This window comes from Eumetopias jubatus, unplaced genomic scaffold (assembly GCF_037043125.1).
Source record: "Eumetopias jubatus isolate StellerSeaLion01/CBP00866 unplaced genomic scaffold, mEumJub1_p1.0 scaffold_16, whole genome shotgun sequence".
Taxonomy (NCBI): domain Eukaryota; kingdom Metazoa; phylum Chordata; class Mammalia; order Carnivora; family Otariidae; genus Eumetopias; species Eumetopias jubatus.
Window position 1 is genome coordinate 64,905,989 of NW_028274822.1, and position 136,568 is coordinate 65,042,556.

Below are 136,568 nucleotides of genomic sequence, written 5' to 3' on the forward strand. Positions count from 1 at the left end.
GCTGGCCTACTTTTTTTATTAGCATTAATTTGGTCTCAGATCACTTTCTATAATGTGAGATCTTTTGACATGTTAATCTAATTTAATCTCTTTTGTTCCTTGAAAAGAATTTTACATCAAGAATTTCAAATAAAAACAGGCAATGATTAAACCTGGATTGCCTCTAAATGTTTGATTAGTTACCAACATGGGTTGAGGGTTGGGCCACCAGCCAGGAGTTGGAGGAAGACTTGCTTGCAGGTGTCCCTTGTTCCATCGTGCCATTAGAAAAGAGCTCCTCTGGGGGGCTTCTGGAGAATATATGGAGAAATGAGGCTCTCTGACCCCTGCATTGGGGATGGTCAGCCTGAGCAGGGTCTCCTCTTGTAGGAGGACTGCTGCTTGAAGGTAGAGGGGTCCATCTCTGGACAGAGCTCCTTCAACACTCGAGAGGATGTTCCCTTCAGGATGGTGGCCCAGGGTCCACCCACATGTCATCAGATCAAGAGCATAGGTGATTGTCATGAAGTTGAGGGCTGGGCTGTGGCCCAAACAGTGACCACTGATGACGGACAAGGTTTCAAGAGGCATGAAGCACTGCTGTGACTTCCGTGATCCTCCACTTTAGGGGCGTCTGTTTCACTAGCCGAGGCAGAAGCCCTCCTTGGTGGGTAGGCAGCGTCCATTTGCAGGATCACATTGGCTAATGTGTCATTTGATACATAATGAATTTCACAGTAAGGCACTGACTGACCTTGGGTTTTTGTCTTCCCTAAGCAACACCTACTGTGTAAGCAATGAAATCACTCGTGGTCCTTTGCTTGAGCCATACTTCCCTGCGGGCCAGCTTCTGGTAACACAGAGGGGAGGGGTCACCCAGAGCAAAAATCCTGGTCATTACTGCTGCACCCTGGCCTGCAGCCTTCTCTGTCTTCAAGCTTGGTCTGTGAGCCAGCTTAGCAGGAGCCCTGGTAAAATTGCATCTTTCTGGCCCACCTTCAGGGAGTCTGATCCAGTCTCGTTACTGGGGTGGGCCCAGCAACCGCGTTGTAAGGGACTCCCCCCGTGGAGGATTAAGTTTGTGGAAATTGGAGAACCTCTGCATAGGTATTGCAGGGCTACTCTGCAGATTACCAGCCACTTTTATTGCCTCTTGTGCACCTCTCCTGTTTATAAACGTTCCATGTCTTCCCACGCCTCAGAGTAAAGCCTTCACTCCTAATCAGACATGCAAGGCGCCCCACATTTGTAAGGTTCTCTCCTCTACCCCGTGTCACACACAGCCTCCACGCCTTTGACCAGCCCACCGTTGTGCTCAGAACACCCTTCGCTCACCTCCACTACTAGCCTGCGTTCCCTGGAGAAATCATCCGGCGCCCTAGACCCCCAACTGCTGTCTGGTCACGCGCAGCTACCCTCACCGAGTCCTCCGCAGCCGCAGACTTGGCAGCTTTGCCACAGGGCGTTGATGCTCAGTATGTGCTTATGAAAGCGAACCCTATCTTTTGAGATTTCATAAAACTGCTGAAAACGAGCCTGGACCCCGTGGTTTCAGAAATAACTAACTTCAGGTGGCTGTGCAGCCTGGGACGCCCGCTGGGCACCAGGCGAAGGACCGCTGTCATCCATTTGGCCTCGCAGGCTGCACGCCGGGCTTTCTACCTCCGGACACGCCCCCGCCCGCATGGTCCCTTGGCCCTCCTGGGCGCCGCCTCCGCTTGTCACCGCCCCGCCCGGCTGTTATTGGCGTCTCAGCCCGGATGTCTTGTTTATTGGCTCGTGTCAAGGGGGTGGGTGCGGAATCAAGCGTCACATCTCGGAGTTCATTGGTTCCTATCTGTCAATCACGCGGTGCGGCTTGTCTTCAATCTTCAGTGGTTAGCGAACTCAGAGGGGGGATTCCGCAGTCGCCCGGACATGGCGGACGGCGGCGTCTGGCGGGTAAGCGCGGGGGGCGCCCGGGACGTGCAGGGACCTCCTTGGGCCGGACGGCCGGATTACCCGAGCCTTCTCCCAAGGAGGGGATGGGATGGGGGTCCCTAGGCGGGCAGTGCAGCGGCCTCTGGCTCAGGCGTGCTTCTCGCTGCAGCCGCCGCGTCCCTGCGAGGCCTACCGAGCCGAGTGGAAGCTCTGCCGCAGCGCCAGACACTTCCTGTACCACTACTACGTCCACGGCGAACGGCCGGCCTGCGAGCAGTGGCGGCGCGACCTGGCCAGCTGCCGGGAGTGGGAGGAGCGCCGAAGCGCGGAGGCCCAGGTGCACGGGGGAGCCGGGGGTGGCGCTTGGGCCGCGGGGGGTGCATTGGCCCGGCGTCCGAGTGCGCGGACCGCACCCTCCCCACGTTCCAGGCCCCGGGACACTGGGAGAGGAGTCCTGCCTGGGTCCCTCCTTTTGTTGTGCTTCCTTTCTCTTGAGAAATATCAAAAATTAGTATATCAACGGGGCTTTCAGACATTGAAGGACAAAGAAAGGAGACTGTAGAGTGGTTTGGAGAGAAAGGAGAGATCCCCTAACAGTGATAGTGTCCTCAGCAGGCCTGCGGAGGGGATGATATTGCTGAGGCCTGAAAGACCAGGAACCAGCCTTAACAGCCTTCACCCGGCCCGAGGCGGGGCGCATCTGAGGAACACAAAGAAGGATCAGGTGCTTGGAGCAGAAGGAGGGTGGGCTGTAGAGGGGTAGGGGATGAGGCTGGAGAGGTACCAGGGACCTGGTGGGCCTTGAAGAAGGGTTTAGATTCAGCCTAAACGTGTGCTGGGAAGCATGACTTGATTTATATCTTTAAAAGATCAGTCTGGGGGTCCTGGGTAGCTCAGTTGGCTAAGCGTCTGACTCTCTGATACCAGCTCAGGTCTTGATTTCGGGGTCATGAGTTCAAGCCCCGCATTGGGGGCTAGGCTGGGTGGGCATGGAGCCTACTTAAAAGGGGGGGGGGGGATGCCGGGAGTGCCTGGGTGGCTCGGTTGGGCAATTGACTCTTGATTTAGGCTCAGGTCGTGATTTCTGGATTGTGGGATCAGGCTCCGCGCTGGTGAGGGAGCCTGCTTGGGATTCATTTTTTTTCTCTCTCTCTCTTTCTCCCTCTCCCCCCACTCCACTCCTCCCCACCTCTCTTAAAAAAAAGAGAGAGATTTATTGGTCTGACTGCCAGGGTGGGAGAGTGTATTATGGAGGACCAAAGAGACCAGTGAGGAGGTGGTTCTGGTTTTCCATTCATTCAGCAAATATTTATCATGTTGGGAGCTCTTAAAGATACAGGAGTGATGAGAACAGAGCCCCTGCCCTTCTGGCACCTTCGTTCTAGACTAGAATAGGCAGTGGTGCCTTGGAACTATTGTGGATGGGGACATGAAGAGAAGCTTGAGGGTGCAGTGCTCATGGGGAAGGGGGGGAAGGGGACCCAGCAGGACTGGCAACTGCTTCAGCATGGTTAAATGTATGTGATTATCGAAACAGACAAACGGATGTGGAAAGCAAGCTGCTGTATAAAAGAAAATGATGACAGGTCCATTATAAGTGGAAATCAAAAAATTGGGAAAGATAGCTTGTAGCCTATATAGCAAGAGATTAATAACGTTTTTTAGAGAGAACTCATATATCAGAAAAATGGGGATGATTTCAGAATAGAAAAGTGGGCAAAGGGGTGCTTGGGTGGCTCAGTCGGTTAAGCATCTGCCTTCAGGTCAGGTCATGAACCTAGGGTCCTGGGATGGAGCCCCGTGTCAGGCTCCCTGCTCAGCTGAGAGCCTACTTCTCCCTCTTCCCCTCCCTCTCCCCCTGCTCCTGCTTTCTCTCTCTGAAATAAATAAATTTTTTAAAAATCTTTAAAAAAAAAGTAAAGAGGGGACCCTGGGTGGCTCAGTTGGTTAAGCGACTGCCTTCGGCTCAGGTCATGATCCCAGGGTCCTGGGATAGAGCCCCGCATCGGGCTCCCTGCTCGGCGGGAAGCCTCCTTCTCCCTCTCCCACTCCCCCTGCTTGTGTTCCCTCTCTCTCTGTCTCTCTCTGTCAATTAAATAAATAAAATCTTAAAAAAAAAAAAGTAAAGAAAATTGGGCAAAGGGCACAAAGAAGGAATTCATTCAAAAAGAAAATCAAATGATCTGGTATACAAGGTCAAATGACAAGTGCTTTCTGCCCAGTGAAATAGCAGAAGTGCCGATAAGGGTTTGGAGAGTCAGGGGTACTTGTGCAGTGTTGATGGGAGTGTTTCATGTTCTGATTATCTTAACTGTCAAAAGGATACCTTTTGACCCCCTAGTTTTACTTCTGAAAGTCCATCCTAGGGAAGTAACCGGGTAACAGTGCAGTTAAAAGTTCAAAATATCTGGGGCACCTGGGTGGCTCAGTCAGTTAAGTGTCTGCCTTCGGCTCAGGTCATGATCCCAGGGTCCTGAGATCGAGCCCTGCATTGGGCTCCCTGCACGGCAGGAAGCCTGCTTCTCCCTCTCCCACTCCCCCTACTTGTGTTCCTGCTCTCACTATCTATCTCTCTGTCAAATAAATAAATAAATAATTTTTTAAGATTTTATTTATTTACTTGACAGAGGGAGACACAGTGAGATGAGAGAGAGATGATGAAATTATATATGTAAAAAGGCCAACATAGTGCTTGGCACCTGCCAAGTGCACCTTTCATGGTCATAAGGTACTGCCCAGTGTTTATTGTGGGAGGCGAGTGGCAGAGAAAAGCCCACCGGTTGAGGGGCACCTATTGTGTCTTTCCTCTGAATTCCTCCTCGCCTGTCCAGGGCTCCCCGGGCATGTGTCTCTTGCCTCATCCTCCCCACTGTGGCCACTCTTTCAGACTCTTATCTCGTGCTCGCTTTGGCAGCACATATACTAAAATCAGATTCTTGTCTCTCCTCTCAGCTCAGCCTCATGCTGGTCTCCGCAGGTAAATCTGGTTAGGTCAACTGAAGGCATCAAGTCCTAAGGCCCAGAAGAAGACATTTTAAACTTTACTCAAATTCTGGTGCTCTGCACAATAGTTTTTCACAGCAGCTTGGGAGAAAGAATGATCTAGGTCTGTGTGTTTTAGTATGGAATAGTTGCCAAAGTTTATTAGGTAGAAGCAGCCAAGTTCTGGAGTGGTATGTGCCATACGCTTTGTTTGTCCAGCTTGTTTGGGAGGGTGCTGAGGAGGAGGGAGGTACAGGGGCCACATGAGCCGGAAGTGACTGGGGTCTCCTTTGCACAGCGGTCCCTCTGTGAGAGCGAGCGTGCAAGAGTCCAGGCTACACGGAAGCACGCCCTGGTGTGGGCCCTAAGGCAGAGCCCTCCTGCAGACTGGCACCTCCCTCTGCCACAGGACGAGAAAGACCAGTGATGAGCACTCCTGAACGGCTTCCTCTGATCTGTTTCAAATGGGGCTGTGGCAAGGCCCTGAGGACGGTGACGGGCCCAAACAGTCTAGTGGGTCCCTGAAGCTTCCACTTGGCTTAGAACACAGAGCCTGAGGTCTCCAGCCCTACTTGCCCACAGCAACCCTGCTGCTGCCTTGCTCTGACAGACAGTTTCACCCACTGCACAGCTTCCAGGATGCCAAACACCATTGCAGATCCTGGTGAGCAGCCAGGTTAGGCTGGTTCATGCTCCCTGCTGGGGACAACAGCATTCTCAGGTAAACTCTTGAGTGGTAGCCCTGATCCAAGTGGACACATAGGGCGGTCAGAATGAGGTAACTAAATGGTTGTGCTGTGGTGAACACCTGTCCTGGTCCTGGTTTGGTGACACTGCATTGCCAGCCCCTGGTGCTTACATGGAGCTATTAGCCCACTCACTAAGTTCCTTTGTGGACACAGACAGGGTGTTGCTCCTTGTAGGAGACAGGCCCTCTTGAAGACTCTGGCTTTTAAGAAACGCACACAGCTAGACCTTTGGCTTAAGAAACCCAAGCCCAAGACACGGGAATTTTAGTCTCTTTCCTTTAAAATTTCCCTTGGTCAGTTTTAGAAAGTGTAGATAATATCAAATGCCATTTCACACGTTTGATTTCAAATAGAAGCTGAACATTAAATCCACAATTTAATAGTTGAGATTGTTAGATTTAGCCCTTGACATTATTGTGCTCGGACAGTATTGGAATTTTGTATACTTATACTCTTGTAGATGTTTTTAAAATATATGTATATGAACCAACAAGAACTCTAGTTCTCGGAGAGGTCTTTTTTATCACTAATAAAATGATTTAGCATCTCGTGGCTGCAGAGCAGGCCCCGTGGTGTGGGGCTGAGGGCGAGGCTGGCTGTGTGCCCCGAAGCCTTGCTGCTCCTTCCTGGACCAGCTGCCATTTTAGTACCTCCCTCACAACTGGGCCCCAACCTGGCCACAGGCAGTGGGTCAGACATCTTTTAACTCATTCTTTGGGGCAAAATAATCCCATCACTTCAGAAGGGTATACATTAAAGAATAGACTTTGCCCTCTCCTGTGTGCATTTTCTCCTGTGTTGCCCCAAGAGTCCCTGTGACTGTGCGTACCTGTAAGTGTTGGGGGATCTGCACATAGGACCCCAATAACCTCTCCCTGTGTATGTACCTGTGAGTGGTAGGGGTGTGTGCACACAGGTCCCCAATGATCCTTCCCTGTGACTGTGTGTGCCTGTCAATGGGGGAAAGGGGGTGGGTGCACACAGGTCCCCAGTGGTCCTTCCCTCTGACTGTATGTACCTGTCCATGGGGGGAGATGGGGTTGTGCACACAGGTCCGCAGTGATCCTTCCCTGTGACTGTGTGTACCTAGGAGTGGTAAGGGGTGTGCACATAAGTCCCCAGTAGCCTCTCCCTGTGTGTGTGTGTGTGTGTGTTTACCTGTTGAGTGGTGGGAGCGTTTGCACACAGGTCCCCAAAGGTCCTTCCCTGTGACTGCGTGTACCAGTGAGTAGTGGGGAGTGTGCACACAGGAGCCCAGGAGCAGAGGTGAGTATAAAGAAGAACCTATCCCAGGGTGGGTGCCTTGATATTTAAGTCGGCCAGGGTATCTCTGCCTTGTGTCTGTGGCTACTTTCTGGAGCATTTCCGGCCAAGGAGAGAGGGAAGGCTGCTGGGAATCTACAGGCATTTTCTTCACTCTGAAACACAGGAAGGGACATTTGAATTTTGCAATCTGCATATGATCCCTTGGGGTTCCCGGGCTGGGGCCGCAGTAGCAGCCAGTACAGCAGTCCTGAGGGGCTCACCTCAAGGGACCCACATTCTCTGTGTGCTTGTTTAGGGCTGGAGGCTGCCCGCCACTGAATGCTCTGTTAGGAAGTCTTATTCCTTCTCTCCTGCTCAATGAGTTCCACACTGACAGATAATCATTGCTGCACACAATGTTCCTACATCTGCTCCTGTGTTCACCCGTCACAACATCTGACGGCACCGCTACATGCCAGGTGGGGGTTGGCTCTGGGACTGCAGTCTTGAAATGGGCAAGTTGCCTTCAAAGAGTTCCAGTTGAGTTTAGGGGACAGACATAAACGTTTAAACATCATTAAGTAAGTCTAAAATAATGGTAAGTGCTGTGAAGAAAATGGGCAGTGAGAAGATAGAGAAGTAGCTCTCAAATTTTTTGCACAAAACCCATAACAAGTTTTATGATCTGGTATATACTTTATATACTGCATATATGGTTGAAACAAGCCTCACAAAACAGTCCTTATCTGTATAGTGTGTGATACACTGACATTTGCAGTTCTGTGCGACTGAAAATAAACTGTATGTGCACAAACTTGGGTGAAACTCAAATTATGCCGAGTTAAAAAATCTTAAATGGGTGCATATGACATAGTTCCATTTATGTAACATTGGTGAGATGATGTAATAAGAGATGGAGAATGGCTAATGGTGCCAAGGGTAGGGATGGAAGGAGGGTGTGGATGTGGCTAGGGTACATAAGGGTATCCTGTGGTACTGGAACCTTGACGTCTACAGAGCTGCATGTGTGATGAAATTACACTGTGTAGTGTTAGACATACGCACAGATGAGTGCAGACATAGTGGGAAACCTGAATGCATTCTGGGCTGTGCCTATGTCAGTCTCTAGTCTCTTTCACACTGACTGTATGCAGTGTGTAAGATGTTAATACTTGGGGAGGCTGGGAGAACCATACACAGACCCTCCTTGCATCTTTATTTCCAACCTCCTGTAACTCTGTAACTACTTCAAAATAAAAAGTTAAAACTGCTGGTCCTGACCCCATGAATTGATTATACAACCTAATGGATGACACGTACTGTTTGAAAAACACTACTACAAAGCACCTGCAGGGATGCCTGGGTGGCTCAGTTGGTTAAGCGTCTGCCTTCGGCTCAGGTCACGATCTGAGGGACCTGGGATCAAGCCCCAAATCAGACTCCTTGCTCAGCAGGGAGCCTGCTTCTCCTTCTGCCTGCTGCTCCCCCTGCTTGTGCTCTGACAAATAAATAAAATTAAAAAACAAAACAAAGCACCGGCAATGGGCAGGGAGGTGGGGAAGGCCTCAGCATCTGAGCCCAGACCTGGATGAAGAAGCCTGAGCCTTGTACAGGAAGGAGCACACAACACAATCCACAAGGAACAATTAAGTGCCGTGTGCTCACGGGGAGGGGCAGAAGGTGGTTGGGGGGGGGGCGGGTCTGTAAGGCGTGATCAGGGGTGGTGAACAGCCAAATGCCTGCCCTGGCTTGTGCTTCGCGGAGCCCTCTAGTTGCTGTGTGGAGGAGCTTACAGGGGGTTGGGGGGAGTGCCCACATGGAGAGATCAGTTGGCTGCTGCAGTGGAACAGGCAAAATGTAGCAATGGTGTGGACCTCGAGATAGCAATGAGGTGGTGAAAGGTGGCCAGATTCGGTGTTTGTCTCAAAGGCAGAGTTAAAGAACTTAGAATCCTTAGGCAGCATTTTTATCCAGTAACAATGTTTTATCTAGTAAGTTTTTAAACCAAAAGTGAACCACACACCAGGAAAACAATCTGAATTCTTCCTCCAATGAAATGTTTCCCTGGTTTATCTGCACTAAGGCAGCGAAAAACCCAAACCCTTCCGAGATAGCAATGCAAGTCACTAGGAGAAATGGCTCTATTTGCTCACTGGACCTTCACTGTTATGGGCTGAATTGTGTTGTTCCCCACTCCCTCTAAATTCCTGTGTTAAAGCTCTAACCCCTAATACCTCTGAATGTGACTATTTATAGAGATAGGGTGCTTAAAGAGGTAATTAATTTAAAATGATGTCATTATACTGGGCCCTAATCCACTGACTAGTAGTATCCTTATTACGAGACAGGCACAGAGGGATAACCCTAGGAGGACCCAGGGAAAAGGTGGCTCTCTGCAAGCAAAGGAGAGCACATTTGCGGAAAAACCAATCCTGCCAACACCTTGATCTTGGAGTTCTGGTCTCAAGAACAGAGATTTCTATGAGAAACAAATTGCTGTTGTTTAAGCCCTCGGTCTGTCATACTTTGTTCTTGCAGCCCCGCGACACTAATATATTTACTATTACAGACTGACACTTGCGTGTCAGGTGCTACGTCCTCCTAGGGAACACAGCAACTTGAAGTAGTGTGTCCCAGGCTTGCTCCACTCTCTTCAGCCTCCCTCCCCAGCTTAAAACCCAAAGCTGGCCCTGCCAAAGATGTGAGGAAGCTCCCATGCTCCATTTGCCCAGTGGAAGGCCCTGCCTCTCCTGTCTGCACGGGTATGCAGACAACACACAGCACATAGCCCGCACATCCTTCACCTCTGCTCCTTGAGGTACTTAGCTGCCTCTTGCTGGTGGTATCTACTCTACACAACTGGAATCTTCCTTTTTACTGGGGAGCAGCGGTAGATGTCTTGGTCATTCTCTCCCCAGTACCAGACAAGGGCAGCATCTCTCACCCCCATCAATCCTCAGGTGAATTAATTCTGACTCAAACTTAAGACAGAGACACTTGATTAAACATATTTATTCACAGCATGCCTGACTCTGTGACAAGCAGGCTTGAGCCCTGGTCATTCTGGCTCTAAAGGGCAGTGTGTTCTGTGGACAGGTGCCTGCCGCTCTACCTCTTAAACTCCACCTGTGTGTATACCTTGGTGATATCATGGTATCTGCCTTCAGGGGGCTGGTAGTTGGAGATTGGTGGCGTGTAATCTGGCCCTTCTCTTTCAAAGGGGAACAGATTGGGGTCCCGCTTGGTGGCCTCCACATGTAGCTCTGGGGACATGAGTTGCAGCTCCTGCAGAGCTTCCTGCTGGGACTCAATCATGGACCTGATGGCATCCCTCTCCTTCTCATGCTCTTGATGCTTGTACAGAGACCACTTCTTCAGGAGCAGAGCTCTCCGCTCACTCTCCTCAAAGGGAAGCTCCACGTGAGGCCGCTGTCTAGGAACACACAAATCCGAAGGTGTGAAGCTGGGAAGCACCAACCTCACTGGCCAGGTAGTCTGGGTGACTGCATACAACCCAAGCGTCCCCACTGCCAGACACAGATGGGACTTAGGGAAAAACGTGGAAGTTAGGGATTAAAGTTATTATTAATTTTAAAAAGTTAGGGATAAATTAAAGCATGGAATGTTGATGTGGTAGCAGCTGCAACTGATGTTGGAAGCCAGTGCCATTTGCTTTACATGGACATAAGAAACAGTGATGCTCTAAGAAGACTGGTAGCATTTCCTCTACCCCAGGCCTAGACTACCTTTGGTGAGAGGTGACTGTGGAAATGTAAAGTGGTGTTATGAAAATGGAAGCCCAAGTCCCAGGGAGTCAAGAGCCCAGATCAGCCCTAGAATACCAAAAAAGCACCCGCCATGTCCCACCTGTATGGCGAGGTGCTACTTTATAAATGGCACACACTTTTTTACAAGCCAGCAACCCTGCCAGGCCTGTACACAACACATCCCAACTATGAGCATCTGTACCATAAAGCTAGAGGCTAAGGGTTTTCTACCATCAAGATGAGGCAAGGGCTGCAGACCCAAGGTCCAAGTCATCAGTCACAGCTAAAACTCATCTTGCAAAAAAGCAACAATACGAACTGGTTATTAATAACAAATAGTTATTCTGAGTTTCCTTCCCATTTCTGCCATTCAAGAGCATCACCCAGGAATGCTTTTGCCAACTCCCACAAGACACAGTCAAGGAGAAAAGGACTCAGACTGGGACCTAGTCTGCCCACGCCCACTCACCTTTTCCTGTCACAGGTGTGAAATGCAGACAGAACTACCAGAAGGTGATGGAACTCTTTGTCCTGATAACCTCGACCCTAGAGAACACTTACCTTGCTTTATCCAAGAGCCTCACAGGTGTAATAAAATCTTCGATGGGAATGAGCTCCTGGCTAGCTTTCTCCAGTCGTCTGATCCTCTTTTTCAAACGGTCCTTTACTGCTTGGTCTTTTTTAGGATCTACCTTTTTCTTCTTTCGCAGAGGTTCTGCTCTAATGGATAAAGCAAACATTAGACATTTTCCTCTTCAGTGTCACAAACATGCTGAGAGACAGGGCACTAGGTGAAGTGCCCAGAACTTGTACCATGCTCTCCACTGGGGAAGGAACGATGCATGGGTCTAACCTCATGAGCTGAGTGTGAAAGGGAGATGGCCTCCAACCCAGGGTACTTGTCAGAACTGTGTGGGCACGGTCAACCCAGGAAGGGCTAGAAAAACTTCATGGGGCATCAGGGTATAAATTAAGAATAAGTACTCATCTTTCATGTTGGGTTTGGGTGTGTCTTGGGATTGCAATGGAAACTGAAAATACCAAATTGATGAGTTAGAAAATCATTACTCACATTTTAAATGGATTTGTGATTTTTTTTAAATTTTATTTATTTATTTGAGGGAGTGCACAAGCCAGGGGGAGGGAGAAGAAGAAGCAGACTCCCCGCTGAGCAAGGAGCCCCATGCGATGTGGGGCTCAATCCCAGGTCCCTGGGATCATGACCTGAACCGAAGGCAGATCCTTAACAGACTGAGCCACCCAGGCACCCCTGGAATTGTGATTTGTAAAAGTGATTTGAGTAATAAAAGTGACTGACACATGGGCGCCTGGGTGGCTCAGTTGGTTAAGCGACTGCCTTCGGCTCAGGTCATGATCCTGGAGTCCCGGGATCAAGTCCCGCATCGGGGTCCCTGCTGCTCAGCGGGGAGTCTGTTTCTCCCTCTGACCCTCCCCCCCTCACGTGCTCTCTCTCTCTCTCTCTCTCATTCTCACTCTCTCAAATAAATAAATAAAATCTTTAAAAAAAAAAGAAAAAGTGACTGACACGTCCCTGTTCACTTTTCAAAATTTCTTAACAAATTTCCCCATCCTAGAGCATTAACAAAAGTCTGATGTACTCTCAGGGAACAGATCTCCTATGGTGATAATATACTATTAAAGATAAGTAAATCCTCCGGGTCGCCTGGGTGGCTCAGTGGGTTAAGCGTCTGCCTTCTGCTCAGATCATGATCCCAGGGTCCTGGGATCCAGCCTCGCAGCCAGCCAGCAGCCAGCCAGCAGCCAGCCAGCGGCCTCCCTGCTCAGTGCTCAGCCGGGAGTCCGCTTCTCACTCTGCCCCTACCCCCGCTTGTGCTCTCTCTTGCTCACTCTCTTAAATACATACATACATACATACATAAATAAATAATCAATCTTACCAAAAAAAAAAAAAAGTAAATCCTCTAGCATCAAGACTGAGCCTTGTGAATCAAGTCCCAAGAAAGCATCCAGACTCCTAGGTGGAAAATCTAATCCTCATGCCTCCCCCGACCTCTCCAAGCAATCAGATGTCTACGCTGTGTCCTTTAAAACATACAACAATCCCTTTAAAACTGATTTTTATTTAAACCATTTTTACGTTTAATTTTTATTTTCTGATTGCAGGCAGCAGTATTCCATATACAGAATGCTGAAAAACAGAAAACATCTACCTAAATTTAACCGAGAAATTTCGCAATTAATTTTGCAAACCAAATGTCCAGTAGTCCTGTTTTGTTCTGTTTATATGCACATCAGTCTCCTGCTGACAGCCCCAAAGAGGCCAGGCCCACGGTAGTTTACCTCATGGGAATGAGCTCCCAGAAAGACAAAAATGAAGCTCGCTGGTGGGTGTCTCTAATCTGTGTCTGCCAAGTTCCCAGAAGCCTGAAAGAGACAAAAAGATATATAAATATCTGATTCTCCTCACTAAACAGGAAAAGAGGAAAAACTTATGCTACCCTCAAAACCTGGGGCCCTGGTAACTGCTGGATGTGACAAGGTCAACGTGCGAGACTTTTCCAAAATTCCCCGTTCACACCAGAGAGCACTTGGGCAGGGTCCCTGCTCGCCAGGGTCCTTGTATTTTCGTCCACAGGAAGAGGCACGATCAGCTAGCTCCTCCCTGAGATAAAGTCAAGGGCGGTCGGCGAGACAGCACAGGCGAAGGACTCCACGCCGCCGCGGGGGTCCACACTCACCAACTCCGGGTGCGCAGAGCGCGAGCGGAAACTCCCAGCGCCGCTAAGGCCATTGCCCCTCTGGCAGTCGACCCGCAGCTTCTGAGCGCGCGCCCCTTGGCTGAGCGGCCCGCAGTGCCCCTCGCAAAGGTCCGGCCTTCCAGTCGCTCCGCGTTCCCGCGTTCCGGCTGCGGAGGGCTGGGCTGACCTTGGCCCGCCCCCGACGTGGCCCCGCCCCGCACGCCCCGGCGGCGCGCGGGCACGCCCCGAGCGCCTCGCACCTAGGGCGGCGTCCTCTTTTCCGCCTCTGCTCGCCGCTGCGAGCCCTTCCCGGCTAAGGGCACAACCCCGCTAGCGGTTGCTCCAGCTAGTTGGCTTGCGTGCCTGCGAGGGTTAAGACCCGACAGTGCAGCCGGAGTGGCCGAGAGGTCGTCCTTCCGGGTCCAAGTGCCCACGTCTGTGTAAACGGCCCCGATCTTCCCTAAAGGCGCACGTCTCGGCCTCCCCCGTGACCACCCCCCCTCCGCCCTCGGGGCTAGCTCGTTCCCCCGCATTCGTCCGAACCCTGGGGTCGCGGCCACTGCCGGCCACATCATCCCGGCTCCGGCACGTGGCCTGGCGCTCGCGAGATGCCCAATAAACGCGTATTGATGAATGACGGAAGCTAGCTAATTAGTCGGACTCGGAATCAGCGAGGTAGAGCTGGTGAGAGGCCGTTCAGGCCATCCTGACCCCTCCGGACTCCGCCGGCCCGGGCTGCAACTCGAGGCCCGGCTTGCCAGCCGCCCTCCTAGCCGACCCCTTGTGGGCGACCGCGCCCCGGGCGGGCCCCAAGCGGGGTCACCCTGCCTTGCTCCTGCCCGCGAAGGAGTCCGGGCGGCCCCGTCCGCGTGGGGAGCGGTTTCCCGCCGGGGCGATTTGGCAGGTGCGCGCCGTGACTTCCGGCGTTGCCCGGGAGCCGCCGGAGGAGGAGCGGCGCAGGGGATGCGGCTGTGGCGGCGGCGGCGGCGGCCGAGCGCGGGGGTCGGCTGTGGCGGCGGAGGGGGGCGCGGGCCGGCAATGGCGCGGCGGCGCTGAGGGCGCGGGGCGGGCGGCGGCCGGAGGGCGGCGCGGGAGAAAGCAGCGGCGGTGGCCCCATGGCCCGGGCGCGCTGAGGGACGCGGCTCTCGCCTCAGCCCGGCGGCGGCCGAACAATGAAGCTCCTGAAGCCGACCTGGGTCAACCACAATGGTGAGTGCGCGCACGGGTCGCGGAAGGCCGAGCCCGGAGTCGAGTCGGGGTTTGGAGTGGGGTTGGAGCCGCGCGCAGGCCCTGCCCGCCTCGCCCCCGACGCACCCGGTGCCGGGTGCCCAAACTGCGGGGTCGGCGGGAGCGGACTTTGTCCCCCGCCCGGGGAAGCCGGCGAGCACGGGCACGTGCTCCGCCTGTCCTCAGCGAATCCGCCCTCACTCCTGGCACTTGCACTGAGCCCTCGGTCGCCCACCCGTGGTCCGTGGAGGAGCCGCGGCCTGCCTCCGGGGAGCGGCCTTGGGCGCCAGCCAGCTCCTGCCACTCGTCTGCATCAGCCAGGATGTGCTCAGATGGTCCAGTGTGTGAAACGGGCCCAGTGCCCTCTGTGGCTTTTCAGTGGCGGGGTGAACACCTGAAATCTGCCTGTCTCTGCCCCGCTGGAGGAGCTGTTACTGCTCCTGCCGGAGGCCTGAATCTGGTGACAGTGCCCTCATTTAGGGGACTATTGCTCGGTCCCCAAGGTCCCCCAGCTGAATGAACCACGTTTATGCTGAGCTGGGACGTCAGGGTGGCTTGGGTTGGAGCCCCCGTAGGGCCAGGGGTGATCTAGGAGAGGGCCTTCCTTAGCCCTGTGGCAGTGGTCCCGAAGCACACCCTGGGGGAGCAGACTCTTCCACTGCTCTGGTTGAGTACAGATAAGCCCACAAAACTGGTAGAGCGGTTTGTCATAGTTGTACTTTGTTGGCACAAGTGCTGCAAGAGTTGGTCTTTGCTCCCTGGAGAGGTGAGGGGAGAGAGACCCCCATCCTCTTGCTGACAGCACTGAAGCCCGGGGAGCGCCCCTCCAGCCTTGGGCCTGTAGCCCTGATTCCAACCTGTCTCTGCTGACAGGAAAAGGGTCACCCTGATTCTGTCTTGTTCCTCATTTCTACTTTGCAACGCGACTAGAGGGAGCTAGTGGTTTTTTGAGAGCAAGTAGAGGCCCCTTTTTTATACATGTGGAGCTTTTTAATTTTGAACTTAATCCCAGGACGCTTTCTACTACCGCAACTGAACTGAACATCTGTGTTCTTTCAGTCAGAAGTGTACTTTCCTTCTGTCTTCTTATGTGACATCTCTCTCATTTTTCAGGGTCCAGATGAGGTCACCTTTTTTGTTGTTGACATGCCTCTTTTTTTTTTTTCAAAGAAAAAGATTTTATTTATTTGACAGAGAGAGAGCACAAGTAGGGGGATCAGCAGGCAGAGGGAGAGGGAGAAGCAGGCTCCTCACTGAGCAGGGAGCCCGATGTAGGGCTTGATCCCAGGACCCTGGGATCATGACCTGAACCGTAGGCAGACACTTAACCTCCTGACCCACCCAGGCGCCCCTACATTCCTCCTGTTTTATTCCACTAGATATGCCCTGTCCCTGTGCATGTACTTCCCATATGCTCTCCCAGGGCAGGGGACTGCCTCATTCCCGTCTGTATTCCCTGCTACATTCAGCAGTACCTTCAACACAGAGGTATATGGTAAATATTGGTTTCAACAGGTAAGCTGAGGTTTCCATAATTTACAAAGATACATCAGGCTTACTATGCATGAAAGCAAAAGTGGTGAACTTTAGCTGCATTTCTCCAAGAGCATTTCCTGATGTGTAGTGTGTAGATCTTTCCCTGGAGAATTGGGCAAATGTTCAGTGATTATAAATTATGGTGCTTGTGATGGAAAAATTTTGCTGTGTAAGTGAAGATCTGAAGGAATTTTTATTTTATTTTATTTTAAAGATTTTATTTATTTGACAGAGAGACACAGCGAGAGAGAGAACACAGGCAGGAGGAGTGGGGAAAGGGAGAAGCAGGCTTCCCGCTGAGCAGGGAGCCCGATGCGGGGCTTGATCCCAGGACCCTGGGATCATGACCCGAGTCGGAGGCAGATGCTTAACGACTGAGCCACCCAGGCGCCCTGGAATTTTTATTTTAAAATGCTTTGTCTAGATCATTTTTTTAAGATTTACTTACTCATTTTAGAGTGAGAGAGGGCAAGGGAGGGTAGGAGGGCAGGCAGAGGGAGAGAGAATTCTCAAGCAGACTCCCTGCTGAGCACAGAGCCCAACAGGGGGCTCAATCCCAGGACCCGGAGATCATGACCTGAGCCGAAATCAAGAGACAACTACTCAACTGACTGAGCTGCCTTGGCACCCCATAGATCAATTTTTGTGTATAATCTACCCTTCTCCAGTCTTTCTTCTATCTCTTGCCATATAATTTCTAACTTTGTGATAAGCTCCTTAGTAGGACCCAGGTTTTATGCTATGTAAGCATAAGTATGTCAAGATGCTTAAGTGATTATCTAGGTACAAATGAGTGAGAGTCTGCAACCAGGCCAGCAGCCAAACATCCCAGCCTGGCAGAGTGGGCAGAGTAGTGGGCCCTGGCCTCTTGTTGCTGCAGTCTGCCTCTCCATGGTCCTAGAATGGCACAGGATGATATTTGCTCTGCTTTCTTCACAGTACAATCGTGATCTTTGGTTGCAAAGGTAAACACAGAAGTGCTCCCCAGACTATAAAGAGCTTTAGAAATCTAAGAGAGAATAATAAAAGAAATTGAGACTCTGGCAGGATAGGATTTAACTTTCCTGTCTTTAAAAATCTCCTGAAATCAGCCTCTGTCTCTTCAAGTGTTTAGAAGGACTGTCAGGGTAAATTACCACTGTCCTGAAGGACATGATAATAATCTGGATCACTACTGAGCAGTCTTTCAAAGACTGGTAAATAGTAGGAGCTGCTGGGAGCAGGGGCTGCTTAGCCAGAAATCAGAGTTGTGGGCGATGGCCAGTAAAATCACGCTTACTTTGGATTAACAAACCCAAAAGACCATGGTGCTGTGGAGAGTGCATCATTGCACTTTCAGGTTTCCTGAGTCTGCATTCATACTCCTGACTCGTTAATGTGGCTTGAACATACTTTTTCTGGTGTCTGGGAGTCCAAAGAGGGAAGGAGCAGAGAGCCCAGCATTTTCCCTGTGGTGGCAGGGTCCATTTAGCCATGGTGGAGAGGACAGCTAGAATCAAGCAGGTTAAAGGCAAAGGAAGAAATATCTGTTGGGATGAAAGCATACTTTCGGTCTCCATTTTCCTGGCTAATAATAGTGGTAAGACCTTTCCTCTAAGGTAGGGTTTCTCAACCTCAGCACTACTGACATTTTGGACTACATAATTGTTGTGTGTTGTAGGATGTTAGCATCCCTCGCCTCAGCTCGTCGGGATACCAGTACCACCACCCCCACACACACCCAACTGTGACAACCAAAAATGTCTCCAGACATTGCCAGTATCCCCTGGTGGCCAGAATCAGCCCCAGTTGAGAATCACTGCTCTCGGGTGATCAGTAAGTTAATAAATTTTGAAGTTGTTATATTCACAGTGAAATGAGCCTTGAACATGTAATCAGACTGGATTCAAGATGCAATCATTTATTAGCTGTAAATTCATAGGCTTGTGACTCCACTTCTAGGCCTTGTTAAAGTTGAGGAAATATAAAGATTCTTTCCTGTGTTTTCACGCTGTACCCAAATATAAAAAGACTGTCTTATGATACACAATAAAAGCTAATAATATTTATCACATATATGGAAGTATGTGTCAGCCACTGTTAACACATACACCTGTTTTACTCTCTGTTCTTGGATATAGTATTCCTTATATATCTTGTTTTATTTTTGAAGGTTCATTTCTAAATTCGGTTATAACCCTATATTGGTCACAAAGTGAATGATTGGGTTTTTGGTTGTAGAAAAATGTAATTTATGTGTTTAGAAAATTTCACTGAGACTCATGGTTTTTCCCATCCCTGGGCCTTTGCTTCTGAGAGTTTCCGGAAGTCTTCACTCCTCGGCAGATGATGTTCATGCTCAGCTCTTCAGGGAAGCCCATTCTAACCAGAAGGGCCAGAACTGAAAGAACTCTTGTCCTCCCTTGGCCTCTGGCTCACACTTTGATGACATTGTTATAAAAAGGCATTTGGCAAATTTTCAGTACTGGGATAATTTGTCAGTTAATCACATTTGCTTTATGGTGTGTGTTTTTCCTCCTGCCCTGTAATTGGATTATTTTTCCCCCTACCCTGTGTCCTTCCAGAAAGGATTTCAAGACATCTTTCTGAGACATATACTGGTGAAAATAAATAAATAAGGTTGAAGGGGAAATGCAGGCTGGGTCGTACAATAATGAAGTCAGCAGCAGGTGTGGAAAGGCCCTGCACAGCTGCTAGAGGGGCACTGCAGACCTATCTCTGAGAACAGTCTGGGAGGGATCCTAATAGTGATATTTTATAATTGCACTGGTCATTAAGATAAGCTTTGTAGTTTGTCTACATCAGGGGTTCTCAAACAGACCAATGTCTGGAAACACATTTTGTTTTCACAACTGAAGGGGGGGGACACTACTGGCATCTAGTAGGTAGAGGGCAGGACTACTGCTGAACACTTTGCAGTATATAGGACATTTCCCCACAATAAAGAATCATCTGGCCCAAAATGTGAGTGGTGCTGAGGTTGAGAAACCCTGCTCTGTATAAGAACATTTTTATTATTTGCCTTTTCATGTATTTGTGTCATGGTTCCAACTAGATGGTAAACTTCTTGAGGACAAGAATTTTGCTTTTTATTTAGGAGTCAGATAGTCTTGTTCTTGAATCTCCGTGCTCTGCTGCTCACCAAATATGTGTTACAGAAGGTTCTTTTTATCTCATCTCCTGATTTGTTAAATGAAGCCAATAATACCTGCCTCATCTGCTGCCTGTGAAGTCTCGGGAAATCTGAGCTCTCTCCACTCTGTCTCTCATTGAGTTATACCTGAAGACAGTAAGTTGATTTAAAAAAAAAATAACCAGAAGGCATCGTAAGATTCAGAAGAAAATGGGTGGGATTTTGCCTTAGATAATACACATGTGGATCTTCCACTTATTTATGGATGAAACTTTGAACCCTTCTGGGGAGAAGGTCTGTGGTGATCAGAGGTAAATAAGGTTACCCCTTTGTATGTAGGTGGGAGAGGACATATAGACCACGTTCTAGAACACAGGGCAGGTGGAAATCTGAGCTACACAAGTGAGCCATGGTAGCCCTAGGGACAAGAGCCTGGTTTGTGGGTGTACCCTGGGGCTGAGCCTTGATGGGGTGTGGAGTGTGGTGGTAGAGAAGGCACTGCCAGTGTGGACGTGTCAGAAGCAATAGGCCCGGGGAGGTTTGAGAGCATTTTAGGAAAGGGAGTAGATGAAACAAACAGCAAGTGTTTTAGAACACCTCTGGCAAAAAGAAAACCCATTTAGGTCAAAACTTGTTGCTTTTGAAAGCATTACCTGCTTTGATGCATTAACCAACCTAGGACAGACCAAGTCACAGGGAAGTTGCCCTGGTCAGAGCCACTGTATGAGGGACAGACAGAAGAGGCAGTGAGCTTCATTTGAGGGCCAGGAATAGACCTTCATAGGAACAGACTCCAGGTCTGCTGCATCGTCCATCAGAAGGTCCTGTACAGAGAGGCACTCAGTGAATTCATCCATTCAACAAATAATGAGTACAGATTGCGTGCCAGGGGCTAAGTGCTAGAAATATAGCGGTGAACCAAGGAGCAGAACAGGATCTTTTGAGGAGCAGCATGTGATGCATTCTAGCCAGTGAGACTAGGAGGGAGGGCTATCTGCTGGGGGCATCCTGTCTAAGCGGACAGGGAGATGGAGGAGGGGAGAATTATTGGGGAGAGCTAGACGCAGGACTGGACAGAAAGAAGTTGAGCTGTAGTGCAAGTGCAACAAAAGCTGCAGCTGACCCTGTCAGGGGCTCTGCAGCTAGTCCTTATGAGTTGTCCTGAATTGGGGTGAAGGGCCAGGGCTTTCTAGTGCCACATCCACAATCATTGGGTGCAGGCTGTCCTGGGGAGGGGACCTGACCTTGATCAAAGCAGTTCTTCCACTGAGGGCATGTCCCCTATGGAGAAGCTGGGAGTTTTCACAGGCTGCCAGCACTCCCACAGCTGGGGGCAGGTGCTTCAGTTTCTGGAGGGAGGGGGCCTGGCCTGGTACCACAGCAACCATGACAGGCCTGATGGAGGTGAGAGGAAGGCAGCTGTTTGAGGGAGGAGCATTCCAGACAGAAGAGCCAGAGCTTGCCTGGCAGGTTTGAGGAATAGCATGGATGTCTTATGATTGAAGTGAGGCTGGAGCAGCAAATGGGCAAGAGCATTAAGAGATGAGTCTGGAGAGAGCTGTGGACTGACTGGGAGGCCCTGGTGGCTGCTAGACTTCAGTTCCCAGTGCCGTGTGAGCAGAGGAGTAACGGTGATCTGACTTGACTGTTAAAGATCCTCCTGACTTCTTCACTGGAACTAGGATGAGTGTGGGGCCAATGGAGAGAGCTGGGAGACCCATTAAAAGGCAGTTGCAGTGATCCAGGCAAGAGATGATTGTGGTTTGGACCAGGGAGGTGATGGAGGTGATAGTGCTGATGAGAAATGGCTGGACTTTATGTGAGTATACATATATTATTTTTTTACATATAGTTTACGTATGTTATTTCATGTAATAATTATATATTATAATTATATAAAATATGTAAATTATATATATTTATAATTTACATAGGGAAATGCACAGTTTGTATACAATTTGATGAATTTTGGCAAACAAATATGCTCCCTAACTCATTCCCAACTCAAGATACAAACGTTTGCACCTCTCTAGAAAGTTTGAGTTACAGACATATTGTGAAGGTAGAGTCACCAGGGTAGAATGTGGGATGTGAGATGGGCTGGCTCCCAGGTGAAGAGCAGGGTTGTCGTCCACTGAGATCAGTAAGAGAACAGAGCAGACAGAGAGGAAGAGCAAGCATTCAGTTAGAGGGGGTGGGCCAAATGAAGCCACCACACAGGGCTTCCCCCCCAGGGTCCCCTTTGATAAATGGCTTCTTCACCTTCTCCCTTTTGAAAACACTAGAGCTCCATTCTAGAGCTGTTGTTTTTGTTGTTTTTTTTTTTAAGATTTTATTTATTTATTCATAAGAGACAGAGAGAGATGCAGAGGGAGAAGCAGGCTCCCCGCTGAGCAGGGAGCCCGATGCGGGACTTGATCCCAGGACCCTGGGATCATGACCTGAGCCGAAGGCAGATGCTTAACCAACTGAGCCGCCCCGGCGCCCTAGAGCTATTGTTAAGGAATAGGACAAACACCTACATTTTTGGCTAGAGACAATTGCCATGTATAATTATACTAGGATACATCTTACAGTGTATGAGTGATTTGGATAATGAAGCATTTTGTACTTAAAGTTATTTTTCTTATTTTCACAGTAATACCTGTTCAATTTAGGAAAAGTTAGAAAATGCTAAAACTTTATATGGTCTTTGAAACCATTTGGAAAAAAAATAAATGGATAACTTGGTGCTTTTAAAAAAACCCACACACATTTTATTTAGTGTACGTACCACAATGTAAAAGTATCTGCATTCTTTAAGACCTTAACCAAATCCCTGATACCGTAGCAAATTCAGTGTTTTTATTGTATAGCCTCCCTTCAGACCTTGCCTTGCTCATGTAACTGGAATAGCTAAAATGTTGCTTTGCATGTTCTACTTAAATAATACTGTATCTTTGTTCTTTTTTTCCTTTTTTTTTTTTTAAAGATTTTATTTATTTATTTGACAGAGACACAGCGAGAGAGGGAACACAAGCAGGGGTAGTGGGAGAGGGAGAAGCAGGCTTCCCACTGAGCAGGGAGCCCAACGAGGGGCTCGATCCCAGGATCCTGGGATTATGACCTGAGCCGAAGGCAGACACTTAACGACTGAGCCACCCAGGTGCCCCTCCCTTTTTTTAAATTGAAATATTTTATATAGCATTAATGTTTCAGGTGTACAACATCATGATTCCGTATTTGTATATATCACAAAATAATCACAGTAAGTCTAGTTAACATTCATCACTGTACATAGTTACAGAATTTTTTTTCTTGCGTCGAAAGCTTTTAAAATTTACTCTCTTAGTAACTTTCAAGTATGGGATACAGTATTATTAACTGTAGTATTATTTTCTTAATTGTTAAACAGCTAACAGATTCCCCACCCCCATAGAAGAGTTGTTTTTAATTGCTCTTAATTTTTTAATTAAACTGTATATGTTTAGAGAAATCCATTTTGCAGATAACTTTTAAGGAATATCTCTGTTCTGCAAAAGTAAAGGAGAAAAAAGTATGAAGAAATAGTCGCTGTTACCAAAACTTCCTAGATTATGCATTGGCAAATGCTGCAGGAGAAGTGATTAAGATTCATAAATGATATACCTGTAACTTTCTTTTTACTTTTGTTTGTAGCAACACACAAAACACACATACACACACACACACACACACACACACACTCTCTCTCTCTCTCTCTCTCTCTCTCTCTCTCTCTCTCTCAAAACGGTTGCATGATTGCTACAGCTTCCTTCCTGTGCTGTGTTTTGAATCTCTCAGCCACCTGATACCTATGAGATGTCATCGTGGTAGTGCTTACCTAAGGAGACCGGAGAAGTTTTTGTGGTTGAAAGCAGTAGACATAACAGCAGCAGATGGCTTTGTGAGCCAGCCAAGGCCATGCTTCGCACTTGCAGGTGCTTGGTGACATCTGAGTCCTCACTTGAGGAGATGAGGAGCCTGCCTTTCAAAGATCGGGATGCTTATGACACTGAAGGTGTTTTTGAATTTTGGGCCTCTGCTGCAGTCTTTCTCCAGCCATTAACAATAAGTACTTATTGAGTGCCTAGTGGTACTGTTGAGTCACTCTGGTACCTAGAGCTGTGTCTTGGCTCTAGGTACAACAGTGACTCTGACTAAAACAGACAAAAATTGCTGAGCTCCTGGAGTTTACATTCTGGTGGTTGGGGTGGACAGACATGCAATAAAGGAAATTATACAATATGTAAGAAATTGCTAAGAAAAGAGTAGATGAGAATTGGGATTGGTTGCACCAAGTTGAGGAAGTAGTACTTTCAGGTAGGGTGGTAAGGGTAGGCCTCAATGAGAGGGCGTCATTTGAGCAAAGACTAAAAGGAGGTGAGAGTCGTTAAGCGTCTGCCTTCGGCTCAGGTCATGATCCCAGGGTCCTGGAATCGAGCCCCGCATCGGGCTCCCTGCTCCACAGGAAGCCTGCTTCTCCCTCTCCCACTCCCCCTGCTTGTGTTCCCTCTCTCGCTGTGTCTGTCTCTGTCAAATAAATAAATAAAATCTTTAATAAAAATAAAAAATTAAAGGAGGTGAGAGAGGTATGTGTGTGTCTGGGAAGGAACCAGTTCAGGGCACTGGATGGAAACACTCCTGCGCAGTCTAGGAACAGAAGGATGGCCAGGGCATGGGGCCAGTGATTGGGGGAAGAGGCAGAAGATGGAGGCCAGAAAAGTCATGGGTGGGACCTTGTGCTGCGCCTCTTGGCTTCCCCTGTCCCAGGCATGATCTTTGCTGATGGGGAGCAGGTTTGGGCCGGAAGATCCGGAGTTGCGTTGTGGAGAAGTTGAAGATGAAATGTCTGTAGATAGCTGGATAGAGGAGCAAGCTGCACATTAGAGTACTTAGGTACAAGTCTCTCCAGAGAGATGACTGGTTGTAGATTTGCACGTTATCACCTGCATGAGGAGTCAGTTTTATTGACAGCCACTGATGTTTTGGTATTTGCCCTTATTTTATATTACTACACATAGGTATATTTAAAAACATCATATATGTGTGTGTATTTATTTTTTTATTATTGAGAAAGTTGTAGATTACCACTCAGGGGAATGAAACAATACTAAGAGATTCTTTGTACTCTTTTCCCAGTTTCTCCCACTGGTAACATTTTATAAAACAGCAATATAATATCACATTCACATTGATATTGACACAATCCAACTGTCTTATTCAGACTTCACTTGTTTTTGTACTCACTTGTGTTTGGGTAGGTGTTTAGGGTTTTGTTTTGTTGTTTTGTTTTGTTTTGTTTTTAGATTTTATTTATTTGAGAAAGAGAGCAGGAGGAGGAGCAAAGGGAGAGGGACAAGCCAACTTCGTGCTGAGCACAGAGCCTGAAGCAGGGCTTGATCCGAGGACCCTGAGATCAGGACCTAAGCAAAAATCGAGAGTCAGTGGCTTAACTGACAGCCACGCAGGCGCCCCCGGGTGTTTAGTTCTACACAGTTTTTCACCTGTGTAGGTTCATGTATCCACCACCACAGTCAAGACACTGAGCAGTTACAATTAATACCTTTTATAACCCTTCCACACCCCTGTACCTTACAGATAGGTAGGTAGGTGGGTAGAGTTATATAGATATATATAGATAGATTGGTTTGGTTTTGGTTAGCATTTTTTTAAGTTGTGGTAAAATACACTTAACAAAATTTACCATCTTAACCATCTTTTAAAGTGTGTAATTCAGTAGTGTTATGTATGTTCACGCTGTTGTGGAACCAATCTCCAGAACTTAGTCATCTTGTAAAACTAAAATTGTGTACACATTAAACAAGTCCCCATTCTCCCTACCTCCAGCCCCTGGCAACTACCACTCTACTTTCTGTCTTTATAAATTTGACTGCTCTACAGACCTCATATAAGTGGAATCATATATTATTTGTGACTAGCTTATGTTAATTATAACATTTTCAGGGTTCATCCATGTTGTAGAGTGCATCAGGATCTCCTTCCTTTTTAAGGCTGAATGATATTCTGTTGTATGTATATACCACAGTTTGCTTATCCATGCATCTGTCAATGGACACTTAGATTGCTTCTTCCTCTTGGCTGTTCTGACTAATGCTGCTATGAGCATGGGTGTACGATATCTCTTCAAGACCTTGCTTTCAATTCTTTTGGATATATACCCAGAAGTGGAATTGCTGGATCACGGGTAATTCTATATTTAATTTTTTAAGGAATGCCCATACTATTTTGATAGCGGCTGTACCATTTTACATTCCCACCAGCAATGCACAGAATTCCATTTTCTCTACATCCTTACCAGCACTTGTTATTCTCTCTCTCTCTCTTTTTTCTAATAGTAGCCAACCTAATAGATGTAAGGTGATAATCTCATTCTGATTTGCATTTTTGTGGTAGCTAATGATGTTGAGCATCTTTTTATATGCTTGTTGGCCATTTGTATATCTTCTTTGGAGAAATGTCTGTTCAAGTCCTTTGCCTGTTTTTGAATGGGTTTTTCTGTTTTCTGTCATTGAGTTTTAGGAGTTCTCTGTATTTCAGGATATTAATCTTTCATCATATATGTGGTTTACAAATATTTTCTCCTGTTTTTTGGATTGCCTTTTTATTCTGTTGATAGTGCCCTTTGGTGGGCAAAAGTTTTTAATTTCCAAGAAGCCCAATTTGTCTATTTTTTTCCTCTTAATGCCTGTGTCTTTGGTATCATATCTAAGAAATCATTGCCAAATCCAGTGTCGTTAAACTTTCCCCCATGTTCTCTTGAGTTTTATAATGTTAGGTTTTACATTTGGATCCATTTTGAGTTAAATCCTTATATGGTGTAAGGATCTAGCTTCATTCTTTTGCATGCAGATGTTCATTTTTTCCAGCACCATTTGTTGATGAAACTGTCCTTTTCCCATGGACTGGTCTTGGTGCCCTTGTCAAAAATCACTTGACCACATATGCAAGGGTTTCTTTCTGTGCTCTCTATTCTGCTGTGCTGGTCTCTGTGTCTGTCTTCATGCCAGTAACACACTGTTTTGATTACTGTAGCTTCGTAGTCAGTTTTGAGATCAGGAAGTGTAAGACTCCAACTTTGTTCTTTTTTTTTTTTTTTTAAAGATTTTTGTTTATTTGACAGAGAGAGACACAGCGAGAGAGGGAACACAAGCAGGGGGAGCAGGAGAGGGAGAAGCAGGCTTCCCGCTGAGCAGGGACCCCGATGTGGGGCTCGATCCCAGGACCCTGGGATCATGACCTGAGCTGAAGGCAGACACCCAACGACTGAGCCACCCAGGTGCCCCTCCAACGTTGTTCTTTTCCAAGATTCTTTTAGCTATTCGGGGTCCTGTGAAATTCTATAAGAATTTATAGATGGGTTTTTTTATTTCTGCAAAAAATGTCATTGCCAGTTTTTGTTTTGTTTTTTTTCAAGTGAAGTCTACCCCCAACACAGTGCTGGAACTCACAATCCTGAGATAAAGATTCGCACACTCTGTACTGATTGAGCCAGCCAAGCTCCCCTATCATTGCAGTTTTGATAGGGATTGCATTAAATCTGTAGAGCTTTGGGTATTGTTGACATCTTAACAGTATTAAGTCTTCCAGTTCTGAACACAGGATGTTTTTCCATTTATTTGTGTCTTTAATTTCTTTCAGCGCTGTTTTCTAGTCTTCAGTGTACAAACATTTCCCCATGTTTCATATTTACCAAAATTTGTTAAAACCAGGTATTAATGGGCTGTATAGGAGAAGTGTTTCCAGGAGCAATGTGCAGTGGGCAAAGGCCTCAACTTCCCCTAAGCTTCCATTCCAGCAGTACATGCTCACAGATGTTCCAGTTGGATCTGCCCAGTGAGCTGTCAGAGCATAAATGCCCAAAGACAGGAGTCCAAACCAAAGATCTGAAGGCCACCGAGAGGGCCTGCTATTCTCATTTGGGCCCTCCCTGCTTCTCTCTGGCCAGTGCTGTCTGTTCGGACTTTAAGTTCCACATTTGGGCCTCCTCCAGGAGTCTTTTCCACTGATGCCGGGTAGGAGGATTCTGTCTGACCACACTCTGTCAAAACCCAGTTTCTGTACCTTACTCTTTACTCCTGCCAGATGGAGAGCATTCGTGCTGCAGTTATCAGATCAGCAACCCCCAGTCAAGGAGCAGTGGCCAACTGTTGTAGCTCTGTGGAGAGAGTGACAGCAGGGTGCTGTGTGTGGTCTGAGGAGGGGTGCAAGACGGTGTCCAGGAGGGGTGACCTGGAAGCAGAGCCCCAAGGAGAATGGGCTTTGGTGGGTGTGCAGGGAGAACATGCTGGCCACTGCCATTCAAAGGATGTGAGATTGCCTGACAGCTCTAGGGCCCCGGGAGTGGATTAATTTCTCTTTTGTTTCTGTTTAAAAAAAAATAAATAAATAAGACTTTATTTATTTAAAAAAACAAAAGACTATTTATTTATTTATTTATTTATTTGACAGAGAGAGAGAGAGAGAGAGAGAGAGCGCGCGCGCACAAGCAGGGGAAGGGGCAGAGGGAAAGGGAGAAGCAGGCTCCCCACTGAGCAGGAAGCCTAATGCAGGGCTTGATCCCAGGACCCTGAGATCATGACCTGAGCCACCCAGGCACCCCTTGTCTCTGTTTGTATACAAAGAAAGATGGAAGGCAGGAAGCAGTTTAGGAATTCATATTTAACACTGTGCCACAGGAAAAGTTCTCTAACTAGTCAGGCCATAGATTGTTTTCCTCAGCTCCACCTCAAAGAGCCCTTTAGAAAAAGGAGGTCTGTTCCTACTGAGGGAATGTGAATCACTGTATTCCTTGGACCTCAGAGTCTAGTGCTGGAAGGAGGTAGGGAGCCGACACCATGCTGGTGGCTTTGTGTAGGTACATTACAATATTTCATTGACTCTGTGGCACATCTTTACAAAAGGAAACATGGTGCCCATTACCCCAGTCACACCTTTCACCAAAGCACATCGTGATCTAGGAAATGTTCACCTGTGAGATGTGTGCGTCTTTGAAGCAATGTGGCTCGGCATCTAATCTCTCTCAGAAGGTGCTTGCAAGGGTGACTGTGACTTCCACACCATTCAGATTAGGAAACTGGTGTTTGGAGGCATTCAGTAATTTACTCAAGGCTGCATAGTTGTTAAGTGTCAGGGCTGAGAATTCCACCCACGCTTGTTCATTGTTCAAACCCAGGCCTGTTCCCAGCCCTCGTTTCTGCCTTCCCCTGGAGCCTTGAGGCCCCCTCTGGTCTTAGCAAAAGCCCATGCTCCACACAGCTATGTCGAGCTGAAATGTGAGTCTGACTTTAGCGTTCCCTTACTTCAGAGGTAGCTGTAGAGGAAGGTCTGCGTTCCTCAGTGGTGTCTTGCTGGGCCCTACCCATCCTCTGAGCCTCATCTCTCTGCACACTCTGCAGCAGCTTGTCAGGATTCTTCTACGCCATGTCCCCTCTGCCTGAAATTCCCTTCCCTACTCTTCTGGCTGACTCCTCCTCAGCCTTTGGGACTCACTTCAGTTGTGATTTCTGTAGGAAGCCCAGGCTGAGTTAGATAGCTTTCCATCTGTGCAGACACCCATCACTGGGAGCATCCTAAGGAAGGGCTGAGCCTTTTGTAGCTTTACTTTTCCTCTGCTTAGTCCCATAACAGGCTCATAGACAACCACCAAGGTGGATGGATGAGAAAACATCCCGTTGATGCTGTGAGTGGGTATGGTGAGGAAGACTTGGGCTGTGACGGGTCCCTGTGCAGCAGAGCCCCTCTGCTCACCTAGGCTCGGCTGTGTGTGCTCTTGGGGAGTCAGGTTTGTCTTTTACTTGCATGTAAGTCATTTTGATGTGCTTCTTGAGGGGGCATATAATACAATGTCTCACAGACTTAACTGAAAAGCACTCCTATGGCCAGGTGGATGTTCCCCCCACCCCCGCCCCCGCCGTGGCCTTCTCAAGACTGATGCTGAGTCAGCTAGAACTTTTTTGGTGAAAATGACAGATATGCAACTCTAGTTGCCTTAGGCAGAAAAGTGAATAAATTAGCATAACAAACTACCCCAAAACTTGCTGGTTTAAAACAATAGCTGTTTTATTATTTGTTTTTGACTGTGAAACCTGGCCAGACTCAGCAGGGACAGCTCATCTTAGTTCTGCACTGAATCTGCTGGGATGGCTGGAGCAGTTTGGGGCCAGAACAGTTCACCATGGGTCCTATGTCAGGACCCTGATTCTCACTGTTGTCTGGATTCTTTGACCCTTTTTATGTGGCCAGCTTGGCGGGGGGGGCGGTCTCAGCACAGTGGTTTCAGGGTACTTGGACTTCTTTCATGGCAACCACCTGGCCAAAGGAACCAGACAAATGCCATAGGGCTCTGGCTTTTCCTCCAGAGGGCAAAAGTTGAACTGCTGGACCTTCTTTAGGCTTAATCTCAGAACTGGAGCAGCGTTACTTCAGTCACATTCTATTACTTAAAACAGATCATAGAGCCAACCCAAATTCAAGGAAAGGGAAGCACACAAGGGCAGGAGTCCTGAGAGATGGTTCACCAGAGCCTATCCAGGTAGCAGTCACCCCAGGCCTGTGGGACTGAGGTGTCCAGGATGATTGATGCTCAGTATAGCAATTCCAAGGCCAAGTCCAGGTCATTAGGACTAGTTGTGCATGTGTGCATAGCTCTCACTCTCCCTCTGACTCCCTACTTCACCTTTCACCTGTGGGCTTTGAATCCGTTCCCTCCAGGCAGTATCATCCGAGCCCGGCCATCTCCAGGTATGTCCCCTCCCAGCTTCACCTGGAGGGGCAGCACATTACATACTTAAAGCTCAGGCTCTGGGGGAGGCAGCTGTGTGGCCTTGGGCAACTTTCCTAACTTGTGTGCCTGTTTCCTCCTCTGTCAGATGAGGATGTCAGAACTATCCACTTCATGGGGCAGTGTGAGATACAGAGAATACCCTGGGCTGTGCTGCCTGCACGGCTTGAGGGGGCACATCAGATGCTCAGTAGAGCAGAGTTCCACAGGGCTTACCCTACTGTGGTTCTGCCTCTCCTGAAAGGAATAGCAGGCTAGCACCTACAAAGACCTCCCAGGAAGGTCCTGAGTGGAGATGGCAGGCACTGATGCGGTTGAGACTCCCTGCCTCTGTCCTCACCATACTTGGAGACGTCTGCTCTTCTGAATCTCACGAGGCTCTTAGTGGTGCTAATTGGTTGCCTTCCTCTGGTGTCTGGCAGGACACTGAACTCAGCCTCAGCACTAGATGCCATGGTCTGCACAGCTCAAGCCTGGGCCCACAGCCCTAATTGTCCTTTCTTTTTTCTTGAGGCTTCCCCGTCAGACACTTGTCATGGCCCAGATGGTCAAGAAACCCACCTTCTTGCTACTGCTTCCCTCCCAGGTCCTCAGCCTCTGGGAAAGTATGGCACATTCTCAGCAGCAGCGTGTCAGGCTCTCTGGCTTACTACACATGGCAACCACCTGACTAGGAAGGGCGTGACATGCCGGTGTAGGTCTGAGTGCAGAGGCACAGGAGCACCAGTTTGAAGACTTCCAGTCCTTCTTACCCGTGTTCTCAGTACCTGCCTTTTACCTACCGTACATAGTTTTCTGTATTCTTCTCTTGAGGATGAAGATGGGGCTAATTAGGGTCTGCCCATCTGGACTATGGAAGAAGAATAGCAATAGCTCTCTTCAGGTCCTTGTAAGTGTGCTCCACTGCTGGTTCTGGCTCCTTCAAAGCTACATAGAGTGCCAAACTGTGTTGGGGCTTGCCCTGGGAATCCTTGGAGTGAAAACTCAGAGCAGACCAGGGCTGAATTTCCTGTATGTTTGTGCTCCAGTAAGGCAATCAGTAGCGACTTGACTGAACTTGACCTGTCACTGTAGAGCTCTGGCTCTTAGATGTGGCCTTGGAGGTAACTGAGGGTCTCAAGGACCTGGCTAGAGCTGCCAGCATGACAGGGTCCTGCTGTAGCAGCCTTTGTTGTTTTGGATTTCAGTAAGTAGTAGAGATGAAATAATATGAGATGTGATTTCCAACTTCCCTAGGGTTTCTGCTTGTTCTCTGAGACAAAATTAGGGCCCTTGCATTTGGCACACCTGCTTGCTGGTGGCCTTACATAGCTGTTTCCCCCTACTGTGTAATGACAAGAAGGAGAGCACATTTCCCATTGTCTTGTGGAAGCTCAGGCTCAGTTTGCCTCTTAGGGGTATGGCTCTGTGGAAGAAATTAAAGTGAGCTGTCTATTCTTTGGGGCCCATGCTGGCCATTGCCTTTTTTGGGTACCAATATTTGATTTTCCATACTTGGACAGTAACCCTGGCAGGACTTTCAGCTGTTAGGCGCCACGGCCTGCCCCTGCCCCACCCTACCCTGTCTGTACTTGCCATCCTGTGATTCTAGAGCTGGTAACCCTCCTTCTGGTGTCCATGCCAACTCCTCTTGGGTAACAGAGACAGAGCATCCTCAACCAAGAGACTCCTTGGCAACAGCACCTTGTTTGTATTAGCGATTGCTGATGTTCAATCTATTGTCATGCATCTAATTTGTCACTGAATGTTACTGAGCCACCACTCAGCAGGCCTGTGCTAGAAGCTGAGGATGTGGTGATAAACTTGACAACAATTGACATGCCACTCTTAGCATGGAAGCAGACTGGTTAGCCATAGGGCCCAGGGCCCAGGAATACTTCCAGTCTTCTGGGTTTCAAGTTGTCATGACTCCTTTGCCATTCTGGTCCATCAAGCTAGCCATACGGCTTCACGGGGTCTTGGTGTGGGTCTGCACACTGTGGGGACTCCAGGAGCTAGTAGCTACATTTCTTCCCCCTATAGGGACTGAACATCCGGTTGAACAGAGCACATACTGTGGAGGAAGTTCAGCCATATGAAATGCCGAGAAGGCTGACTCTCCACAGACTTTAATGCAGTACAAATACACAGGAGGGCTTTTAGAAACAGAAGCATGAGGGAAGTGATACCTGTGGTCGAAGTCAGCTACTGGTCCTAGCCAGCTGTCAGACAGCAAGGCAGAAAGGCCAGGATGCTTGTGTCCAGGCTGCCAGCCAGGTGCAGGTCCATGGGATGGAGAGGTGGCTGAAGATGTAGCCACTGTGACCCAGAGCTGTTGTCGTTAACAACTCAAAACCTTTACAAATGTGTGTCCCCAGAAAGTGGCCAGCTCCTATCCATTGGACCTCTCTGCAAATGCTCAAGCGACCTATGGACTCAGTTGTTCTAGTGACAGAATGCTTTGTCCCCCTTTGAGACTCAGCTATTTAATGTCACTTGGAGAATCTTTTCAGCAGTTTATACTTTAACTAAAACTGTTAGATCATTCCACTCTTAGAGGTAACTTATCGGCAGCCTATTATTTTTTCCTAAGAGCAGTGATTAGAGATAGTACTCAATCATTATTTCAAAATTTTTGACTTTGTTGCTATTCTCCAGTGAATACAAGCCAAGATAGATGTTGTGTGTTTTTTTTTTTCCTTTGTTTCCAGGCAAGCCAATTTTTTCAGTTGATATTCACCCTGACGGGACCAAGTTCGCAACTGGAGGACAAGGTATGTTCACAGAGTAACAGAGGGAGCACTCACAGTCCTGACACCTTGCTCTGCTTCTCCTGGTTGCCCACTGAGCTGAAGATAGAATACTTTTGTTTTTCAGTATGGATATGACTCCATTTAAAATGTACAATTATAATGTGTTATCTGAACAGGTTAAATCAAAATCCTTTTTTGGTTCTAGTGTGCTTGCTCCATATAAACATTTTGGTAGTGGGTGTATCTTCCTAATTCCTATTCATTGGGTTAATATTAAAATCAGTTTTCATCCCCAAGTTCCAGCTTATTGAACATGGAGAGTGGCAGGTGGTCCTTTGGATAGATCCCCAGCCCCAGAGGTTGAGGTTGGGTCTTCATCTTCGTTCTGGCAGTACTTTCTCATCTGAAAAAGGGGAAGAGGTGGTTAAACTAAACTACGGAGTTAGTCGTGTAGTTATTAGGCCCATTTTCTGGGCTCAGAGGAATTCGGCTAAGATAGAGAAGAAGTATACTGTGGGCAAGTAAAAATGCCCATGCCATTTGAAAATATGGTCCATAGTGTTATTACTGTGCTTCATCCAGTGTTACAGTGTCCCAGTAACAGCCCTACTTGGAAAGACAGTCATTTTTCAGACCAGGACACTAAGATGTATATATACGGTTGCACAAGGTAGCATTCCCACAAATCTCAGCCCCCGACAGCTTCACTCTAGAGCCCTTGTCCAGGGCCAAGGCGTCCCTGGACAGCACCTGCAGAGTGCCTCTGTGAGTTCCAGGACCTCAGGCCAGGTGCTGCAGGGTGGGTTGTCTATGGGCTTCCTGCTGCAGTGGTATGCAGGGAGCCCATGATCTCCTTCTGGCACATCGTGGACTGCACCCAGAAGGTACCCACTGACGTCATCTACGACCACTGGACTAAGCTGGGGGACAGGGTTTTTTTCCTCATCCATAAGAAGAGGCATACCTTCTCACCCTTCTCAGTATATAGTAAGGTCAAGAAGAGCTGTTTAGGGAACATTTTTATATACTGGCCAATAGGCAGTTTCAGGTATGCCTTATGATAATTCTGACATGTCCATTTGTAGGCATTTATTGCTTTTTGCTCCTCTATAATAGTTAAATGAGGGGCCAGACTTTTGTTAGTTATCAGTAAATGGAAAGCTTAGAATGAAAAACCATTGCCAAAATGCATAGATAAATTTTTTAGCAGAGTATTCCATAACCTTATGACCCCAGGATCCCTAAATGCCCTCTTTTGATTGATCTCCCATCTGTAGGTGATGGCAAAGGGTAGATAAAAAGGGAATGAGCCTTTTTTCGTATCTTTAGCGCGCATTTCATTTAGACTTGGGTCTCAAAGCATCCAGCCAGCTGTGGGAGCAGCCATGGACTCTAGGCAGCACCTGGAAAGGGATCAAAGTACTGGCAGGGATGTGCTGTTGCCCTTGGTTGCTAGGGTTCCCGTGCACAAACCTGAAAGGGCCCTGGGACATCAGCTTTTCTAGCTCTTCAACTTACAGATGAGGAGTCTGGGTCCTAGGCAGGGATGAGGACCTTCTAGGGGCTCCTGAGGGATGTGTTAGAGGACAGACTAGAGCTCGGTCCAGAGTTCTTTTCAAAGTCAGGTTGGCTTCTCCATACTACTAAATCCACATGCTTTTTGATCCCTATCAGCACTTTATCTTTCTTCATTTCTACTCTATAAGTTAAATTAGTAATGCAAATTTAGTCTCCTCCAATCTAGTCCATCATGGTTTATGAAAGCTAAGTGAGGATTATGTCTCAGGGTTAATACCCAATTTCTACTTCTTGCACGTTGAATTATTTCTGCTCCTTCATTCCAGGACAGGATTCTGGGAAGGTTGTGATCTGGAATATGTCTCCAGTCCTCCAGGAGGATGACGAGAAGGATGAAAATATTCCCAAGATGCTTTGCCAGATGGACAATCACTTAGGTATTACAGAGTGGCCCTTTGCAGGCTTTGCGTGTTGGCAGAGTGCCCAAGGTTAGCACATGTGTTTGTAATTAGAAAGATAAGGCCCCGTGCGGCGGTAACTCCCCTCGGCCTGCTGTCTGAAGGCACAGATGTTGGCTGCACACCTGGGTGAGTTATTCGGCAGAAGACTCGGCCCGCCCACAGAACCATCTTTGGACAGTCTGCAGGTACCTCTGGTGATTTCCTGCTCATGAGTCGTTACTGCCTGATTCCATGGGGCTTTGGGGCCAGCGACCTGGAAGCAGTAGGGTTCTGGGGAAGGGTGTTTTAAAGACAACTCACCAAAATGTCTCAGAATTGCCAATGTGTCACTCTGAGGCCCTCTGCCAGGATCCTTTTGATGGTCGGACAGTGTTGTGGTTTCCTACATTTAGCGCCTTAGTTTCCTGCTTCTGAGCATCAGGGTGACTGTATCTGGCTCTGGTTTCCAACCTAGCTACCTCCCCTGAGATGCTCCATTAACAGCTATGTCCCCTTCCTTAGCTCTGTGTGTTCTTGCTCTCTCCCAGTGTGCCTCAGGGCCCTCTGACCTGGAGCACAAGTCAGTCACAGGTCATGTGTGGGCTACAGCTTGGATAGTGTCCCTTGTATTGCAGGGTTCCCAAAGGCCGAGCTGTGAGTGCTCCCAGAGGCTCTAACCCATCAGGGGCCTAGGAGGCATTTCTGCTGGTCTTAATTTATAAGTGCAGAACCAGTCAACCTGCAGTGTTGACAAGTTTGGAAAATCTAAATTTAAAAGGGCTACAGATGGGATGAAGTCATAGTTTTATGCTCTAACAAGCTGCTCCCCTGAAAGTTTTGGGAAGGGCATTTCAGCCTTTTTAGTACATGCCCTCATTTCAAGAATTCTCCCTGCCCAGAAACACATCTCATGAGATATCCCTTTTGAAATAATGAGATTTAGTTACCAGTTTTCATGGAAATCCACCTCCTGTTGATTGTTTCATCCAGCACTAACACTTCTCAGGTTATGTAGACTTTCCCCTTCTAAACTCTGTCCTGGTCATTTGTTATTACAGCACAAGTAGGATAGTATTTAATCTGGATTATTCTTCTGGGACTCACCCACAGTGGATGCCTTGAATAGTTGAGAGAGAATAGGTTTTATGAACCCTTTGCATCTTGCCAGACTCTGCATAAAGCAAATGGGCATGACTATTGGATTTTCATCACCCTATTTTTTTTTCTTCCCAGCATGTGTGAACTGTGTGCGGTGGTCAAACAGTGGGATGTATTTAGCTTCTGGGGGAGATGACAAACTGATTATGGTGTGGAAGCGGGCTACGTAAGCATCATTTTCCTTTCTTCACATTTTATTTTTAGAAGCTTCTTTGCTGGTCTTAATCACAGTCACCTTTCCCCACTCTGGCACTGAAGTCCCTAGAGCTCCAAACTTCCTGAGTAGCGGGAAGTACACGTAGGCCAGGAGCAGCTGGGGCCTGACTAGGGCTTGGGGAGGTGACCCACCTGCTTGGAGACCTGCTCATTCGCACCCTCACAGGGCTGCAGGGTTTCCACCTGAAAAGCAGTATTAATCCTTTGCATTGCTGACATTGGTAGCTTTGTTTGTTTTGCTTTTCAAATGAAATTTCCCAACATACAGAATAGGTAAAAGTCAAAGCGCTCTGACGGAATCGGGGGTGGGGGGCAGGGAAGGGATCTGGAGCCTACCCTCTTTGCCATTCACCTCATTCTCTGTCAGCCAGCCCCACCCTGGGACTCTAAGGAGCCCCTCTTTGAGAGTGCCTGCTCTGTACCCACAATGAACTAACCATCACCTAGAAAACTTTTTCTGTAATTCTAGGCAGAGTCTCTCAGGGTGGGTCCTGGGTCTCTGTTCCATGACCAGCTCCCCAGGTGACTCTCGGGGCTAGTCAGACTAGGGAACCAGACCCTTACCCCACTGCTTAGCCAGAGTGGCCCTCTGTGTTCTTGCTTATGGCCATGCGAGCAGAGGCACGCTGTCTCCTTTGGCCCACTCAGTGAGCTCCTTCTGTGAGTTTATAAAGAGTTCTGTGGGAGCAAAGTGTATTAACAGAGGCTCTGTGCATCAGTGGTGTCAGCGCCACATCCATGAGGACCTACTCGACTGCTTGCATGGCAGGAGCTAGTACCCATGCTTTGAGTGCTTTGCAAGAGAGCTTTAAAAAAGACTGTTGGCTTTGCTGCTTTAGTCAACATAGATAACACAGTTAGCAGATAATTTGGGAATGTGAAAATATATAAAAATCACCATCTAAAGAAAGCCATGGTTAATATTTTGGTATTTTTCATGTGTGTCTTTCTGATCCATTTTCCATGCATAGATGATATCCATTTACATGTATTCTTTTTCTTTACATAGTGGTGTCTGTCATATTGTATAGGATGTCCTGTGGCCTGCTTCTTTTACTTAATTATATATGGTGAACATTTCCCCATACAGCGGATAGTCTCTTACCACGAGATTTGTGATGGCTGTGTAGTATTTCATTAAGTGCATGGAACATACCTTACCTAATCAGACCCTGTTCAACAATTTGATGCTTTCCAGCCATTGTCTGGTTTTGCTTTGTTCTGTCTGCCATGATAAGCCATGCTGCAGTGAGCATCTCTTTGCAGTGCCTAGAGCATGCTTGGAGTGCCTTTCTGACTCCTCTTTCACACAGGTACATCGGCCCCAGCACCGTGTTCGGCTCCAGTGGTAAGCTTGCCAATGTGGAGCAGTGGCGATGTGTCTCTATCCTCCGGAGTCACTCAGGCGGTGAGTGGGGCTGCCTGTTGGGGTGGGCGGCCCTGGCAGCTGTCTGAGGTCAGCAGCAGCACCTCCATGGCCCCTGTGGACTGTTTTGGTCCTTAAAGCAGCCTTGCATCTGGGCCGTCCCTCCCCATCACCATCGGTCACACCCTGCCTGTCCCTCAAGGTCTGTGTAGTCACTGTACCCACTGCCTGCCTCCAGCTGCACTCAGTGACCCCACTTCTGCCCTCATTGGGTATATGTTTATATCTTCAGTGTAGAACTCCCCATGTTCTGCTGTTTATCCTGGTGAACTGAATCACTACCTTCATCAGTGGATCACTAAGTCTGTAAGCACACTTTATTTATTCCACAGAAACCAGCACACATGAAAAGAGGCCCAATGAAAAGTTTTTTACTTGACCTTGAGTATATCTGAAAAGTGTTTAATAGACTTGGAATGGAAAGGGACACATCTTTACAGATTTGGACTGAAGAGGAGGAAGGTCAGTCAAGAGCAGTCAAAAGCCATGTGCTATACACTCAGATTCCAGGGACGCTAGAGTGACTGTACCTCAGAAAGCCTGTGGTCTAGCCCAAGAATGGCCTGAAGCATTTCCCAGACAGGGGGACAGCAGAAGCCAGAAAGGCCTGGTGCACATGGTGGGTCAGCAGCATTTCACCACAGCTGGATCTTTACATACAAGGCAAGGAGCAGTACAGAGTGGAGCTGGCTGAGTGTCAGGGGCCAGGTCATGGAAGGTTTGTGTTCCTGTTAATGAAGGTGGCCTTTATTGTGAAAGAGACAGGGAGCTTTTAAAAGCTTTGAGGTGTAAGAGGGAGATCATTCAGACAGGTATGTAGAAAAGGAGATTGTTTCAGTGGTTCAGATGAAAATTGCAAGGGCCTGAACCAGGCCTGGGATGATAATTGGGATGGAGGGGGAGACCGACTTGGGAAATTCTTAGGACGAAGCTGGGGAGGGATGAAGGAGATTCCTAGCTGGTGCCTGCGTAGCTAATGGTGTCCTCTCTTAGACCATAACGATAGTGGGCTTACAGGATGGACACCAATTCAATGTGGGATGTGCTGAGTCTGGGGAGTGGGGGCAGGGAAGAATGTCACAAGACTTGGAATTGAGCTTGGAGCTCCCTGGAGCTCTGGGAGAAGATGGGGCAAGAGTGAGTGGTTTGGAAGGCATTGGCTGTAATCCAGTGACAGTTTATGCCCTGCAAGTACTCTACAGACACTTCAAAGGTAAACAGACCCACCTCTTGGTGCCCATAGATTAAGTCCACATTTTTGAAAACTGGCAGAGTAGCATTGTATAATTGTTGATAACCATAAAAATGTGTAACTTAACCTCACTTATTCACAGTTGCTCACAGCAGAGTCTAATTGGGCTCCTCTGGAACTTGGAGAAAGTGTCCATGCAGGTGTTCAAGTGTGTGGTGGGGCCTCAGTGAGGCCTTTGATGGGTTCCCTAACCTGAGACTTGGGCTCAGCCATAACTTCAACTTCTTTCCAGGCCCACCATCCCAGGGCTCTCCTTTACCAGGCAAGTAGGGTTGCCCACTTTCAGCAGGGACACCCATTCCTTGTTCAATGGTCCTGATAGCAGTTATGAACAGAACTCTTTAAGAAGAAAAACCAATGAAAAAGCAGAAATAAATAAGTAGAAAGCACTGGGTCTTTGAAAGTGAAGTGTGGAAAACATATACTTGGCATATTTAATTGGTGGGGGAGGGGAGGAAGAAAAAAACCTAGATGAAGTTAGAAGTAAAGGGTCTAGGAAAACATTTAACCTAGAGGGAAAAAATTATCACAGAGTACAGCATAATGTTTATTAAGCTAAAAAAAAAAATAATGCTAAAAGAAATAAAATTTTCTAGAAAATATAAATTTTCAGAATTGATACCATAAGGTTAGGAAAACTTAAGGTAGTAACCAATGAAAAAATTGTAATCATCAGTAATGCCTCCTGATCCTAAGTTGTTTTTTGATTTGTTGATGCATTGTTTCAAGCTTTTAAGAAAAATTATTCCAGAATGTAGACCTATTTATTCTTCAAAGGAAGCTGTCACCCTGGATTTCCAAAACCTAAAAAAATAACAGTAAAACAAAAGCTTAGATGAATATGAAAAAAAAGATAGAAAAATTAGAAATAATGCTTGTGAATTTGGTAACTTTTGAAAATAGTAATTCATTTTGACTATGATTTATAATGGAAGAATTTTGTGTAAAGGGACTCTATTACTATAACAACATACTAGGAAGTTAAACAAGAAAAGACACTTGGGGCGCCTGGTTGGCTCAGTCGGTAGAGCATGTGACTCTTAATCTCAGGGTCTTGAGTTCAAGCCCCAAGATGGGCATGAAGCCTACTTTAAAACAAAACAAAACAACAACAGCAATAAAACACACACAAAAAAATAGTCATCTTAGGAGGTGTTCTGAAAGGGATATTAGATAATTTAGCCTCAGTTTTTAATAAAAATATTTTTTAAATGGCCGTAGGAAGTTATTTCCTTAACATGAAATGTCTTTTTCAAACCAATGGCAAATATTATAACACACAGCTATTAGAACTTAAAAAGCACTGAAAAGCACCTACGGATAATAATGAGTCAATGAGTTGGTCTCATATAAGAAAATTTTTCATTATTCATCTTTCACTAGTAATAGCCAATTAGAATATCTAATGATACAAAGAGACTCTTATACAGCAGGAAGAAAAACTGTAAATACTCAGGAATACTCTTACCAAGAAATGTATGAGATCTGTAAGACTTAAACCACAAACCTTTTTTGAGAGAGATAAAATGACCACTTCATAAATGGAAAGACCGAATAAAATAAAGACACAATTTTTTCCCAATTTCATTTAACAGATATTTATTGAGCACCTGGTATATTTTGGGTGCTGTTCTACCCTCAGGGAGTTTACATTCTTATAAGAGAGACAGACAACTAGTGCCATCAGAAACTAGAAGATAAGTGCTAAGGAGCAAAATGAGATGAGGTTTTCCAGGAGGCCTCATTGAGAAGGTGACATCCAAGAGGAGAGCAGGTGGAGGTTAGGAGGTTAGGGGACAAGTGGTGCACATCCAAAGAGCTTTCCAGGCTGAAGGAATAGCCGGGACAGTAGCCTTGGAGTGTGGCTGTGTGCTTGGTGTGTTCACAGGACCACCTGAGGCTAGGACATGACCACTGTGAGGGGCTCTTCTCTGAGTGAGACGGGAAGGCTCAGTAGGATTTTGAGTAGAGCAGTGAGGAGGCCTGTGGCCGCTGCACAGACTATAGGCAGCACTGGAGAGACCACTGAGGAGGCTGCTGACATAATCTCGGTGAGAGACAGCGGACCTGGGTCATAGCGGTGGAAGTCAGGAGGAGCAGTGGTCAGATGCAGAGTTCTTGGCAGATGGGATGTAGGGTGTGAGATAAGCAAAGGAATCAGGACGGTTTGGACTGTGGTCTGGTGGGTGTCAAGGGTGCAGTTGCCATCACCTGATGGCGGGTGTGTAGGTGGGACAGAAATGCTTGCTGAGGGAAATGTTTAGGAATTGGCTTTGGGGCATGTTTAGTTTGCATTGCCTAGCAGAGGTGTGAGTGGCCCTGCTGCATAGGCATTTTGATATGTGAGAGTTGAGTACAGGGGAGAAGTACGTGGGACTGGAGGCCAAGGGTGGAGGCTGGGTTTCGGAGGGTGATGAGGAACCAGTGAAAGAGGCTGAGATGGACAGTAGGCCAGTTCAGATAGTGGAGAGAAAGTTTGAAGGAGAAGCGATCGAGCAGTGTATCACATGTCTTGAGGTCAGGTGAGGACTGAGGATATTGACCATTGGACTTGATGACATGAAGGCCTCCTATGGCCTTGGCTGGTGCCCATGGCCTTGGCTGCTGCTGTTAATGTTGGTGCAGTTGGGTGGAAACCTCATTAGAGGGTCCTCAAGAAAGACCCAGGGGAGGACAGCTAGATTGAACCAGGCTGGGTTTTGTCAGGCACCTGTGAAAACATAGAAGAGCAGAGGGTATGGTGGACTCTAAGCCAAACAGGGAGACAGACAGCAGAAGGCCCATAGCACCTGGAAGTTCTGTTGGAGTTGAGAGGGAGCTGGAAGCACCGGTTGATGGTAGGATTATGGGAGGGCTGGAATTCAAACCAGGGAGGAATTACAGTGATTTGTTTGGGGGGAATCTCTGGGCATGACTGGGAATGAATGCCTGAGGTAACAGAAGCCAAGGTTACTAGAGGAGGAGACGGAGTTTAAGGATCCAAGAGCCTTGGGTATTTAACAGATCATCCTCCCAGAATCACCAAGAATGATGATGAGAATATCCAGAATGACAGTGACCAGAAACTTAACTCTTCAAATGCAGGAGGGTCTCAGATGTATGTAGATGTGCAGTGGGAAAGAGCAGGAATAGTCTGAAGAAAGAAGCTCCAAAACTGGGGTTTAGGGAGAAAATTACTGGAAAATTAGTCCATAAGTGGCTTTACTGCATAACTCAGCAATGACTCCAAAGGGCATTTGGAAGAATAAGGAAGGTTGCAGAAGAAATCATTCAAAGCTGCAATGATTAAAATGTCATGGGTTTGGGGGCAAAACTAACAACATTGAAGTAGACTTAACATGTACCTAGGAACTTGGTATATTATTGTGAAGGAGGTATCAATTACCAATTATGAAAAGAAGTATTCCCCACTTGTGAAAGAATAAACTGTTACACAGTTTGTAGAGAGTAGTGTAGAGCCTCATTACAGCATGCACTGAAATAAATTCCAGATATTAAAGAGAGAAACATTCTAAGTAATTAAAGCAGAAGAAAACAGATTTGAATATTCATCAAACCTCTAGCAGAGGGAATATTTTTTAAGGTTAAAAGGCAATAAAAGACCTCACAAGGGATAATAACAGACTTTACTATATAAATCTCCTACAGTATAGGAAGATAAACTGATAGAATTTGTAGCTAATGCCTGTATTATTAGTAGTCCATGGAAATTGCTCGGAAAATCACATCTCCCTTCTGGAGTTCCCAGCCGACCACCTCTCTGCTCTAGGACTTAGGTACCACGGTGAAATTCTGATGTTTACATTCTGCCCCTCCTGGCCTCTGAGCTCCTAGAGGAGGTTTTTATTCCTCATTTTTGTAGGCACTGCATTGGTGTTTGCTAGACCCGCTGCACAGAAGGCCTCTCGACAGACAGAAGATGGGAGCAAAATAGTTGAAGAAGACAATTTTAGACAGATATGAAAAATCTTCATTTTCATTAGTAAAGTGAAGTTAAAATATAAAAATGTACTTAATAAGTTAGAAGACAAAATCATAATCCCCAAGATAATAGAATTTTGAAATGAACATTCTGCTTATAAAAGTGTGAAATTATAGAGGTTTCTAGAAAGCTATCTACAGGGTTAAGAGAATCCAGACTTGGGAAAGTCTTCAGGCATTCTGCCCAGAGTCCCACTTTGGGATATCAGTCACAAGAAATAAGCCAGAGTGTGGTGAATGGCATACACCCGTGTGCTCATTAGCTTGAAACCTGGGACCCAATTAATAATTCATTGTTGAATCAGGTCTGTTTATGGTAATGAATGCTCTCAAAGACATAGAATGCAGAACAAAACAAAAGGAGCCCTTAGGATCATAATAGGCTATGAGGATACTAAATGCAGCACACTAGTGCATATGCAGTGTGAAATACAAAGTGCAATACCTTGGGGGAAAAAAATCATCAAGCTGTCCCTGAAGATTGTAAATGATAGAAAAAAAACAAATAGAAGTTTTGAGTATTTTGCTTACACCTTTTTTAAAAATCCTATGAGAAGAGGACTAGATAGCTATTAACTTGCTGCTGTTTCTGTTTCCTCACCTCACCAGCCGTTCTTCCGTACACCTAGCACTGCACCAGGCACAGAGGTTAGAAAAATCACACCTGCATGGCGAGATGGGCCCGGTCATCGTCACCGTCATAGTCACAGCTCACCTTTATCGATGCCTTGGTGTGTGCCTGGCACCGTGCTACAGCAGTTTCTCACATTTAATCCTCATAATAATAACCCTCTGAGCATAGGGTTGTTTTTTTTTAATCTGCATTTTATAGATAAGAAAACTGAGTCACAAAGAATTGAACATGAGTGATTGTGTTTGGGGGCTCTCTAGGGAAGGGATACTCTACTCTGGTGGGGTCTTGGAGATGAGGTCCATTTTGTGAGGAGAAGGGCCTAAAGATGGCCTCCCACTCACTGGGCAGCTATTGAACTCTGGCTGTGTGTGCTAGGCATTCTCCTAGGTGCTGTGCCTGTAGTGCTCAAAGGGCTCTCAGAAAGGCCCAGTTGGGATCAAGAGAAGCGAGCTTAGCAAGCCTGAGGCCACAGACCCAGCAGGTGTCAGAGCCAGGGTTCTTATACGTGGCCCCAAGCTCTCAGCTATGCCCTCAGTTACCTCTTTTGTGAGGGATGAGGGAGGTCACTTAGATGCCTCAAATGTCATGACCAGTTCATAAACCTTAGTGGGGAAGTTTTACAGATTGGTTTTTAAGAGTCTACTTATGATTTCAAGTCAAGTTTCCTCAAACATGAGATGCTAGGGGCTGCTGGCCCACCTGGCAGACGGGTGTTGGCAAGTGCTCCCCTCACTGAGTCTGCACACCAGGTAAGACACTCACCGCCAGCCCTCTGTCTTCCAGATGTGATGGATGTAGCATGGTCTCCCCATGATGCCTGGCTGGCCTCGTGCAGCGTGGACAACACTGTCGTCATCTGGAATGCTGTGAAGTTCCCAGGTCTGGGCCTCTGACTGGGTGGCGGCAAAAATGGGCTGATCATCTGGAGCAGGGTGGGCTCTCTGTCTCCTAAGGCTGGTGGTAACAGGTGTCTCACAGTGAATGGGAACTCATGTGTCTTGTCAGCAACTCAGTTCTTTTTTTCTTCGTCAGTGACATTTGTTTAAGATTTTAAGAGGTTTATGTTGAAAAGAAAAATAGTAACTGAGTACTAGCGTGGATGTGCCACAGATCATGAGGGTGATAGGGTGGTGGTGCATGTGGTTGGGCACCTGGTGTTCCCCCTACACACACACATGCCCTTGAGGGCATGCCTCCCCACTGCTGGGCTCTGGCCTCCACTCAGTTGCCATCTCCTCTCTGAAGCTCTTAAGCAGATATAGGCTAACAAATCCAGTTTTGCAAAAGATCGGTATTTCTTACTAATGTGTTTAAAGTCACAACAGATGGCATAACCTGGCATATCACTGCAGTTTATAAGATACTTCTGTTCCTCTTTGGTATCTGGAATAAGTTTTGTTCATGGGCTAAAAAGCATCCTCCATGAACTTGGTCCAAGTCATTTTCTCTCTCTGTAAGCCACCAGGATGGGTGGGGTTGTGGGGGGTGCATTTTCATTGTGGTCACGGCCAGATTTAGAGTTGGGGCGGCATTTAGATTATAGATCTCTAGGACGTGCTGTTTCATACTCCTTTGTCCTCAGTGATGACTTACCAAGAACTTTCAGCATAGTGCTCCATCCCCGAAGCTATTAGTCCTGCTCATTATCAGGGAGCTGCCAGGGAGGTTCAAATCAGAAATACTGATGTTACAGCCCAGGTGGGCATGGCCCCCTGTTCAGATGGAGAAACCACTGGCAGAGCTGCCTACCACAGACAAGTCAAAGGGGCAGAATTTGGCTCTGGCCCAAGCCTGGATCCCTGCTTGCCTGCCCTTTAGGGGGCTTGTGCAGGCTCGATATTAGCTGTGGCTAACGGGAAATTACAGTACCTGTCTCCTGGTGCAGTCCTTCTTTCAAGTTGCTTTTGCCTTCTGGGTGATAGACATTTTTGGGGGGATATGTGCTATGGTAAGCGCTGTGAATTGTGGAAGACTGTTAAATCACAGATCTGTACCTCTGAAACAAATAATACAATATATGTTAAAAAAAAAAAGATAGGGGAAGAATGAAGGGGGGGAAATCAGAGGGAGAGACGAACCATGAGAGACGATGGACTCTGAAAAACAAACTGAGGGTTCTAGAGGGGAAGGGGGTGGGGGGATGGGTTAGCCTGGTGATGGGTATTAAAGAGGGCACATTCTGCGTGGAGCACTGGGTGTTATGCACAAACAATGAATCATGGAACACTACATCAAAAACTAATGATGTAATGTATGGTGATTAACATAACAATAAAAAAATTTTTTAAAAGTTGCTTTTGCCTTGATAGTGATTAGATTAGGGTGCTTGTGCCCAGGGATGGGAGCTGGCCAAGGTGGACTCCTGAAGTCCCTTCTCTTGGCTAGCCGTTCCATAGCCCATGGATTGCAGCTCATGTTTCTATGTAGACTCATCATTTCCCTCTAGCTAATGCTTTTCCAATCTCTTCTTTTCCTTCACAGAAATTCTAGCTACTCTGAGAGGCCATTCTGGCTTGGTAAAGGGGTTGACCTGGGACCCTGTTGGTAAATACATTGCCTCTCAAGCTGATGACCGCAGCCTAAAGGTATGGAGAACGCTGGACTGGCAGTTGGAGACCAGCATCACCAAGCCTTTTGATGAGGTAAGGAGACAGCCCAGGGAGCTCAGTCCAGCAGCCTCCCTGGCCTCCATGCACAGAGGAGAAGCTGGCTGGAGTCCATACCTTGTGGGTGAATGCAGAGTCTAGGGGCCTGAGCAGACTGTCAGGGTTCTCTCGGGATGGGCACTCTGGCCCAAAGAGTCAGATGATGAAAATCTTTCATTTCTCAGATGGTATTAAGTGTCCAACTTTGAAGTGAGGAAAAAGCTGAAGAGAACCTTAGTGATTCCTCCATACCATTGTGCCACACAGGTAGAGGAGGCCCTCTCTTTTATTTTTCCTGACCGTGCTGTGGCTTTACTCACCGACTTGCACTCTACATGCCAGCCAACTTCTTTCTTGGGTAGTGTAAGCAGTACAGCGTGCAGAATGTCTGGATGTCAGACTGCAGTGACTTGTATAGTATTTTACTACCTTTTCTTTTATTTGGGTTCTCATTTCATGTGGAATCAGAGTTCAAGGTCTCCATTATTTGTTAGATATTTCTTAAGTGCCTACTATGAGAAGGGTAGTACTGGATAAAGGAAATGAAAGTGGACTGAGATGGAGTCTCTTCCTTGAAGCTTAGAGCCTGGTGGGAAAGATAGACTTTGACATCCATTGTGAGTATGGTGATGGAGTTGTCCAGATTGTGCAGAAACAGCCCAGCAGTGCTGATTGCATCAGATGAAGGGCTGTGAGCAAAGTTTTGCAGGAGATGTAGACATGTGCCTCCCGGGTAAGGGCTGGCTGCGGAAGGAAGGTGGAAATCATGTATTCAGTTTTCCCCAAATCAACAGCACTACATTAGCACTGGTATTCACCCTGTTTAGTCCTGCCCTCCTTGGCTGCAGCCTGGTACAGATGACATGAGCCCTCATGCCTTCTGGAGCTCCTCCTCAGGGCTCCAGCAAGCAGGCAGCGGGGTCCCACTAATATCGGTTCCTGGGGTCAGCTATGGAGATAGGCAGGAGTGTTTGGAATCCCAGTGGGAGCTGGTGGGACTCCTCAGCCTGAGTGGGCTTGAGGCAGGTATGTCACTACACTCAAGGCCACTCCTTGTCCTACCCTTCTCTGGGGCTGTGAGGCCAAGATCTTAATTCCTAACTCTTTAAGGCTGCCCTGGACTGACCTTGAGCTTCAGGGGGCAGGCTTTCTGGCCTATATCATCTCACTTTGCAGGAATAATAATGTGGAGGGATGCCTCACTTCAGCCCTACTCCAGGTTAGGGGAACAGTGCCTTTCGGCCATGCATTTTATAGTTTATATGGACTTTAAAATGCTCTTCTCCTTTGCAAGTAGCACCACCAGGCTTCAGTTGAGTCAGGCTGGAGAAAGTGTGTAGTGGCTTACAGTCACTGGTTGCATCACAGAGACAGGCTCCTAAGGGTCCCCAGGGCTCTTTCTCCACCGAAGTGAATGCTCTGCAGGCTTCATGTGGTAGGGTTAACATGCTGGGCAGAAGAAAGAGGTCAGCGGCCAGACAGCTTTGTCCCAAACAGAACTGACAGTTAAAGAGGTGGCTGTCCTGCAGATCCCCTCAGGCCTATGTCGCTCTGTTGCACTCAATTCCCATAGGGGGGTGTAGGATGCTGCAGCTCCCAACCTCATCTGACAGAGCCTTTTTTATTAGATCATCTAGAAAGACTGGAATGTTACAGCTGTCAGCATAGCCAGAAGCTTGTGTACATGCTCCACCATCATACATTTATAAATCAGAATTCAACTTTATTCTTGAGGACAGAGTTTTGGTCACACAGTTGGTCTTAAGCTCCTTCCAAGTGCAGATGTTTCTTTCAGTGTGGAGGGACAACCCATGTGTTGCGGCTCAGCTGGTCACCTGATGGGCACTACCTGGTGTCTGCCCACGCCATGAACAACTCTGGCCCCACTGCCCAGATCATTGAACGGGAGGGCTGGAAGACCAACATGGACTTTGTCGGGCACCGGAAAGCTGTGACTGTCGTGGTGAGTGTACTTAGCCTCCACCTGGGTGGTGTCTTGCCCCGAGGCTGGGTCACATGTGGGACTGAGGTGGTGGGCTCTGAGAGTCAGCACATGCCACATTCTTGTTTCATTTTAATTACTTATGTTTCATAATTTTTATTATTTTTTTTAAAGATTTTATTTATTTATTTGGCAGAGAGAAGGGAACACAAGCAGGGGGAGTGTGAGAGGGAGAAAAAGGCTTTCCGCTGAGCAGGGAGCCCGATGTGGGGCTCGATCCCAAGACCCTGGGATCATGACCTACACCAAAGACAGATGCTTAACGACTGAGCCACCCAGGCGCCCCATTTCATAATTTTTAAACAGATTTTATAAAACAGAATACATGCTCACATGTTTTAATGAATATCACCAAAATCGGTCTTTGATTGGGAACATTGTAGCTCCACACTAGCCATTTTACACATTTGGGTCAGGTCCTGGGTGCTCAAGCATGGTGGTCCTGACAAGTGCTCCAGTAGCATGTGCCTGCTAAGCACGTGTGCCTGCACCCCAACAGTGGCCAGGCATAGCTGTGAGGCCATGCTATGGATCACCTGAGTCTGGAGCTGCCCCGCCCAACCTTGTCGTGGAGGGTGAAGGATATCAGAAGATGTGGACTACCATTAATGAGGATTTTCTCAGCACTGGGCAACCAAAACAAAGTAAATAGGTTGGTGGGCTAAGGTTGATAAAAGTGAAGGATCATCCAGGACCCTGATCTCAGTTTTTCATGTTCCTTAAAATGGCCTAATCTTTCTGACTGTTTAAATTAATAATAAATATTATAGAGGTGCCTGGGTGGTTCAGTTGGTTAAGAGTCCGACTTGTGATTTCGGCTCAACTCATGATCTCATGGGTCATGGGATCAAGCCCCTCATTGGGCTCCGCGATCAGCAGGAAGTCTGCTGGAGATTCTCTCCCTCTCCCCCTCCCCCCATGCACTGGCTCTCTCTCTCTCAAATAAATCTTTAATAATAATAAATATTATATGTTGTGACTTAAGATATATATGTTTTATACAAATATTGCTTAATTTTTTTTGTACTGGAGCCCACAGAGGACTTTGTTTGAAGCCAGGTCCTTGTTATGAAAATGTTTGAAAATCACTGCTTCAGGGTAGCACACGGCTTCCACATGACTGTCAGGTGGTACTCATAGGCACTGTAAGAGTGTCTCTGTGAGACCGTGGTACTGAGGCCTCTCAGTCAACTCAGGGTGAGACTCAAACCCAGGGTGCACACCTCCAGGTTCCGTGTTGTTTGGTCTCTGTGCACCACGAGCCATTCCTGCCTGCCCTCAGGAATTAAAACCCCTGTGGGCCAGTCCTGCTGATATCAGGCTCCAGGGAGCCACCCTTCCTCCTCAGCTGTCCTGGCTTGGGGATTCCAGCTCTGAGTCTAGAGTTCCCATCCCTTTCAATCCAGGAATATGGCAGGAGCTCTTTGTGTGCTTCCAACCTTTCCAAAAAGCAGCACCCAGGTTACACTGAGGATAGCCCCCAGTATGGACTTTAGCGTGACTTAGCCATCGTCCCTGGCCAAGTGAGATTATTCAGGGCTGATCAGTATATGCCAGACAGTTTTGACTCTCAGCAACAACTACAGTGAAGCGTAAGGGATTATTGGAGTGGATATCTGACAATCCCATTGACCTCTGTCAAGACTTTGTCCCTAAAGCCAGGTCCTGGAACTGGCCTTGCTGAGGCCAGGAGGAATTCAGAGAGCCAGTTTCAGTAGCTCCCATGCCATCAACCTGGCTGCAGGCCCAGAAATGGAGAGTTGGTAGAGCCAACTTCAAATCCTTGTCCCACCACTTACTCATTGGGTGACTTGGCCCACATTTCCTGGCCTCCCCGAGACTCTGTTTCAACCTCAGCAAAATGCCTCCTGGGTAGTTATGAAGATGAAGTAAAGCATGACAAGTGCCTGGGGCTCGGAGAATATGTCATTGTGGGTTTCCTGCAGACAAGGCTGGTATTGTGGTATATTTCTAATATTTGGCATAGGGTATATGCTTGATGCTTGATTAATTATTTTAACATTGTTATTTGGCTTTAGAAATTTAACCCAAAAATCTTCAAAAAGAAGCAGAAGAATGGGAGTTCTGCAAAGCCCAGCTGCCCATATTGCTGCTGTGCTGTTGGCAGCAAGGACCGTTCTCTCTCTGTCTGGGTAAGCCCCTACTCCCTCCCCCCAACCCCCTACCAAGAGCTTTTGTGGCTCCTGCAGGGGAAAGGAAAAGGAGCTGGTGAAGGAGGCGGAGCCCAGAGGCCTGGAAGGGGAGAGACCTCCCCCACACTTCTAGTGGTGCTCAGTGTGTCCTTCTGCCCTACACCTGGGATCAGGCCCCCTTGTTACCCCAGGAAGATGGAAGGACTGAAGACTGGGCTTGGGCCCAGCTTGGAGAGGCCACCCTGAGCCCCAGTCGGAGCAGCTCTGTGTCCAGACTCAGGGAATACCCTCAGTTGGTGTGCTGTGTTTGCTTCCTTTTAGAAAACCTTTCTATCTATATATAACCTATAGCAAATGTATTCACCTAAAGTATACACCTCGGTGCGTCATCACACATGTATGACATGCATACATACAGTCTAACCACCACGCCATAACCCCTCGCCCCTGCCCAGTCAAAACCCCACTTCCCGACCCGCCTTGGCCAAGGCAACCACTCCAGTGATGTCTGTCACATCGATGAGTTGTGTAGTTGTGTTGCTTTCACTTGGCATAATATTGTTGAGATTCATGCTTGTTGTTGCATTTTACAATCAGTGGTTTGTTCCTAACTAGTTATTAATTTCCCCCATAAGCAGAATGGATTTGTAGTTGTAGACTTGAAGGTTATCCTCTGGCTACATTTTTTACAGTTATTTGTCACAGAGAAATTACTGTGTACACTGTGGGTTTTTTTTCAGGCCCTTATTCACAGGACGTTTCAGAACCTGAACCCTAGTGCCATCATAGGCAGTTCCAGTTCTTCTGGGCTCCTTTTGGCCTGGGGCTCCATTTGTGGTCCTTTGACCAAAACATCACTGATCGTGTCATTTTCTTATAATGCTGAGGTCAGGTGTTAACACAGGCTCCAGATTTCTGAGTGGTCTGTAGGCACATTTTTGGGAGGAGAGACCGGGCTATTTTTTTCTGGAAGTGGAAATTAGGGGAGGGGCAAGATTCTTCTTGTGGATTCCAGGTAGCTCAGATTCCCTATTCTCAGGACTAGGGTAGCTGCAGCAGCTCTTCCCCCACAGAAGCAGCACCTGATGGGAGCCATGCAGAAGGTGTTCCCTCCCAGCCCATTACGCTGTGGCCCCTAGACCTGTCAGCAGGGTGGTCAGACACTAGCATGTGAGCTCTGGGGTTGTGGAGATGGCACACAGCCCAACCTTTGAGTGACTAGATACAAGTATACATGTGGTGACTGTTGTGCAGTCATCATAGAGAGGTTTTTACAGTGTTTAATGACGTACTTATTATGTATTAAATGAAAAAGCAAGCACAGTCATGTGCCAAAGAATAAAATATTTGCATAAGAGAGACCAAGAGAAAATAACTCAAGTGTTATAGTGATTAACCGTGGGTCTGGATTCAAGGCAACTTAAACTGTTTTTGGTGTTGCTAGACTATCCGCACACACTTTGTAGAATGAGCCCATGTGATGTATGTAGCCAGTTACACCAAGCTTTGCATTAATACATACCAGAACTCCTTGGGCCCAGAGAATATGTGCTGGCTTCTCTCCGAGGCTGTTTTCCTCTCCTGGATACTACTTTTGCTGCTTCATTTTCTGCCTAGGCCTTGGCATCCTACACCTGCTTGTAGACGTCTGCTCAGGTCATTTCCTTTCTAGAACCCCCTTCTCCATTTTTGGTTGTCTGTATAAAACCATCCCCTCTGCCAGACCACAGCGAGCCCTTCAGACAGGGGCCACACTAAAATGCCTATTTTGGCAGGTTTTGGTTTCCACAGTGTGGGATCTTGCTGGTTGCTGTTTGGATAGAGTCAAATATGCCCTATATGTCAACAAAAACTCAGACCAAGGCTTCTAGGACTGTTGGTGAGCTGAGTGGTCAGAAAGCAGTTTTCATTCATTTCATTAACCTTTCCCGCTTCTTTCCTTCCAGCTCACGTGTCTGAAACGGCCTTTGGTTGTCATCCATGAGCTGTTCGACAAATCCATCATGGATATTTCCTGGTAAGATGGATTCTTCTTACAATGCACAGGCTAGGAAAAGAGAAGCCACACATTGGAACACGAGGCCTCTGGATGTGATTAGGGTCAGGCAGCCAGGGACTCCCCCCACCTCCTACTCCCCAAGGTGTGGCAGCCAGAACAGCCCCCTGGGGTGCTGTCTGCACATGATTCAGAAAAGGGCAGCTTGGGCCTGCCATTGGGAGAGTGTCTGCTGCTGTGCTCCTTGCTTTGTTGGCATTTTCCCCTGGAAAATACTTCTCAGGCAAACTGGCATTTGGGAAATGGAGAGTGCTGTGATTCTGGTTTCACTTCACTTTGTCATTGCATGAACCAGATTAGCACAAGTGTGGAGACACATTTTCTGCTTCTCAGTGATTTCATTTAGATGTATACTTAATGTCTTTTTAAAAGTGGTTTCAAAAACAAATAAAAATGAAATTCTTACAAAATACAAGGTGAGATAATTTGCACATTTGCTTAGAATTAGAACTAAAGGACACCAGAACCGGCTAGGGCTGATTGTCTCCCCTGCCCCAACCCTACCAGGGAATGCCACAGAAGGGAATGAAGGGTTTCTGGCATCTCTGTAAAGTCCTGCATGCCATCCTCCTGGTCCAGCCTTGGAGTTGTAGTAAGCCCCATAGGCACTTGCTCCCCAGGCTACTAACAGCCATCTCTTTCAGGACTCTGAACGGGCTGGGCATCTTGGTGTGCTCCATGGATGGCTCTGTGGCATTCCTAGATTTCTCCCAGGATGAGCTCGGAGACCCCTTGAGTGAGGAGGAGAAGGTAAGAGAACAGTACACCTTCAGCTAGTGGCCTGAGTGCTGCACTTGCTCTCGGGCCACGGAAATAGCCACGACAGCTCTGACAGGCCCCTTCGATTGGACCCTCCTCTTAGGATATACACAGATACATTGTTTCTTAAAGTGTTATTGGGTATTTGTCTTTATAGCTCATAATGCTTATCTTCTTTACAAAATAGATTAAAGATGAGACTCTTATTCATGTCAGAAATCAGTTCTAGAATTAAGAATAAAACAAGTTGGGGCGCCTGGGTGCCTCAGTTGGTTAAGCAACTGCCTTTGGCTCAGGTCATGGTCCTGGAGTCCCAGGATTGAGTCCCGCATCGGGCTCCCTGCTCAGCAGGGAGTCTGCTTCTTCCTCTGACCCTCTTCCCTCTCGTGCTCTCTATCTCTCAAATAAATAAATAAAATCTTTAAAAAAAAAAAAAAGAAACAAGTTGGGCATCTTTTCTTGAGCTTATAACTAGCCACACACCGGAAGGTTTTCACCCTGGGAGATAGCGAGAGTGACTCCCAAGGGTCCCTGCTCGTGTCACTTTCCTTGTCTTGTAGAGACACAGTTGCCACGGAGCAGCAACTATAACAGTAATATTGGTCATTTCTTAGGACTTACTGCATGCCAGACTCTGGGCCATGCATTTTGCATGTATTATTTCATATGAATTATACAAAACCCTTCAAGCAGGGCTCATTCATTTTATCAATGAGGTAACTAAGCCTCGGAAAATAGTGTGGCTCTTTGCAGAGACCATACGTGACCCTTAGGTATGAGAACAGAACCATGAGCCATGCCCATAGGCCTCCCCTCTGTGCTTTGCCCAGGACAGAGTGGCCCATGTGCTCTTCTTCAAGGACTTTGGGAAAGGCCCTGCTTAATGGACAGTAGACTTAGAAGGCAGACATTTCTATAGATGGGCCTTTGATGACACTTAGTGAAATGTATTTGTTTGTCTGAAAGAAGCCTTAGGAAAGCCCAGAGGAGGTGGGTGGCTCGCCCCTTCAAGGTGCAATTACTGGTAGAGGCTCCCTCATAAGCTACTGTGTGGACCTCCCACAATGATGTGAACCCCTTGAGGGTAGGGGTCTGCCCTTTTGACATACCTAGAATGGCCTGGCTCCCCAGGAATCACTGGTCAGTGAAGGGATGAGTATCTCAGTGGCCTCAGGTCTTCTTTCTACCCTGTCACTGTTGTCAGGTATCCTGGGATTGCTGTGCACTCCCCTCCCTCTTGTTGAGTCCTGGTTGGTCGGGGGGAGCCCTACAGAAAAATACTGTCTAGCTTACCATTTCCCAGATGGCAGGCAGGGACCCCATGTTTAAGAAACATAGGTAAACACCTGCCAAACTCTGAATTCTGCCTCCAGATTTCAGGGAGGGATTGAGGGGAGAAGGGACAGGTAGCAAGGGAGGGAGGTTCCTGGCCACATACAGCACACCAGGCCCTGCAGAAATGGGTCCCAGGGCATCACCTCCCCCTGCCCATTATCCTCTGCTACGAGGCATATGTCCTGTTGGCCTCTGTTGGTCATTAGCACATCCTTGTATGAATCTGCTTCTCATCACACCGGTCACTCTGATGTGCTGGGGACACTGTCCCTGCCCACATGGGGTCCTATCGGGGGTTTGTTGTCACATGGGACTAATGAGACCTGGGAAGATGGAGGGAGGGGCCCTGCTCAGAAGCGTCAGGACATGTTGGGGAACAGCAGGGGCAAAGAAAGATTTCCCTAGGTCTGTTGTGCCAGGCCTTCCCTTACTCTAAGACACTGTTAGCAGCCCCATGTCAACTTCCAACCACATGGGGCTGATGACTACAGACAAGAACAGTGAAAGGAAGCTCTGGATTTTAGCATCTGATTCCCAAAAAGTGTTTTGGGGTCCTTGGAGTGATTTAAGAACCTTACATTAGCAATTTGAGTGTCTTAATTTCAGTTCAGCAAATGTTTATTGCCATTCATTCTGCACCAGACCACGTGGTAGGTGTCTGATCAGTTACTCATTCACTTTCATCCCTGGTTCTAGATACACAAGAGGCTCTAAACATCTAGAGAGGGTGTAAGACTTCTCCAGAGTCATCTAGTCAGCCACAGGCAGAAAAGGGTGGGAGGCGAGGGCGAGCTGGCACCCAGGGCCCTGGGACCACTGCCCAGGACCCTTTCCACTCTCAGAATCAGGAGAGCCAGCATGCAGCTCGCCCACACGAATGGGCACTAGCCACCACTTTGCTGCTCACAACTGGTCTGTTGCACTTCTCTCTGCTTCCCATAGAGCCGCATTCACCAGTCCACATATGGCAAGAGCTTGGCCATCATGACTGAGGCCCAGCTCTCCACAGCCGTCATTGAAAACCCAGAGATGCTCAAATACCAACGCAGGCAGCAACAACAGCAGCTGGATCAGAAGAGTGCCTCAGCCAGAGAGACAAGCTCAGCTGCCTCAGTTGCTGGTGTCGTCAATGGGGAAAGTCTGGAAGACATTAGGAAGGTGAGGGCTCGGCGCCGTAGCACTGAGGACTTGGGTACATACCCAGGGACAGGGCAAGGGGAGCATGCAGTCGGTTGAACAGAGTACAGACACAAGTGGTAGGGAGGCAAGTGTATGCTGTGCCTAGAACAGGACCCAGGGTGAGCCAGCTTGGGGCTACTTGGCCCTATTGCCATCAGCTGCATGAGGTAGTAATGGAGCCTAAGTACTTTGTCAAAAGCCTCTTTGTCCCAAGGAGCTCTAGAGGAGGTCATCTCTTGTGGGAACTTCCAAACCTCACTTTTAGCCTTTCTAGGAAATTCTCGATACTGCGAACAGTAGGTTTCAGGTTCTGTCCTTAGGAGATGTCTGTGGGCTCCCCCGTTCCTGTGGAAGCCCATGTCTCACTGTGGACATGGGGCAGGAACAGAGCAGGAAATGTCGGGACCTCCTGGGGAGCTTAAACCATCTCTAGGAGCTTGTGCAGGGTAACAAACCTCCCCAGGTAATTGAGACACAATGTGTGACTGGGAACCTTTGATTTTATGAGCCTTCAGTGGAAGAAATGACTCTGATGAGAGAAGGTCTGCAGATCACAGCTTAGAGGCAAGAGTGGCTTGCAGATGCAGGTTTCCTTCATTCTTTCCTTCAGTAAGCCCCATGGCTTCTGGGCAGGAGTGGCCAAACTGCACGTGCTCACTGCCCAGGAACCGTGGCCGGGCCTGCAGTACTGGTGATGGAGAGCAGGGTGCTGCAGCCGGTTCAGCTGAGAGCTTTCTGTCCTTGCTGCTTTACTGTGCAGGAAGTTGAACACCCACCTGACAAAAATGCTTGTTTTTTGATTCAGTGGCTTAGTTTAGTTGGACCAGAAAGGCCGTAGAAAGGGAAGTTAAAATTCATTTCCTTGGAAGCCTTATTTTTTGATATGTGGAAATACTTGGCAGAAACTTTTCCATTCATATATGTCACTCTACTTTGCCAGAATCTTTTGAAGAAACAAGTTGAGACTCGGACAGCAGATGGTCGCAGAAGAATCACGCCTCTCTGCATAGCACAGCTGGACACCGGGTACTTGTTCACTCAACGAGCTTTCTGTGGCCTTATCTGGGGAGGTCTTCCTCTCTCCTTTCACCATTTAGCACTTTCATAATCAGGGTCTTCACAGGCTCTTGGGCCAATCTGACCCATAGAATCTGGAAATGGGGGCGTTGAGCCCAGCTTCCCACCAGCCTCAAAGCCCTGTGGTTCCTACAGAGCCCTTATGCACATTTGACTCATGCAGAAGGTGGGCAGGGAGGAGCCCGTGACAAGCCAGAGGGCGAGGGCGCCTTCACAGGGGCAATGTGTCCACATGGCCAGCTCTGCTTCATTGTTGGTGGGGCATTGAAGACACCAGGGAGAGAAGTCGGACTGATTTTTTTCTGTTTCATTTTTCCCTTTTATACCCTTCTATATACACACTGTTGAATAGTAAAAACCCAAAGAAGGACATAAACATTACCCGTAATCCAGTCTCTGAGATATAATTACTGTTAACATTTTGGCATCTGTATCTCTGGTCCTTTTTTCCCTACTTGTTCCTGTATCTTGACCTTGCATCCTTTTTAATAAATAGTCCTCTGAAGCATTGGCTTGCTGATTGTCCAGGTTCCCAGGCTGTGAATGCACCATGATTTACTTGACCAGCCCCTTAACTGTGGACTTGTAGTTTGTGTCCAGTGTTTTGTGATTGTAAATGAATCTTTGAGCACAACCATGACTGTTACCTCAGGATACTTCCCAGAAGTGGAATTGCTGGACAGAGAATAGGGCTCTACGGCACATTTCCCTGAGGGGGCAAAGAAGGGGGAAAGTGGACTCAGTCACCATTTGCTATGTAGCATCTGTAGTCAGGCTTGCTTTTATATTGGTCATTCTCCCCAAAACAATGTATGTTGATTCAAAGGATGATAAGGCCCTACATGAAAGAAATAGACCCCCACTGTCAAGGTGATTCATTCTGGTTTTATACTCATTCAGCCCGTCTGCTCAGAGCACCACACACACAGTAGTCCTTTGCACTTTGCAGTTGTTCGTCCATGAGCTGTCCTAAATCTTCCTTGAAGTCTGAAGAGACCTTCAGTCATATGATACGCTGATCTGACCTCCTCATGTTAGAGTGTACAGGTTCTGAGGCCCTGGAGGGCAGAGACCTCACCAGATGGAGCCAGAACCAGGTCTTCTTACTCCTCCCAAAGAGTGGTTTTCCCTTGATCAAGTCTTTTTCCCATTATTAACCTACTAGTGGGTAATGCCGTATGCTTACTTTTTATTAGGACCAAATGAGACAGGTATGTGACTGAGCTTTGAACACTGAAGGGCTTGTGGGAGTGAGGGTCCTGGAGGTGGTGGTGATGGTGGCACTTTTCTTCTATGGATCCTTTCAGGCCTTACTTGATGAGGAGACAGAGGTGGTAGGTGGCTTTCTACCTGGCCTTAAACTAACTTTCTGCCACAGGGCACATATTTCTGGCACCAGAACTTGATTTTTTTGGTCTTAAAGGCTTTTTTGCCCTCTTGATTCCCATGTTAAAATGAGTAACAGAATAGGTAATGATTAGCTTAGCTAATCAAGCAAGAAAGAAAAAGCGCAAGTATTTTAAATGGAAATAATCACAGATAAAGAATGAATCAAAAGTTTGAAGGACTTCTGTACTGAATTCTGTGCAAATAAATTTGAAAGTAGATGATTTTGAAGAAAATAAAATTGTAAAAACTGAAGAATCTATACAACTAAATTATTATACAAGAAGTAGAGGATGCTATCACAGAGCTAATCTACCAAAAGCCACCACACTAAGAAGGTATCACAGGGAAATTCTAGTAAAGTTTTCATTCTAATCATTCTGATGATTAGAGGGACAGATCATTCTAATACTATTAAAAATACTCCAGTGCATAGAAAAAGAAGGAATATTTGCAAAACCTTTTTTGAAATGAACATAATACTTACACCAAAAACATGACAAAGATAGAACATAATAAATGCCTGATCAATCTTATTTCTGAATGTCAGTGCAAAAATGTTAAAGAAAATAGTAACAGAAACTTACAGTGTGTTACATTGCTAATACACTATGACCAAGTAAGGTTTATTTCAGGGAAGCAAGGTGGTTCAAATTTTGGGAAACTTAATTTGCTTCTACATGTCAAAAGATCAAAAGAAATATATGATCATCTCCACAAATGCCTAAGAGACATTTTTACTAAACTCAACATTGTTCTGATTTAAAATTTAGTTAAATATGAATAGATGGATACTTCCTTAATTTGATAAAAACTCTATTTTAAAGTAAATTCAAAAACTAAACAAGCGTCCACTCTTGCTGACTATACTTTAACATTGTTCTGGAGGTCCTAGCTCATACAGTTAAGAGAAAGAATAAATTGGAAAGGAGGTGGTAAAATGTATCATTATTTAAAGATGGTATGATCTACAAGAGAATCAACTGGGAAAACTGCCATAGATAATAAAAGAAGACAATAAAATGACTGGATACAACTGATCAAGTAACAGCAACTACCTTTAGAAGATATAAAGAAAGAAATCACTTTCACAAATACAGTACCTAGAATGTAACAAAAAAATGTCGATCCTTATGAAGAAAAAATTTAATACTGAGAGAACTAAAAGAAATTTCAAAGAAATAACTAGAAATGCATACCATTTATTCCCTAGGGTGACTCAACATCGTAAGATGATCTCTCTCAACATGGGCGCATACAGATAACTAACAGGAGTTTTCAGAATTAGGCTGATTCTAAATTTATGTGGAAAAATAAGTAAGAATAGCTGAAATATTTCTGAAAAGGAAAATCAGAGAATACTAGCCCCACCAGAAATTAAAACTTATAAACTATAATAAAATGGATACTAACACATGAATAGAGTAATAGACTACAATGGAAAACCCAAAAGTAAACGCAAATATTTATGAGAATTTTAAAGGTAGCATTTTGCATCTGTGATGAAACATCAGCTAATCTAATAAATGAGAGTCAGGACTACATACCCTCTAGAAACAAAGTTGGATCCTTACCTCACAACTTAAAATTAGATTCTGAACAGCTCAGAAATTTTTTTTTCTTAATGTTTAGCTTTTTTGTTGTTTAAAATTTTAGAAGATTCCCTAAAAGAATATTTTTATGATCTCAGGGGTTAAAAAAAAAAAAAAAGTCATTTTTAAATATGGCGTAAAATTTAGACCACACAAAAATAACGTTTTGGGGGCAAGGAAAATTGCACCATAAAAAGTCGCTCAAGCTCCATAATGGTTGTAGATATTACTTAAAAATAAGATCTTAAAAAATCCTAGGGAAAATACTTCTTGCTCATATAGGGAATTAGTATGTTAAATAGGTCTTACAATCAATAGTAAAGACCAGTAACCAGACAGAACAGTATACAGAGGATATAAACAGTTCAAAAAAGGAAATCAGATGCTTCTATATGAAAAAATTTCAATCTCACATCAAAATAATTGCAAATTAAAACTACAGTAAGGTACTGTTTTTCATCAGATTGTCAAGTTATCAGATTGGTAAGACTGTTGGTGGGAGTTTGGGGAAATAAGCACTCTCATACACAGCTGGAATTTAAACCTCCAAGGAAAGCACTTTAGAACTATTAATCAGAACTCATTAATGAACATTCTATCTGCTGCTGCAATTCCACTTCTAGGAATTTATCCCATGTAATATGTGAAACAACTAGTGCAATGACGATTATGATAGGGATCGTCTTCGAGCAGCTACTGTGTGTTCTAAATGCGTGCTACACTGACCACATTAGTCCTGACCTCATGGGGAGGGTCCTGTCATTTTCTGTTTTGCAGATAGGAACCTGAAGCACAGAGTGGTTGAAGTGCCCAAGGTCCCAGAGCTTGTGTATGGCAAAGGAGTAAGAGCTGGCTGGATTGGCCCAGGGCCCTTAGCCTTAACACTGCAGTATCTTGCCTCCTGTTACAGCAGTGTCTATTACAGAAAAAGCTGGGAGACAGCCCTGGCATTCCTCAGTAGAGGCTGGTTAGGTAAATTATGGTATATACATACAGCCCATAATGGAAGGGAGTTTTGCTCTGTATGCTGCATTTCATGAGTTCTGAGACACATGTTTGCACATTTTAGCATCTCTGAAGTCAGGGTACATTTTATAATCAGTGGCATCTAACAATTACATTTGGTAGTAATTTTTTCTTTCTTAAGTGGTACATAAAGTACCAGTTCATCTTAGATTCAATTACACATAGTATACGACATAATTTTAGTTTTCTTTTTACTTTTCTGTAACTTTGCACATTTTCTTCCACAAAAAGACTTCATCTTTGGACTCAGAAAAAAATTACTTCAACCATAGAAAGTACTTGATGTGGTGTCTAATTTCCCAGGCTGATTTCCCAGGCTGATTTTTGTTCTTGACAACAGGGACTTCTCCACGGCATTCTTTAACAGCATCCCACTCTCGGGCTCCCTGGCGGGCACCATGCTCTCCTCTCATAGCAATCCACAGCTACTGCCCCTGGACTCCAGTACCCCCAACTCCTTTGGCGCCTCGAAGCCCTCCACAGAGCCTGTGGCTACAACTGGCGCCAGGCCGGCTGGTGATACTGTCAGTAAGGACAGGTGAGTGGGCATGCTAAGGCTTGCTCCTGTCCCTGGGGCAAGTTCAGGTTTGGACACAGTTCCACTGACACTTCATGGCTTCTTCAATAAAAAAAGAAAGAAATGCTTGATTTTTTTATGAGGGTCTGCTTGTGAGGGAGACCTTGTTCAGGTGAGTCTCTTGATGCACAGGACCATAAGGACTTCACCTTCTGGGGCAAGATGCAGTCCCAAGATGTGCTCCTAAAGGTGGGAACCGGCCAGGGACACATCACCGGCCGCAGGGTCAGCCCCACCTCTCAGCAGGTCTGCACTGGAAGTGGCTTAGGCCCTCACTGCACAGTCAGGAGCATTGCCACACCAGTCATCTCAGAAAGGGTATCTGGGGAAGGACAGACAGCTCCAGATCTGTGAGACATTTTAACAGTTGGGCCCTGCAGATCCTGGGAGAGGAGGAGGGGGCTCCCAGTTGCCTGCCAGGTGTCTGGTATGGGGTCCAAGCAGGTGGATGTGGTCAGTAGGAGGCCCGGTGGCTTTGGGACTCAGCATGTGTGATGTGCTTGGGCATGGGGGAAAGTTTACAGGCTCAAGCCTAGGCCTCTCCTGTGGAGAAGACAAGGGCTATGGGGTGTGCACTTGGAGGAGAGTATGAAGAATACATAATTACCAAGGTAAGATGAGAGGGGCCACCTAGGTCACAGTGTGTTTGGCCGAGGATGAAGGCCAGGAATGGACCGTGGCTTCAGGACTCTGGTTGGGAACGTCTCTCATTAGACCATTTGTTGAAGCAGGAAAAACTGGTGGTTTGGAATGGTTTGGGGTGGAGATGCTGTATTCAGGTTGTAGAGATACGGCTATATGGTGAGGAAAAAGGGTTGTAAGAGCCACTTTCTAGGCCTCATGGTACCCCAGAAGCTCTCAGAACAATGCAGTGGGGCAAATGTGAGTGCATTTGCTCATGACCTTCTTAGCCAGACTTCAGATTTTAACACATGAAAGTATTAAAGAAATAGTCAGCAGTATTAGATTACATCTTGAAATTGGGTTTATATAATTTTGATATCTGTGCCACTTTTAGTTGACTCCAAGTAACACAAATCTAGGATTCCCAAATGCTTGATGGATTGTGCTTGACGTGCTCTCCCATCTTTTTACTCCCTCCACCCCCAGTGTGAATGCTACCTCTACTCCTGCTGCATTGTCACCCTCCGTGTTAACGACCCCGTCCAAGATTGAACCCATGAAAGCATTTGACTCCAGATTCACGGAGCGGTCCAAAGCCACGCCAGGTGCTCCTTCCTTGACCAGTGTGACTCCAACAGCTGTGGAAAGGTAGGTGGTGGCTATGTGGGGCTCCTAGAGACCAGGGAGGGTATAGGCTCAGCCAGCAGTGCAGTGTCTGCTTTCCCACCCAGCAGCTTGCTTTCCCATGCAGGAGCAAACTCTGGTCCCTCAGTACTCAGGAGCCTCTGGGTCCAAGGAGAAAGGAGCAGCTTCTTCAAGTGGGAAGATGGTTGGAAGGAGCCATGGGGGCCATAGAAGAGGCATAAAGGACAATGAAAGCAATGACACCAGGGCTGGTCAGTGCAGAGGCTATGCTGAGAATAAGGTGGTCATTTGAATAGAGCCCAGAGCTTGCCCAGAAGAGGAGTGGGAGATTGGCTCTGACACTGTTGGCACCAGGAAAGTAATGGCCTGCTCAGACACTGACCAGGCATTTGGGAGCTTGAGATAAAAGTGATAGAGGAGAGGCTTTTTTTGTTTGTTTGTTTTAAAGATTTTATTTATTTATTTGACAGAGACACAGCGAGAGAGGGAACACCAACAGGGGGAGTGGGAGAGGGAGAAGCAGGCTTCCCGCAGAGCAGGGAGCTGGATGCGGGGCTTGATCCCAGGATCCTGGGACCATGACATGAGCGGAAGGCAGATGCTTAATGATTGAACGACCCAGGCGCCCCTAGAGAAGAGGTTTTTATGAAATTAGGCTTCTGAGCTCTTCCAGGCTCTATGCCACTCGCCCATTCTCTGCACCTCCCTTAGCACACAGCAACCAAGCCATGTAGGATGTAGTTTGTTTCTTGGAGTTGTAGGAGTCCTCTTGAGGTGGCCAGAGCAGGTGTGTTTGTTGGCACAGAACTTTTCTGATTCCTGGGGAGCATATCCCCACCCCCACGACTATGAACTCACCACAACTCAGAGCTCACTGCATAGCCAGTGAGGTGGGGGCTGAGGGAGTGAGAGGTGGGCTGGGCCAGCTTCCTACAGAGGGGCCAAGGACTTAAGTGATGTCCTCTTGGGGTTACACTCCACCTTGAGGCCATAGGGGCTCAGCAGCCCTTTGCCACTATCAGCCGAATTCAGGGACATTGGTCACAGACTCTTGCAGTAGCCACACAACCAGCAGATGCTTAATGAAGGGAGCATTTGTGATGAGACCTGACCTTGCAGTAGATGATGTCTTGGAGCTAAAGCTGTAGTACACTGTCTCCAGGACTTGACTCATCTCAAAATTGCTTATCTGATCAGGATTTGTTCTCCTTGGAGAACAGCTTCTGGAAACCAGCAAGGGAGGACTCTCCCTTCAAGTAGCTGCTCCATCTATGACCTTGGTGCAGGACCTCATATTCTACTCTATAGTGTGATCACGCCTATTTTCGTATACAGATACTCAATGTGATCTCTTTATCTAGCAGTTCCTCTGTCCAGCAGTATGGAGGATCTGAAAACCTTCCTGCTGCTTAGTACTCTGAAATGGTGGATGAACTGCAATATATATCCTTAAAACATGTAACCAGTTCATGAGAAAGTAAGGGAAGTCCCCAGGAGCCAAAAATCTAAGGGTGGTAAACAAAACAACCAGAGCAGTGGGCAGGACCACACTGTGGGTGTTGGGTTGGGGGTTACTGACACAGTGGGTGACCTTGAGTTTTAATGGCCACACAGATTCAAGACGGGGCCTTGGACCTGAGCCATGTAGGGGTTTAGAACTAAGATACTACCATTAAGTCAAGCTGCTTGAGAAAGTACACCTCCAGTGAGGGAGAGGACAGAAAAAACCTGAAGGGCAGCATGAGAACATGGCCAAAAAGTTGAAATGTCTCAGCCAGTCCTCAGGGTTAGGAAAACAGACTGTATATCCAAAGACCTGCCCTCCTGTGGATTGGGGATGTTTAACGCTACCCAGGTCATCTGGAAACCAAACGAAGAAATGAACACAAAAGGAGATTTTGGCCTAATTAACATCCAGAGGCACTTGGCAAAACTGAGGCAAACTCCCCCTGCCAGCGACATTTCCCTGACCCCCCCAAGATGTACCGCATTCCCACTGATAAAGCACAGCCAAAAAGGGACTCAAAATCCAAAGGAACAAAACACATGAAGAAACAGTGCATTCCACACAAATGTCAGGAGACACAATGAACAGGTTAGACCTTTTTATAAATTTGATCATATATCAGAGAATTGCCAGATAAAGACAAATAAATATGCTTAAATAATCAAAGACATGAAAGATAAAACAGGAAATGTGAGGAAAGGCTAATTTACCATCCCGTATACAAAAATTAACTCAAAGATCGGTCAAAGAACTAAATGTAAGAGCTACAACTTTAAAACTCAGAAGAAAACAGATGTAGACATATATGACCCTGGATTAGGACACTGTTTCTTAGATATACCTAAAGAGCAAGCAACTAAATGGGCTCCTGGGGGGTCCTGGAATCGAGCCCCGCATCGGGCTCCCTGCTTGGCAGGAAGCCTGCTTCTCCCTCTCCCACCCCCCCTGCTTGTGTTCCCTCTCTCGCTGTCTCTCTCTGTCAAAAAATAAATAAAATCTTTTAAAAAAATTGCATACCAATAAATTAGATAACTTAAATGAAATGGAGAAACTCCTAGAAAGACATGAACTACCAAAACTAACACAAGAAGAAATAGACAATCTGAATAGACCTATAACAAGTGAAGAGTTTGAATTAGTAATCCAACAACAACCTACAAAGAAAAGCCCAGGCCCAGATGGCTTTACTAATTTATTCTACCAATCAGTTAAAGAATTAATGACAATTCTTCATAAACTTTTTTTTTAAGATTTTATTTATTTATTTGACAGAGACACAGCGAGAGAGGGAACACAAGCAGGGGGAGTGGGAGAGGGAGAAGCAGGCTTCCCGTGGAGCAGGGAGCCTGATGTGGGGCTCGATCCCAGGACCCTGGGATCATGACCTGAGCCGAAGGCAGATGCTTAACGACTGAGCCACCCAGGCGCCCCTCTTCATAAACTCTTAAAAAATAGGAGAGGGGCACCAGGCTGGCTCAGTCAGTGGAGCATGCAACTCTTGATCTCAAGGTTGTAGGTTCAAACTCCATGTTGGTATAGAGATTACATAAAAATAAAATCTTAAAAAAAAAAAAAATAGAGAACATTTCCCATCTCATTCTATGAGGCCAGTATCATCAGGCTACCAAAAGCAGACAAAGATATCACAGAAAAGAAAACTACAATATTTCTTAAGAATAAGGACACAGAAATCCTCAAAAATATGACATATATATATATTATTTCTTAATCATATACAACGACTAAGTGGGATTTATCCCAGAAATACAAGGTTGGTTCAACGTATGAAAATCAGCTGATGTAATATACTATATCAGTAGAATAAAAACAGACACCCGATGATTGAATCTAACACCCATTCATGACATAAACAAATAACAAACTAGGAATAGAATGGACCTCCCTCAACATGATAAAAGGACATCTTTGAAAAACCCACACAACTAAGATCATACTTCATGGTAAAAGACTTGATGTTTTCCCCCTAAGGAAAATGAACAGGAACAAGACAAGGATGTCCACTCTTGCCATTTCTTTTCAACATCATACTAGAGTTTCTAGACTAAATGACTTCAAGGTTGTGAGATACAAGGTCAATATACATTTCTATACACTTGTATAGAAAAATACAAAAAAAAAAATCTTAAGACAACAGTTCTATTTACAGTAGCACAGAAAAAAATAAAATATTTAGAAATAAATTTAACAAAAGAAATACAGCATAGGGGCGCCTGGGTGGCTCAGTCGTTAAGCGTCTGCCTTGGGCTCAGGTCATGATCCCAGGGTCCTCGGATCGAGCCCCGCATCGGGCTCCCTGCTCAGCGGGAAGCCTGCTTCTCCCTCTCCCACTCCCCCTGCTTATGTTCCCTCTCTTGCTGTCTGTCTCTGTCAAATAAATCTTAAAAAAAAAAATACAGCATAAAAATTATACTTTGGAAACTACAACACGTTGTTGAAAGAAATTAAAGACCTAAATAAATGGAACGACATTCCATTGGATGTCTTGATATTGTTAAGATGGTAGTAGCCCCCAAATTGATTTACAAGATTCAATGCAGTCCTTTGCAAAATGCCATCTGGGAATACATGTGGAAAGTCAAGGGCCCCCAAATAGCCAAAATAGTCTTGGGAAAAAAAAGAGCAAAATTGGAGAACTCATACTTCCTGAGTTCAAACTTTAGTACAGAGCAGTAATAAGACAGTGTGGTACTAGCACAAAGATAGACATGTAGACCAGAAGAATAGAACTGAAATCCCAGAAATAAACTCACATTTCTGTGGTCAGTTGATTTTCAACAAGGGTGCCAAGACCATTCAATGGATGGAGAAAGAAGAGTCTTACCAACAAATGTTGCTTGCATATGTGTTATCCATATATGCAAAAAAATAAAGTTGGATCCTTACTTCACACTGCAACTCAAAATCAATCAAAGAACTAAATTTAAGAGTCAAACTACAAAACTCTTTGTGACTTTGGATTTGTTAATGGATTCTTAGATATGACAGCAAAATCACAAGTAATCAAAGAAGAAATAGATAAATTGGATTTCATTAAAATTTACAACTTTTGTGCTTTAAAGGAAACCCTTAAGATGGTGGGGAGGGGGAGCGCCTGGGTGGCTCAGTCGTTAAGCGTCTGCCTTCGGCTCAGGTCATGATCCCAGGGTCCTGGGATCGAGCCCCGCATTGGGCTCCTTGCTCTGCAGGGAAGCCTGCTTCTCCCTCTCCCACACCCCCTGCTTGTGTTCCCTCTCTCACTCTGTCTCTCTCTCTTAAATAAATAAATAAAATCTTAAAAAAAAAAAAAAAGATGGTGGGGGAAAAATGGAGAAAATATTTGCTAATCCTATATCTAATAAAGGACTTGTGTCTAGAATACAAGTATTCTTACAACTCGTACAACTCAGTAGTAGACTAATGCAATTTTTAAGTGGGCCAAGGATTTAAATAGACATTTTTAAAAATATGATATACAAGGGGTGTCTGGGTGGCTCAGTCAGTTGAGCATCTGACTCTTGATTTCAGCTCATGTCATGATCTCAGAGTCCTGGGATCGAGCCCCACATCATGTTCCACGCTCAGTGGGGAGTCTGCTTGGGATTTTCTGTCTCTCCCTCTGTCCCTGTCTCTGCTCATGATCTCTCTAAAATAAATAAAAATCTTTTTTAAAAATATGATATACAAATAGCCAATAAGCAAATGAAAAGATACTCAACATTATTAGTTATTGGGGAAGTACAAGTAAAACCACAAGATTCTACTTCGCACTGCTAGGAAATCAAAAGATAAATACTAAGTGTTGGCATCAATGTGAAGAAATTGGGACTTTCATACACTGCTGGTGGGAATATAAAAAGGTACAGACACTTTGGAAAATAGTCTGGCAGTTCCTTAAAAAGTTAAACATAGACTTAACATTTGACACAGGAGTTTCAGTCCTGGGTAAAAATACCCAAGAAAAATGAAAAACATGCCTACACAAATAACTTTTATATGAATGTTCATATCAGCATTTTTTACAATAGCCAAAAGCTTGAAACCAACCAAATGTTTATTACCTGAAGTATGGATAAGCAAGGTGTGGTTATCCATACAATGAAATATTACTCAGTCATAAGAAAGGAGTAAAGTACCAGTACAGTCTACAGCATGAATAAACCTTGAAAACATGCTAAGTGGAAGAAACCAATCCTGAATATTTCATATTCTGTGATTCCATTTCTAGGAAGTGTGCAGAATGGGGACATCTATGGAAATAGAAAGTAGGTTAGTGGTTTCCCAAGCTGTGGTGAATGGGAGAATTGGCTGGAGGGGAGGGGTTATAACGAAGAGGTACAGGGTTTCTTTTTGAGATGATGAAAATATTCTGAAATTGCTATTGTGATTGTTGCACAACTTTGTGAACACACTAAGAACTATTGAATTGTATCCTTTAAATTCATGAATTGTATGGTATGTGGGTTACATCAGTAAAACTGTTACCAAAAATACACACATTGCACACATACATACTCGTACACATACACGTATACACAGATTGCAATGGAGAAGTGCAAGAAAAGGCATGAGATACTGTGTTTCTATGTCAGCAGCACCTAGGACTTCTTTTTTTTTTTAAGATTTTATTTATTTGACAGAGAGAGAGAGCACAAGTAGGCAGAGCAGCAGGCAGAGGGAGAGGGAGAAGCAGGCTCCCCGCTGAGCAGGGAGCCCAATGCAGGGCCCGATCCCAGGACCCTGGGATCATGACCTGAGCCAAAGGCAGACACTTAAGCTGCTTAACCGACAGAGCCACCCAGGCGCCCCAGCACCTAGGACTTCTAAGTGGAGTTTTTTATAGGCTTTTGTTTTGAAAGCTTCCCAGCCTTCAGCAACATTAAACATCTTTGTAGCCTTCACCTAGATTCACCAGTTTTTGTCACTTTCGTGAGTTTTGATTTTTACTTTTACTCTACAACACACATGATGGAAACACAACACTTCTTCCTACTGTGAGAGTCACTTCCTAAGCAAGGATGTTCTCCTACATAATCCTATTCCATTATCATACTCCAGTAGGTATTTAGTCCTACACTTTAAGTTTTTTTTTTAATTTTTATGAAGTACTGTCCATCATTTAGAGTTTTCTCTTTGTGCTGTACAGTTGTATGTGTTTTGACAAATGCGTAATGTCTTTTATCCAGCATTATAGCATCATGCACAGTAATTTCACCTCCCTAAATATCCCTTGTACTTTAGCTATTCATCCCTCCCTTCTTCCCTGAACACCTGACAATCACTGAACTTTTTCTGCCTCCATAGTTTTGCCTTTTCTAGAATGTTGTATAATTGGAATCATACTGTATATACCCTTTTCTGATGGGTGTGTTTCACTTAGCAATGTAATGTTCTCACATGCATTTTCATGGTTTGATAGTTCATTTCTTTTTATTACCAAATATTATTCCATTGTATGAATGTACCACAGTTTGTATGTACTACCATAGTTTATCCATTCCCCCATTGAAGGATACCTTGATTGCTTCCATTTTGGGGCAGTTATGTATAAACATTATATAAGGCTGCTATGAACATTCATGTGTAGGTTTTTGTGTGAATAAATGTTTTCAGCTCAGCTGGGCAAATACCTAGGAGTGCAATCACTGGGTTGTGTGGTGAGACTAGGTTTAGCTTTATAAGAAACTGCCAGACTGTCTTTCACAATGACTGCATTTCCACCAACAATGAATGAGTTCTTTGATCCACATCCTTGTCCACATTCGTTAAAAGTTTTTTTAGATTTTAGCCATTCTAATAAGTGTTGAGTGATCTCTTACTGTTGTGTTTATTTTCGGTTCCCTGATTTTCACTTCTAGTGTTGACCATCTTTTCATATGCTTATTAGCCATCTGGATCTTCTTTGGCGAGGTGCCTGTTTAGATCTTTTTATTTTTTAGATTAGGTTGCTTGTTTTCTTACTGTCGAGTTCTACAAATTCTTTGTATATTTTGGATACAAATCCTTACTCGGATAATGTGATTTGCAAGTACTGTCTTCTGATCTTTGGCTTGTCTTTTCATTCTTTTAACAATGTCTTAGAGCAGAAACTTCTAATGTTAATGAAATCCTACAGAACCAGATTTTTTCTGTCACGGATTGTGCTTTCAGTATTGTATCAAACACTCATTGCCAGTATAGTCAATAATATTGTAATAACTTTGTATGGTGACAGATGGTAACTACATTTACCATGGTAAGCACTGTAATATAAGAAATAAATTTGCCAAACCCAGGCTCATTAGACTTCCTACCATGTTTTCTTCTAAGTTCTTCATTTATAGTTTTGCATTTTACACTTAGATCATTTTGAGTTAATTTTTGTGGGCGACATAAGGTATGTGTCTAGATTCCATTTTTGCATGTGGTTGTCCAGTTGTTTCAGCATCATTTGTTGAAAAGACTATCCTTTCTATGCCTTTGCCTTAATTAAAGATCACTTGATTATATTTGTATGGATCTATTTCTAGGTGTTTTATCTTTCCATATAAATTTTAGAATCAGTTTGTCAATATATACAATATAATTTCCTGGGACTTCTATTGGGATTCCATTTACTCTCTAGATCAAGTTATGAAAAATTGACATCTTAACAATATTGAGTCTCCTGGGGCACCTGGGTGGCTCAGTCGGTTAAGCATCTGCCTTTGACTCAGGTCATGATCTCAGGGTCCTGGGATCAAGCCCCACATCAGGCTCCCTGATCAGCGCAGAGCCTGCTTCTCCCTCTGCCTCTGCTCCCCCCCCTGCTTGTGTACGCACTCTCTCTCTTTCAAATAAATAAAATCTTTAAAAAAAATAAACTTTAAAAAGTATATATTGAGTCTTCTTATCCATAAACATAGAATATCTCCATTTATGTAGGTCTTTGATTTCTTTCATCAGAGTTTTGTAGTTTTCCTCATATGGAATTTAGACGTATTTTGTTAGATTTATATCTGATTATTTCATTTTATGATGCTAATGTAAATAGTATTATGTTTAGAATTTCAAATACCAGTTGTTCAATACTAGTATGTAGAAAAGCAATTGACTTTTGTATATTAACTTTGTATCCTACAGCCTTGCCATAATTGCTTATTAGTTCCATTTTTTGTTGTCTTTGATTCTTTGAGATTTTCTACAAAGACAATTATGTCATCTGCAAATAGAGACAATTTTATTTCTCCTTCCCAATCTTTATGCCTTTTATTTCTTTCTCTTATCTTACTGCATTAGCTAGGATTTCTAGTACTATATTAAATAGAAGTAGTGAGAGGGGACATCCTTGCCTTCTCAGTCTTATGCGAAAGCATCTAGTGTCTCACCATTAAGTATGATGTTAGCTGTAGATTTTTTTGTGAATATCCTTTATCAAATTGAGGAAATTCTCCTCCAGTCTTGGTTTGCTAAGAGTTTTTTTTATCATGAATGGATGTTGGATTTTGTCACATGCCTTTCTGCATCTGTTTATATGATGATAAGATTTTTCTTCTTTAGCTTTATTAGCTGTGATGGATTACATTAATCACTTTGAATGTTGAGCTAGTATGCATATCTGCATATAAATACCATTTGGTTCTTGTATATAATTCTTATACATTGTTGGATTCAATTTGCCAATATTTTGTTGAAGATTTTTGTATCTATGTTCATGAGAGATACTGGTCTATAGTTTTTTTTCTTGTGATGTCAGTACCTGGTTTTTATATTGGGGTAATGCTTGCCTCATGGGTGTTAGGAGTTATTTCCCCTGCTTCTCTTTTCTAGAATATATTGTAGAAAATTGGTATAATTTCTTCCTTAAATATTTGGTATAATTCACCAGTAAAACTGTCTGGGCCTGGTACTTTTTTTTCTTGGAAGGTTATTAATTGTTGATTCATTTTCTTTAATAGGCCTATTCAAAGATTTTTTTTTTTATTTGAGAGAGAGAGAGAGAGAAAGAGAGTGAGAGATCATGAGCAGGGGGGAGGGGTAGAGGGAGAAGCAGGCTCCCAGAGGAGCAGGGAGCCCGATGCGGGACTTGATCCCAGGACCCCGGGATCATGGCCTGAGCTGAAGGCAGACGCTTCACTGACTGAGCCACTCAGGCGCCCTAATAAGCCTATTCAGATTAGTTATTTTTCCTTGTGTGAGTTTTAGTTGATTGTTTTTTGTTTTTTTCAAGAAACTGGTCCATTTCACCAAAGTTATCCAATCTGTGGATTTAGAATTATTCATAATATTCCTCTATGTTCCTTTTATTGTCCATGGGAGGAATAGTGAAGGCCCCTTTTGCATTTCTGACATTAATGATTTTGTGTCCTCTCTTTTTTTCTTGATTAGCCTGGCTACAAGTTTCTTAATTTTATTGCTCTTTTCAAAGAGCCAGCTTTTTATTTCATTGGTTTTTCTGTTGTTTTCCTGTTTTGAATTTCATGGATTTCTACTGTAATTTTTATTATTTATTTTCTTCTCCTTGCTTTATATTACTTTACTTATTATTGCCTTATTATTATATTACTGTATTGGTATTTGTTATTTATTTGCTTCTGCTTGCTGATCTTTTTCTAGTTCCTAAAGGTAAAGTTTAAAGTTTTTTATTTCAGGGTGCCTGGGTGGCTCAGTTGGTTAGGCGACTGCCTTCGGCTCAGGTCATGATCCTGGAGTCCCGGGATCGAGTCCCACATTGGACTCCCTGCTCAGCGGGGAGTCTGCTTCTCCCTCTGACCCTCCCCCCTCTCATGCTCTCTCTCTCTTTCTCTCATTCTCTCTCTCAAATAAATAAATAAAATCTTTAAAAAAATAAAGTTTTTTATTTCAGGTCTTTCTTCTTTTCTAAAATATGTATTCTCAGGGCGCCTGGGTGGCTCAGTTGGGTAAGCAACCGACTCTTGATTTTGGCTCAGGTGATGATCTCAGGGTTGGGAAATTGAGCCCCACATCAGGATCCATGATCATCAGGGAGTCTGCTTGAAGATTCCCTCAGCCCTTCCCCGCACTCTCACTTGCTCTCTCTCTCTCAAATAAATATTTAAGAAAAAATAAAGGGGTTGTCTGGGTGGCAATCGGTTAAGTGTCTGAGTCTTGGTTTTGGCTCAGGTGGTGATCTCAGGATCCTGAGATCAAGCCCTGTGTTGGGCTCCACACTCAGTGTGGAGTCTGCTTAAGACTTTCTCCCTCTGCCCCTCCCCCCCCAAAAATAAATAAATAAATCTTTTAAAAATATTTTCTGCTATAAATTTTCTTCTAAGCACTGTTTTCACTGCATCCCACAAATTTTGATAAATTACACTTTTGTTTTCATTTAAATATTTTTACATTTCTCTTGAGATTTTTTCTTTGACCATATATTGTTTAGAAGTGTGTGGTTTAACCCTCTGCTTAGGGGTTTTCCAGGTATCTTTTGTTATTGTTGTCTAGTTTAATTCTGTTGTGGGCTTAAACATACTTGGTATGTTTTTTATCCTTTTAAATTTGTGTTTTTTTTTTTAAAGATTTTATTTATTTATTTGACAGAAAGACACAGCGAGAGAGGGAACACAAGCAGGGGGAGTCGGAGAGGGAGAAGAAGGCCTCCCGCCGAGCAGGGAGCCCAATGCAGGGCTTGATCCCAGGACCCTGGGATCATGACCTGAGCCAAAGGCAGACACTTAACGACTGAGCCACCCAGGCACCCCATTATCCTTTTAAATTTGTTAGAGTATGTTTTATGACCCAGAATGTGGTCTATCTTAGTGAATATTCCATGTGATCTTGAGAAGAATGTGTATTCTGCTATCGTTATATGAAGTATCTTATAAATATCAACTAAATTCAAATGAATGATAGTATTCATTTGACTAATTCCTTATTGATTTTCTGTCTGCTGGATCTGTCAGTTACTGATAGAGGTAAATTGAAATCTCCACTTACAATTGTGGAGTTGTCCAGTTCTCCTTGTGGTTCTGTCAGTTTGCCACATGTATTTTGTTGCTCTGTTGTTAGGCATGTGTACATTAAGGATTGCTATGTATGTATACATATGTATACATAAAGGAAAATTGACCCTTTTATCATTATGTAATGTCCCTCTTTATCCTTAATACTTTTCCTTACTCTGGTGTCCACTTTTTCTGAAATTAATATAGCTACTCCAGTTTTCTTTTATTTAGAGTTAGAGTGGCATACAGGCATATGCTGGAGATATTACAAGTTTGGTTCCAGACGACCACAATAAATCAAATATTGCAATAAAGCAAGTCAAATGAATTTTTGGTTTCCTAGTACATGTAAAAGTTGTAGACTGTAGTCTATTAAGTGTACAATAATAGCATTATATCTAAGAAAACAATGTACATACCTTAATGGAAAAAATACTTCATTGCTAAAAAATGCTAACCATCATCTAAGCTTTCAGCAAGTCATAATCTTTTTGCTGGTGGAGGGTTTTGCCTCAATGTTAATGGCTCCTAACTGTTCAGGGTGGTACTTGCTGAAGGTTGAGGTGGCTGTGGCAACTTTAAGACAATGAAGTTTGCCACATCAGTTGACTCTTTTATGAACAATTTCTCTATAGCAATGCCATTTGACAGCATTTATACACAGCAGAACTTCTTTCAAAATTGGAAGTCAATCCTCTCAAAGCCTGCCACTGTTTAATCAGCTAAGTTTATGTGGTATTCTAAATCCTTTGTTGTCAGGGCACCTGGGTGGCTCAGTCAGTTAAGCGACTGCCTTCAGCTCAGGTCGTGATTCTGGAGTCCTGGGATCGAGTCCCACATCGGGCTCCCTGTTCGGTGGGGAGTCTGCTTCTCCCTCTGACCCTTCCCCCCTCATGCTCTCTCTCTCTCTCTGTCTCCCTCCATCCCTCTCTCAAATAAATAAATAAAATCTTTAAAAAAAAATAAATCCTTTGTTGTCATTTCAACAATCTTTACAGCATCTTCTCCAGTAGATTCCATCTCAAGAAACCACTTCCTCTGCTCCTCCATGAGAAGCAACTTCTCATCCATGCAGGTTTTATCATGAGATTGGAGCAATTCAGTCACATCTTCAGGCTTCACTTCTAATTCTAGATCTCTTGCTGTTTCCACCACATCTGCAGTTACTTCCTCCACTGACGTCTTGAACCCCTGAAAGTCATCCATGAGGGTTGGAATTTACTTCTTCCAAACTCCTGTTCATGTTGCTATTTTGACCCCTTCCTATGAATCTTGAGTGTTCTTAGTGGCATCTAGATGATGAATCATTTTCAGGTTTTCCATGTACTTTGTCCAGATCCATCACAGGAGTCACGACGTATGGCAGCTATAGCCTTACAAAATGTATTTCTTCAATAATAAGACTTGAAAGTCAAAACTACTCTTGATCCATGGCCTGCAGAACAGATGTTGTGTTAGCAGGCATGAAAACAACATTAATTTCATCTGCCTGATGAAAGAGATGTCCAATAGACATCTCTATCAGAGCTCTTGGGTGACCCAGGTGTATTGGCAATGAACAGTAATATTTTTAAAGGAATCTTTTTCTGAGCAGTAGTTCTCAACAGTGAGCTTAAAATATTTAGTAAACCATGCTATAAGCAGATACAGTTTCATCTAGGCTTTGTTGTTCCGCTTATATAGGGTAGGGCAGAATAGATTTAGCATAATTCTTAAGGCCCTAGGATTTTTGGAATGGTAAATGAGCATTGGCTTCCACTTCAAGTCACCAGCTTCACTGGCCCCTAACAAGAGAGTCAGCCTGTCCTTTGAAGCCAGACATTGACTTCTCCTCTCCAGCTGTGAAAGTCCTAGATAGCTTCTACTTTCAATACAAGGCTGTTTCATGTATATTGAAAATCTGTCATTTACTGTAGCCACCTTCTCTAATTAGCTAGAGCTTCTCAATAACTTCCTGCAGCTTCTACATTAGCACTTGAAGCTTCACCTTGCACTTTTAGTTATAGAGCTGGCTTCTTTCCTTAAAACTCATGAACCACCCTCTGCTAGCTTCAAACTAGTTATTCTAGTCCTATTGTACCAGAGCCCTGTTGAAATGGTGAGGTTTTGGGGAGGAGAAGCATTCTGTTATCTCATGATTAAATCTTTTTGTTGTCGTTGGACCGGTGACCCTGGGCTATGACCTTCAGAAGAATTCCTTAGCGCACGCGGGTGTTTGTGCGTGCATGTGTGGGCTAGGCTATAGGTGGTTAATTGCCCTGCCACTAAGTCACATGGGGTCTAGTAGTTTCCCTTGAAGGCAAGCTTTTGTTAAGGAGAAGGGAACTCTGGGTGGGTTTCAAATGGTTCATTTTCCCCTCCCCTAGCCCAAAGCACAGAGGGGATTTTTCCATCCCTGATCTTCACCCATGACAGCCTGTTAGAGCTCCTGGAGGTAGAGCTAACATAAGTGTGGGTACCCTCCTTCCACTGGACCCCCAAGAGTTTTAACTTACAAGCCAGCCCACGCTCAGCCTTCAGCAGTGTACCAGTTACTTTAAGTCTTCCTACCAGTTAGGGCTCCAGGGCCTTCAGCTCCAGGTGAGCTCTGGCATTCTGTCTTCACCTGGTATCTCTAGTTTCCAGGGTGGTAGTTTGCCTTGTGACCTTACTTCTCTGATGAATCCAAGAAAAGTTGTTGATTTTCAGTTTTTCAGCTTTCCTCTTTGAGAATGGGAGTGTCAACTTCCAAGCTCTTTGCATGTTGGAGCAGAAACCAGAAGTCCTTTTTTACAATTTTTATTTATTTTGGTGATGAGTATGAATTTTATAATTATTTTAAACTTAATAGTCATATGGAGTAGGCCATGGATGTCTGTGTTTGTGCAGGTTGAAAGAGCAAAACCTTGTGAAAGAGCTGAGGCCCCGGGACCTCCTGGAGAGCAGCAGTGACAGCGACGAAAAGGTCCCTGTGGCCAAGCCTTCCTCACTGTCCAAGCGAAAACTGGAGCTTGAGGTAGAAACGGTGGAAAAGAAGAAAAAAGGGCGGCCTCGGAAGGACTCTCGGCTCATGCCTGTGTCTCTGTCTGTCCAGGTGAGGCCAGCGGGCCCATGTGGTCTCCCCCAGCCCAGCTCGTGAGCTCAGTGCTGGAATCCGCACGTGCCCGAGTAGGATAAGAGAGGCTGTGCATGCCACTGTGTGCCTCATCAGTGTGGGAACAGTTGGCAGAGACATGCAGGCTCCCACACCTGCCCTCAACCCACTTGGAGTCCTTGAGCAGTTCCCTGGGATCAGCTACTCATCTGGAAAGTGGGGGTCTTTATAGCCTTCATCTGCACTTTTACCCTCACAGAGTAGGCAGAAATGCCTGGGGAACTGGCCTGGCCTCACCACTGGGTAACTCACCTTTACCTGACGTTGCCCTACGGTTGCTGGGGTGGGGCTCAGAGACATTTCTGCTCTTGCAGTCCCCAGCTGCCCTGACCGCAGAGAAGGACGCCGTGTGTTTGTCTGTACCAGCACCTGCACTGAAACTACCCATGCCAGGCCCCCAGAGAGCATTCACCCTCCAGGTGAGCAGGCTTCTTACCTCTGCACACTCTCTCCATGCTCCCCCTCTGTGTAAACCCTGAATTGTCACTTACTTTGGGCTGCTTTTCAGTGGCTCTCCATCACTTCCCACATCTGGGGAAGTTGTAGTTAATCAGGGCCAGATCACTAGCCTCTTCCCCAGGGGTTCCCTTGCTGCCCCCACCTCGCATTTCTCTCCTCTGTGCTTTGCCCTTACAGTCCTGCTGCCATCTTCTGGATGGCCAGCCCCTTCAAAACTTGTCTCAGGTATTCCCTTCTGGAAGCCTCCTTGAGCTCCACACTCAGCCCTGGGCAGCCTCAGGCTTGGTGCAGTTGGACTGCATGGTTGGTAATGGCCTATCTCCCAATCAGCTCACTGGCCCTGTCCCCTTCCCAGGACCCAGCAGAGTCGTCATCAGGGCTGTTTGAGTTCTTGGAGTAGAAGCTTATGACTATGTGCTTGTTCAAAACACAGCTCTAGAACAAAGAATCCATTATGCCCAGAGGCCTTCCATTCATTCCGTCTAGCACCTGACCTTGGACATGCCACAGGTTCACGGCCTGTTGTTCCTAAGCTCGGGTGCACGTCCTCAGGAAACCTTCTAGGACCCCACACACAGGTCACTTTCCACTGGGCACACACTGCCTCGCGCAGGCTGGTCCTCATGGGACATGAGAGAACCAGTGTCAGCCCCTCCCACCACAAGTCTTTCTGGGCCTAAGGATAGGGACCCACGTGGTTTGTTCCTGTTGCTGTTGTGCATGGAGACGGCGCACAAACCCCCTTCCAAACTCTAGCCACTGCCCCTCCCCACCCCACCCCACCCCCGCCCAGGGGCTTTACCACTGAGTGCTGCTTGGGACTGTTCTTGGTTTCCAGGGGTCTATGAAGGGGCCTATCTCCCAGTCACATACAGCCCTCTGCCCCAGTTTACCCACTTTGTGGCCACACAACTGCAAACTGTTCAGCCGTTCTGCCTGGGTTTTCCATATGGGGATATCCAGTCCGTCAGCTCCTTAGGCATGAGAGATGAGGCTGAGCAAGTTCCCAGCCGTCTCCCTGCCCTGGGGGCCACACATCCAGATGTCTGGCCTTCTTGTCGCACCCTGTTACTGCACACATTGCCACCCTCCTGTTTACCAGCCAGTTCTGTCTGCCTCTCTGTCTTCCTCCTGCTTTGGGGCCTTTGATCATCTCACCTTTCACATGACCCAAGTCTCAGTGGGTCCACCATCACCTGAAAAGACACTGTGTTTGCTTTCCTCCACCAGGTGAGCTCCGATCCCTCCATGTACATTGAGGTGGAGAATGAAGTGACTGCTGTGGGAGGTGTGAAGCTAAGTCGTTTGAAGTGTAACCGGGAAGGGAAGGAGTGGGAGACGGTACTCACCAGTCGGATCCTCACTGCTGCCGGCAGCTGGTAAGGACAAGGGTCTTTGCCTAGCCCAGCTTTTAATGTTAGGGAAGCACCATGTGCTATGCTGTGTGACCCTGTTTCTGTCTGAGGCAGGAGGAATTGCCCTACATGCTAGCTTCCAGAGGCCCGTACCATGCCTTGCCCTAGGCTAAACATGTGCATGTCTTCTCAATCCCCACAAGACCTAATAAAGTCACCATCATTATCAACATGTTATAGGTGGGGAAACTGTCTTAGAGGGTCAACCAAGGCAGGATTTCCACTCAGATGTTCTGATTCCCTTATGTGGCCAGATTCCTAAAATCTCAGGTTCCAGGCTGAGCTCTGTCTGGCTCTCTGACATGGGATCATTGCTTCTCTGGACCCCAAATTTTCATCTAGGGAAGTCAGGATGGATTTCTGATTGTCCTGTGAGTCCCTAGCCCAGCCCTCTCCGTTTTCTGCACTTTGAGAGGAGACCTTAATTCAATGGTTAGTCCCCCAGTGTCTTCCCCTGGACTTCCAGCCATGATCCCCTAGAGCTGTTTTTACATGTGCTTGATCTGGAAAGAGGACCAGCATTTTCCTCAGGTGCCTGTTGAGGCGTAGGGCCTTCAGTCAGGTCCATCTATTTGATACTCTTAAAAGGATTTTACAAAGATAATTGGCTTAGATACAATCACTTTAACTAGACCCTTAATCAGTTATCATGAGACTGCATGTAAAATGCTTTCATAGTGTCTGTGAGTACTTGGCCTCCCATCTTGGGTCAGGGTTCCCATGGGCCCTGAGTGAGTGCATGGTGTTGCACCTAGAAGGAACCATCATTCTGTACCTCCTTTTCATTCTCTGCCAAGATGAGCAAACTGAGCTTCCTGATCCCAGGCACCCACAAAGGACAAATAGGCCTGTGTGCTGGGTGTTGCTGTGGGCTCCCCCTGGATCAGCATTAGTGTGAGCTCAGAAAAGCTCAAGGAGCTCCTGAAGGGAAAGAGAACACATTCTCTTTAATCAGAAGTCTCATTTAGGCTAGGCTGCATCAGCCCTGCTGCCCCAGTCCTTGGGCAAGCCTTCGTAGCAGGCACGGGGCAGGCACAGACAGGGAAGGCTCTGCATTTCAGGGCTGCTTCCTCTGCCACAGCTCCCGATGATCATGACACCTGTCCCCTTTGTGCCTTTTCAGTGACGTGGTATGTGTCGCCTGTGAAAAGAGGATGCTGTCCGTGTTCTCCGCCTGTGGTCGCCGCCTCCTCCCTCCCATCCTCCTGCCGTCCCCGATCTCCACTTTGCACTGCACGGGCTCCTACGTCATGGCGCTCACTGCCGCAGCCACATTGTCTGTCTGGTGAGAGGCAGGCCCAGGGTGGGGTGGGCTCTAAGCAGGATGGAATGGGGCTGTGCAGGTCCCCTCTCACTTCAGAGATAGGGAAGGCAGCAAAGGGGGCCACTCGGCAGACATGTCCTTGGGCCCTGCTGGCCTGGGCATCTTAACGCCTAAGGAGGCCTGAGCAGTCAGTCACGCATTGCTTGTGATAGCCACCTCGCGTTGAGGGAGGGAGAGTGTGCAGTGGAAGTGGCGCAGGCTGCCTGCCCCTGCTGCCATCCTGATAGCAGCAAAGCTCATGACAAATCACACAATGCCTAATTGCATGTGCCAGGGTCCAGAAAAGGGATCTCAGCTACCAGAGCATGGCCACACTTCTCCCAGAGTTGGCATGGTGTTGGTAGCAGGCCCCACAGCTCTGTGGCTTAGACCCTCTCCCGTAGACTTGTGCAGAGGTAGCATAGTGACACATGGGGAGTGGAAGCCCTTTCCAGCCCAGAGCCCCCCTCCTGGAAGCAAGGGCTGGGTGTGTACTGGGGACCATGGAGTGGGGTCTGATCACCGAGGCACATTCTGATGCTTTTACCCCAGCTGCAGAGTAAGCTGTTCCCTGTCTCCCTCCTAGGGATGTTCACAGACAGGTGGTTGTGGTGAAAGAAGAATCTCTACACTCCATCTTGGCAGGTAACCTCAGCAATAGACCACCGCTTGTTCCCTGGGGTGGGGGCAAGGCAGCTTGGGTTCCTGACATGAAAGCACCCTGTTCAGCCTAGATGGAGAACCAAGCTCTGGGCCCAGCCCGAAGCATTTCGTGTTGTAGGGGATGTCGTTATGTTGTAGGGAGATGCATTCTCTCCAGGGGCATATTTGAATAGGTCCCTAAGAGGTGACAAACAGCCTGCGGATGGCAGTGAGACCAGCATGCGCAGAGTAGAGCAGTGACTGCCTAGTTATGCGTCAGTGTTAAGATACCTGTTGCTGGGACTGTGGGAGCTGTGGTTTGCATTTCTCCTTAGGTGCATGTGCAGGCACCTGCTGTTCAGAATGTACCCAGAACCCATTCTTGTGCTGTCTCCCCAGGAAGTGACATGACAGTGTCACAGATCTTGCTGACACAGCATGGAATCCCAGTGATGAACCTGTCTGATGGGAAGGCATACTGCTTTAATCCGTCACTTTCTACATGGTAAGTAAGCCAGCTCCTGGCCCTGCCCTTCTGGGAGAGTGTCCATCTTGAGCTCGAACAAAAGCAGTCAGGCCTGCCTGGCCCTGCTTCTGACAATCAAGCCCTGGAATGGATGCTGTGGTGGCAGCCCTGCTGGTCTCTGTCCACTAGAGAAGAGCAAGAGCTCAAACCCGCCAGTACAGGCCCCACTGTCCCTGTGGGCAGGGGTGCTTTCCTTCTACATTGTTTTCTGGGGTCACTTTGTTTGGAACAGGCATTTGAAAATTCTTATGGTCGTAGTTACACATTTCCAGCCTCGTCTCCTTAGCCATTGTCAGCATAGGTGAGTTGGCTTCACAACTTCACCACCATTCCTCAATTTTTGTAGCTTAGCAGGAGCTAAGTAGCACTTCTGGCTGCCTTTGTGAATTAGTGAGGTTGGACAGTCACTCACCATGTGTCATGGTCTGTGTCTTTCCTCAGCCCATTTTGGAGTTTGGAGCATTTTTCTATATTTGTAAAATCTCTATTCCTCCAAGACTTTAATCCAGATGTGTAAAGTGTGTACATTGTGTACCAGCCAGTCAGAAATTCTTTTCTTCTGCCTGCACCTTTGGTCCTTCATACCCAAACCAGCTGCCTTCCAGCCCTCTTCTGTCAAGAGTTGCCAGGCACAAGTTTAGCCTCCCATTGAGAATTCTTTGAGTTTAAAAAAAAAAAAAAAAAAGCGGGGGGTGGGGGGCGGAGGGAGAGTGCTGCACCTGGCTGGCTCAGTCATTAAAGGATGCAACTCTTGATCTCACACTTGTAAGTTCGAGCCCCATGCTGAGTATAGAGATTACTTAAAAATAAAATCTTAAAAAAAAACAAAAACAAAAGCTTACCCATTCCCAGCTCTTCCAAGTTGCAAACTTGTATATTATATGTGATTACTGTAATAATGGAAACAGGCTGGTTGTCTAAGAAGGGAAATGTTGGCTTAGTGTTTTACAAAGGCATCCAACTATTTTTAAAATGTGGCTAGAATGTTTTCAACAAAGATGTGAAAGGTCCAGAGAAGGTGAAGAGCTGACTGCTTGGGATGCTATAGAAGCTCGGGAAGGCTAGAGCCTGGCATTCCTGGAAGCTTCCAAAGGCCAGGCCATGTGTGCCCTGGGCAAGTGGGCATCCTATGCACACTTCATATGCAGGCCCCTGTGCTCAAGTTCTGAGACCATGGAGCACAAGTGGTCCCAGCGAGAGCCCCGTTGATGACCTTCACTGTCATTGATTTTGCCTTGTTATGAAACCTGTCCCTGAGGGCCCTGTGGAGAGAATGCAGTGATAGCCTCAGCCGGCACTCTGGCAGAAGGTCATGTGGTGCCTGCTCCTTGGCGGCCTCACTGCCAGCCTTTCTGGTGGACCTCCTGGTTTTCCTGACCTCTGCTCCTGCTGTTGCCTCCCCAGGAACCTGGTTTCTGACAAGCAGGACTCCCTGGCCCAGTGTGCGGACTTCAGGAGCAGCCTGCCTCCCCAGGACGCCATGCTGTGCTCTGGACCTTTAGCCATAGTCCAGGGCCGTGCCTCCACGTAGGTGACCCAAGTGCTGGGGGAGGTGGCCGGGTCATGCAAGCACAGTCCCACCGGCCTGCTCTCTGACTGCCCACCGCCTATGCCTAGCTGCTGCTTAGCACAAGCAGGCTCAAGGGTGCCAAGGGTTGTGGGCCCACATTGGGTAATATCTCAGGGTGCTAGGTCACAAGCCCTGTCACTTCAGGGCACAGATAGTGGTCTGAGGTGCTACGAGTCATGGACACTATCATGGGCAGTATTTGGGGTGGGGAGGAATGAGCTGCTGACCTGTCACCTTGGGCCTAGATAGGAGGTACAGGATGGGACAGGTGTGCTAGAGTGGCCAGGAGGCCTGTGGCTGGGACATGGGGACAAGTTAGCCAGCATGGAGTCTGACACCTGCCCCTTGACTGGCTCCTCACTGGTGCCCAGGGGCTCGCGGAAGCAGCCTCCTGACCCATGTAGTACCCACTGCCTCATGATGCTTGCTCTGCCGGTCTCTGCAGTTCAGGAAGACAGGCAGCCCGGCTCTTCTCCGTGCCTCATGTAGTGCAGCAGGAGACCACCCTGGCCTACCTGGAGAATCAGGTTGCGGCGGCACTCACCCTGCAGTCCAGCCATGAGTACCGCCATTGGCTCCTCCTCTACGCTCGGTACCTTGTGAACGAAGGTGAGGTTTCTGGTGGCCCTTCCATGTTCTTGGGCCTGACTCAATTTCTGTCCCAACATGACCCTTCTGAAAGCCCATGAATCAAGGCAGAGTGCAGTGGTCTAGGGCTCTCTGCACTCATCTTCCTCCCAGTCTCCTATTATGTTCACCCCCAGAGGCCCTGGCCTCCAGCTCCCCCATTAACCAGACGGCCCTCAGCCCCCATCTCTTAGCCTAAGCTGTAATCGAGGCAGCTCAGCAGGCATCCAGCTCATTATAGGCTCTGAGGCCCTGAATCAGGTAGGCCCTGAGGGCCAGGAGGATTGGCAGCGGGAAGGGGTGGGGGCACAGGATGCTCGGATAGACTTGCTCTAGAGGAGCAGATGAGATGCTCACCCTCCTTCCCTCCCTAACACCCTGGATCTGCAGTGGTCAGCCAGTCACCCCAGGGAAGGGCATCTTCTAGCAGCATCCAGTGAGCCTGCATTTCTCTTCCTCTAAGCCTCTCCTGCCCTGGATGGGCCAGCCTGTCCAGCACCTCCCCCATGGCCTTCCAGCCCAGCTTTCCCTGCCAGCACTTCTGTCCCCTCCCCAGTATTTCTCCCCCACCACTTTCTCATCCCCTTTCGGCCAGCAGAAAGCTAGGTATGTGGGAAGATGTGGCCATCCTGTTCTCAGGGCGACCTCCAATAAATAGCCTTTCATCTCTTTGCTAGGCAAGTGTGGGGTTGCTTCTTACCAGCCTTCCTCCTCCCTGAGCTTAGCCTCCAGGGCTGTGGCTTGGGAACCAGCCCTCCCAAAACTCCCTGTGTTACCACACAGCTCCAGGCCTGGTCACAGAAAGCCTTCCCCCACAGCCTCTCATGGCCTTCCTGCTTTGCTTTGGACAACACACTGCCTATTTTGTTTATAATTTAGAGTACAAAAAAGAGAGAAAACCGTGCTGAACCCCTACAAATGTCACTCCCAGAACTCAAATATATCACATTGCCTCTGATGACATAACTGGGTGTATGTATACACTTCTGATGACAACAGACACGGCTGACCAACTCGAAGTCCCTCGCCCCTCCCCAGCAGACTCCAAACACGAGTTTAATTTTCCTCTTCCTGCCCATTCTGCGTGGTTGCCCAGCCTGTGTGGTCACTGACTCTTCTAAATACTCAATCTTCCCAAACCCATACCTTTGCTGGGGTGCTCCTGTCCATCTGGGCCTCATACCCCATTCCACTGGGGAGACTTCTCCTCTGGCTCCTCTAATTTGCTTCATCCTGGGTATTGATCAGGACTCATCCTGATGCCCCGCACAAAGTCGCTGCCTCCTCAGGGGCCTGCACCAGTTTGTGGGATCACTTCTACCACTTGCTTCTCTTTCTCCATCTTCCACATGTCTGTTCCTTCGTCCATACACAAGTCACCTCCACTCTATCTCTTGCTTCCTCGACCATAAAAGGACTCAAATTGTAAAGGGAGACCCCTCTCACTTCTAAAATTCCTCAGATTCCAGCATCACCCTCTTATTCTCTATCCTCATCTTTGGGTGATTTCATCATTCCCTGTGGCTTCAGCTGCCGCCAGTGCTGACAGGCCCCCAGATTCTGCCACCAGTACTTCTGGCACTCCACGTGGCTGTGCCATAACCCATGAGTTGACAGGCCTGTGACTGCTTCTCCTGTCTTCTCCACTCCGTCACCACCTCCTCAGCCTAGATTCATACCCTTGCCATCTCTTACCTCCTGAAGGCTGCCTCCTGACCCTGCTGATCTCCTCTCACTACCAACACGTCTTCTCTGAAACAAATCTGACTAGCCCACTCCCCCTCCCCTTCCACGATTCCTACATTTTCCCATCACCTTGGGGAGTTTGTCCCAGAGCTGGCCACATCTCATTTTTCCCATGGGCCCAGCACACAGAGGGGCTGCTGTATATGCTGTCATGGGAGTGGGTTCATGAGTGAGAGAGTCTGTCATTATGGATCTCAGTGCCCCAAACTGAGAGACGTGCAAGAGGCATTTTGCCCAAAGCAGGCAATAAAATAAACATTTGTTCAATCTGGTTTGATATACACGACAACTTAGCATATTCTTGATTTTTTATTTCTTTTTGTAATGTGTTCCTATTTCTGTTTTGTTTTGTTGTTTTGTTTTGTTTTGTTTTTTTCCGTAATTAGGGTTTGAATACCGACTCCGAGAAATATGCAAGGACTTACTGGGTCCGGTTCACTACTCCACTGGAAGCCAGTGGGAGTCAACGGTAGTGGTAGGTGCTGCTTTCATTCTTGCCACAAGAATTCTGTCTTGAAAAGTGAAAGTGGAGATGAAAAATAAGCCGAAGTGCTTTGAAATTCTTCCCCATTAGACTTCTTGAGCACACCACCTTGGGCCCCAGCGTCAGTGGGAGGATGAGATGCCAGCACAGCACTGCTGGGCAGCAGCCAGGCCCTCGGCGTCAGGGGCTCAGGGAGTGCTCAGCCACACACGCACCTGTGCTGAGGAGAGTTGCCTGCTGGGGGCTGTGGGTTTGTTCCGTAGAGAAGGTGAAAGATCCTTCCCTGCCTTCGTGGAGCTCCCAGTCGGGTAGGAAGGCACAGAAGCAAGGAAGCGATTCAGTCAACAAGGTAGTTTCAGACTGTGGATTATACCATGCCCAGAAATAAGCAGAGCAATCAGACAAGGGTCCCTGGGAACAAGTGGCCAGGGAAGATATCAGAAGGGGTCTTTTAGGATGAAACCTGGGGATAAGAATGCGCCAGCTCTGTCAAGACCTGGGAGTCTCCTGGTAGAGGTGATAGTGAATGCAAACCGGGCGTGGTACATGAAGGCCACTGTGGCTGCAGCATAGTAGGCAAAGGAGAGGGTGGTATGAGATGAGGTGAGACAGATGAGCAGAAAGGAGATCATTGAGATCTTGTGAGCCGGAGCTTTTGGAGGAGTTTGTGACATGAGATCAGTTAGCAGGGGTGATGTGAACTGACGTAGGAAAGCAGTCAGGGCTTGTTTTTGCAGCCATCCTGGCAATAGACAAAGGTGACTTGGATCGGTGTGATGGCCATGGAGAGGGGAAAGGACACAGATGCAAGTTGTATTTTAGAGGCAGACCCAACAAGACTTGGTGGGTGGTTGGGTGGATATGGAATAGATTAAGAGACAGAGAATAATGAACATGCATACAGTCACCTCCAAATTTTTTGGCTTGCACTGTGCCTGCTAGTGCCTTGAAAGAAGCAGGTTGGTGAGGGATGGGGGTTGTGGATATAAGTTAGGTCCCCCGCTTCATGCAGTCACTGAGCAAATACTGATGGAGCATCTGCTCTGGCCAGGCACAGGACAATGAGCAAGTGAACAAAGCCAACCGGCCCCACCTTCATAGGTCTACATTCTTGTGCAGAGAGGCAGATTCTAAACAGCAGAGCAAGTGCATGTATTGTGTTGGGTGGGGGCAAGTGCTGTGAACCAAACACAAAGTGGCCAGGGTGTTACTGGCAGGATGCTATTTTATATTGAGTAATCAAGGAAGTCTTAACTGAGCAGAGACCAGAAAAGGTGAGGGGCAAAGCCCCACAGATATTTAGGGGAAGAACATCCAGGCAGAGGGAACAGCGAATCCAAAGGCCCTGAGGTGGAAGGGCTTGCAGTGTGGAAGGAATAGCCAAGCAAAATAGCAGTGGGAGGGCGAAAGGGGCTGCAGTCAGAAAGGTTGGAGGGTCAGACCTCACAGGCTCTGCAGGCCTTGGTGTGTGACTGGCCTGTGTGTAAATTATTTGATTTTTATTTTGTTGCAATAGATCTTAATCTGGTTGGTTACTAGAATCCTAACTTCAAAGTCCAATTCCCCTTAACATCTCTGAAGGTCTGGTGCTGCAGACTTTGTTGTAAAATCTCTGCTGCAAATCTGATTTCCATTGCTGTGTAAGTTCTTTTGGCTCCCTCTCATTGTTTTGAAGTTTCACAAAGCTCAAAATCGGTTTCCTTCATTCATTCTATGGATTTTCCTTAGTTCTCTTCTTCAGTGATATCTTCCCTTCCATTTTCCCCATCATCAGAGAGATGTGATGTCCTCTCTTTTTAAAATCTGCTGTATCATTTTTTATAGTTTCAATTCTCCCCCCATATTTTCAATTTAGTCTTTTATCTGCTTGAGCGTAGTAAGCTTCGTTATTTTAAAGTTGTATGTCTTATAGTTCTGCTATTGGGAGCCCTTGTGGATCTGTTTCTCTTGCCTATAAATGTCTCTGCCAGTTCTCATTTATATTATTTCCTTACATGCCCGATTATTTTTTAACTATATGCTGGACATGTTGTCTGGAAAATTATTTGTAGAAATGGTTTGAGGCCTCGGGTGATGTTACCTTCTTTCACAGAGTACTTTTGTTTGCTGTTGCCAATTCTGGAGGCATCAGCACTGCAGAGTCCCCTCAACCCAGTTCAGGGATTGAGGTTTTCTGGGCTGTCTCATGACTCAAAGCCAGACACTCATTTGTGCAGGGGCTGGTTTACTTCCAGTTTACCCTTATTCTAGGGTACATCCCTTTGGGGTGTCAGCACAAGGAGGGATGACTTACCAGGAATCCCCACTTTTCATTTTGGCCCCTGCTTTGGTCCCCCTAAGCCCTCAGGTCTGACAGAAGCTTGCTCAGCCTCTTTCTCATCAATAAATGTTCCCAAGGCAAAGGCATCCCTCTCTGAATTTCTACCTTCCCCACATCCCAGCTGAACCCTAGGTCACTAGCACATTAGCTCTCTGAGGTCTGTTTCTTTTTGTGTACCTTGGTCCCATGTCCTCAACAGGAAGGGTGGTTCTGAATTACCAGTAAGAGTAGAGCTGTTTCCCTCGCACATGTCACTTCCAGGGTACCCTGACAGGACATCTTCTTGGGTGGGAGATAGGTCAGCATGTGCCTGACCAGCCTCTCTCCTGGCCAGGTTGTAGAGCTTCATTCTGTGATCCAGCTGCCATTCTGGGGGCCTTAGCCCATAACGTCAGTTGGAGCTCTACATAGCAGTTTTCTGTATCCACCTGAAGGTGAGAATGCTAGGCCAATATGGTGCAGACGGAAGGAGGCACAAACAGGCCACCAGTTGTTAGCATGTGTTCTTTTCTCCCACTCCTTCCTGCTGCTTGTTCTTGCCAGCTCCAAGCAGGACACCTCCTTGGAGCTTTGTCCAGAAGAGCCTGGGGCTCCCTTCCCAGGAGTACCATCACTGTGGTCCCACCTGCTTTTCACCTTCTGTAAACTGCCTAATATAGCTAGTCTGCTCGTGGTCCCTGGTATCTATGACACATGCTTTCAGCTGCAGGTAAATGATATTTCCAATGGTGGCTGAAATTGTTGTTGTTGTTTCCTCTCCTCCAAATAAGTCATCTGGAGGTAGGTGGCACCCTATATCTCTGTCACTTTCCTGGCCTTCACCTCGTAGTCACAAGGTAGCTTTCATATGCTTTCATATCCAAGTTCAAGGAAAGAGGACGGGGGAAACCAGTACCAGCAACATCTACCATTCTTACCAGAAAAAGAAAAGCTCTCACAAAGGCTAGTCTGTGCCTCACAGGCAACCAACAAATCACATGAGCACCCTCATTGCAAGGGAGTCTGGGGAAGTGAGCAGTAAAGCATATGTAGGAGAAGAGGTCTTAGAGCAGGTATGGACATAGCCAACTCCTGATGTCTGCCACATTCCCTCCTGACTTCAGCACTATGCTGAATTTATTCCTTTTTTTAAAAACCTTTTTCACTAGATATTGAGGGCAAGTTTGAGTATGAACACTCTGTTCTCTTATTGAGTTTCTTCATGATCACTTTTATGGTAAGAATTGATCATTCAAATGGAACTGGTTCTCAAGGTGGCTGGGAAAATGGAGCAGTAGATGGAAGATGGACTTACAACCAGCAATGCTGACTCAGCAGTCCTCCCAAGAGGCTTATTAGGAAGCATCATTTAGTATATTTAAGAGCCACTTATACTTCCTTTTTTTATGAACTGTTGAAACACTTCATTGTCATGTCTTTCTTATTGGTTCATAGGAACTCTTTATGTATTGGGAAGTTAATCTTTGTGATATGAGCTACCAGTTTGCTTCAGGAGACCCCAAAGGTCCAGGCTTCTTTTCTCTCAAAGATCATGGCTCAGTTTACACAGAAGGGAGACAGGAAGCCAAGGGTTGGGCCACTAAGCAGCCATCCTTCAGGTGCCTTTAGGTTGCTGGCCACTGTCTCTGCACCCAGATCCTGCTTTTGGAAGCCTCCCTCTGCCAGTCTTCACGGTAGGACCTGTGACCAATGGCCAGAAATGTGGTGATGAGCTATGTCCCCGGCTGCTGCCTTAAACAGTAGGGAGACATACTGAGAGCCCAGAGTGGGAGGTGGTACTTTGTGGCAGTTGGTATTAGCACCAGCCTCAGGTCAGAGGGTGGATCCTCTTGGAGCTTGCCCCTGGTGCCACAGGCAAGCAGAATGTTCTGCTTTGTTTATAGCAGTTTACTTCATTTTTTTAATTAAATTCTTCAGTTTTTTAATTTTAAATTTTACTTTGGATGGTAATATAGTCACATAGTTCAAAAATTAAAAGGTACAATGGTTCTGAAATAAGTTTGGGGGGGTTGTTTTTTGGTTGTTTTTTGTGTTTTTTTTTTTCTTACATTTATTTTATGCAGAATTTACTCCCAAGCCATAAGTTCTTGTCTCTTCATTTTCTTCAGTTTCATTTCTTCTGGGATATCTTTTTCTTTTTTCTTCAACATCCTTCTCCGGTTTAGAAACAATCTGCTCTTTTTCAGTAAGGATCATCTCTGTGGCAGGGAGAGCTCACGTACAGGTTAATCCAAACACGCACTCTGTAAGTTCTCACCACATCTTGGGGGTTTTGTTCATCTGGGTGTGCTTAGTGACCAGAGAATCTGTATCTAAACCCTTAAGTTCAGCATTCCTCTGCATTTAAGCATGTGCAGTAAAAATTCAGCAGCACTCTCTTCAGGTCACTAACACTGTGTCCAGCCCCAGTGTTTGGCCCGAGCCCACCTACCAACTCCACCATTATAGCAACAGAATAGCACACATTGCTTCTATAAAGTGACATTCTTCAGATACATGGTGGCTTTTCAGATATGCATACTTTTGATGCATTCATAAAGTGAACACAAAGCTTTGAATCTCTTGATTTGCATGGTTTTGTTGGGCTTTCTGGGGAAGTGAATAGTGAACCATTTTCAGAGGTCACCTCAGGCGACTTAATGGGAAGAGCAGAAATAAGTTTTGAAGTCAGAAACTATGAGGCCTCCACCTTTCATCTTCTTTTTCAAGATTCTTGTGACTATTCAGGGTCCCTTGAGATTTCGTATGAATTTTAGGATGAATTATTCTATTTCTGTACAAAAACACCACTAGGATTTTGATACGGAGTAAATTAAATCTATAAATTGTTTTTGGTGTTATTGACATCTTAGCAATATTAAGTCTTCCAATCCATGAACCCCTAGGGGATGTCTTTCCATTTACTTGTGTCTTCTTTAATTTCTTTCAGCAACATTTTGTAGTTTTCAGTGTACTAGTGTTTCACCTCCTTGGTTAAGTTTATTCTTAAGTATTTTATTCTTCAGAAGCTATTGTAAATAGAACTGTTTTCTTAGTTTTCTTTTCAGAATGTTTGTTGTTGGTATATAAAAATGCAACTGATTTTGGTGTATTGATTTCCTATTCTGCAAATTTGCTGAATTCACTCATTCTAATAGGTTTTTTGTAGAGTCTTTAGGGTTTTCTACATATAAGATGATGTCTACAAACAAAAAAGTTTACTTCTTCCTTTCCAATTTGGATGCCTTTTATTTCTTTTTCTTGCTTCATCGCTCTGGCTAGAACTTCCAGTACTATGGTGAGTAGAAGTGTGAAAGCTGGCATCCTTGCCTTGCTCCTGACCTTAGAGCAAAAACTTTCAGTCTTTTTTTTTTTTAAAGAATTTATTTATTTGAGAGAGAGAGTTAGCATGAGCGGGGAGCAAGGGGGGGAGGGGGGAGGCAGACTACCCGACAAGCAGGGAGCCCGATGTGGGCCTCGATCCCAGGACCCTGGGATCATGACCTGAGCCGAAGGCAGACGCTTAACTGACTGAGCCACCCAGGCGCCCCAAAAGCTTTCACTCTTTTAGCATTGAGTGTGATGTTTTCACATATGGTCTGTATTATATTGAGGTAGTTGACTTCTATTACCAGTTTGCTGAGTGTTTTTGTAATGAACGAGTGTTGGACTTGATCAAAAAAAATTTTTGTATCAGTTGAAGATTGTTATTAATTCTTCTTTAAATATTTGGTGAAATTCACCATTGGTGAATTTGGTCAGTCATTTGAAGCCATTTGGTCAGTCATAGGCTCTTTTTTGTTGGGAAGTTTGTGATTACTGATTCAGTCTCCTTACTAGTTATAGATCCATTCAGATTTTATATTTCTTCATGATTCAGTCTTGGTAGGCTATGTGTTTCTAGGAATTTGTCCATTTTATCTAGGTTGTCCAATTTGTTGGTGTACAGTTGTTTATAATATTCCTTTATTTATAATTTTTACTTTTGTGGCATCAGTTGTAATGTCCCTGTTTCATTTCTGATTGTCATTCTAGTCTTCTCTCTTGTTTTCTTAGTCCATCTAGCTAACAGTTTATCAATTTTGATGATCTATTCAAATAGTTACATTTTGGTTTCATTATTTTCTCTATTTTTCTATTCTCCATTTTATTGTCACTCAAATATGTATGATTTTCTTACTTCTGTTTGATTTGGGTTTAGCTTGCTTTGATTTTTCTAGTTTCAAAGGATGGAAGGTTATGTTATTCTTTTGAGGTCTTTCTTTGTAGATTCTTACAGCTATGAATTTTTAACAAGTGCTTTTGCTGGATCCTGCATTTCTTGGTATGTTGTTTTCATTTTCATTTGTCTCAAGATATTCTCAAATTTCCCTTGAGATTTCTTTTTGAATCATTGCTTAACAATGTGTTCATTCCCACATATTTGCAGATTGTCCAGTTTTTTAAAGAAAAAAAAAAGCTAAAGGCTTTTGACTTCTAGTTTCATTCCATTGTGATTGGAAAAGATACTTTTATGATGTCAGTCTTTTTAAACCTATTGAGATTTGTTTTGTGACCTAACATGTCTCTTCTGGAGAATATTAAATGTGCACTTGAGAAAAATGTATTCTGCTGTTGTTGGGTAGAATATTCTATATATGTACATAAGGTACAATTTGGTCTATATTGTTTTTCAGGTCTTCTGGTTCCTTACTGTTCTATCTGGTTGTTCTATCCATTATTGAAAATGGGATATTGAAGTCTCCTACAATTATTCTAGAATTATTTTTCCTTTCAACTCAATGTCTTCTTCATATATTTAGGAGCTCTGATGTTTGGTGCATATGTTTATAATTGTTACATCATCTTTGGTGAATTGACCCTTTTATCATTATACAATGTCCTTCTTTGTTTCTTGTAACAGTTTTTGAAATAACATCTATTTGGTATGATGCAAGTATAGCCATCTCTTCTGTATTTTGGACTATCTTTTTCTATCCTTTCATATTCAACCTGTGTGTCCTTAGATCTAAAGTGAGTTCCTTGTAGGTAGCGTATAGTTTGACTCTGGTTTTTACTCATTTTTTTTTTATTGGGGAGTTTAATCCATTTACATTTGAAGTAATTACTGACAGGGGTGCCTGGGTGGCTCAGTCAGTTAAGCATCCAACTCTTGATTTCAGCTCAGTTCATGATCTCAGAGTTGGGAGATTAAGTCCCATGTCCAGCTCCACACCAAGCATGGAGCCTACTTAAGATTCTCTCTCTCCCTCTCCCTTTGCCCCCCCCTCAAAAAAAATTATAAAGTAACAACTGACAGATAAATATTGAATATTGCCATTTTGTTATTTATTTTCTTTATGTTTTATATCTTTTTGTCCCTCATTTCCTCCTTTACTATTTTACTTTGCATTTAGTTGATTTTTTTAGTGACATGTTTTGATTCTCTCCTCTTTTCCTTTTGTGTGTATTCTATAGATATTTTCTTTTTGATAACCATAGGGATAACAAAAACATTCTATAGTTATAACAATCTATTTTAAACTAATAAACTTGCTTCTGTTTGATTTGGGTTTAGCTTGCTTTTATTTTTCTAGTTTCAAAGGATAGAAGGTTATGTCATTGTTTTGAGGTCTTTCTTTGTAGATCCTACTGTGTATAAACACAGTAGCCAGAAGGGGGTCTAGGCAAGGAAGAATTTTCTTTTCTTTTTTTAAAGATTGCTTGCTTGCTTGATTGATTTGCGAGAGAGAGAGCGTGCACACGCATGTGCATCCATGTGCACCCATAAGCAGGTACAGTTCCACTCCACCCACTTTATGTTATTGAAGTCACAAATTGTATCTTTATATATTCTATAACCTTTAACATAGATTTATAGTTTCTTATGCTTTTGTATTTTAAATCTTATAAAAGAATAAAATGGAATTACCCAACAAAATTACATAATATGGGTTTTTATATTTGTCCTTACTTTTACCTTTACCAGAGAACTTTATGTTTTATTGTTTAGTATCCTTTCACTTCAACTTGGACTCCGTCTAGCATTTCTTGTAGGATAGATCTAAAGCTTTTTTTTAAGATTTTATTTATTTATTTGAGAGAGAGAAAGAGAGAGAGAGAGAGAGCACATGAGAGGAGGGAGGGTCAGAGGGAGAAGCAGACTCCGTGCTGAGCAGGGAGCCCAATGCGGGACTTGATCCTGGAACTCCAGGATCATGACCTGAGCCAAAGGCAGTCGCTTAACCAACTGAGCCACCCAGGCGCCCTCTTGTAGGGTAGATCTAATGGTAATGAATTCCTTCTGTTTTTATTTATCTGGGAATGTGTTTGTTTTTCCCTTGTTTTTGAAGGGTAGTTTCACTGGATATGGTATTCTCAGATGTCAGGTTTTCTTTTAGCACCTTAAATATGTCATCCCACTGCCTTCTGGCCTTCAGTGTTCCTGCTGAGAAATATGCTTATTGAGTATGCTTTTTACATAATGAGACACGTTTCTGCTTTCAAGATTATCTCTTTATCTTTGATGATCCATAGTTTGATTAAAATCTGTCACAGTATGGGTTCCTTTGGGGTTTTCCTACATGGAGTGTTTGTTGAGCTTGGATTTGTAAATCCATGTCTTTCCTCAAACCTGGAAACTTTTCAGCCATTATTTCTCCAAATAAGCTCTCTTCCCCTTTCTCTCTCTATTATTCTTCTGGGACTTGTATAATGCATATATTGGTCTGCTTGATGGTATCCTATAAGTCCCTTAGACTATTTTCATTTTTCTTCATTCTATTTTCTTTTTGTTGTTCAGATTCAATAATTTCAAATAACTTGAATTCAAGTTCATTGATGCTTTTGTCTGTTCAAGTCTACTGTTGAACACTCAAGTGAATTTGTCTATTTAGTTACTGTGTTTTTAAGCTCTAGGATTTTGGTTTGGTTCTTTTTTATAATTTCTGCCTCTTTGTTGATATTCTCATTCTATTCACATATCGTTTTCCTGATATGGCCATCTGTTCATGTTCTCTTTGAGAATATTTAAGACAATTGTTTTAAAGTCTTTGTCACATAAGTTCCAGGCCTATGTTTCTTTAAGGTCAGTTTTCTGGAGACTTATTTTGTTATTTTGAATGGGCCAATACCATATCCAACCATATCCATGTTTCTCTGTTTCTTTGTATGCCCCATGATCTTTTGTTGAATATTGGGCATTTGAAAAAATGGCCACCTTTCCCAGTCTTTGCAGACTGGCTCCCCTACTCAGCTAGTCATGAAGCTCATTTTAAAAATGTTTTTTCTGATGTCTCCTTCTTTCCTTCCCTCCTTCCCCCCTCCTTTCCTCCCTCCGTCCCTTCCTTCCTTCCTTCCTTCCACCTTAGGTTAGACTCAGGTAATTGGTTGTCATTCTTTTATGTTCTCTGATATAAGATGTTTTATGTTTGTAAGTATCCTTATGAAAGCCCCGCTTCTGTGGCATTTCTACAACAGTTTTGCAATGGTTAGTGTTTTTATTACCATTTACTTGTAAATCATTTTTAATTTCAATTAACTAAATTAATTAACTTACTTGATTAATCAGTCATGAGTTCTACTCAATTGTAAGAGAATGTGATTTATATCAGGGGTTGGCAAACTTTTCTGTCAAGGACCAGAGAGTAAATATTTCAGGCTTTGCAAATCCATACAGTCTCCGCTGCAACTACTCCACTCTGCTCTTGTAGCATGATATATCAACAAATAGGCAGGTGTGGCTACATTTTGATAAAATTATGTACAAAAATAGATAGTAGGCTATATTTGGCCATGCCAGTCTGCAATGTACACGATACCTGCTATTTTGTTGAGGTTTGCTTTTAGAGCAATTTTTTATATGTCCACATGTGCCAAAGAATGTTTTTCATTTTATATATGTCCATTAAGTCATGTTTACTAACTGTTCAGTTCAGATTACCTGAATCTGTAGATTTTTGCTTTTCCATGACCTATCACTAGTTGAATGTGTATTAAAATCTCCCTGAGGGTGGTTTTGTCCCTGTCTTCTGACTTGCTCTTTCCCCAGTGATGTTTTTGTCACAAAATCTACTTCGGTAATTATAAAATACTAGCTCTCTTTTTATTCTTTACTAACGTATCTTTCTCTGGCTTTAATTTTTAACCCTCTGCATCAATGTTTATATGTTTCTTACTAACATCAGATGGCTGACTTTTATCCAGTGTGACAGGTTATTTTTTTTTTTTTATCACCAAGCTCAAACCATTTACATTTTTTGTTTTCTTGGTTTTCTTAAGGCCAACATAAACTTTAGCCAGAGTTAACCACATTTCTTTTCATATCTATTTTAACATTATCTGGATTTATCTCTTCTTACTTTGAGTGTTTCCTCCAAAACATTTTCATGGTGGATCCTTCCTGTGGCAAACCTTTTGAGGTCTTAAAAGCCTAAGAATATTTTTTATTATACTCTCTTATATGAGTAACTGTTTGGGTAAAAAAGTCTAGGTTCTGAGGTTTTTTTCCAATATATTAAAAATACTACTTTATTGTGTATCTTGATCTCTCTTCTTTTGTAGGTGATATGATCTTGTTTTTTAGAAACTTTCAGAATTTTTCTATCTTTGATACTCTCAAATTCTATATATTTCATCCTGCATGTCTAGATATCAGTTTTTCCATATCTTATTTTTTTTCCTAGTTCTATGAAAAATATTGGTATTTTGATAAGGATTGCATTAAGTCTATAGATTGCTTGGGTGATACAAACATTTTCACAATATTGGTTGTTCTAATCCATGACCATGGAATATCTTTCCATTTATTTGTGTCATCTTTAATTTCTTTCATCAGTGTTAAAACACTGATAAATAGTTTTTGGAGTAGTTTCACCTCCTCGGTTAGGTTTATTCCTAGGTATTTTATTATTCCTGGTGTGATTATAAATGGGATTATTTTCTTAATTTCTCTTCTGCTACTTCATTATTAGTGTGAAGAAACAGAAAAGATTTCTGTATATTAATTTTGTATCCTATGATTTTGCTGAATTCATTTATCAGTTCTAGTAGTTTTTTGGAGTCCTTTAGGGTTTTCTATATAGTATGGTATAGTAGTACCATGTCATCTGCAAATAGTGAAAGTTACTTACTCCTTACCAATTTAGATTTCTGTTTCTTTTTCTTATCTGACTACTGTGGCTGGGACTCCCAGTACTGTGTTGAAAAAAAGGTAGTGAGAGTGGGCAGCCTTGTCTTATTCCTGGTCTTAGAGGAAAAGCTCTCAGTTTTTCACCTTGAATATGATGTTAGCTGTGGGCTTTTCATATATGGCCTTTATTATGTTTCTATATCTTACATGATCAGCACTCATGGAGGCTTTCAACCTAAGGCCATTTGACTTTCTTTAATTGTGTGAAATCTACCTGTATTATTTCCTTGAATATTTCCTTCTTTCTTCTTTCTCTGTCCTGTGGGACCCATTATGTAGAATTGGGCCCTTCTGTCATCCTCCATCTGCCTTTACTTTTCCTGTATGGTTTCTCTGCTTGCATTTTCCTCTTTGTGTACTCCCTCCTCGAGCATGGTCTGGTCCTCCATCTGACTCCACTCTGACTTGGTCTCCAGCAGTGTCCATTCTTCTGCAGATCCCATCCCTTCAACCACTGTGTTGCTCCAACTTAATATCTACACTTGGTTCTTTTCTTTAATTCCTTGTCTTTCTACCATGCTTATTTTAACATCTTGGGCCTTCCTTCTGTTCCAGCGGTCAGAGTTGTCATTTGGTGGTTTTTTCTTTGCAGCAGCTGTGCTCCTCAGGGTTCTGTGCAACAGAGACTCCTCCTTGCAGTGCATGTTGCAGAGGAGCCGAGGCAGACTATGGTGCCAGTGCACCCAGGCATGAAAGAGTCCTGGGCAAGGCCCAAGGGCAGAGGCCCCAGGATTGTAAAACCAAGGCCAGCCACTGCCTCCCAGATGCCTCTTCGCTCCTAGACTTGACCTCAGGCCCCCAGAGAGCATCCACATTAGGGAACAACTCCTCCAGGATGGCCATCCACCCGCTCCTCTCCCCTAATATCCTACTTCCATCCTGCTCTGGAAGGCCAAGTTACTGTGGCCAGTAATTAGTGCAGGTGAAGGCCAGCAGTGACTGTGCCAGCGGACTTAGGGGACACAGAGGAGCCGAACCTACCCTCGTTTTCTTTGCTGTATCCTTGCACTGTGTCCCTCCCCTGCTCCCTGCCACTCTACCCTGCATGCCCCAGCTTAGGCGTTTAGCTTGCCTGGGACTTCCCAGCATGTGGAGAAATTGTTCTCATCCATCTGTGGTTTCTCCAGGGGGTGTCTGGGGGTCAGATGGGCAGACACAGGGTCTCTGCCAGGCCAAGGAAGCCCAGCACCGTCCAGGTCTCCTCACTGACACTTGCACTCAACTGTCACACTTTGTGTCCACAGGGTCTGCGGAAGAGGGAGCTGCTGAAGGAGCTGCTGCCGGTCATCGGGCAGAATCTCCGCTTTCAGCGCCTCTTTACCGAGTGTCAGGAGCAGCTCGACATCCTGAGGGACAAGTAGCCTGCCCAGGCCTTCCCTGGCTGCAACAAGGGCAGGGCCACACTCTCGCCGCTGACAATGCGCACGGCCACCTCTCACCTCGTCAGACCACAGAAGGACGAGGAGACACTGGCAGGAGGTGGGCTGTCCTGTGCCAGCGCTGGCCCAACTCCCTAGGCGGGCTTCCCCCATATCCTGGGCCCGTTGCTCCCTCAGAGGGGGGCAGCTCTGCCCGCCACTCATCCCTCCCTCCAGGACCCCTGTGCGGAGCTGGGGTTGGGGCCCTGCCCTGCTGCCCTGGGGTCAGTGAGGCACTCCCAGGCCTGCCGTTTCCAGCACGGGCCCGAGGTGGACACTAGTCCCTGCCACTGCAGGCATCGTGCTGCTTCAGCTATGACGAATGAGCCATTTGTGAAAGAGAGATCCCTGAAATGTTAGTGTATTATGCAGTCGGTAGACTGACCCGAGACCTATGTAAAAGGAAAGGCTATTCCAACGCGGACTATTTTTGTACTAGAATTTGCTAACTTGTAATATGGAATTTTCCTTTTGGCCAATAATCAGGATTTCCCTATAAGTCACTTGGACATTGGTCACTTGTAGGAAATTTAAACTCTAATTATGACAGCTACATTGAAAAATAATTGTACTGAAATTAACTTGTCTATCTTCATTTGGTTTTAATTTTTAAATGTTTGTAAAAAGAGACTGTTTTTTGGGGAATGGGGCAGAGGGGTGGGTGATTTCTTTTGTAAGTGTAAAATAAATGAACACGCATTGGATACCAAATCATCCTGGCTTCCCCTGCCTTTTCCTTCTAACTTCCACCTTCCTCCCCTGCCATAGCTCCCTCTCCCAAAATGGGCAGTTCTGGAACATCAGAACTGGAAGGAATCTTTGATGTCCTCTAATGGCCCCAACCTCTCGGTGCAGAAATTCATTACCCAGCATGGAGGTCACTTCGTTGACCATGAAGCGTCTGAGGCTTCTGGGGCTAGCAGATAGGCCACCTCACCTGAGTCTCCTCCCAAGCCAGTCATCGAGGTCCTTGCTTCTGGCTGTGCTGTGCCCCTTGGTCCCCAGTCATGCTGGGCACCAAGGGCTACAGCTGGCTTGCCAATTTTGTGGAAGGAAATCATTAAGTACAGACTGGGGTTTTCTGAAGAATTATCTAAAAGCTGTGATTTTTCTAGAATGTGTTCCAGAAGCTCACCCACAGGAGAGGAAATAGCTAGAATCACAGAATCTTCAAGCATGGTGAGGATGGAGCACCTTTACCTCTGTGTTATGCACCTCTCTGTTGCTTCCCTGCCAGTTGTGTGGGATCCCAAGTCTCAAGAAAGAGGCGTGGATTTGGAATTAGAAGACCTGGGTGACTCTGGCCACTGGTATCCCCTCTCTGGATGCTTTCCTACCTAGTGGCCATCTTACTGCCTTCTCATTCATGTCAGGTAGCTGGATGAGACACAGGCATACATGCTTGCCTGACAAAGCCAAAGCACAGAGTGCATGTGAGTATGAACACCTCAAAGGCCAGGCTGCAAGTGTGAGCTATTCTTAAAGGAATGAGGAGCCAGACATGCTATGCAGGTCAGGCAGCGCCCCTGGCAATTCGGCAGCAAGGCATGGAGAACTCTGGAGCCACAGGATGCACATGGCCTTGGGACTGACAGGTTTGTCTGGAATCCAGACCAGCAAAAATCTGGGCCTACTTTTCAGCTGTCAGATGGAGATGAGGTTAAGAAAACCTGCATGGTTGTGAGGACTAACCAGGATCACACAGGCAGAGTCCTGGTGCTTAACAAATGCCTCTTTGAAGAAAACTTCAATAGTCAGTGTTTTACAGTATTATTTGTGGGTTTTTTTGTTTGTTTTTTAAATAGGCTCCACGCCCAGCTCGGAGCCCAGCGTGGGGCCTGAACTCACAACCCTGAGATCAGGACCTGAGCTGGGATCAAGAGTCAGATGCCCAACAACTGAGCCACCTGACACTATTATTTGGAGAGGAGAGGAAAATGAAAGATGTCACGGACTTCTGCTTCCAGCCAAGATGGAATAACAGGAACCAAACTGACCCACCTATCTGAACCAACCAAAAAAGCCAGTCAACATATATGAAACAATGATCTCAAGACACTGAATATCAGAAAACAAAGGACAATAATCCTGGGAGATGGAAAAAACAAAAAAGATGAGCCCTGTGACTGCCCCAGCTTACTACCCAGAGAGTTTCCAGGCTGTAGCAAAGGGAGGAGAAGCTGAGGTAGAGCCCAGCTGACTACTTGAGTTGAAGAAATAAAGCTGAGAACCCAGGGAGACCAGGGCAGCTAGAGTTCACAGGACAGAATACCAGAAAGGAAAAGCTCCATAGAGAACCCTACCCTCAGTAGAGAAAGCCCTTACCCTATCAGTGCATATTTAACTGAGCACTGATCAGGGTGTAGAAATGAGACAGCTAAGGGTAGACAGAGAACCACCTGAAAGGATTAGAGTGAAAATTGCCTAAGTATCACTTAGGGCTAAGAACAGTACCTGTTCCTACTAACCAGATTAGAAAACCTTGTAACTCACAGGCTTGGAGAGAGTACTCAGGAAGTATTGCCTAAATATTGAAGAATAATTAGAATACTGCTCCAGATTCATCTAACAAAAATAAAAGCAAGACCCAAAGGGATTAAACTTTCCAGCTAATTAATTACATTGCAAAGCAAATTTCAAGAGGTTTTATAACAATACTAAAGTATGCAACATCCAACAAAGTAAAGTTTACAATGTCTGGCATCCAAACAAAGACTACCAGGCACAAGAAGCAGGGACATGATCCAAGATGAGAAAAATCAATCAAAACTGACCCTGAACTTACACGGATATTAAAATTAACAGAGGATATTAAAATGAACACTATCCATTATGTTAAAAAAAATTGAGTGCAAACATAGAAGACCATAAGAAAGTCACAAACTTCTAAAAATGAAAAAGATGAAATTGCAGAAGAAAAGATTTGTGAATGTAAAGCCATAGCAATAAAAATTCTCCAAAACAGAAAAAAAAATCATAAAAGGAAAGAAAAAAAAATAGTGTCAATACGCCATGGGACAATGTCAAGTAACGCAATATACAAGCAATTGAAGTCCTCAAAGGACAGGGGAGAAAAGGAGGTGACAGAAAAAAGTTATTTGGAGAAATAATGGCAAAAAAAAAACTTGCCCCACACTTATTCTTTGTGCTTCTGCTGGTGACCCGTGTGCCACTGTCCCTTTTCTCCTCACCCTACCCCTAATGCCTGCTGACCTCCCTACTCTGTCCACTGATGCCCACACCTTCCCACTACCTCTGCCTGCTGACCTTATTTGCAAGTAGAACACTGGGGCCCTCTATCTTCCAGGGCTGGGACTCCTTGCCTTTCAGAGTTCTGACTTGATCATCTTGGGCACCTCCCAGCTGTAGCCTCCAGATCACGCATGAGGAGTCAGAACCCTTTACAAATTAGGTTGCTGCAGTGAGGGTTGTATATACACATAGCAGGGACACTCAAGAGAACAAAATCCATTATCTCTTCCCATATGTGAACTCTTATCCCTGTCCTTTCACATACATGGCAAGTATTTTCTCCAGATTGTTTTTCATCTTTAAATGTTATTGGTGTTTTGGTTTTAAGTTTATAATTTTTGTGAAATTTAATTATTGCTCTTTTGTATCTTAAATTTAATAAAAATTTAATTACTTTTGTAATTAATTATTTTGAACTGAGGACACTTCCCCAAAGATACATGGGTGGCAACTAAAATAAGTACATGAAAAGATGTTCAACATCATTAGTCATTCAGAAAATGCAAATGATAGATGATAAAACCACAATGATATAGCAAGACATACATATTAGAATGACTTTTTTTTTTAAGAATCAGCTCCCTTCTATTTATTTCCTAGAATTTCCATTTGTTTGAATTCAACTTCTCCATACATTTTAGTAACTATTAACCTTCTACTCTGTCTGATATACAGTTTTCCCCTTTGTCCATAGCCTACTTTTTTTTAATTTAAATGTAATTAGCCAACATACAGTACATCATTAGTTTTTGATGTAGTGTTCAATGATTCATTAGTTGCATATAACACCCATTATATATACTACTGAATATTAGTAAGAATGTGCAGCAACTAGAACATTTATACATTGCTAGCAGGAAGGCAAAGTAGTCACTTTATGATAAAGCTTGACAGTGCCTTATAAAGTTAAAAATACATACCAAAGGACCCATTCCTAGGTTTTTGGTTTTGTTTTTAAAGATATAAAACATTTTCATCAACACCAGAATGCCTCATGTTGCCCTTTAAGAAATTTTACTGAAATATAATTCACATAACATGCAGTTTACCTATTGAAAGTGTACAATTCAATGGTTTTTAGTAGAGTTACACGCATATGCACACCCATTGCCATAGTCAGTATTAGAACATTTTTATAACCTCAAGAAGAAACTCCGCAGACTTTTTTATGACCCATTCCTGTCATGCAAAGCAATCATCAATCTACTTTCTGTCTCTATAATTTGCCTATTCTGGATATTTCATATAAATGGAATCATAGAATATGTCGTATTTTGTGACTGGCTTACTTCACTTAGCATAATGTTTTCAAGGTTCAACCATGTTGTAGCCTGTATTAGTACTTCATTCCTTCTTATGGTCAAATAATATTCCATTGTTTGGAATACCACATTTGGCTTATCTATTCACCCACTGATGGACATTTGGGTTGATTTCACCTTTTGACAATTATGGGTGATGCTGCCATCAACATTCGTGTACACATTTTTGTATGGACTTGTTTTCATTTCTCATGAATGTATACATAGGAGTAGAATTGCTAGATCTTGTGATGAGCACTGGGTGTTATACGTAACTAATGAATCATTGAACACTACATCAAAAACTAATGATGTACTATACAGTGGATAATTGAACATAATAAAAAAAAAGAATTGCTAGGTCATATGGTGACTCTATAATTAACTGTTTGAGGAAATTCTAGACTACATTCCAAATGGCTGTACCATTTTACATTTGTTACCAGCAATATATAAGAGTTCTGATTTATCCTCATTCTCACCACTTAGATTCTTATTATCTTAACTTTTTTATTATAGCCATCTGAGTGAGTGTGAAAAAGTATCCCAGTGTGGTTTTCATTTGCATTTCCCTAGTGACTAAATATGGTGAGCATCTTTTAATGTACTTACTGGTCATTTAAAATATCTTATTTAGAGAAATATCTTTTCAGATCTTTTGCCAATTTTTAAATTGGGTTATTTGTCTTTATTACTGAGTTGTAAGAGTTTTTTATACATTCTAATACAAGTTCCTTCTCAGGTATATGATTTACAAATATTTCCTCCTATTCTGCAGGTTGTGCATTTACTTTCTTGATAGTGTCTTTGAAGCATAGAAGTTTTCAGTTTTGATGAAGTCCAATTTATTTTTTCATTTGTTGCTTATTCTTCTAGTCTCATATCTAAGAAATCATTGATGAATTTTGAGGTTATGTAAATTTACCCCTATGTATTCTACTAAGAATTTTGTAGTTTTGGCTTTTATATTTAGGACTTTGATCCATTTTTTTATGTTACCATTCTGTGACTTTTTTATTTAAATTCAATTAATTAGCACATGATGTATTATTAGTTTCAGAGGTAGAGTTCAGTGATTCACCAGCCTTATATAATCCCCAGTGCTCATTACATCATGTGCCCTCCTTAATGCCCATCACCCAGTTACCCCATCCCCCCCTCCCCCCAGCAACCCTCGGTTTGTTTCCTATGATTAAGAGTCTCTTATGGTTTGTCTCCCTCTCTGATTTCATCTTGTTTTATTTTTCCCTCCCTTCCCTATGATCCTGTTCTGTTTCTTAAATTCCACATATGAGTGAGACTATATAATTGTCTTTCTCTGACTTATTTCGCTTAGCATAATACCCTCTAGTTTCATCCACATTGTTGCAAATGGCAAGATTTCATTTATCTTGATGCCTGAGTAGTATTCCATTGTATATCTATACCACATCTTTTTTATCCATTCATTGTCAATGGACATCTGGGCTCTTTCCATAGTTTGGCTATTGTGGACATTGTGGCTAGAAACATTGGGGTGCAGGTGCCCCTTCAGATGAGTACATTTGTATCTTTGGAGTAAATCCCTAGTAGTACAATTGCTGTGTCATAGGGTAGCTCTATTTTCAACTTTTTGAGGAACCTCCAGACTGTTTTCCAGAGTGGCGGCACCAGCTTGCATTCCCACCAAGAGTGTAAGAGGGTTCCCCGTGGGGCACCTAGGTGGCTCAGTCAGTTAAGCACCTGCCTCTGGCTCAGGTCATAATCCCAGGGTCCTGGGATGGAGCCCCACGTCTGACTCCCTACTCAGTGGGGAATCTGCTTCTCCCTTTGCCCCTCCTCCTGCTCATGCTCTCTCTCTCAATAAATAAATAAAGTCTTAAAAATAAATAAATAAAAGAGGGTTCCCCTTTCTCCACATCCTTGCCAACATCTGTTGTTTCCTGACTTGTTAATTTTTGCCATTCTGGCTGGTGTGAAGTGGTATCTCATTGTGGTTTTGATTTGTATTCCCCTCATGCCAAGTGATGTTGAGCATTTTTTTATGTGTCTGTTGGCCATTTGTATGTCTTCCTCGGAGAAGTGTCTGTTCATGTCTTCTACCCATTTCTTGATTGGATTCTTTTTTCTTTGGGTGTTGAGTTTGATAAGTTCTTTATAAATTTTGGATACTAGCCTTTCATGTTATAAGACATTTGCAAATATCTTTCCCCATTTTGTCAGTTGTCTTTTGGTTTTGTTTACTGTTTCCTTTGCTGTGCAGAAGCTTTTTATCTTGATGAAGTCCCAGTAGTTCATTTTTTTCCTTTGTTTCCCTTGCCTTTGGAGACGTGTCTAGCAAGAATTTGCTGTGGCCGAGGTCACAAAGTTTGCTGCCTATGTTCTCCTCTAGGATTTAATGGATTCCTGTCTCACATTTAGGTCTTTCATCCATTTTGAGTCTGTTTTTCTGCATGGTGTAAGGAAATGGTCCAGTTTCATTCTTCTGCATGTGGCTGTCCAATTTTCCCAATACCATTTGTTGAAGAGGATTTTTTCCACTGGATATTCTTTCCTGCTTTGTCAAAGATTAGCTGACCATAGAGTTGAGGGTCCATTTCTAGGTTCTCTATTCTTTTCCCATGATCTATGTCTATGTTTTTGTGCCAGGAACATACTGTCTTGATGATTACAGCTTTGTAACATAGCTTGAAGTCCAAAATTGTGATGCCACTGGCTTTGGTTTTCTTTTTCAACATTCCTTTGCCTATTTGGGTCTTTCTAGTTCCATTACAAATTTTAGGATTATTTGTTCCAGCTCTGTGAAAAATCTCGATGATACTTTGATAGGGATCGCATTGAATGTATAGAGTGCTCTAGGTAGCATAGACATTTTAACAATATTTGTTTTTCCAATCCATGAGCACAGAATATTTTTCCATTTCTTTGTGTCTTCCTCAATTTCTTTCATGAGTGTTTTATAGTTTTCTGAGTACAGATCCTTTGCCTCTTTGGTTGTTAGGTTTATTCCTAAGTATCTTATGGGTTTTGGTGTAATTGTAAATGGGATCAACTCTTTAATTTCTCTTTTTTCTGTCTCATTGTGAGTGTATAGAAATGTAAATGATTTCTGTGCATTGATTTTATATCCTGCCACTTTGCTGAATTCCTGTATGAATTCTAGAAATTTGGGGGTGAAGTCTTTTGGGTTTTCCCCATAGAGTATCACATCATCTGCGCAAAGAGTGAGAGTTTGACTTATTCTTTGCCAATTCGGATGACTTTTATTTCTTTTTCTTTTCTGACTGCTGAGGCTAGGACTTCTAGTAAATGTTGAACAGCAGTGGTGAGAATGGACATCTTTGTCGTGTTCCTGACCTTAGGGGAAAAGCTCTCAGTTTTTTCCCATTGAGAATGATATTCACTGTGGGCTTTTCATAGATGGCTTTTATGATATTGAGGTATGCTCCCTCTATCCCTACTGTGAAGAGTTTTAATCAAAAAAGGATGCTGTACTTTGTCAAATGCTTTTTCTGCATCTACTGAAAAGATGATATGGTTCTTGTCCTTTCTTTTATTAATGTAGTGTATCACATTGATTGATTTGCAGATGTTGAACCACCCTTGCAGCCCAGGAATAAATCCCACTTGGTCATAATGAATAATCCTTTTGATGTACTGTTGGATCCTATTGGCTAGTATCTCAGTGAGAATGTTTGCATCCATGTTCATCGCAGATATCGGTCTGCAATTCTTTTTGGTGGGGTGTTTGTCTGGTTTTGGGATCAAGGTAATGCTGGCCTCATAAAATGAGCTTGGAAGTTTTCCTTCAATGTCTGTATTTTGAAACAGCTTCAAAAGAATAGGTATTAATTCTTCCTTAAATGTTTGGTAGAATTCTCCTGGGAAGCCGTCCAGCACTGGACTCTTGTTTTGGGGGAGATTTTTGATGACTGCTTCAAGTTCCTCACTGGTTATGGGTCTGTTCAGCTTTTCTATTTCTCCCTGTTTCAGTTTTAGTAGTTTATATGTTTCTGAGAATGCGTCCATTTCTTCCAGATTGCCTAATTTGTTGGCATATATGGCTCATAATATGTTCTTACAATTGTCTGTGTTTCTTTGGTGTTGGTTGTGATCTCTCCTCTTTCATTCATGATTTTATTTATTTGGGTCATTTTTCTTTTTGATAAGTCTGGCCAGGAGTTTATCGATCTTATTAATTCTTTCAAAGAACAAGCTCCTAGTTTCATTGATCTGTTCTACTGTTCTTTTGGTTTCTATTTCATTGATTTCTGCTCTAATCTTTATTAATTCTCTTCTGCTGGGTTTAGGTTTTATTTGCAGTTCTTTCTCCAGCTCCTTTAGGTGTAAGTTTAGGTTGTGTATTTGAGACCTTTCTTGTTTCTTGAGAAAGCCTTGTATTGCTATATACTTCCCTCTTAGGACCGTCTTTGCTGCATCCCAGAGGTTTTGAACAGTTGTGTTTTCATTTTCATTTGTTTTCATGAATTTTTTAAATTCTTCTTTAATTCCCTGGTTAACCCATTCATTCTTTAGAGGGATGCTCTTTTTTTTTTTTTAAAGATTTTATTTATTTATTCATGAGAGACAGACAGAGAGAGAGGGAGAGAGGCAGAGGGAGAAGCAGGCTCCCTAGGAGCAGGGAGCCCGATGCGGGACTCGATCCCAGGACCCTGGGATCATGACCTGAGCCGAAGGCAGACACTCAACCATCTGAGCCACCCAGGCGCCCTAGAGGGATGCTCTTTAACCTCCATGTATTTGAGTTCCTTCTAAATTTCCTCTAGTGATTGAGTTCCAGTTTCAAGGCATTGTGGTCTGAAAATATACATGACCCCAATCTTTCAGTACCAGTTGAGACTGATTTGTGACCCAGTATGTGATCTATTCTGGAGAAGGTTTCATGTGCACTTGAAGAATGTGTATTCTGTTGCTTTAGGAAGGAATGCTCTGAATATATCTGTGAAGTCCCATCTGGTCCAGTGTGTCACTTAAAGCTCTTGTTTTCTTGTTGATCTCCTGCTTAGATAATCTGTCCATTGCAGTGAGTGAGGTGTTAAAGTCCCCTACTATTATGGTATTATTATCAATGTGTTTCTTTAATTTTGTTATTAAGTGGTTTATATAATTGGCTGCTCCCATGTTAGGGGCATAAATATTTACAATTGTTAGATCTTCTTGTTGGATAGACCCTTTAATTATGATGTAGTGTCCTTCCTCATCTCTTATTAAAGTCTGTGGTTTAAAATCCTCATCGATATGAGGATTTCCACCCCAACTTTCTTTTGATGTCCATTAGCATGATAAATGGTTTTCCACCCCCTCGCTTTCAATCTGGAGGTGACTTTGGGTCTAAAATGAGTCTCTCGCAGACAGCATATCGATGGGTCTTGATTTTTTTTATCCAATCTGATACCCTGTGTCTTTTGACCGGGGCATTTAGCCCATTTACATTCAGAGTAACTATTGAAAGATATGAATTTAGTGCCACTGTATTACCTGTAAAGTCACTGTTTCTGTATATTGTCTCTGTTCCTTTCTGGTCTATGTTACTTTTGGGCTCTCTCTTCACTTAAAGGATCCCCTTTAATATTTCTTGCAGGGCTGGCTTAGTGATCAGAGATTCTTTTAGTTTCTCTTTGTCCTGGAAGCTTTTTATCTCTCCTTCTATTTTGAATGACAGCTTTGCTGGATAAAGCATTCTTGGCTGCATATTTTTCTCATTTAGCACCCTGAATATATCATGCCAGTCCTTTCTGGCCTGCCAGGTCTTTGTGTATAGGTCTGCTGCCAGTCTAATGTTTCTACCCTTGTAGGTTACAGACCTCTTGTCCCGAGCTGCTTTCAGGATTTTCTCTTTGTCTCTGAGATTTGAAAGCTTCATTATTATATGTTGAGGTGTTGACCTATTTTAATTGATTTTGAGGGGGGTTGTCTGTGCCTCCTAGATTTTAATGCCTGTTTCCTTCCCCAAATTAGGGAAGTTCTCAGCTATAATTTGCTCCAATATACCTTCTGCCCCTCTCTCTCTTTCCTCTTCCTCTGGGATCCTAATTATTCTAATATTGCTTCACTTTATGGTATCACTTATCTCTCAAATTCTCCCCTTTGTGATCCAGTAGTTTTTTTTTTATCTCTTTCTCATCTTCTTTATTCTCCATCGTTTTGTCTTCTATATCACTAATTGTCTCTTCTGCCTCATTTATCCTAACAGTTAGAGCCTCTGTTTTTTATTGCATCTCAGTAGCCTTTTTTATTTCAACTTGATTAGATTTTATTTCTTTTATTTCTCCAGAAAGGGATTCTCTAGTGTCTGCTATGCTTTTTTCAAGCCCAGCTATTATCTTTATAATCATTATTCTGTACTCTACTCCCGGCATCTTACTTATGTCCATACTGATTAGGTCCCTAGCAGTTAGTCTGGCCTCTTTTTTGAGGCGAGTTTTTGTTTTGTCTTGCCATTCTTGCAGAAAGTGGCACTTTTCTATTTGGAGAATTGCAGCAATTCTTTTCTTAGATCTCAAGTTAAATTCACAGGTGTTCAGAATGATTTGATACCTATCTAGCTGAATTCCTGGGACCAGACAAAACTAAGATCTCCTACTCCTCCACCATCTTGGAAAGCCATCCAACTTTGATCCATTTTGAATAAATTTTTATATATGGTGTGAGTCAAGAAACCAGCTTCACTATTTTACATGGGGCATTCCAATGTCCCAGGACAATTTATTGAAAAGACTATTTCCCCATTGAATGGTCTTGGTACTTTTGTAGAAAATCTGTTGATCATAGACACATGGCTGTTTCTAGACTCTCAGTTCTATTTCATTGATCTATATGTCTGTCTTTATGCCAATATCACACGGTTTTGATTAATGTTGTTTTATAGTAAGTTTTGAAATCAGGAAGTGTGACTCCTCCAACTTAATTGTTATTTTCCAAGATTGTTTTGGCTATTCTAAGGGCTTTGAGTTTCTGTATTATTTTTAGACTCAGCTTGTCAATTTCTGCAAAGAAGTCACCTGCAATTCTAATAGGGATTACAATGAATTTGTGTATCAATTTGGGGGATATTTCCATTTTAACAATATCAAGTTTTCCAATTAATAAACACAAATGTCTCAATGTTTATTTAGATTTAATTTCTTTTTTAAACCGAAATACAGTTGACACACAATGTTATATTACTTTCAAGTGCACAACATACATTCAGTAAGTTTATACATTATACTATGCTCACCACAAGTATGGCTACCATTTGTCACCATACAATGCTGTTATGATACCATTGACTATATCCCTATGCTGTACCTTTATTCCTGTGACTTACTCATTCCGTAACTGGAAGTTTGTATCTCCCACTCCCCCTTCACCATTTTGCCCATTCCCCCATTTGGCAACCATCAGTTTGTTCTCTGTATTTATGAGTCTGTTTCTGCTTTTTATTTGTTTGTTTTGTTTTTTTTAGATTCCACATATAAGTGAAATCATATGGTATTTGTCTATCCCTCTTAATATATTACTCCTAGGTCCATCTGTGTTGTCACACATCACAAGATCTCATCCTTTTTATGGCTGAATAATATTCTATTCTATATATATATGGTATATATGATACAATATACCATTTTATATATATATATATACATATATATTTGTATATGATGATAAATGATATATATATCACATTTTTATCCATTCATCTATCAATGGACATCTAATTTGCTTACATATCTTGACGATTGTAAATAATGCTGCAATAAACATAAACATATGCATATATCTTTTTGAATTAGTGTTTTCATTTACTTTGGGTAAATACCCAGTAGTGGAATTACTGGATCATATGGTAGTTCTATTTTTTTAGTTTTTGACGGGAACAACATACTGTTTTCCACACTGGCTGCACCAACTGGCATCCCCACAACAGTGCGCAAGGATTCCTTTTTTCTCCACATCCTCACCAATACTTGTTATTACTTGCTTTTTAATTCTAGCCATTATGACAGATGTAAAGTGATATTTCATTGTAATTTTGATACGCATTTTCCCAATGATTAGTGATGTTGAACACCTTTTCATGTGTCTGTTGGCCATCTGTATGTCTTATTTGGAAAAATGTCTATTCAGGTCTTCTGCCCATTTTTTTTAATTGGATTATTTGGTTTTGGATGTTGAGTTATATAAGTTCTTTATATTTTTTATATATTAACCCCTTATCGGATATATCATTAGCAAATGTCTTCTCCAATTCAGTAGGTTGCCTTTTCATTTTGTTGATGGTTTTCTTCACTGGGCAAAAGCTTTTTATTTTAGTCCCAATAGTTTATTTTTGCTTTTGTTTCCTTTGCCTGAGGAGACATATCTAGAAAAACGCTATGACCAATGTCAAAGAAATCACTGCCTATGTTTTCTTCTAGGAGATTTATGGTTTCAGTTCTTTTAGATCTTTAAATCATTTTGACTTTATTTTTGTGTACTTTTAAAAGTTTATTTTTTTGCAATTTTTTTATTTTTATGTTAATCATCATACATTACATCATTAGTTTTTGATGTAGTGTTCCTCAACTCTATGGTCAACTCATCTTCGACAAAGCAGGAAAGAATGTCCTATTATTGTGTATGTTTAAGAAGTGGTCCAGTTTCATTCTTTTGCATGTAGCTGTCCACTTTTCCCAGTACCTCTTATTGAAGAAAATGTCTTTTTCCCATTGTATATCCTTTATCATAGATTGACCATATGAGCATGGGTTTATTTCTTGGCTCCCTATTCTGTTCCATTGATCTATGTGTCTATTTTTGTGCCAGTACAATTACTGTTTTATTACAGCTTTGTAGTATATCTTGAAAGATGGAATTGTGATAACTCCAGCTTTGTTCTTTCTCAAACAACTTTGACTATTAAGGGTTTTTTGTGGTTCCATTCAAATTTTAGTATTATTTATTCTAGTTCTGGGGGGGAAAAATGCTGTTGGTATTTAGAGATTGCATTGAATCTGTAGATTGCTTTGGGTAGTATGGACATTTTAAGAATATTAATTCTTCCAATCCATGATCATGGAATATCTTTCCATTTGTGTCATCTTCAGTTTCTTTCATCAGCATTTTATAGTTTTCAGAGTAAATACAGTTCTTTCACTTCCTTGGTTAAATTTATTCCTAGGTGTTTTATTCTTTTGGTGCAATTGTAAATGGAATTGTTTCCTTAATTTCCCTTCCTGCTACATTGTTATTAGTGTATAGAAACACAACCAATTTCTGTGTATTAATTTTATATCCTGTAACTTTACTGAACTCATTTATTAATTCTAATAGTTGTTTGGTGGAGTCTTTAGGGTTTTACATGTACAGTATCATATCATCTGCAAATAGTGACAGTTTCACTTCTTCCTTACCAATATGGATGACTTTTATTTCTTTTTCTTGTCTGATTGCTGTGGCTGGGATTTCCAGTACTGTGTTGAATAAAAGCAAGGAAAGTGCACATCCTTGTCTTGTTCCTGATCTGAGAGGAAAAGCTCTCAGGTTTTCACTATTGAGTGTGATGTTAGCTGTGGGTTTTCATATATGGTCTTTATTATGTTGATGTATTTTTCCCTCTAAATTCACTTTGTTGAAAAGGTCTCCCTTGGGCGCCTGGGTGGCTCAGTTGGTTAAGCGACTGCCTTCGGCTCAGGTCATGATCCTGGAGTCCCGGGATCGAGTCCCACATCGGGCTCCCCGCTCAGCGGGGAGTCTGCTTCTCCCTCTGACCCTCTTCCCTCTCGTGCTCTCTATCTCTCATTCTCTCTCTCTCAAATAAATAAATAAAATCTAAAAAAAGAAAAAAGAAAAAAAAGAAAAGGTCTCCCTTAATTTCTTTCAATAATGTTTTGTTGCTTCCAGTAAATAAACTTTTCAGTTCTTTCATAAAATTTATTCCCAATGATGTTATTCTTCTTGATGCTATTATAAATGGAAGTGTTTTTTAAATATTGCTTCCAAACAATGAACATGGAACATCAGAAATTAATGATGTACTGTATGGTGACTAACATAATAGAAAATAAATAAATAAAAATAAATAAATAAATAAAAGCTGAGAGGAAGAAATATAAAAAAATAAAATAAAATTTTTCTTCCAGATTGTTCATTGCAAGCATATAGAAATAGGATTGATTTTTGTCTATTAATCTTATAGCCTGAAATTTTGCTGAACTCGTATTAATTTTAATAATTTTTACTGGATTCCTTAGGGTTTTCTACATACAAGATCGTGCTTTTTTTGAGAATAGTTTTTTTATTACTAATTCAGTCTTTTTACTTGTTATAGGACTATTTGGATTATCTATTACTGAGTCAATTATAGTAGTTTGTCTTTCTAGAAATTTGTTCATTTTATCTAAGTTATCTAATTTATTGGCATACAATTGTTCATAATATTCCTCTATAATCCTTTTTTATTTCTGTAAGATTGGTAATGTCTCCTCTTTTATTTCTGTTTCTAGTAATCTGAGTTTTCTCTCTTGTTTTCTTGGCCAGTATAGCTAAAAGGCTCATTTTTTCAACATTTGTAAAGAACCAGGTTTTGATTACCTTTGTTTTCTCTATGGTTTTCCTATTCTCTGTTTCGTAAATTAGTGCTCTAATCTCTATTAAGTTCTTTCCTTCTACTTGCTTTAGGTTTAGTGTACTCTTCTTCCAGTGTCTTAAAGTTATGTAATTAAAGCTATAAAATTTCCCTGTAAGCACTGCCCTAGCGTCATCCTATGAGTTTTAGTATGCTGTGTCCTTGTTTTAATTTATCTCAAATTATTTTCTAATTTCCCTTTTGATTTCTTCTTTGACTCATTGGTCATTTAGAGTGTGTTGCTTAATTTCCACATATTTGTGAGTTTCCCAATTTTATTTGTTATTGATGTAATTTCATTCCACTGTCATCAAAAAATGTACTTTGTATTATTTCTGTCCTTTAAATTTATTGAGGTTTGTCTTATAGTCTATACCAGAGAATGTTACATGTACACTTGAGAAGAATGTATATTCTACTGTTGTTAAGTAGAGTCATGTTGCTTTTTTATATTCATATCAATTTCCTTCCACCCCATCCTCTCCTTAACCCATAGCAACCTAATCTGTTCTCCCTTTCTGCAATTTTGTCATCGCAAGAATGTGAAATAAATGGAATTATACAAAATGTAACCTATAGGAATTGGCTTTCTTCACTCCGGATAATTGGAGATCAATTCAAGTTTTTTTATATATCAATACTTCATTCCTTTCTGTTGCTAGAAACCACTAGTTTGTGGTTTTGCAACATAGTTTTTATAATAATTCACCTATTAAGAACATCAGAGCTGATTCCAGTTTTTTACTATTATAGTTAAAGCTGCTATTAAAATTTTTGAATAAACGTACATCTTGGAGTGCCAGGGGGCTCAGTTGGTTAAGTGTCTGCCTTTGGTTCAGGTCGTGATCCCAGGGTTCTGGGATCAAGTGCTCCATGGGAGTCTGCTTCTCCCTGTCCCTCTACCTCTTCCCCCCTGCTTGTGCTTTCTCTGTCTCTCTCTCACTTTCTTTCTCTCTCAAATAAATAAATGAAATATTTTTTTAAAAAATACCCTACATCTTTGTTTTTCTAAGATAATGCCCAGAAGGCAATTCTTGGGTCTTATGATAGATGCATGTGTTGTTTTTTTTTTTTTTTCAATAAACTGATAAAGACAATTCAATGAAGAAAGAATAGTCTTTTCAGCAAATTGTGCTGGAAGCACTAGATATAAACGCAAAAAAAAAAATCTAGACTTTAAAAATGCTGCTCTGAGATGCCTGGGTGGCTCAGTCGGTTAAGCATCTGCCTTTGGCTCAGGTCATGATCCCAGGGTCCTGGAATCGAGTCTGCATCAGGCTCCCTGCTCAGTGAGGATCCTGCTTCTCGCTCTGCCTGCCACTCCCCCTGCTTGTGCTCTCTCTCTCGTTCTCTCTGACAAATAAAGAAATCTTTTTAAAAATAAATAATAAATAAAACTGCTGCTCTGAGAAAGTCAATGTTAAAAGGATGAAAAGTCAAGCCTCAGACTCAGAGAAAATATTTGCAAATAAGTTATCTGATAATAAGGCCTTGTATGCAATATATGCAAACTCTATAGTACTCTCAAAATTCAACAATAGAAAAACAACACAACTGGACGCCTGGGTGGCCCAGTTGGCTGGGAAACTGCCTTTGGCTCAGGTCATGATCCTGGAGTCCCGGGATCGAGTACTGCATCCGGCTCCCTGCTCAGCGGGGAGTCTGCTGCTCCCTCTGACCCTCTTCCCTCTCGTGCTCTCTATCTCTCACTCTCTCTCTCTCAAATAAATAAATAAAATCTTAAAAAAAAAAAAAGAAGGGGCGCCTGGGTGGCTCAGATGCTTGGGCGTCTGCCTTCGGCTCGGGTCATGGTCCCGGGATCCTGGGATCGAGTCACGCTTCGGGCTCCCTGCTCCTTGGAAACCTGCTTCTCCCTCTGCCTCTCTCTCTCTCTCTCTGTCTTTCATGAATAAATAAATAAAATCTTAAAAAAAGAAGAAAAGAAAAACACACAATCAAAAAATGAACAAATAATGACAGACACCTTACCAAAGAAGAGATAGAGATGGCTGTAAGTGTGTGAAAAGATGATCAACATGCTATGTCATTAGGGAATTAAAAATTCAAAAAACAATGAAATTACCAGTACACACCTATTAGTTAGGCTAAAATAAAAAAAATGATAATACCAAATGCCAACAGGGATGTGGAACAACAGGAACTCTTACCGCTGGTGGGAATGAAAAATAGTACAGTCATTTTGGAAGAGAGTTCTGGCAGTTTCTTGCAAAGTTAAACATAGCCTTATATATAATCCAACGATTGCACTCCTGCATATTTACTGAAATGAGTTGAAAACTTTTTTTACTTTATTATTATGTTAATCACCATATATTACATCATTAGTTTTTGATGTAGTGTTCCATGATTCATAGTTTGTGCATAACACCCAGTACTCCACGCAGAATGTGCCCTCTTTAATACCCATCACCAGGCTAACCCATCCCCCTACCCTCCTCCCCTCTAGAACCCTCAGTTTGCTTTTCAGAGTCCATCATCTCTCATGGTTCGTCTCCCCGTCCGACTTACTCCCCTTCATTCTTCCCCTCCTGCTATCTTCTTCTTTTTCTTTTTTCTTAACATATGTTGCATGATTTGTTTCAGAAGTACAGATCTGTGATTCAACAGTCTTGCACAATTCACAGCGCTCACCATAGCACATACCATCCCCAATGTGCATCACCCCTCCACCCCCTACCTCCCACCCCCACCACTCCAGCAACACTCAGTTTGTTTCCTGAGATTAAGAATTCCTCACATCAGTGAGGTTATATGATACATGTCTTTCTCTGATTGACTTATTTCACTCAGCATAACACCTTCCAGTTCCATCCACGTCGTTGCAAATGGCAAGATCTCATTCCTTTTGATGGCTGCATAATATTCCATTGTGTATATATACCACTTCTTCTTTATCCATTCATCTGTCGATGGACATCTTGGCTCTTTCCACAGTTTGGCTATCGTGGACATTGCTGCTATAAACATTGGGGTGCACGTACTCCTTCGGATCCCTACATTTGTATCTTCGTGGTAAATACCCAGTAGTGCAATTGCTGGATCGTATGGTAGCTCTATTTTCAACTGTTTGAGGAACCTCCATACTGTTTTCCAGAGTGGTTGCACCAGCTTGCATTCCCACCAACAGTGTAGGAGGGTTCCCCTTTCTCCGCATCCCCGCCAACATCTGTCGTTTCCTGACTTGTTAATTTTAGCCATTCTGACTGCTGTGAGGTGGTATCTCATTGAGGTTTTGATTTGGATTTCCCTGATGCCGAGCGATGTGGAGCACTCTTTCATGTGTCTGTTGGCCATTTGGATGTCTTCTTTGGAAAAATGTCTGTTCATGTCTTCTGCCCATTTCTTGATTGGATTATTTGTTCTTTGGGTGTTGAGTTGGATAAATTCTTTATAGATTTTGGATACTAGCCCTTTATCTGATATGTCATTTGCAAATATCTTCTCCCATTCTGTTGGTTGTCTTTTGGTTTTGTGGACTGTTTCTTTTGTTGTGCAAAAGCTTTTTATCTTGATGAAATCCCAATAGTTCATTTTTGCCCTTGCTTCCCTTGCCTTTGGCGATGTTTCTAGGAAGAAGTTGCTGCAGCTAAGGTCGAAGAGGTTGCTACCTGTGTTCTCCTTTAGGATTTTGATGGACTCCTGTCTCATGTTTAGGTCTTTCAACCATTTGGAGTCTATTTTTGTGTGTGGTGTAAGGAAATGGTCCAGTTTCATTCTTCTGCATGTGGCTGTCCAATTTTCCCAACACCATTTGTTGAAGAGACTGTCTTTTTTCCATTGGACATTCTTTCCTGCTTTGTCAAAGATGAGTTGACCATAGCGTTGAGGGTCCATTTCTGGGCTCTTGATTCTGTTCCATTGATCTCTGTGTCTGTTTTTGTGCCAGTACCATACTGTCTTGATGATGACAGCTTTGTAATAGAGCTGGAAGTCCGGAATTGTGATGCCGCCAGCTTTGCATTTCTTTTTCAATATTCCTCTGGCTATTCGGGGTCTCTTCTGGTTCCATACAAATTTTAGTATTCTTTGTTCCATTTCTTTGAAAAAAGTGGATGGTATTTTGATGGGGTTTGCACTGAATGTGTAGATTGCTCTAGGTAGCATTGACATCTTCACAATGTTCGTTCTTCCAATCCATGAGCATGGAACGTTTTTCCATTTCTTTGTGTCTTCTTCAATTTCTTTCATGAGTATTTTAAAGTTTTCTGAGTACAGATCCTTTGCCTCTTTGGTTAAATTTATTCCTAGGTATCTTATGGTTTTGGGTGCAATTGTAAATGGGATCGACTCCTTGATTTGTCTCTCTTCTGTCTTGTTGTTGGTGTATAGGAATGCCACTGATTTCTGTGCATTGATTTTATAGCCTGCTACTTGACTGAATTCCTGTATGAGTTCTAGCAGTTTTGGGGTGGAGTCTTTTGGGTTTTCCACATACACTATCATATCATCTGCAAAGAGTGAGAGTTTGAGCTTCTTCTTTGCCGATTTGGATGCCTTTGATTTCTTTTTGTTGTCCGATTGCTGTGGCTAGGACATCTACTACTATGTTGAATAGCAGTGGTGATAGTGGACATCCCTGCCGCGTTCCTGACCTTAGGGGAAAAGCTCTCAGCTTTTCCCCATTGAGAATGATATTCGCTGTAGGTTTTTCGTAGATGGCTTTTATGATATTGAGGTATGTACCCTCTATCCCTATACTCTGAAGAGTTTTGATCAAGAAAGGATGCTGTACTTTGTCAAATGCTCTTTCTGTATCTTTTGAGAGGATCATATGATTCTTGTTCTTTCTTTTGTTAATGTATTGTATCACGTTGATTGATTTGCGGATGTTGAACCAGCCTTGCAGCCCAGGGATAAATCCCACTTGGTCGTGGTGAATAATCCTTTTGATGTACTGTTGGACCCTATTGGCTAGTATTTTGGTGAGAATTTTTGCATCCATTTTCATCAAGGATATTGGTCTGTAGTTTTCCTTTTGGATGGGGTCTTTGTCTGGTTTGGGGATCAAGGTAATGCTGGCCTCATAAAATGAGTTTGGAAATTTTCCTTCCATTTCTATTTTTTGGAAGAGTTTCAGGAGAATAGATATTAATTCTTCTTTGAATGTCTGATAGAATTCCCCTGGGAAGCCATCTGGCCCTGGGCTTTTGTTTCTTGGGAGATTTTTGATGACTGCTTCAATTTCCTTAGTAGCTATAGGTCTGTTCAGGTTTTCTATTTCTTCCTGGTTCCATTTTTGTAGTTGATACATCTCTAGGAATGCACCCATTTCTTCCAGGTTATCTAATTTGCTGGCATAGAGTTGCTCATAATATGTTCTTATAATTGTTTGTATTTCTTTGGTGTTGGTTGTGATCTCTCCTCTTTCATTCATGATTTTGTTGATTTGGGTCACTTCTCTTTTCTTTTTGATCAGTCTGGCCAGGAGTTTATCAATCTTGTTAATTCTTTCAAAGAACCAGCTCCTAGTTTCGTTGATCTGTTCTACTGTTCTTTTGGTTTCTAGTTCATTGATTTCTGCTCTGAGCTTTATTATTTCTCTTCTCCTGCTGGGTTTAGGCTTTATTTGCTGTTCTTTCTCCAGCTCCTTTAGGTGTAGGGTTTGGTTGTGTATTTGAGACCTTTCTTGTTTCTTGAGAAAGGCTTGTATTGCTATATACTTTCCTCTCAGGACTACCTTTGCTGTATCCCAAAGATTTTCAACAGTTGTGTTTTCATTTTCATTGGTTTCCATGAATTTTTTTAATTCTTCTTTAATTTCCTGGTTGATCCATTCATTCTTTAGTAGGATGCTCTTTAGCCTCCATGTATTTGAGTTCTTTCCGACTTTCCTCTTGTGAATGAGTTCTAGTTTCAAAGCATTGTGGTCTGAAAATATGCAGGGAATGATCCCAATCTTTTGGTACCGGTTGAGACCTGATTTGTGACCTAGGATGTGATCAATTCTGGAGAAGGTTCCATGGGCACTAGAGAAGAATGTGTATTCCGTTGCTTTGGGATAGAATGTTCTGAATATGTCTGTGAAGTCCATTTGGTCCAGTGTGTCATTTAAAGTTTTTATTTGCTTGTTGATCTTTTGCTTAGAGGATGTGTCCATTTCAGTCAGGGGGGTGTTAAAGTCCCCCATTATTACTGTATTGTTGTCAATGTGTTTTTTCGCTTTTGTTATTAATTGCCTTATATAATTGGCTGCTCCCACGTTCGGGGCATAGATATTTACAATTGTTAGATCTTCTTGTTGGATAGACCCTTTAAGTAGGATATAGTGTCCTTCCTCATCTCTTATTACAGTCTTTGTTTTAAAATCTAGTTTGTCTGATATAAGGATTGCCACCCCAGCTTTCTTTTGGTGTCCATTAGCATGGTAAATGGTTTTCCACCCCCTCACTTTCAATCTGGGGGTGTCTTTGGGTCTAAAATGAGTCTCTTGTAGACAGCATATGGATGGGTCTTGTTTTTTAATCCAATCTGATAGCCTGTGTCTTTTGATTGGGGCATTTAGCCCATTTACATTCAGGGTAACTATTGAAAGATATGAAGTTAGTGCCATTGTATTGCCTGTAAGGTGGCTGTTACTGTATATTGTCTGTGTTCCTTTCTGATGTATGCTGCTTTTAGGCTCTCTCTTTCCTTAGAGGACCCCTTTCTATATTTCTTGGAGGGCTGGTTTCGTGTTTGCAAATTCCTTTCGTTTTTGTTTGTTCTGGAAGCTTTTTATCTCTCTTTCTATTTTCAGTGACAGCCTAGCTGGATATAGTATTCTTGGCTGCATATTTTTCTCGTTTAGTGCTCTGAAGATATCATGCCAGTCCTTTCTGGCCTGCCAGGTCTCTGTGGATAGGTCTGTTGCCAGTCTAATATTTCTACCATTTTAGGTTACATATCTCTTCTCCCGAGCTGCTTTCAGGATTTTCTCTCTGTCTCTGAGACTCGTAAGTTTTACTATTAGATGTCGGGGTATTGACCTATTATTATTGATTTTGAGAGGGGTTCTCTGTGCCTCCTGGATTTTGATGCCTGTTTCCTTCCTCACATTAGGGAAGTTCTCTGCTATTATTTGCCCCAATATGTCTTCTGCCCCTCTCTCTCTTTCTTCTTCTTCTGGGATCCCAATTATTCTAATGTTTTTTCATCTTATCATATCGCTTTTCTCTCGAAATCTGTCCTCATGATCCTGTAGTTGTTTCTCTCTTTTTCTCAGCCTTTTTATTTTCCATCATTTGGTCTTCTATATCACTGATTCTCTCTTCTGCCTCATTTATCCTCGCAGTTAGTGCCCCCGTTTTTTATTGCACCTCATTAATAGCCTTTTTTATTTCGACTTGGTTAGATTTTAGTTCTTTTATTTCTCCAGAAAGGGTTTCTCTAATAACGTCCACGCTTTTTTCAAGCCCAGCTAGTATCTTTAAAGTCACGATTCTGAACTCTAGGTCCGACATCGTACTAATGTCCGTATTGAGTAGGTCCCTGGCTGATGGTACTACCTCTTGTTCTTTTTGCTGAGGTGATTTTTTTCGTCTTGTCATTTTGTCCAGAGGAGAATAGATGAATGAGAGAACATAATGCTAACAGGTTAACAACATCCCCAGCAAATATACTCTATACAATTCAGAAAAGACCTGAAACCAGGGGAAAAGAAAGGGAAAGAATGAAAAAAGAAAGAAAGAAAGAAAGAAACGAAAAGTAAAAGATTAAAAACAATAACAGAACAATACAAAAAAACCCAAATATGATCAAATATGATCAGGCTAGTGCATAGATCAGTGCCACACACTAGATTTTGGGCGTATTTTGGTCTGTTAGAACAAAGTGCCTCCTAAAATTTTAAAGGAAGAAAGACTTATATATGTACCAAATAAGGGTTGATACAATGAAGGGATGGAAGATGACTGTAAAGATGAAAATTATAAAAGATTTTATAAAAGGAATTGATACGATAAGAAGTTGTTTGAAAAAAGGAAGAAGAAGATTTTTTAAAAAAGGGGGGGTGGAGAGAATGTGATCAGGCAGGAGACTAGAACAAAGCCATACACTAGTGATTTAGGGTATATTTTGATCTGTTAGAAGAAACTGTATCTCAAAATCTTAAAGAGAGAACAACTTATATATATATGCCAAAAATAAGGGTAACTACTATGAAGGGATAAAATATGACTCTAAAAATGAAAAATAAAAAATGTTTTTTTAAAAAAGGGATTGATAAGATGTTGGTTGAAAAAGGGAAAAAGAAAAATTAAAAAAAAAAGTTAAAAAAATTAACTTTGATGAACTAATGAATCATGGTAAAAAAAAAAGCCATGAATTCTATGTGCAGTATTCCCCTAGCGCTGGAGTTCTCCCGTTCTCCTTGATCGGTAAACTTGGTCTTGGCTTGCTGGCTGTTCTGCTGATCTTCTGGGGGAGGGGCCTGTTGCCGTGGTTTCCAAATGTCTTTGCTGGAGGCTGAATTGCCCAGCCCTTGTCGGTCCGGGCTAAGCAAGCTGCTCGGGTTTGCTCTCAGGTTTTGTTCCCTGCAACCTCTCGGTACAGCTTTGGAGGACAAGGGTGAAAATGGTGGTCTCCAAATCGCCACCTGCAGGAGCTGAGAACTCAGGGCCCCGCTCCTCAGTGCGCCCCCAGAGAAAAGCAGTCACTCCCGGCTCCCTGGTCTCCAGCTGCACTCCGTGCTCACCCGACCTGTGACCGAGCATTTCTCTCTCTGGCACCCGACCCCGTGTGGAGTCTCCAAACCCAGCAGATCCCTGTGGTGCGCTCCCGCGCCGCTCCTCCCGGGGGAAGAAGGGGAGTCTCCCCGGCTCTGTCGCTTGTTGGGTCCCTGCTGGAGGAGCAGTGGCCCTAGGGGCTGCGGATCACAGTTTATGGCCACCCCGAGCTGAGAGCCCGTGCCTCGGCTCCGTCTCTGCAGCCGGCTTCCCCGCTCTGACACCTGGGAGCTCTGCTGCACTCAGGCACCCCTGGTCTTTCTGTGACCCCGAGGGTCCTGAGACCACACTGTCCTGGGAGGATTCCACCCCCTGCTTAGCCACTGGAGCGACGTCCCTCAGTGGAGCCGACTTCTAAAAGTTCTGATTTTGTGCTCCGCGGCCGGCAGAGGCCCCTTCCCCCGCCGCCTATCCTCCCGAATATCGCCTCGGATTCACTTCTCCCCACGTCCTACCTTCCAGTAAGTGGTCGCTTCTCTGTTTAGAGAGTTGTTGCTACTCTCCTCTTTGATCTCCTGTTGAGTTCGTAGGTGTTCAGAATGGTTTGATCCCTATTCAGCTGAGTTCCTGAGACCAGACGAAATCCAGGTCTCCTACTCCTCTGCCATCTTGCTCCGCCCCCAAGTTGAAAACTTCTATCCATACAAAACCTGACCATGAATGTTTTAGTAGCTTTATTCATAGTTGCCAAAGGCTAGAAGCAACCAAGATGTCCGTCAGTAGGTGAATGAACAAACTGTTGTACATCCGTGTTTTGGAATATTATTCATGAAAAAAAGAAATGAACTATAAAGCCATGAAAAGATGTGGAGGAACTTTAAATGGATATTGGTAAATGAAAGAAGCCAATTTAAAGAGATTACATACTGTATAATTCCAACTAAATGACATTCTGTAAAAGGCAAATAAAAAGATCAGTGATTGGCAGAGATTCTGTGTCTGGGGAGGAGGTTTTGTCAGAAGGGAATGGATGAATAGGTAAAGCACAGGGTGTTTTTACAGTGGCAAAACTATTCTGTATGATACTAAAACAGTGAGTACATGACATTATGCATTTGTCAAAATTCACAGAATGTACAACACAAAGAATAAATTCTAAAGACTTTAGTCTTTAGTTAGTAACAATGTATTAACATTGGTTCATAAATTGTGACAAAAGTACCACGCTAATGCAAGATGTGATGACGTATATGGGAATTCTCTGTAGTAACTAGTCAATTTTTTTGTAAACCTAACGCTGCCCTAAAAATAATTGTCTATTAATTTTTTAAAATACACTGGACATATTTGTATGGGTCCTTTTCTGCGTTTTCCTCTGTTCCTTTGATCTGTGTGTCTGTCTGTCAATATCCCATTGTCTTGATTACTGTAGCTATACAGAAGTCCTTAACATTGAACAGAGTGATTTTTCTGAACTTGTTCTTTCATTTCAAAATTTTTATAACTATTCTAGGACTTGTGTCTATCTATATAAATTGTATAAGCTGTCTGCATCTAAAAAAAAGAAATACTTGGATTTTGATAGTAATTGTGTTAAAACTGTATATTATTTGGGGGAAAACTGATGTCCTTACTAAATTGAGTCTTCCAATGTGAACATGGTATGCCTCTGAATTTATTTAGATCTTCTTTGATTTCTCTCATTAGCATTAATGATGTAGTTTTCATCATACAAGTTCTGTAACTGTGTTGTCAGATTACACCAAAGAAGCAACTGAAGCAATTACAGATGGTGGTGTATTTTAATGTCAATATCCACATGTTCGTTGCTAGTATATAGAAATACAGTTGCTTTCTAGATGTTGATCTTACATCCTGCAATCTTGCTGAATTCACTTATTAGATCCAGTACTTTTCTGTAGATTCCTTGGGATTATCCACATAGACAGTCATGTCATCTGAAAATAGGGAAAATTTTCATTCTTTCTTTCTTTTTGATGCCTTTTATTTACTCTTCCTTATTGTACTGGCTCAAACTTCCAGTATATTGTTGGATGTTTTGTTTTTGGTTTGGGGGTTTGGGAGGCTTTTTTTTTTGTTTCTAACTTTAACCACCTTACTTGAACATCTGGTTAGTGATTTAACATCATGGTTATTTTCTCCAGCAGGTAACTGATGAGGCCTAGAGTTGCCACAAAACCTGCTAAGGCAATCACAGAAACCATTGTTTTAAAAGCAACATATCTGACAGTCCTCTGCCCTTTAAAGTCTACAGTGTCTCTGAATGAAGAGCCATCTGACAACAGGAGGATACATCTATTGTTCCTGATCGTAGGGGCAAAGCATTCAATCTCTCACTATTAAACATAATGCTAGCTGTAGGTTTTGGAGATGTTCTTTATCAAGTTGAGGAAATTCCCCTGCATTGCTAGTTTTCTGATAGTTTTTATCATGAATAGGTGTTGGACTTTGTTAAAATGCTTTTTCCGCATTGATTCAGTTGATAAGGTGATGTAATTTTTCTTACTTAGCCAGTTAGGATGGTGGATTACATTTGAACATTGAACCAGCTGTACATGCCTGGAATAAATCCCACTTGGTCATGGTATATAGTTCCTTATGTATATGGCTTAATTCCATTTGAGAATATCTTGTTTAGAATTTTTGTATGTGTATTTATGCTGTACTTTCCTTTTTTATACAATTTGTCTTGCTTTTGTATCAGGGTAGCCCTAACTTCATAAAATATATTTGGAAATGTTCTCTTCTATTTCCTGGAAGAGATTGTAAAGAATTAGTAGAATTCTTTATGAAATCATCTAGCAATGGATATTTCTATTTTGAGATTAGATTCAACATCTTTAATATTTGCATGACTATCCAGATTACTTCATATTATGTCAGTGTGGTAGTTTGTGTTTTTTGAGGAACTGGTCCATTTCATCAAAATTATGTTTATGTAGTTGTACCTACTATTTCCTCGTCCTTTTGATGTCTGCAGGGTCTGCAGTGATAACTTGTATTTTCTCCCCTATTCTATTCCTAATATTGGTCATTTGTGGCTTCACTTTTTTTTCTTTGTCCAATTTGCTACAGGCTTGTCAATTTTATTGCTCTTTCAGAAGTTTTAGTTTATTTTCTCTATTTTTCTGCTTTTAATTTCATTGATTCATGCTCATTTTTATTTCCTTCTGCTTGTTTGGGTTTTATTTTGCTTTTCTTTTTAACAGGTTTGTGAAGTAGGAGCTTACATTATTGATTTGAGACATTTCTTCTTTCCAGCTTTATTAAGATATAATTGACATATAACATTGTGTTTCAAGTGTACAATGTGATGTTTTGATACACTTATATATTGCAAAATGATTACCACAGTAGGATTAGTTAACACCTCTATCACCTCACATAATTACCATTTCTTTTTTGTGGTGAGAACATTTAAGATCTACTTTCTTAACAACTTTCAAGTATATAGCTGGTTTTAGGTAGTGTGGATATTTTGACAATATCAATTCTCCTTCCTGAATTACAAACACAGATGTCTTTCCATTTATTTATGTCCTCTTCAGTTTCTTTCATCAAAGTCATAGTTTTCAGTGTACAGGTCTTTTACCTCCTCAGTTAAATTTATTCCTAAGTACTTTATTGTTTTTGATACTATTATGATTGGGATTATTTTCATTCTCTCTTTTTCAGATATTTTATTGTTAGTGTATAGAAATGCAACTAATGTCTGTATATTGACTTTGTATCCTGCAACTTTATAGAGTTTGTTGATTAGATCTAACAGTTTTTGGTAGAGTCTTTAGGATTTTCTCCTTTTTAAAGATTTATGTATTTATTTGGGGCAGGGGCAATGGGAGAGAGAATCTGAAACGGACTCTGTACTGAGCATGGAGCCAGATGTGCAGCTTGAACTCAGGACCCATAAGATCACAACATGAGCCAAAACCAAGAGTCAGTCACTCAAATGACTGCACTACCCAGGCACCTCTATTCTTTAGGACTTTCTATATATAAAATCATATTATCTGCAAACAGACAATTTTACTTCTTCCTTTCTCATTGAGATGCCTTTTCTTTTCTTTTCTTTTTTAAGATTTTATTTAGGGCGCCTGGGTGGCTCAGTCAGTTAAGCAACTGCCTTCAGCTCAGGTCATGATCCCGGGGTCCTGGGATCGAGTCCCACATCGGTCTCCCCCTGCTCTGAGGGGAGCCTGCTTCTCCCTCTCCCTCCACCGGCCACTCCCCCTGCTTGTGCTCTCTCTCTCTCAAATAAAAAAATATTTCATTTATTTATTTGAGAAAGAGAGAATGAGAGGGGGCAGTGGGGGGGAGCAGGTGCAGAGGGAGAGGGAGAAGCAGGATCCCCACTGAGCAGGGAGCCCAACGCGGGGCTCGATCCCAGGACCCTGCGATCATGACATGAGCTGAAGGCAGATGCTTAACTGACTGAGCCACTCAGGCGCCCCAGGATGCCTTTTCTTTTTTTTTTGTTGCCTAGCTCCTCTGGCTAGAGGACTTCCAGTACTATATTAAATTGGAGTGGTGAGAGTCAACAACCTTGTCTTGTTCTGATCTTAGAGGAAAGACTTTCAAACTTTCATAATTAAGTATGTTAGCTGTGAGCTTATATATGACCTTTATTATATTGAGATTTGTTTCTTCTATACCCAATTTAATGAGAGTTTTTATCATAACACAATGCCATATTTTGTCAAATACTTTTTCTACATTTATTGACATGGTCATATGATTTTTATTTTTCATTTTATTAATATGGTGTATCACATTTATTGATTTGCATATGTTGAACCATTTCTGCACCCCAGAGATAAATTCCACTTGATCATGATGATCTTTCTATTGTACTATTGAATTAAGTTTACTAATATTTTGTTGAGAATTTTTGCATCTATACTATATTGATCGGGGAGATTAGCCTATAGTTTCCTTTTCTAATCTGGCTTTGGTATCAGGGTAATACTAGCCTTGCAAAACTTTGGGAGTATTACTCCTCTTCAATTCTTTGGAAGAATTTGAGAAGAGAAGGGCTGGCATTAATTCTTCTTTAAATGTTTGGCAGAATTCTCCAGGGAAACCATCTGGTCCTGGGCTTTTCTTTGTTGGGAGATTGTTTTTTTTTTTTATTACTAATTCAGTATTCTTACTCATTGTCTCTTCATATTTTCTCTTTCTTCATGATTCAGTCTTGGGTAAGTTGTAATTTCTAGGAATTAACCATTTCTTATAGGTTACTTAATTTGTTGGTGTATAATTGTTCATAGTAGTCTTTTATGATCCTTTGTATGTCTGTAGTATCAGTTGTAATGTCTCCTCTTTCATTTCTGATTTTTAAAAATATTTTATTTATTTATTTGACAGAGAGAGAGCCTGCAAGCATAGGTCTCTAATTAATTTAGTTCTGCTATTATCTTTGTTATTTCCTTCCTTCTGCTAGCTTTGGGCTTGGTTGTAATTTCTAGGAATTAACCATTTCTTATAGGTTACTTAATTTGTTGGTGTATAATTGTTCATAGTAGTCTTTTATGATCCTTTGTATGTCTGTAGTAACAGCTGTAATGTCTCCTCTTTCATTTCTGATTTTTAAAAATATTTTATTTATTTATTTGACTTTTAAGATTCTCCCTTTGAATTTTATTTTTGTCATTTTTATTATAATGTGTCTTGGAGAAGATCTCTTTGAGTTTGTTTGGTGAGCTTCATTAGTTTGATAATCTTAATCTCTCCCCGGATTTGAGATGTTCTCAGCCAGTATTTCTTTAAATAAGCGTTCTGCCCTCTTCTCCCTTTCTTCTCCTTCTGGAACTCCAACCATTTAAAAATTGTTTCTTTTGGTGGTATCCCATAATCATGTAGGCTTTGTTCACTATTTTTCATTTTTTAAAAACTCTATTCTGACTGGATAACTTCAAAGTTCCTGTCTTTAACTCACAGATTCTTTCTTCTGCTTGATCCATTCTGATGATGATGTTCTCCATTTTATTTTTCATTTCATTATATTCTTTAGCTCCAGAATTTCTATTTGGCTACTTTTTATTATTTCTATCTCTTTTTTTAAGGTTTTATTTTTTTAAGTAATCTCTACACCCAACATGGGTTTGAATTCACAGTCCCAAGATCAAGAGTTGCATGCTCTTTTGACTGAGCCAGCCAGGCACCCCAATTTCTATCTCTTTTTAAAACTTCTCATTTTGTTTGTGTATATTTTCCTGATTTCATTGAATTATCTTTGTGTTTTCTTGAAGCTCATTGAACTACCTTAAAACAGCTATTTTTAGGGGCACCTGGGTGGCTCAGATGGTTAAGCATCTGCCTTCGGCTCAGGTCATGATCCTGGGGTCCTGGGATTGAGTCCCGCATCGGGCTCCCTGCTTCTTGGGGAGCCTGCTTCTCCCTCTGCCTCTTTCGCTCTATCTGTCTCTCATAAATAAAATATTTAGAAAATAAATAAATAAATAAATTTCATCCCACGCATGGGAAAAACAGATTTAAAGGGTACATGGAACTTTATAAAAAAAAAACAACAGCTATTTTTAATTCTTTATTGGGTAAATCTGAGATCTGCATGTCTTTGGGACTGGTTACCAGTAGATTATAATGATCCTTGAATGGTGTCATGTCTCCTTGATTTTTCATAGTTCTTGAAGTTTTGCACTGATGTCTTTAGTCACTTCCTCCAATCTTACTAACTGCATTCAGGAGAGAAATACCTTCTCTCAGCTCTGCTAGTGATTCTGAGTCTTTCTCAGTCCTTCTGTTGATATACTTACTGCACACTTTTTGCTCCCTCCGGTGGCAGAATTCTTAAGCTTGTACATCTTTTCTCAATCCTGCAATGAACCAGGGTGGGGCCTGACAGTCTCCCTCTTTCTTTCCCAAGCCTGGTGGAAAAGTTTATGTTTATTGTCTCTCCCTAGCCTGCAGTTTGGGGCTGGCTTTCTTTGCATGCTCCCAAGCCATCTGCCAGAGCTTGCTAACACTGCCACTATTGGGAACACACATAAGAGCCAGCCACAGATGTGGCATGTGGGTAAGGTACATCAAGTGTTAGGGGTGCCTATGGACCAATTGGTGGCATCTGCAGGTGAGACATCCTTAGTAGCTTGTGGGTAGGCTTTTTGATGGAGTCTGAAATGTGGTTTATAGGATCTTCATTCCTGTAATGTCCTCCAAGAGTCCTATCTGCCACTTTCCCAAACTCTTCCTGGCTCTCCAGTCATGCAGCTCATGATTCAGTACTCTGGATAGGGTGAGGGATAAACAGCCCCCCTTGGCAGCATCCTGTACAGCTGGGGAAGCCAGGTGCTCACTCAACACTCTCACTTCCCTCTGCAGAAGAAATCACAAGCTGAAAAGATATCTTGGTCCTGAGATGTGCCTCCTTGGAGAAAGGGTGATGCAGTCAAACCGTTCTTTACCATCTTCAATGCATCCAAACTCATATTTTTTTGCTTCAATGGTATGCTGGAACTTCTGCACTGGAAACCTGGACTTCCACAAAGACTCTTGCCTATGAGTGATTGTCTAAGACAATGTTTTCCAGGGGCTCCTGGACCATGGCCAAGGGGGGGGAGGGGCTGGCGTCAGTTCTTGGGTCACACAGGGTCTACAACCAGGACAAAGCCTATTACCTGATGCCCAATGGGCACGACTCTTTCTGGATCCATTGGTATATGGTGCTGGATCCCATAGACTATAGATGGATGCCAAATTGTTGTTGAGGTGGGGTCATAAATGAGGGACGTATTATTCATCCATGTTTCTGATGTCACTCCCTCAACTATAATATAAGCATTTACTACTATAAATTCCCCTCTCAATACTGCTTTGACTACATTCCACAAGTTTTGTTATGTTTCATTTTCATTTTTTTCAGTTCATTACATTTTAAAATTTTCCCTTGAGCCTTTGCCTATCACCCATGGGTTATTTAGGAGTATACTGATTAGTTCCCAAGTATTTGGGAGATATCCTGTTATCTTTATACTATTAATTTCTAGTTACTCAACAAATTTTAAATTTGTTGAGCTTGTTTTATGACCTAGTATATGGTGCATCTTGATTTATATTTCAGAGGTACTTGAAAAAATGTGAACTTTGTTGTCAAATAGAGTATTCTACAGAATTCTATGAGATCCTGTTCGTTTCTCTTTTCTTCTCTTAGCTGATTTGAAAAATAATTGTATGAAACAATATGTACATAATATATTATTGGGCATATAACTTATATAAATGTAAAACACTTGCCAATAACAACACTAAGGAGATGAGTATTAGGCTAAAGAAATTACTCCAGGTGGCAACTCAAATACACAGGAACAAATAAAGAGAACCGGAAATGATAAGAAGGTAAATTTTTTTAAAGCTATAGATATATACTTGCTCTCTTTTGTTTTCTTATCTTCTTTAAAAGCCATTAAATTATATAAAGTAATAATTACAACAATGCATTTTGAGTATAACATGTGTGAGGTATAATTTATATAACAGTAATATCACAGAAAGGGGGAAAGGAATAGTGCTAAAAAGGAGTAGTGTTTATGTATCTTACTAGAATTAAGTTAGTATAAATCTGAACCTGCTTCTGATAAGTTAAGATGTACATAGTAAGCCCTAGAGTGACTACTATTGATATAACTCATGTGTGTGTTTGTGAATGTATACATGTGTATATATACTTATTTATTTATATGTGTTATATATATATAATGTATGTATATATGTTTTGTGTATATATATATATATATAATGTATATTTAATGTATGTATATGTAAAACTAAAAATCACTGAAGATGTTCCTCGAAAAGTTAAACATAGGGATGCCTGGGTGGCTCAGTCAGTTAAGCGGCTGCCTTTGGCTCACATCATGATCCCTGGGTCCTGGAACTGAGTCCTGCATCAGGCTCCTTGCTCAGTGGGGAACCTGCTTCTCCCTCTGCCTGCCACTCCCCCCTGCTTGTGCCCGCTCTTTCTGACAAATAAATAAATAAAATCTAAAAAAAAAGTTAAACATAGACTTTTGATATGATCCATTAATTCTACCCCAAGGTATAAACCCAAAAGGTTTGAAAACAGTGTATGCCAGTGTTCATAGCAGCATAATTCACAGTAGCCAAAAGGGGAAATAACCCAATTGTCCATCAACAGATTTTTAAATGTGGTACGTAAAAACAATGGAATATGCAACCAGTATCATTCTGATACTAAAACCAGACAAAGACATCATGAGATTTCAACAAGGTGTCAAGACAATTGGATGGAGGGGTGCCTGGGTCAGGTAAGCATCTGACTCTTGATTTTGGCTCAGGTCATGATCTCAGGGTTGTGAGATTTAGCCCCACATCAGGCTCCATGCTGGAGGTGGAGCCTGCTTAAGATTCCTCTCTCCCTCTCCCTCTGTCCCTGCTCCCCACTCCCTCTCCAAAATAAAAAAAAAAAAAACAATTGAATGGAGGAAAGTTTTTTCAACAAATGGTATGGGGAAAACTGGATAATGAATCATAATTTGCTGGCTTCTAGTTGACAGCAGAAATAATAATATCTTGTGGGGTTTAATAACATACATAGAAGTAAAATGTATGACAACAATAGTGCAGACTGCAAGGTGATAAATTGAAGTATGTTTTAAATTCTTATGCTATATGTGAAATGCTATTATATTCCTTGAAGCTAAACAGTGACAAATTAAATATGTATATTGTAAACTCTAGTGTAACCACTAAAAATAAAACAAATAGTTATAGTTACAAAAGCCACAACGGAGATAAATGCATTATAAAAATACACAGTTCATTCCAAACAAGGCAGAACAAAAATAGGATAACAAGGCAGAAAAAACTAGGAAAAAGGTGCAGATGGGACAAATGAAGATAAATAGCAAGGTGGTAGATTTAAATCCAAGCTAACCCATGATTATATTAAATATAAAAGGTTTATTTATATTTACATATATATTTATATTAAATATAAATATTTAAAGGCATAGATTTTCAAATTGGATAAAAAGCAATAACAAACTGCTGTATATACTGCCTATAGGAACATACTTTATACATAAAACAAATAGGTTAAAAGTGAATGGATGGTACACAACACTGTGAATATAATTAGTGCCACTGAATTGTGCATTTAAAAATGGATAAATTGTTATATGTATTTTAACACAATAAAATAATACAGTTAAAAAGTAAAAGAAGGGGGAGCGCCTGGGTGGCTCAGTCGCTAAGTGTCTGCCTTCAGCTCAGGTCATGATCCCAGGGTCCTGGGATCAAGCCCCACAATCAGGCACCGTGCTCAGCAGGAAGCCTGCGTCTCCCTCTCCCCACTCTCCCTGCTTGTGTTCCTTCCCTCTCTCTTAAATAAATAAAAATTTTTAAAAAGTAAAAGAAGGGAAAATAAATGATGGTGACAGTGTAGAAAAGGATTAACATAGCTGGCCTGACTGCTATGCTTTGATAGCGTCTTAAAAGGTTGGCCCTTGGCTGTTGTCTGGAAACAGATTTCAGGCGCGTTCCTACCATTAACTGGTAATAGAGGATTGTTATGCCTAAACTTTGTACAAACAATATGGTTTATGCCAAACAGCTGCTTTCCTTCTGGCATTCTGGGATTTGGTTATATGCCAGAAAAAAACTGTCTTTGTGATCACCCCCCTTTAAAACCCTGGGTATTTAGTCTCTAATGACCTATCTTGATAGCCAACATTTCACACAATGTTGTGACATGTTTTGCCGGGGGAACTAAGTATGACCTGTGTGACTCCACTAGGACAAGAGTCTAGAACTCCGCACCTAGTTTCCCCTGAATTTCACCCCATGCACTTGATTTATAAATTAAATTCGTTCCTAACCAAATTCCAATCAGCTCTTTTTGAGAAATTGCCAATCTGATTCTGTAATTTATATGAAAATGCAAAGAAACTAGAATAACCAAAAGAACACTGAAAAAAAGAACAAAGTTGGAAGACCTACACTGATTTTGAGTTATTTTAAAGATTTTATTTATTTATTTATTTGAGAGAGAGAATGAGAGAGAGAGAGCACATAATAGGGGGGAGGGTCAGAGGGAGAAGCAGACTTCCTGCTGAGCAGGGAGCCCGATGTGGGACTCGATCCTGGAACTCCAGGATCATGACCTGAGCCGAAGGCAGTCACCTAACCAACTGAGCCACCCGGGCGCCCTTGAGCTATTTTAAAGCTCAGTCATTAAGACAGTATATTTATACAAAAACATATAAATAGATGAATGGAATAGAATAGGGCATCCAGAAGTAGACCCAAAGATATATAGTAAATTTATTTTTGGGGTGCTGGGTGGCTCAGTCAGTTAAGCATTTGCCTTCAGCTCAGGTCATGATCCCAGGGTCCTGGGATCAAGCTCCACATTGGGCTCCCTGCTCAGCAGTGACTCTGTTTCTCCCTCTCCCTTTGCCCCTTGTTCTCTCTCTCTCTCCCCCTCTCAAATAAATAAATAAAATCCTAAAAAAATTATTTTCAACAAAGTTGTTAAAGTAACTCAGTGAAGAAAAATAATAGTTTCAACAAATGTTGCTGGAACAATTTGACATCCATTTGTTTAAATAATGAACTTCAGTTCATACCACATCATATTTTAAAAAAAAATCTCAAAATAGAGTAAAGATCTAAATGTAAGAGCTAAAACTATAAACTTTCTAAAAGAAAACATATGAGGAAATCTTAGTAACTGGGGATTCTTAATGAGAACACAGAAGCATGAAATCTGAAGAGAAATATAAAACATATGTCATTAACATTAAAACATTGGAGTGAAAGGAAGATAAAGAGTAAGAAGAATCAAGAATCTGTCTTTCCACCTAGATAAAAGTTGCACTGGCAGAAACTGATAAGTATATTGGAATTCAAGTCTATTTGAATGATTGCAACTTCTGAGGGAAAGCTTGGCTGGTAAATTGCAGTTCATTTATATTAATTTCTGTTTTAGCACAGTAATGGCTACCCATCTTCTTTCCACCAAGCCTATGGCAAGCAGCCATAATCTTGGTTCCTGGTGTGGCTTTCTGGAACCACCGTGGGTGATAAGGACCTTGTTCTCAAATATTAGTGTTTGGCATTGCCACTGTGAGCAATAAGGACTTTGTCCTCAAATATTGGTGTTTGGTATTCTGATTTTTGACTGACTTTTGACTACTGAGATGCAGGCCCAGAGGCTGGCCACTGTTGTTTTAACTTGCACCAGTTGAAAGTCCTTCCAGGGGATTTAAAGGAACATCTGTTGGGGTATTTTTTCTGTTTTTCTTTTTACAAAACTTTTTCCCCCTTTGAGAGTCAGATATTTAAGGGTTATGACATTCAAAATCTAACATATCTACAGGGGAGTTCAGAAAGCCCCTATGCATGCCCAAGGAAAACAAAGACTCAGAAAAGACAAGAGAAGATCTGAAGTTTTCATCTCAAGCTGATCTCAAGCAAAGACACCCTTGAACAACTTAAAAAAAAAAAAAAGAGCAAATTCTGGGGAAGGGGAATAATCTGATTCCAGAGTTACCACATTTTGAAATTCAAATGTCCAATTTTCAACAACAATAAAAAATCACAAACATACAAAGCAAACAAACAAACATTTGTCCTATTTAAAGGAACAAAATAAATTGCCATGAACTGTCTCTGAGGAACCCCAGACATCAGACTTACTAAACAAAACATTAAAAAACAACTTTCTTAAAGATACTCAAAGAACTAAAGGAAAGCATGGAAAAAGACAGGAAAATGATGTATGAACAAAATGAGAAAATAAAGAGGTAGAATTTATTTTTAAAAAGAAACCAAAAAGAAATTCTCGAACTGAAATGTACAATAAGTGAAATAAAAATTCACTGGAATGCTTTAAAAGCATATTGGAGCAAGCAGAAGAAAATATTGACAAATTTTAAGATAAGAGCATTGAAATTATTCAGTCTGAGGAACAGAAAGAAAAAGGAATGGAGAAAAGTGAACAGAAGCTAAATGACCTGTGGGACACAATAAAACAGTCCAACACTAATATGTCTTGTGGGAATCACATAAGTTAGAAAGAGTAGAAAGAATATGTGAGGAAATAATGGCTGAGAACGCCCTAAATTTGATGTAAGACATAAATCTACAAATCCAAGAAACTCAACAAATTCCAACTAGGATAAGCAAACCAACAAAAAACCCACACCAAGACACATTATAGTCAAACTATGAAAAGCCAAAGACAATCTTGAAAGCAGCAAGAGGGAAGCAAATCCTCAGAAGAAGGGATCCTCAATAATAAGATCATCAACTGATTTCTCATGATAAATCTTGGAGGCCAGAGTGTAGTGGGCTGATATATTCAAAGTGCTTAAAGAAAAAAGAAAAGTCCACTATGATTTCTATATCCAGCAAAACTATCCTTCAAAAATGAGGGAGAAATTAAGACATTCTCAGATAAACAAAAGCTGATGGACTGTGTTACCACTAGAGCTGTTCCACAAGAAATGCTAAAGGGAATCCTTCAAGTTGAAATGAAAGGACGCTAGACAGAAACTCAAAAGTATATGAAGAAACAAAAATTGGTAAATGTGGTGATTATCAAAGCTGGTGTTACTGCAATTTTGCCTTGTAATTCCATTTCTTTATTTTCCATATTATTTAAAACACAAGTGCATAAAAAGTTATTAATCTATGACACTGAGTGCCAAAAATATAACTATGTTATTTGCGACATCAGAAATTGAAAAGAGGGAGAATTAGCTGTATAGGAAGAGACTTTTTGTATGATCCTGAGTTTAAGTTGGTATAAATTCAAATTAGATTGTTATAACTTTAGGATATTAAATTTAATCCCCATGATAATGACCAAAAAAAGTATACAACATACACAAAAGGAAATAAGGGAATAAAAACTTTACTACAGAAATTATCAACTAAACACAAAAAGACAGTAATGGGAGAGAATGAGGTACACAAAAAGCTTATAAGAAATATAAGAAAGTGATAGCACAATAGCAGAATTCCTTCCTTATTAGTTACTACTTTATGTAACTAAATTATACTCACCAGTCAA

At 43.4% G+C, this 136,568-nt stretch overlaps 3 protein-coding genes across 5 annotated transcripts; 2 read left to right on the forward strand and 1 right to left on the reverse strand.

The window, feature by feature from the left end:
* Positions 1-1,842: 1,842 nt before the first annotated feature.
* Positions 1,843-6,405, forward strand: CUNH22orf39 (chromosome unknown C22orf39 homolog). The gene is made up of 3 exons (XM_028094772.2): positions 1,843-1,920; positions 2,069-2,236; positions 5,180-6,405. Exons 1-3 carry the CDS (start codon positions 1,897-1,899, stop codon positions 5,306-5,308), a joined length of 321 nt encoding a protein of 106 aa, XP_027950573.1. The 5' UTR covers positions 1,843-1,896; the 3' UTR covers positions 5,309-6,405.
* Positions 6,406-9,869: 3,464 nt separating this feature from the next.
* MRPL40 (mitochondrial ribosomal protein L40) lies at positions 9,870-13,568 on the reverse strand. The gene is made up of 4 exons (XM_028094773.2): positions 13,363-13,568; positions 12,965-13,048; positions 11,204-11,362; positions 9,870-10,308 (listed from the first exon to the last, which is right to left on the reverse strand). The coding sequence occupies exons 1-4, from the start codon at positions 13,413-13,415 to the stop codon at positions 9,984-9,986; spliced, it is 621 nt and encodes a 206-aa protein (XP_027950574.1). The 5' UTR covers positions 13,416-13,568; the 3' UTR covers positions 9,870-9,983.
* An 850-nt stretch (positions 13,569-14,418) lies between these two features.
* HIRA (histone cell cycle regulator) lies at positions 14,419-98,716 on the forward strand. 3 transcript variants are annotated; one of them, XM_028094775.2, is made up of 26 exons: positions 14,419-14,571; positions 17,786-17,940; positions 32,750-32,812; positions 34,636-34,746; positions 35,983-36,073; positions 37,437-37,531; positions 44,200-44,295; positions 45,898-46,058; positions 47,857-48,024; positions 50,103-50,216; positions 52,163-52,233; positions 52,917-53,022; positions 55,309-55,524; positions 56,486-56,571; positions 60,967-61,164; positions 62,314-62,475; positions 76,768-76,972; positions 77,347-77,451; positions 78,722-78,870; positions 80,030-80,191; positions 80,796-80,854; positions 81,251-81,356; positions 82,782-82,904; positions 83,393-83,556; positions 85,707-85,795; positions 98,517-98,716. In XM_028094775.2, the coding sequence occupies exons 2-26, from the start codon at positions 17,865-17,867 to the stop codon at positions 98,631-98,633; spliced, it is 3,093 nt and encodes a 1,030-aa protein (XP_027950576.1). In that variant the 5' UTR covers positions 14,419-14,571; positions 17,786-17,864; the 3' UTR covers positions 98,634-98,716. The 3 variants fall into 3 exon arrangements, with proteins under 3 accessions (XP_027950576.1, XP_027950577.1, XP_027950578.1); XM_028094776.2 differs by lacking the exon at positions 17,786-17,940 and having other exon boundaries at positions 14,420-14,571; XM_028094777.2 differs by lacking the exons at positions 14,419-14,571; positions 17,786-17,940; positions 32,750-32,812; positions 34,636-34,746 and adding an exon at positions 34,757-34,955.
* The last annotated feature ends 37,852 nt before the right edge of the window (positions 98,717-136,568 follow it).

Excerpts from the sequence above, each read along its gene's own strand:
- MRPL40 (XM_028094773.2), bottom strand. The coding sequence starts at position 13,415 with ATGGCCTTAGCGGCGCTGGGAGTTTCCGCTCGCGCTCTGCGCACCCGG. Across the intron at positions 11,363-12,964 it reads TGGGAGCTCATTCCCATGAG|AGCAGAACCTCTGCGAAAGA; the intron begins GTAAACTACCGT and ends TTTATCCATTAG. Across the intron at positions 10,309-11,203 it reads AGGCTCTTGGATAAAGCAAG|ACAGCGGCCTCACGTGGAGC; the intron begins GTAAGTGTTCTC and ends GTGTGTTCCTAG.
- HIRA (XM_028094775.2), top strand. The coding sequence starts at position 17,865 with ATGTCTCCAGACATTGCCAGTATCCCCTGGTGGCCAGAATCAGCCCCA. Across the intron at positions 46,059-47,856 it reads TCACCAAGCCTTTTGATGAG|TGTGGAGGGACAACCCATGT; the intron begins GTAAGGAGACAG and ends TGTTTCTTTCAG. Across the intron at positions 77,452-78,721 it reads AGAGAGCATTCACCCTCCAG|GTGAGCTCCGATCCCTCCAT; the intron begins GTGAGCAGGCTT and ends TTCCTCCACCAG.
- CUNH22orf39 (XM_028094772.2), top strand. The coding sequence starts at position 1,897 with ATGGCGGACGGCGGCGTCTGGCGG. Across the intron at positions 1,921-2,068 it reads CGGACGGCGGCGTCTGGCGG|CCGCCGCGTCCCTGCGAGGC; the intron begins GTAAGCGCGGGG and ends TTCTCGCTGCAG. Across the intron at positions 2,237-5,179 it reads GCCGAAGCGCGGAGGCCCAG|CGGTCCCTCTGTGAGAGCGA; the intron begins GTGCACGGGGGA and ends TCCTTTGCACAG.